The sequence below is a fragment of the Vicugna pacos genome, chromosome 1 (assembly GCF_048564905.1).
Source record: "Vicugna pacos chromosome 1, VicPac4, whole genome shotgun sequence".
NCBI lineage: Eukaryota > Metazoa > Chordata > Mammalia > Artiodactyla > Camelidae > Vicugna > Vicugna pacos.
In genome coordinates this window covers 16,711,368-16,855,546 of record NC_132987.1, presented here as the reverse complement: position 1 = coordinate 16,855,546, position 144,179 = coordinate 16,711,368, and the positions used below count along the sequence as shown (strand labels likewise).

The following is a 144,179-nucleotide window of genomic DNA, read 5'->3' as shown; positions in this document are numbered from 1 at the left end:
AAGAACATAGTGCAAAGAATGAATAAACTCTGCCCAGACGGTATTTTTTTTTTAACTTTAACTTCACCTTTCTTTCTTTTTAATTTTTTCTTTTGGTTGTGGGGTGTTTTTTTTTAGGGGCAGAGGAGGTCATTAGGTTTATTAATTTATTTATTTAATGGAGATACTGGGGACTGACCCCAGGATCTCGTGCATGCTAAGCACACACTCTACCACTGAGCTATACCCTCCCCTGCCCCAAAAGGCATTTTGAAATAATATTTCCAATCTAGGAAACTGACTGTTCATTCTCCCCACCTGTGTAATTTACCAGATGCATCCACACACATAATATAATGCTGCCATCTGATTATTGTGACACTGATTTGGTAAAACCTCAAGACAAAGCAGCCCTTGCCCAAGACACAGCTACAAGCCTGCCGTCAGTCTCTGCTCTCACCCAGTTAACCGGCGTCAAAGGCTGTGGCCCTTTCCCGGACTACAAAGAAGTCGTGTCAAAACTGAGTGTCGCCTACAATCAGAGTGGCCTCCTGTGCACTTGTGCAACTATAATGGTCAAGGCACACACATATGGGACTTTATAGCTTACAAAGGAGTTTTTACCAACTTCGCTCCAATTAATCCTCACAATATAAGAATAGACATCGTGATCCCTATTTTATAGGGGAGGAAACTGAGGCTCATGGAAAACAACTGACTCGCCCACATTCATTAAGCTAGTAAGCGGTAGAGCTAGGGTTTGCCCCCAGGTCCCTGATGTCGTAGCTTACGTTCCTGCAGGCCCCGCGCGAGGTAGCAGGACGTAGGGCTGCGATTCCCCACCATTCACTCTTGCCCATCACCTTTCTGCACTTTGGGAGCAGCAGTTAGGGTCATCTGGTCTTATTACATTGAAAAGGAAGGGCATAAACAACAAGCAACAAAAAATGTGAGTGTCCAGCTTTGGAGTTTAAAAGAGAATTTTGGAACCTCCGACAGCAAGTTGCATGAGACCTCAAAATCCTGGCTTCTAAGAACACAAAGGCAACCTTCTATAAATAGCAGCATTAAGAAGACACACCATACCTACATAGAAAACAAACTTATGGTTATGGGGGCCAGGGGGAGGGAAGGGAGCAGGATGGGATACACTGGGAGTTCGAGATGTGCAGATACTAACTACTAAATAGAAAAGAGATGAACAACAACTTTCTACTGTAGAGCACAGGGAACTATATTCAATATCTTGTAGAAACCATTTAGAAAAAGAATATGAAAATGAATGTATGTATGTATATGGATGACTGAAACATTATGCTGCACACCAGAAATGAACACAACATTGTAAACTGACTGTACTTCAATTAAAAAAAAAAGACACACCTGAGCAAAGTCAAGTCAGTTTCCCCCACCAAGACTCCACAGGCCAGAAGGGGACAGAGAGATAGAGGAAAAGTCAGAGATTAACGCAGGAGTGGGGCTCTCTGCCCCCAGGTGGGTGTTCTAGACCCAGGGACCAGACCCACAGTGAGCAGACTGAGTGATGTCCACCTTGTGGTACTCATGCCCTTGAAGAAGGGGAGGCCTTTGAGTGTGGGCAGTACCTGTGACTTGCTTCCAACCAACAGAACATGGTAATGGCCACAGGATGTACGTGATTATGTGCACATGCTTACCTGACACACGATGTTAGTGCCTGTCGTACAAGGAGACACCCTCCCTTGCTGACTGTGAAAAGCCAAGGGCAGTGCTGTGAGCTTCCCCGTGGTAAGGACCACATGACAAAGAGCTGACAGCATCCTCCAACCAACAGCCAGCGAGAAACTGGGGCCCTCGGTAGCCAGGGGCCTGCCAACCACCCTGTGAGCCTGGAGCAGGTCTCTCCCTGACTGAGCCTCAGGGAAGAACTCAGCCCTGGCAGTTATCTCAACTGCCACCTTTCAAAGGGCCCAGCCAAGCCATGGCCAGACTCCTGCCCCACAGAAACCACGAGATAATACACGTGTCTTGTTTTAAGTCTCTATATTTGCGGTAATACTGTTGTGCAGCAGCAGAAAACTGGTACAGGTTAGTTCTGGGATCTGGAGGAAAAAGGATGCGCATCCTTCCCGGGTAAGGCCCCGCAGGTAAGTGAGGTCCCTGCGAGTTTCACAGCCGCACTTCACCCAGTACGGTGAAGACACAATGGGGTAAAATGCTGGCAGGGCACATCCGGGCAAATAGGACCTGGCAGAGCCTCCCCAGGAGCTCTCCACGAAGCTGAGGCTTCTCCAACTCCCTGGACTGGATGCCACCCCAGGGAAAGGGAGGGAGCTGGGGCGGGAACCCTGAACAATTGCGTTCCAAGTGGAAATGACTGCATTTACCTGGAAATGATGAAGGAGACATGTTCTGCCATCAGTGGAAAAGGGGTGCTAGTAACCAGTCTGATTCTACTGGCTGATGAGCGCTGGGAGCGCAGGGAAGGCAGGGATCCAGGGAATGGGGGATGGGGTCAGTGAAGGCTTCCTGGAGGAAGTGACAGCTGAGTTGAGTTTTAGTTGATGAATTAAAATGAGATTCTATGAAGTATTGGATTCCAAACTTTCATGGTTCCATGCTTTTAAGTTTTCAACTTTCTAAGATTCTTTTTTTCCAAAGTCTATAGATCAAAGGCTCCCCACTGGCACTGTTATCTACTGGGGCCTGTTTGGGGGTGGGGAGACCACAAACTATCTGAAATGTATCTGAATCAGACTCCTATTCCTCATAATTTCCCACATCTCTGTCATCTCTGCCTGTAGGGATTTCCTCCTTTTTTAATTTACTCTTTTATTTTTAATAAAAGTTTCATATGCACACAGTTTCAAGAGTCAAATCGTTTTATAAGACTTGGATGAAAAATAGCAGTTGCACACACCGCCCCTCCCCACCCCCATTTCTCACCACTCACTGGAAAATACTTTCAACTTTTAGAGGATTGTTCTGGGTTGCTTCCTGCCTATCGTTAAGTAACATGCTGATACGGCTACTTCTTGATTTTCCAGTTGCACTACCCACTGGCTTCCCGGTATGGAAGGTGAGACTTCTTTGCCACTGTCTCCAACTCCACATTGCACACCTTCTTATTACCCCCACTCTCCCAAAAGAATTTAGTTAAATTCAATACGTTCAGTGTTTACATTATCATGACCATGTAGATGCTATTCACAACTGTCATGGTGACAAGCAGATTGGGAAAGGAGACCAGAACTCAAAGCACCACCCAAAACGGTGAGTTGCCAGGTTTTATTCTTCAGAGTCTCTGAGCCTAGATTCAAACTCAGTCAGAAACCTGGAACCGTCCACCAGAAGAGGACAGAAAGAACCCCAAGAAAAGCCATCTGTTTCCGATCTGAGGCATTGGAAAGAAAGTCCCCACAGGTCTGAGAGAGTGGCAGAAATCCCCTGGGTTGGTTAATTGTTCTTCCATTCTCTCACTGCCCGGCCCCCTTGGCAATACCCGCAGGATCCAGGTGGGCTCCTAAAACTCCAAGGGGGGACCCTTCTCTCTGACCTGGAAACGGAGTCTCCATAGCATGAGGAGAATCCACGTTGCCGTATTTTCTCTGCATAGTCACTCATCTCGTGACTCTGGATGCAGACACAGTTGAAGGAAGTGGGTGGCAGAGTAGGGAAACTAAGGACGTAGCTTTCTAGCCAGAAAGACCAGGAGGGGAGGTCCTTGGGAGCCAGAAAGTGTGAGGTGAGCGGAACCCAATCCCCAGCTACAGGGATGAGTCCTGCTAGGTCTAACCTTAGCAAATCACTGCGGCCTCATTCCGCTCGACAGTGATTGATTTCAGCAGGACATGGAATGCAATTCTGGCCAATGAGAAGTGAAGGAAAAGCTGGGGACAGGGAGGGCGGGGACAGGAGGCAGATTTTGGTAAAGGTTTCTTTGTTCTTTAAAGGAGAGAGAAAAAGGCAGTTTTGATACTAAGTGTTGTATTTGTGGACTAGAGCCACAGCACCTGGCTGGAACCACGATCAGAGCTGGCAGAAGACAAGTTGACATCCTGAGACTGGCAGAATGGAAAAATGGAAAGAACTTGGAGCCATGGAATTAACCAGCCTGGAGCTGCCCTACCCAAGGGCTTCTTGTTATAAGGGACAATCTTTTTTTTTTTTCATGTTTTTTGAGTGAACTGAGGCAGGATTTTCTAGAATTTACCATCAAATTACCTAAGAATAATGCCTTATAAGGTACATACAAGGCAAAAGATTGCTAGACTACAAACGTAAGGTCAGATCCTCACCCAAGCAGCGCTGCCCTCACTCTATTTTTTAGGTCCCTTCATTAAACCCTGGGGTGGGCAAGCATTACTTAAATCTTCCTCGAGTTTCAGAGGATGTATTACCTCAACGGAAAAGTCAGAAGACTATATCTGGAACAGGGAGGGGAAGGGAGCCTCCACCTCTTCCAGGCCATCCACAGAGACTTGCAGCATCCTCAGAATGGCTCCCTGAGCAGACAGCCAGCGCAGGTGATCCGCCAACTACAGTCATAGTAACAGAACAGAAACAGTGAGGTCAGCTCTCCAAAGGAAGCTAGTAACACCTTCCACGTGAGAAAAGAACTTACTACATGGATTACACATCTAGTGAACTACCGTCTCTGTTCTGTCCAATAGTAGGTATTTGACAAATACTGAAATAAATACTTGTATAGGGAAACGAGCCCATGAATTTAAAACTCCTGGCTATTTACATCTACCTGCATTTTCTCCGCAGTCAGAGCACAGACACCATTTTTGCGAAGTTGTGAGAGCGGCTCGTCTGCTCTGCATTCTGCTTGGCTTGCACTTAGCACTGATGGGTGCACATTTTCACAGCTCACATCCTTTTCAGTTTTAGTGGTCACCGAGAATTCTGTTACACCGTGGTTCTCCTAACCAGTCCCACTCACTGGGCATTTGGGTCACTTTCTATTTTCCCCTATTATGAACATGCTGCCATAAATATCTTTGTATAAAGGCTTTTTTCCATTTGGATTATACCTTAGGGTATTTTCCCGAAAGTGGGATTACCAAGTCAAAAGGTATGAATGCTTCCTAGTTCTTATTATAAATTGCCAGCTTGCACTTCAGAAAAAGAGGAACACATGACAGAGTGGCCAGTAATGTGTGTGGGTTTTCCAAGCAGAACCTAACATAACGGGTTTTATCGATCTTATTTATTTTTATTAATTTAATGTTGGCATTCCTTATCCATTCAAATCTGTATTTCTTTCATTATTACTCAGGCTAAACATTTTTTGTGAGAATTTACAATCTGTGAAAAAACAAAACAAAAACAAGACATTTTGATAGAGCGAATCTATCCACTGTGATGATGTGGTGATATTATAAATTAAACGTGATATTAATGAAAAATGTTACCTGTCATTCTTTATATGTAAACAACATCTTCATATCTTTTGATAAATCCTCAAGTAGAGTGCAAGTCTTAACCATAAGTTTGCACAATTCTGTATCTATTTTGGACCTTAAGCCTGATTCATAATAATTAAAATAATTTTCTAATTTTTTTCATTTCATTGAGTATTTTTTTCTCTACCAAAAGTTGAAATTATTTTATAATTGATTAGCTTCACCTTGTTTCTGATGATATCTTCTATTGCCTTAAATATCACAAATATATTTCTCTTCCATTGTAGAAATAAATATGCTATTGCATCCTCTTTTGATTTTTTTATGGCTTGTTTCATGGTCATTTGCAAGGTGCAAACCTGAGGTAAATTTCATTACTGCCTGGACTTCCAACAGATGTGGCTTAATTCTTCCCTTATAACGTGAACGGAAGATGTTAATGCTCAGCCATTTAGTTCTGGGCATGGTGGGTTGGTACAGACCAGCTCAGAGTTCAGGATGCTACACAACCATATGCATCTCCCTCCTGCAGGATTCCTTATTAACCAGAAAGAGCACGTAGAAGGGTGTTTGTTCATAAGCATCATGAGATGAAGGAAACGCACACACACACAAACACGAAGTTTAATGCATGTCTCTCTGTATTCTTTCTTACAACAGCATGTACATCTATAATTATCTGAAAATAAAAAGTCTAAGTGGGAAAAAATGTTTAAACTGCATAGAAATTTAGTAAGATATTTTGTTTTATATATACAAATTTCCAAATTCACACCCTGACTCCCAACTGATGTTCAGAAGCTTGGAGCATGGCTACCCTTCATCATCAGTTCTGGTACCCAGAAGGTGAAGTCTCCATCCTCAATCTCCCATAATTTGAGGAATCAGCTTTCAAACACTGGCATGTTAAGGCCAAAGGCAGGTTTAGAAGTGCCAGTTTTTAACCAAATTGCCAAATATTTATTTAAGGGCCATCAGCAGTCCTGCTCAAAAGTGGGGCACCAGCTGTCAAGTAAACAACTTGTAGCAGAGAAAATTAATAGTTTAAAGCTGCCAGCAGCTTCTTCCCATTGCTACAGGTGAGGTTTAATTTTGGAAGCTGGGAGACTGTCAATTTGGTCCCCAATTGAATTTTGCATCCTAGAGTTTAAACTGGAATTTATCCTCGGGCTGGTCTTCCTTGTCTTTTGGAAGGACCTCTAGGGTGACCTTTTTAGTCATGCAGACAGAGATAAAGTAAATTCTTACCGCTTTTTCTTCGGATAGCCCTGAACCAGTCAGGGCTTCCGATGCTAAGTATTCTGTTCACTAATGAAAATTTGGTTTATATTTTAGCAAGACTGTGCCCTTGCAAATAAATTATTTTAAAATATGAATTTTAACTTCAGTCCCTGAAGATGATGGCTTGTTTATGAGAGATATTTCCACTTTCTCTATCTCCAGTGTTTATTCCAAGTATGTTGCCAGACCAGCCCCTGCCAGGACTAACATCAGGCCAGGTGGTCCTCTCACTGAGCAAAGAGGACTGGGCTGGGCTGGCAGGTGCCTGGCCAGTTGGAATCCCACACTCCGGGGCCCGGCCCCTGCTGCCATCACTGCCTCTATCCCGGCAGCCCCAGGCCCTGGAACAATCTAGCTGCTAGAAGCACAGGTGTGAGTTTGAACCCCACTTCCACCACTGTACCCACATATGACCTAGGGCAACTCACTTTACCTCTCCTGACTCAGTTTCCTCATTTGCAAATAAGAGAGCATGTTACCTACTAGAAGGATGCTAACAAAATGTGAGGTTTTGCCCCCTCATCCTCCATCCTGTACATAGAAACTGACATCCAGTCAGCCAAAGGGGCTGATAAGCAACAGAGACAACCCCTCCCCCCATCGCACTGGATGCACCAGCAGAACCAGATCTCTGCAGCAGCCGCCTAGGAGCTGCTAAGCGTGGGAGGGGCCCAGGAATACTCCTCGGGACTTCAATTCATGTCTCCCCACAGACGATGTGGGAGATCTTCCCTGCGATCCACCTCTCACCTAGGTGCACAGGATTGCAGCTGGCACCAAGGCTGAACTTGATCTTCCTTACATCCGGGCCAAGACAGATGAAGACCTCTGGAGGGGCAAATAGCCTCTGCCCAGTGGGCTGCCTTACTGAGCCACCTGTTTCAACCTCTGCTCAGTTGGCCCCCTTGGGCCAGGACCAGGACCCACAAATTCTACCCCTCCCTAGACCCCTGAATCATCCTTCTGCTCCTTGAAAGAATCTCCCCACACCCAGAGCTCCTGCACTTCCTTACACACACACACACACACACACACAGTACCCTGCCTAGAACCCTTGAGATCCCGTTTACCAGTGCTGGTTGCCATCCCCAGCTTCCTTCCCAGTGTGCTTTGCTTCTAAGAGCTCTCACCCTGCAGTCTTAGGGGATGACCCCTGGGCTGCTGGAGCCTTTACCCAGACACAGCGATAGACAAAAGTGCCTGGTAGTTTATACCCCGCCCCCTGCCCCTGATGCCTGAAGCCAATGTGTAACTGGCTGGTGCAGGATGAGAGCCAGTTCCCTTGCCTCCTGAGACACAGTGAGGGGTGATCTGTGCTCCAGATAGAGCACTGCCAAGGATCGGGCTGCAATTTCATGTACAATCACTTTATCTAGCGTCCTACTCCTCCCCATCCTGCTTGCCCTTACTGGTCTCCTCTGAGAGCATGCCCCTCAATAATCACCCATAGACTCCTTCTCATCTCAGGATCTGCTTCTGGGCAACCGGACCTAAGACATAACCCTAGCTTGTCACCCACTCGGATGAGATGCAAGGCCTCTGGTCTAAGGCCGCTGGTCTGAGCCCGCTTTACCACGTGTGTGTTCCCAGGAGTGTGCACATGCATGTGCACAATCACGTGGAAGAGAGCTTGAGAACAAGTGCTGGTGTGGTGCTTGAGAATGAGAAGGTGCTTATACTGGGGGATGAGTCAGTCCAGATATATGTGTGTGTTTCTGTTAATAAACAAGATGAGGGGAGGAATGTGTACGTACTAATATGTGTACATACAAGAAGTGGCAGGTATGTGCACACAGGCACACACGCTTGCCTACTGGGAACATCTCCACCATCAAAAGAGCCCACATCCTTTGGACAGTCTGGCAAACAGCTGGGTCCTGGGCCCCTGTGAAATGTTCCTAAACATAGCCTCGTTTCTCATTTAAGCAAACGTCAGCTCCACTTCCACACAAAACCCACTGACACGTAAATGGAAGACTTGGGGAAGAGGGAAATCCTGCGGGAAATGAAACCCACACCACCAGGACCAAAGACACCCATCCATTTAACCACTTCCAGCCTATTTGGGTGCCTGGGAAGCTGCAACCACTCCGACTTCCGCCCAAAGGGCTTGGAATCCACTTAGTTTTGTAAATTTAGGTGATTCCATTTCTCATCTGAAAAGGGAGACAACAATACCATCTTAAGTAATAACAGTAAACTTACTACAGCAAGCTCTCATATCGAACAGCACTACCCCATTTTATACAAGTAACTTGAGCACCCGGCAGATGTTGGTATCTGTGGGGGGTTCTGGACCCAGAACAATGTACCACAAATGCAGTGGCTCAAACAACAGAAACTTATTGTCTCATAGTTCTGGAGGCTGGAAGTCTGAAATCAAGGTGTTGGTAAGGCTGGTTCCTTCTGAGGCTTCTCTCTTTGGCCTGTAGATAGTCACTCCCCTATGTCTTCACATAGTCTTCCTTGTATGCATATTTGTGTGTCCAGATTTTTCCTTTTTGTCAGGACACCAGTCATACAGCGCCCAACCTAATGACCTCAATTAACTTGATTATCTCAATAAAGACCCTATCTCCAAATAAGGACACATTCTGAGATACTGGGATAGGACTGAGGACACAATCTGACCCCCAACACTTACCTTTGGGGTTGTCATGATCATTAAAGTGAGTTAGGGTTTTTTGTTTTGTTTTGTTTTATTTTTATTTTTATTGAAGTATAGTCAGTTTACAATGTTGTGTCAATTTCTGGTATACAGCATAATGTTTCAGTCATACATATACATACATATATTCCTTTCCATATTCTTTTTCATTATAGCTTATTACAAAATAATTAATACAGTTCCCTGTGCTACACAGTAGAAACTTGTTGTTTATCTATTTTATATATAGTAGTTAGTATCTACAAATCCCAAACTCCCAGTGTATCCCTCCACCCACCCCTTTCCTCCTTGGTAACCATAAGTTTGTTTTCTATGTCTGTGAGTAGATAAGTTCATTTGTGTCATTTCTTTAGATTCCACATAAAAGCAGTATTTTTCTTTCTCTTTCTGTCTTACTTCACTTAGAATGATGATCTCCAGGTCCATCCGTGTTGCTGCAAATGGCATTATTTAATTTTTTATGGCTGAGTAGTATTCCAGCATATATATATATATATATATATATACCACAACTTATATATACCACACACACATATATATACCACAACTTCTTTATTCAGTCATCTGTCAATGGACATTTAGGTGGCCTCCCTAGCTTGGCTATTGTAAATAGTGCTGCTATGAACACTGGGGTGCATATATCATTTGGAATTGAGTTTCCACTGGATATATGCCTAGGAGTGGGATTGCTGGATCATAGGGTGAGTCTATTTTTAGTTTTTGAAGAATCTGCATACTGTTTTCCATATTGGCTGCACCAAACTACATTCCCACTAACAGTGTAGGAGGATTCCCTTTACAAAATGAGTTATGTTTTATAGTTCTCAGATCAGTGCCTGGTGTATAGTAAGCCCTATATGCACTTTGTTATGGTGATGATGATGATGAACTATATCAACTTCAGAACTTTTGTGCCCTGTGACAGGAAGATGTAAAAGCGGTTGCAAAATGGTTGTAACACAAAATATTAAAAGCTTTAAGAGAGGAGGGTATAGCTCAAGTAGTAGACTGTGTGCTTAGCATGCACAAGATCCTGGGTTCAATTCCTAATACCTCCTCTAAAAATAGATTTTTAAAAACCTGATTACCTCCCCCTCCAAAAAAAAAAAGCTTTATCACTCACAAAAAGTGAAAGAAAAGGCAAAACCTGTCCAACAGTGTTTACTCTCTGCTTGTTATGAGACCAGTTTCCACCAGCTTGTGGAGTACTTGAGCCTAGCCTGGGTGCCACAAAATTAAGCACATCAGGTGGGCAAAGTTAACCCAGTGTTGGACAATGCTGATAACAAACACTGGTACTACATTAGCTGCAAGGCATACCTTCCCACTGTCCCTCATCAGAAACAAGCAAAACCAATCTTAGACTGAAAATCAACAGTAAAGGGACAGAAAATGAGGACTTGCCTCAAGAAATCTTCTTTTTTTTAATTAACTCACTGCCCTGAGATCACAGAACCCAAGAGAAAGGAAAGGAGATCTTAGAGTGCACTGTTGAGTTCCAGGCTCAGGGGAGCTTCCAGAATAAATACTGTAATTATGTGTTTATATTGTGTGAGCCAATCAAGAAGCCCTGCATCCTCCCTGGTCAGAAGAAAATTAGAAATTATTTTCTCCAGGACCCTTGGCAGGCACGCAGGGGCTGTGCTCACTGAATGAACTGCAGAGGGGTGGCATCCAGGAGAGACCCTGCAACTGAATGCCAGTGTGCTTCTCCCCCAGCTCTGCCTCTCATCACTGACCAGCACCACCAGTTGGCCACTGAGGGCCTGGAGCATCATCTGCACCCACAGGCCAGGCCTGGAGGTCACTGCAGCCTCCACCAGCCAGCCAGCAATTGCTTCAAATGGTTCTTTGAATGTAAATGCAGTTAGTTAATGTAATGCCATTATTCATAGACATGGATTGCTTAGAATTGGATGCATATTACATCAGATGTATTCAGCTAGAAGGAAGAGAAAATCTAACAGATTCAAACAAATGCAGGCATTTATTATTTGCTAACAAGAAAATGGGAGAAGGGTGATCCTAGGGTTGGTCTGGCACCCTAATGGTGCGATGGAGGAACCAAGAGTGTCTGTCTTTCCACGCTCCCACCTTTGGCTTGTTGGCTTTTGAGCCTCATACCTGCAGCCTCACTGTTGTAAACTGCGTGTCCCTGGTAACACAACCTCCTGGCATCTCTCTCCCGCCTCAGGTGGGAGCAGCGTCCTGCCATGGCTAATTTCTGGGTTGCTTTATCCATCCACTGTTTGTGTTCTCAGCAACTCTGCCATCTGCTTAAATGATTTCCCCCCATTAAATTCCTTCCATTGCAATAACTGAAGTGATTTTGCTTTCTCAGTTAAAATCTGACTGGCCACATGGCTAACACAGGCACAAACTCATGCCCTTAGAAAGCAACGTTTTAAAAGTGCATCCATAATTAAGGAGAACACAAAGATAAGCGTTGGTAGAAATTAACGAAACTCAAAGTAGACAATAAGAAAATGCTATTGAAAGTGAAGCATGTGATCACATGGCGATGGTAACGCCCTTGGCAAGTGTGAAGACGGAAGAGGCTGGCACCCGTTCTAGTTCGTTCTTTATGGGGCACATGGACCAGGGGGTGAGTGGGGGCTCAAATTCAGCCTGTGCTTCACTCAATGCACTCTGCACCCTGCGTGGGCTGTTCTCCCACTTTTTTCATAACTTGCACAAAGTTTACCCAAAGGTTTCTCTGTTTCTCATTGGCTTGCTCTGGCCATGTCTAAAGTTGCCAAAACTCATGGCAGGCAGGGAAATGAAGAGAAGCAGGAAGAAATAGCCATAGAGCTCTAAAGAGCTCTAAAGAGCTTTGTTTGAGGTTTTTAATGTTCCAAGAGCATAAGGGGAAGGGACTTTTAAGAAGGAGTTTCCTCTTTGGTACAGCCATTATGGAAAACAGTATGGAGATTCTTTAAAAAACTGAAAATAGACTTACCCTATGATCCAGCTATCCCACTCCTGGGCATGTATCTGGAGGGAACTCTAATTCAAAAAGATACATGCACCTCAATGTTCATAGCAGCACTATTTACAACAGCCAAGACATGGAAGCAACCTAAATGTCCATTGGCAGATGACCAGATAAAGAAGTTGTGGTATATTTATACAACGGAATACTACTCAGCCATAAAAAATAAAATAAAATAATGCCATTTGCATGGATGGACCTGGAAGTTGTCAAAGTGAAGTAAACCAGAAAGAGAAAGAAAAATACCATATGATATCATTTATATGTAGAATCTAAAAAAATGACACAAATGAACTTATTCACAAAACAGAAACAGACTCACAGACATAGAGAACAAACTTATGGTTACCAAGGAGGAAAGGAGTGGGTGCAGGGATAAATTGGGAGGGTGGGATCTGCAGATACTAACTACTGTATTCACAAGGAATTATATTCAATAGCTTATAATAGCCTATAATGAAAAAGAATATGAAAAGGAATATATATATATTTATATATATATATGTATAACTGAACCACTATGATGCACAACAGAAACACAACATTGTAAACCAATTATGCTTCAATTAAAAAAAAAAGAAAAGTAAAAGGAGGAGGCTTGAACTCCAGAGGTAAGACTACGGTATAAAATGTGACTGCCTGCCCTCTGGAGGAGCAGAGAGAGGCAGTGCCCGCAGCAGCCCTGAAAGACACCTCTGTAAAAGGGGACTGATACTTTGACAAGTGGCCTGTTCCCCACAGCTGCAGCCTTCTCTGTTCTCTTCTTTTCTTTTCTTTCTTTTTCTCTGTCATTTGGGAAGAGGGCCCGAATTAGAAACTTAGAGCTCATAAAGTCAACTCTGACCTCTGATGAGCTCCATAACCCCCCTTATGAAACAGCAGGACCCCAGGGCCCCCAGACAGACCTTGCGCATGCCCAGTCATTTCTGGAAGTCCTCAAAGGGGAGCCTGCCATGCACTCTCAGCCGATCTATGCAGCTGCACCAAGCACAGCCCTTCCCTCCTCTGGACTCCACATCTTATTTGTCTGTATCCCCTGCCCTCAAAGCTGCTAGCAGGAGCCTCACCTCTGCCAGCCCATGAGGGATGCCTCCATCTGAATCACAGGCACTGGGAAGGGGGCCCCCAAAGACATGGTCCTCAGGTGCCCTGACAGCGCCAGACCGCATGCAGAAATGAGGAAGTGGTCTCCCCAGCTCTATGCCTCACCTCATCACCAGGTCCCAAAGCAGCCAAGTGGCCCTATCAACTCCTAGAACATCCACCCCCAACCCCAGGCCTGGGCGTCCGGGAGAAACCTGAGTGCCAGCAGGGACCTCTGTGTCCTCCAGGTCCTCCACAGGGCCTTGTGCCTAGTCCACTGAGCAGAACAGTCAGCAGACACCATACCACTGCCCCCCAGCTTCCTCCTCTTCTTTCTTACCCTCTCCTGCCACCAAAAAAATCCTCTATGCTCTTCCAGTTGTGAAGCAAAAGCTCCCAGATACTGATGTGTCTGAGAGAAGCAGAGTGTGTCATTTACGTCAGCAGCCAACAAAAGACCCTCTGGTACCCTTGAGAGAAGGGAGGGAGGTCTCCCCTCAGCATTTAGGAGGGGCTGTGTAGAGCTCATTTCCTGCCTCTGTTTGACCTCCAGGCCTGTAGGTGGCGCAGCAGCAATGTCCTGCAACAGTGGGCGTTCCCCAGCAGGCCCGGGAGGGGCAGGCCGACTCTACCCCCAGAATGGGGCTATGGGGGCTGGTCTTCTCCCTTCTCCATTCCTTTCTCTTCACTCTCACCTTTCTCCCTCCTGTTCCTTAGTTTCCTATCATTGTTCTTCCTCTACCTCACTCCTCATTCCACTTTCCCTCCTCACTGCGCTTGTGAACGGAGCACTTTTCAATAGGCTATTGGAGGTGACAAAAAGTATAGGGAGACCCTGGCCCCGCCCTCAGGGGTTAGTGAGATTTTTTTAAAAATTGCTTGCAGAGCCCAGCAAAAAGGTCGGGCTGAGTCAAAGACGATTTGATCCTCTAAATGTTTCCTCTGCATTCACCCGTTACCTGTCGCAGCCTTGGGGGAAGACATGGCCCCAAAAGATAACCTGATGGGACCCTTCTGGACACGTTCAGGAAACAAAGGAAGGGTCTGAGAACCCTTGCTGATGTCTGCTCAGTGACACGATGGAATTTATCTAATGAAAAATAAGAAAGCAAAGAGTTTTCTCTGATGGATATTTCCTTTTTAAGAAAATATTCTAAAGTTCTGTTTGAATATGTTTTTAAAGTCTCTAAAAGCCTCACATACATTATTGTCAGATGTCCTGTTAGACATGAGACTCCAAGACAATGAGAAGGACTATGAATACCATAAAGAGAAGCTTAAATTCATTCAACAGCTGTGATAAACTCAAATTTTGTGTTCAAATAGAAGGAGCCAGACAGAAGAAAATTCCTCCTTTCTAGCTGGGAAAGGTTCACCCGCAGGATTTCTGGGGTCAACATACAGGAATTCTTCCCTTTTGCACCAGGAAAAAGAACTCAGGCCTGCAGAGCACAGAGGCATTTTCTCCCATATACAACAAGGCAGGGAACCGAGCTCTTAGGGAAAGCCAATGGCTGGCTGAGAGTGGGCAATTCCTCTCGCTGTCTAAATGCACGTCCCGGACAAGGCAAGGAAGAGCAGTATCATCTCTTCCAGTCCAGAAGGAGGAACCCGGGGTGGGTAAGCGGAAGCTGGTTCTTTCTATGTTTTAATGTTTCTTAAAATCTTACCCTAAACATAGCAGTCTATCTAACATACCTATATTGCATTTATAAGAGTTAACTCTGTAACGGTTTTGGTTTTTATAGAGCTTTGGAAAAGGAAGCTATATGCTCTTTCAATTTCGCATGGCTGTAGGAAGCCTAGCTTTGGACCCCGTTGACCCATAGCAGGTCCCTGAACTGAAAGCACCCTGCTTAGGAGGACACCTAGAATGGCCCAGCTAAGCCAAGAGGTAACAGCAAATAACACAGCTCCTACCTAATCGAAGCACGGGGTGAGGGTCCAGAAAACAGCTACCTAATCAGACCAGTAACTTAGCCAAAGCAAAGGGGAAATGGAGAAGAGCACACATTTCCCTGTTGATGTCCCACGACCGCTTCCACCCACACCTTTGGATGAAGAATGATGGACAGGAGAACTACCTTCTGCCAATTAATTCCAGAGTATAATTTGTAGCCTCGGCCCATCCTGGAAGATCCTGGGCTGCTAACAAACCATGACATCGCTTTAATTTCTCCTTTGCCCCCACACTTTATTAAAACCTGGAGTGGGTTCCATCAAATATCCCTTCCAGGGAAAAACAGAGAGAGGGAGAGAAATGGAGCAACATTTGTCTCAATGCAATATGAAAGATTAGAGTTTGCTGAATAAAGAGGGAGACGGGAGTGGGGTAGGAATTCTTGTGAAACACACGCACGCACAGGGACACACACACACAATTTCTCTTTCGCAATGACCTCCTTATGCCCCATCCATCAGCCTGGGGTTGGCTTATTCTAACTAGCAGATTCCTTTATTCTGTATAACAGGCCCATCAGACACAATCTGCATGCCAATTACCGGCACAGACCCCTTGATACCAAAAAATGGAAATTAGCTGTCAAGGAAAGGCTTCAGCCGGCCAGGTCTCTTTCCTGCTCTCTATTTCCAGCTCATATACACACTCACTCTGCTCAGTGCCTGTCTCTCACCAGGGAGTCCCCAGTGGAAAAAGTCATCTAAAAAATACAAACATATTTTATTGTTATTAGTATTAGTTGCTGAGTTTCTCAGTACAATGTGAAATTCACCGGTGGGCAAAAGCTGCTTAGGGCAGAAATGGGTGAGAGAGGTTGATTTCTGATAATTGCATTTCTTTGGGAGCAGATCAAGGCGTCCCATGAAAGGACATTCAAAGAAATGTGAGGATAAGGGCAAAAGAAAACAGACAAGGAATGGGATTCTGTAACTGAGATAACAATCAGAACTTTCACACTTAGGAATGGGCCGAGGCAGAGTTGAGGGGACAGAGGTGAGACACGCTCCAGGAACAAGCCTGCATGACTGCTTTGCATCCTAATAGCTCTCACAGAGCCGGGCCGCGGCCAGCCTGGAGGGCTTCCGTGGACACGGAAACACTCCAGTGTGTTTTCAGCCCAACCTAAGCCTGCTACCCACAAGGTTTCTGTCTTGCTGCTCCCAAAATCTCCAAAAGAACACATCTGATTGTATAATTCCTCTTTTCTTTTTTCCAAAATGAGTCACAGAGGTAGGGAGTTTATTGTCTACTGTCAAAGGTCCAGGGTCCATGTTGAATCTCATTTGACGGGACAAAGGATTCCATGTGGATTGCTGTGACTTCAGAGTGGTACCCTGGGAAATTCAAGGCATCCGCTTCATTCAAGGGCACATCCAACCGAATGTCTGGCAGGCCCTTTTCCTTAAAATTTTGCAGTGAGGATTATCTCCATATTAGCAATTTTAGTTGTATGGATCTACAATTTGTTTTATTAAATATTTTCTTTACCAGACAATTCAATACTTCCTCAAAATCTGGATTCTTTCATCGGCAAGTAGAAAATATCTTTACTTCTAAACAAACTGTCTCTTCTTCCCAGGCATTCTGGCAGCTAAATTGCCAATCAGGAAAATCTGGAGTTTTTTAGAGGTACGATTTTCAGAATGTGATGTAAAAAGAGCTTAAATTTGTCTAACTGAATGCCTATGGTGTTCCTGGCATCTGAATATGCAACAAAGACTGTGAAAAAATGAATGAATGCTAGGAGCTAAGTCAGGTACTGCAGATGGGTTGGTGAATGAGACACATGCTTTGACCTTGAGGAGCTCGGGTTTCTGACCTGAGCAACTGGACAAATATAGATCATTCTAGTCTGGCGTCTTGGATGCTAAGGACCAGGAATCCACGCAAAGCTCAAGCAGAAAAGGAGTCCTGTGAGGACACACAGCGTGCCAGAGAACCGTGGACGACCCCCAGGCCTCGGGGTCCTGCCCACCAACTCTCACACTCCAGTGCCCGTCACTCCTTCCCCTCCTTTGGCCTGAGTGCCTCTCAGACTATAGTCCTCTCCAAATCGTCCACTGCTGGACTTTTCCAAGGAGTGTTCAGCATTTCCACCTCCTTGGTTTTTCTGTTTGTTTTGTTTTGTTTTTTACCACCTGCACACCTGTAAGCCTAGATATTCCAGGCTGGAAGGCACCTCTGGGGAAATAACGTGAAGCGGCCCCAAGAGGAGGAGAAGTTCCACGCCACTCAGCGTCTCCAGCTGAGGTCAGCAGTTGACTCAACCACCACGACTCTCCTGAGCAGGTCCCGAGGCCTGGAAGGGACAAACGGTGGGGATGGTTGGGTTAGGGGGTTTCACGGAGGCTCTGGGAAGACAGCGAGGCTGAGCTGCTACAAAGAGCAACGGTAGAGCAGCTAAGAAGGCAGAGAAGCCAGGCAGGGCTGGGGAGTGGAGACGTGACGTGGGGGGCGGCCGCAGCCGAGGGCAGGGGCTCCATCCGCACGCGCCGAGTGACGGCTCGCACGCTGGGAACAGCCACCCGCCGGTCCGTGGCCGCAGGGCTGTGACGGAGGCTGCGTGCGGTCGGGACTGGATGCGGGAGGCTGCAGATCAACAGCGGCGCATCGCTAACCAGGCCACACCCTAAGGCTCACAGAGGTGCATGGAGGAGAGTTTCTGGCTTTCTTGGATGATCCGTTTGGTGACCACAGTCTAAGGAGCCTCTGGCCACCTGGAAGGAGGGACTCAAAGTTATCCCATCAGCTTCCACCAAGTATTCAGTCCTATATCTTTCTTTCTTTTTTTTTTTTTTTTTGGTGGTGGGGGGGGAATGTCAGTTTTATAAAAGATACCTTAAATAGCTAACCTCAAGTGAACCTTAAATACACTATCTCCATCTACCACGCAAATGTTTATCCCGGCTTGTCAGCCGGACACTGGCAGAAAGCTCATTTCTCCCCCAGAGAAAAGGAAGATGTCACTGAAATTATCTTGGGTTCCGTAGGCGACATTAGTACAACCAGACTACGATGCATCAAGTGCCAATTGACATATTCGCTTCTGTTGCGCTAAATGGAAATCCTACTCTTGTTTTGTCAATTATGTTGGTGAGAAAACTCCCCCCCAAACCCCTGCCCCGCCAAAGGCCCGACACTGGGTGGCACATGGGCCCAGGGGCCACTTGTCTACTGCGTAGGTGGAGTCTTCGCTGCCTGGCTCTAGAGGAAAATGCATCTTACATAAGGTGCTGCTCCACAGATAAGTCTGTGGTTAATATGCCTCTGACTGCCTTCGCCACGGCTATTACCACAGATACATACAACGTTCATCATTTTTTATCAGGGTGCATTGTACTTGGTAAAAAAAATAATGATAATAATAAAAATAAATACATAAAAAAGGAAGAGAGGCCACGGGATGTCATTTGTTATTTTAAAAAAGAAAGGAAAGAATTTTCTTTTTTGCTACAGAGTCAATCCATACCACATATTATTACCTCAATGAATAAACTGGAACATGGTGCTGGCTTCCTAGCACGATGTACCAAAATTGGAACCATACAGAGATTAGCCTAGCCCCTGGGCAAGGATGACATACAAAGTCATGAAGCATTCCATATTTAAAAACTGGAACATCAAATAACGCACCAGTCAAATGTGTGTGTTTTTCAGAATGGACTTAGAGTGTGACTCAGTAACTCTTGTAGGGCGTAATTCCTGAGCTGAATTAACTTGTTTTTGTTTTTTTTGCTTAAGTGGGGGGGGATTATTTGGTTTATTTATTTATTTGCTTATTTGTTTATTTATTTAATGGAGGTACTGGAGATTGAATCCAGGACCTCGTACATGCTAAGCATACACTCTATTACTGAGCTGTACCTTCCCCCTTGAATGAACTTGTTAAATGTTATCTGCCACAATTTTGCCCCATCATGATTGTTTTAAAATGTATGGAGTATTTTTTTCCAAAAAAATAGAAGAAGAGGCTTTGGTAATGAATTCTTCTGGCTGAGGGGATGGAGGAGAAGCGGGGGCCAGTGTGAATCTGGGCCATTCCTTCTTTAATATCCAGGAACTGATCAGTCTGGGGAAGCAGAGGCAGTTTAGCCCAATGTTTGTTCTGACAGAAGCCGGCTGTGCAGCAGAGTGAGTCCCAGGTGCACTGTTGGAGGAACCCTGTCCCTCCTTGGAAGACCCTCGCCTGCGTGGGGTGTCCAGTGGGAGGCTGCTTGAGGGTATTCGGACAGTGAGAGGACGGTAATCTATTTGCCCAGTTCCTGGACCTAGGAAGGGGGAAACCTGAAAGATGACCAGTGATGAAACCACCAGCACAGCCAAGCCTGGCCCAGGACCCCTGGCGCTGAGAAAGCCCCAGTGAGTTGAGAGAATCCATGTGTCTGGTCCTCGGTGTCCCCATCTGTGCGAGGCCTGGAGGGGACTACATGACCGATGACGTCCTCCGTGCTGACCATGTGTGTCCAGTGCCTAACAGACAGGTTTTCCCAGCCCTCTAGTCTGTCCTCTCCACACATGTCTTCCTGCTTCTCAGGGAGCAGCTGAGGTGCTGGCTGAGCTCTGGCTGAGCCCCCATCCCCGAGAAAAGCCCAGATCGCAGACTAGAGTTGGTACTGAGAGGAAGGGATCTTCCTGAGGCATAGACACCCCGAAAAAGTGGCTCTGAGCCCGTGGATGGAGACGGGAGAGTGGGGCCTCCACTAGGAACGGGAATCCTCAGACAAGGCCGGCCCAGAGATTTGCTCATCACCTGCCCTGAGAGGGTGCGCAGACAGTTCCAATTTTAAACAACAGGCACGGGGGCTGAGAGAGGACAGACGGAGAGGCTGCCCCCATACTCCACCCGGATCCTCTTGGGTCTGTTTCATGTTTCTGGGCACTCCCCTCCTGGCTTCACTGTGCTTTTGCCCTAAGGGCCAGCATCCCACTTCTGGGATTCAGAACCTTCAAACAGAGGTCAGTTTACAAGTCCTGGAAGAACTGAATGCTGGGTGAGACTCTTGGTTATTTTCCAGAGCTTGCTCCAGACCAGCAGAATTCTCTCCAGCCTATAAGGCAGGTATTCCCAGCATGCACTAATCCCTCACCTCTTTGCTGATCCCCCGCCCAACTGCCTGCCTGCCAACTCGTGAACCACATGTGTGTTGCCGTCCACATGACACTGAGTGTAAAATGGTTAAGTCAGGAACCACAACACTCCTTCTCCCCACCCCCACCGGCTAGAATCTGGAGACATATCTAACACACAAAAAGTGCCACGGGGCTGGTGTTTTGCCCCAGATCCAAGAGGAAGACTCTTGGATTCAACGTGGTTTAAAATGCCGCTCCCACGGTAGATTGTAGCAGCAAACACTATTGAGGCAGAAAACCCAACAGCAGACCCCACAAACAGGCTGAGTGCTCAGGATTAGGGAGGAGAGGCCAAAGAAGGAGAGAGAGCAGGAGAGCTGGGAGGAGAATGAGACCCGCCCGGCACACATGGCCCCCCACCACTCCCCTACCTGCATGTCAGCCTGGCAACCAGTCATCCACACAGTCCTGAAGCCAGAGTCTGACTTCCACTTACTTGATAATGGACAGTCATTGCCTGTGTGCCCATCCATAGAAATCGGCAAATAAAGAGTCAATATTTACAGATTGACTTTGAGTGTCTGCGGATATAAAGATGAAGAGATTTCTGTCAACAGTAAAAGTAACTAGGTCCAAAGTGAATCTAAAATTGAACAAATGACATTGTCTGCCTCTTAGTCATTGGGTAAGAATAGCAAGTCACCTTGGGACCACTGGGGGACCCGCCTTAGTTGTGCACATTAAGGCCTTCTCTAGTCCATATGTATGGGGAGAGGATGCTAAGGCCCCCGGGATGCAGGTCTGTGACTCCTTATTGCTGAAGCCCTGGAGGAGTGTAGCAGGACTGTGTGCTGCTGTGAAGGCATGCCCCTGCCTGACACGCCGCAGTCTGCAGAGCTCAGGGGACACGTGGACAGGCTGCAGTAGGAGCTGGGCTCTTCTGGGAATAAAAGGTCTAAGATCCAGACTTGAGGCTAAAAAAGCTGCTGGGGTAGGTCTGTGAGAAGGAAGTTGTAATCTGGGATGGGGATTCGGGTTCTAACCAAAGGCCTGGAGTCAGGGTTTGCGAAGCGAGAACCTGATCTGACACCTGGTACCTGGCTGGGGCTTGTGCTGGGCTCTGAAGTAACAGCCGAGCAGGTGAGCAAAAATTTTGAGTAAATAACTTTGATGCCAGGGTGAGAGTTCAGTCTGCAGAGGACAAGCAGACACCCCTCTAGGACCAGAATTCGCAGGGATGCCCTGTGGCCGTGACCATAGTGTGGGTCCAGGGGTGAACCACCTGTGGTCCTGGAACAGCAGGGGGTGGGATAGGGAGCCCTCGCGAGGCGCTTCTCATCACCCCTAGTTAGAGCCTGTGGGGACTCACCAGGGTGGACAGAAACATTAAAGCGAGAGGATAGAACTTTCATCTCAAGCTGATGATATGGCTCAAAGAATCTTAAAACAAACAAGAAGCTTAAGAGAGGTGGGAAGCAGATAAAGTGAGTGAAAACTAACAATAAATTGTGAGTAGGAGCCCTTCTTATTAGAAAGGTCATATATTCTCATTTCATATATTTAAAACACTCTTTATCTTACCTTTTACATCAATTCAAAAGAACTGAAATAAAGTTCCAATTTAAAAGTTAAAAAAAAAGACACAACATTCCAGTCTACATGGGTGGGCCACGGAGGAGGCTTGGCACAAGCTGGAAGAAGAGAAGAAACACTGTTTTATTGTCTAGGGGTTTACCTGCCCTGCTCCATTGCCCTTGGAGGTCAACCGCAGAGGATCCTCCAGGACACCTCATTCCAGGTGCCTCATTTGACTCCTGTCACCTTCGTAAAGGCCTGGACTGAAGGGCTGCCCTGAATACATTTAACCCTGATTCAGTCAAGGCTCAGAGCAGCAACCACTTGGCAGCCCCTCTGGCTATCTCCCCAAGGCTCTGCCTTCCACTGCAGGACCCAGGAGAGAGGCTCACCCATGGCTGGCCTCTCTTGCACGGGAAGAAGAGGCCCAGTCAATCCCTCAATGGCGGGTTCTATCACAGCCTTTCCCCTCGACCCTGCGAAGCACCCATCTCTGCTGCGCCAGGCCTCACAATTCACACAGGAGTCCACATGCACAGCGCACCGTACAGCATCACTTGGCCTGCATTACCTCTCCATAATAATCTCATACATCAAAACTGGGAGAGACCCTGGCTCTGCCTGTAAGCGACTCCGTTAGACGTTGAATATCATTATCAGAAGCCCCTCGCTCCCTCGGCTTCGTATGCAAACTCCTGAGCTCCCTGGAGTCCTTCCCGAAGAAAGTGCCCTGCACGACGGACATTTGTTATTTTGCAGGAGAGGACGCTGAGGCTCCACGGGGACTGAACCACATTAACGGCAGCCGCGAGTTGGTGACAACTCAGACCTACATTGACACCTAGTGGCGTCTCTGAGAATTGCAGCTGGCTCTGGCGGGTTCCTCGAAGCCTCGCTCCGGAAAAGCTAACAAAGCCACCGATCTAGATATTTACCAATATCCGGGAAGAGGACAGAGTGGGAAACAAAACTTCACTGTTCAGCACCTCTTTGGTGATAGACGAACCCTCACTTCTTGTTTAAATATCTTAACTTGACAAGGGCAACGAGAAATTGAATCATTACTCTTTCATTCCCATCTCAGGATAAAGTCAGGTCTTTAAGAAAGAGAAATGGAGGAAGAGAGACAAAAGCATGAGTGGAATCCAACTTCACATTTCTTCATCCTCCAGTTGTAGGAATCTGTCCTGCATACAGTTGCGCAAGTGTGCAAAGACAGTCATTGCAGCAGTGTTTGGAATTTTTTAATGGAAACTATCTAAAAAGGCCATATATTTTATATATACTTTTATATATATAACAATAGTCATGTATATAATATACATCATTATATATGTAATAGTAACAAAAGTCATAACATTGATATATTGATATATGTGTGTGTGTTATGACTTTTGTTACTGCTACATAATTGGGTTTTACCTTAATTTGGAATCTCCATTCCTCCTGATGCAGAAAATATAACAACCACGGTCAATCCTGGATAAAGTCAGGCATTTTATATTTAAACTTCATCAATGCAGTCTTCTTTCCTTACCTTGGCCCTTAGGTTTAGCGGCCTGCCTTGTATCACATTTTAAGAGAGTGTCTGCACCCCAAATCTTCACATGGAGGCTTATCACTGACCCCTCAGCTCCTGAGTCCTCAGATTTCACCTTGAGCGTTCACACACTCATATGTCATATCTACCCTCCAGGGAAGGGCGCAGGAGACTGCCTTTTGGAGACCCTGACTATTTCTCTTCCTCCCCATCCTTCCCTCTTCCTCGTCCTCAGCTTGATCTGTCTGGGGTTGGGAAGAGAAGGGGAAACTGCCAAAACATATTCTGCTCAATCTTTTCTATTTTATATCTGGGATGAGAACTTTTTAGACTAAAACTCAAGAATTGGTGCATTTCGTCTCTGATTCCACTGTGACAGCTTCCTTGAAGTGATGAGTATCTCCTGTCTACCTTCCCAGGTCAGGAGCAGAGGAGGGTCCCAGAGAAACAGGATTGTGGGATGGGAGAACCATAGCTGGTGATACATCACAATTATCCTGTCTCTGAGAGAGAGACGGATCTGGAAGGAGACACACCAAATAGTCACAGAACTCACACCTGAGGGAAGGACGAGGGAAGGAAGGGAGGAGCTTTTTGACTGATGTTCTTCCGTACTGCTTGCACTTTTTATAATACACATGTATTCCTTCTGGAGAGAAATGTCTTTGGTCTAACGTTTAAAAATCAAGAGGCTAGCCAGATCTTATTTCCCTTCCTCTTCTTTACATCCTTTGGAAGCACTGTCGGTGAGCAATACAATAGGATAGCTACACAATATAGGAAAGTATAGGAATATACAATATAGGAGAGCTATACAATAGGACAGCAGCTAGGATGTGTCAGCAGAGACAGACGCTGCTATTTCCTGGCTGGCCAGCACTGTCTCCATCACTGCCTCTTTGAGAAGACCTGAAGCAGCAGGGCCCCCAGCACAGAGCCAAGTACCGACACAGAGGAAAACTCCTGCAATAAGTTCCTACTGTGTGCTGTACCATGCATCCGAGCCCTACATGACAGACCTGAGCTCATCACAGGCTACGTGTGAACCAGAAGCAGCAGGAAATCTTTCTTTCTTTTTTTTTTAACGCAAAAAAGGTCTGTTCCATCAGTTTATGGAGAAAGAAGGAAACAGTAGAAAGCTGTGGAGACTCCAGTCACATATGCCCCCTCTTCTCCAAGCCTGGGGCGTGGAAGCCCTGGACCCAGGGATGTCCTGTGGCAGGAAGTGATCGGGGTGACGTTGGCTCACAGCTTCACTGGGGCCGGATCTGCCTTCTCTGCGCCCGAGGAGGCGTGGAGGTGCCCTGGAGGGACTGTCTGGGGTTTTAGCACTTTACTCACCACAATCAGTGCACTTTTTGGAACTGGAATTTTTTCGATTATGGAAATTTTCCAGCCATTCCCTCTCCTATGTTCTCACCAGTTTTCTCATTCAGGAGCTCCTTGGGATTAGAATTTCTCCATCTGCCTTCCATGACCCTCAGCTTCATATTTTTCGTTTCTTCATCTTACGGTGCTGTATTAGATGTAACTTCGTTCTCTCTTTTGATGGCTTGTCCCCCATCAGTTATTGTAGCCTGTGGTTTCTCCTACTTATTGTCGTCCTTTTATTTCCAATAGCAATATTTTTTAAAACTGCTAGCTCACGTTTTCTCATTCCCCAGTCTCCTTGCAAAGATGCTACTCCCTCCTTACCTCTTCAATACGTAATGTAATGTCATACTTAAAGGGAATACCCAAATATTGCATTCAACACTTACTGGGAGGACATGAAAAGGATTGAGTCTGTGAACATTCCAAAGGATGTCCTTGGAGAAAGCTGCTGGGGTGCTCTGACCCCGGGGAAAGGGTGGAATGGGGCAGTTTACCTCTTAACCCCAACCTGAGGGTCGCATGCTGGAGCCGGAAGTGTGCTCCCGGCAGCTGGGGAGGCCGGGTGCCTGGCTCACTTTGGCCCACGGGCCTATGAATGCAGAGGAGGCAGTGGCGTCTGGGAAAACTGGAGGCTGAGGAGGAAAGCCGCGGCTGTGGACAAATCTGGTTTCTCCAGAGAAATCCTAAGGGCCTGGCGTGTGATTCACCTACAGGAGCCGCCAAAGGCCCCTAACAGCATCCCCATCTGCCATGACAGTCTAAGCCCCTTCAGACCTACCGGGTCATGTGGCCTGAACGGCTGAGCAGACGGCCCATAGGCCTGCACCCAGTGCAGAGCTTCTCTTGCTCTGAGGCCCACTTGAAACTGGCATCTCTTCAGGTCACTCAGTAAATGGGCTGATAACACATCACATGAGGAATATGTTACCTCCAAAATCCAAAGAGGCCACTAAATGTTGTGCCTCTTTTTTTGGTTGTAGCAGGGGCCCGAGCAACAACTTGTCCTTTACCTTAGAAGGAACACCTGAATAGAATTAAAAGGCTGTGTAAGAACTCCCTCTCCTTCCCTCTCTCCGCCAGTCTTCAAGCTGGGACGTCAGTCTTCTCCTGCCCCAAGACTGGGACTCGGGATGGAACTTACATCACCGACCCTGCTGGGTCTCCAGTTTGCCACCTGCAGCTCTTGGGACTTCTTAGTGTCCATAACCAGTAAAACAAGACCTGAGATGGGATATCTCAACATGCCGCCCACCATGGGTGGGACCCCAAGAAATGTCACTGGGGCAGAAGGCTCCTAAACCGCAGGCAGGTTTACTCCCTTCCCTCTAACATGCAAAGGTCTTACCAGGAAGTTGCTACTTCTTGCTCACTAGGTCCGATCAGCATCACGTCAGCAGTGTAACGGGCCAGTGTGATATCTTGTAGAAGGGAAAGGGGATCGAGATGCCCATGAACTAAACTATGACGTACGGCTGTTTCACCATGTGAGACTTTTGCCATTTAAATGATCATATTCTTTATCATGGAACTTTAACAATTGAGTTGACCCATTTAAAATATAAATCTATTCAAGTTAATTAAAAATCAAGTTTTCAAAAATGTATTATATTTATAACAAAGGTACTGCAAATAGAATCAAAACATGCTATTCACTTAAAAACAAAAAGAGAGAGAGAGAGAGAGAGGAGTTGATATATCCCTGAGTTAGAACAAGGGAGGGTGGGATGCTGGCCTTGCCAACTGAAAGGACACTGCTTCTGGAGGCCTTAACTAACAGGTAATGAGTAAAAAGCAATTGCCAGATCAATAGCTGCAAACCAGGTGCCGAGGGCTGTGTTGATTTGCTCAGGCAATGAACTCATGTCTGGAACGGCAGCTGCAATGAGAAACACCACGTGGTTAAGCTCACAATAATCCACGCCCCGCGGTCATTCCCCAGGGTCCATCTGTCTTTCGCTAGGTCGCACAGGTGGGTGAATGCGGGAGGGGTAGGAATCACCCCCGTGCATCTTTCAAGTCCTTGATGGTCCACTAGTCTCTGCACTCCCTCCAAGAATGTCGCATTGCCTTCGAGTTACCAGTTTCCTAGGTAGAGACAATTTTAGGGGCTTCCACCCTGCCTTTCCCACCATAGTAGCCCTCATTCCACGCGTCAGAGAACCAGTGTGGGGATTCTGCCAGCTGCTGAGTATATCTGTTCCAACTATGCCTCCTAGAACCAGGGAAATAGCCACAGGGTGTGTTCAGGGACCCACTGGGCCCCCTCTGACACAGCCCTCATTGATCACCTGAACTTCGTAAGTCCCTCCTCTGACCAGGAGACCACAGTGACATGTTGCGTCTCCCAGAATCACCCAGTTCAGAGACAGGGTCTAGTCATCCCCAAAAGACCTGATTATTACCTTTTCCCCAGTGCAGTTACCCCAGTCAAAGGCTCTAAGCCCCTTTGGGGAAAGCTGAGAGGAAAAGTAACAGTTAAATTTGGGGTGATGTTCCAGTGTTCTTCCTAAAGGAGACCAGCCTCCCCTTCATTCAAGGGGTTCTGGGTCTATAAACTGGCTCAGGTCTGGAAATTGATCAAGAAGCCATAGTTCTCTGTTTTTAGGATTCAGGTTAGACTTCTATTCACTTGACCTAGAACTTCTCCGTTTGTACAGATCAAGTGGGAATCTAGAAGGCTTCCTATCTGTTTCACTTCTAGGAACACCGGGATCAACCCGCCAGTGCCATAGGTCTGTGTGAGTTAGACTGTCCTGACCGCTGTCTGTTACACTAACCATGTCCACCAGTTGAATGCCACCACTTGGCCTCTGCCACCTTGGATCCAATGACTCCTGTCGCATTCAGATCTCAGTGACTGCTTCTCAATGACTGAGATCTGACCTGCAGAGAAGGCTGATCACAGCTCTTCAAGGATGTCGGGGCTCCCCTCTCAGATTCATTTCTCACAGTGGTGGTGAAAGGTCTTCTGCAGAGAAAGGCAAATACTGTATGTTTTCACTTATAGGCAAAATCTAAAAACTAAAACAAACAAATGAATGTAACAAAACAGAAGCAGACTCACAGATACAGAGAACAAACTAGTGGTTACCAGTGGGGAGAGGGGTCTGAGGGGGGCAAGATAGGTGAAGGAGATTGAACTAGTAGGTAGAAAATAAATAAACCTGAAATTAACACAACATTGTAAACCAACTATACTTCAATTTTTAAAAGGAGGGGGAAAAAGAAAAGAAATAAGATACAAGGATGGAATGTACAGCACAGGGAATATAGCCAATATTTTATACTAACTTTAAATAACTATAAAAATATTGAATCATGTCATATACCAGAAACTGATATAATATTGTAAACCAACTATACTTTAATTTTTTAAATAAAATAGAAAAGAAAGTTATGTCTTCTGGGCCCTCCCAATGTGGGTAGTAGGTCTTAAATGACAAATCCACTCTAACATTCTAATTTCCCTAAGTCTTTGGATCCCTCCTACATAAAACCAAGGCAAGTCTGGCATGTCTAGTTTGCTTGCTGTGAGCCAACGTTACTCCATGTTTAAGTCAACCAAACAATCAAACCTTCGGAGCACTTCCTAACTCCCCAAGCTGCACCGTAAGTGCAGAGTCTCTGCTTAGTGAGTCTGTATGAATAAAGTCAACCCGATCCATCTTTATGTTCTTCTCACCATTATCCCACACCCTCCATGTCCATTCCTACAGGTGCTCCCTGGATTGCTGTCTGCATACGTTAGGAAACCTGAGTCATTCTTTTGGAGTGCAGCACACCTCTTCACGGGTGACACTTTGGGCCTCACCCCCGGGGGCGGCCAGGGCTTGAGTCTAGTTATGGGTCTAGAAGCAAAGAGCTTCTAGTATGGGGCTGGGTCCTGAGAAGGTTCAGCATCTTCTTGCAGAGCAACTGCCTCAGAAGAGGCATCACTGTTTCTGCAGCCGATGCAAGGCTAAGTCACTCAGTGGGGAACTGGAACCACTGCAGTGGGAAGACTGCCTCTCCTGGGGGTGGCCTCTTCCACTGGCAAAAACTCATCAAGATCTAGGAGTCAATGTCCACAGCTTCACCAGAGCCTCCCCACACATCCTCACTGCAATTCACAGGACCCGCTTCTTGCCCAGTCAGTGCCCCCCCCCCTTAGCAGTAGATGCCCTGCAAAGCCGGGAGCTCACCTTGCATTGTAACTCAGTCTCAGGCTGCAGTTCTGTGTATGATTTTCAGCAATCTCAGACCTCCAGCTGCAGAAGGTGAGAGATTCCCTCAGGGCATACCTGGGAGCTTGCGGGGTCATCTATGCAATGTTTGAGCCAGGAATTCAAATCCCTCAGCTCATCCTATCTTTTTGCCACCTTGTCCAGTGACATTAGGACCCACCAGCCAGCCTCACAGTTATATTCTTTTTTTTTTTTCTGAAAGTGTTCAAAAGTATCATATACACAGCCACCCAAATCCTTGCTTCCTATAAGCGGCAGATCAGGAGTATCCAGCAGAGATATTTCACAGATTCCTACAGCCAAATCATTCCACAGACTATCAGTGCTCACTTTCTTATAGGAAATAAAGTCATTATCACCTTTAAATCAAATCAGATTAGACAACCAACTCCAGAAGCCCCAGAACCAATTTGAGAAACTCACGCTTAAAATTCTGTAAGTCTAGAACCACTCTCAGTACCAAAACCTGTAATAATCTGGAAGAGACAGATAGATAGTGAGTGAGAGAGGGCTATCTTCTATTGGTTCTATGTCCCTGGAGAATCTGTATTAGTATGAGAATAATAATAATAATAATAATAATAATTTATATAGAGAGATGGGGAGAGAGAGAGAGATTGAGGTTTACTATAAGGAACAGGCTCATGTGAATTGGAGGCTAAGTCCCAAGACCTGCAGGAGCCCCAGGAAAGCCAATGGTGTAAATTACAGTCCAAGTCTGAGTCTGAAAATGGAATAGCGATGTCCCAGCTCAAAGACAGTTGGGCAGAGAGAGAATTCTTTCTTACTCAGCCTTTTTATTCCATTCAGGCCTTCACTATGTTGGATGAGGCCCACCCACCTTGGAGAGAGCAGTCTTCTTTACTCAATCTACAATTCAAATGCTGATCTCATCCAGAAACACCCTGGCAGGCACACCCAGAAGCATGATCATGGAAATATCTGGTCACCCCCTGGCCCAGCCAAGTTCACACGTAAAGTTAACCATCACAAACGGGAAAAACAAAATTCTTGCCTACATGGGAGTTACAGTCTGAAAGTTTCAGCAGAAAAGCTGACAAAGAACCCACAAAATTACCCACAGGAGAAAGAATCTGCTTTAAATCTCAGCCAGGCCCAGGGAGTCCAAACCCCACTTTCCATTGTTCCAGTCAAGTAGGACCTCCCTGATCCCCCTTTCCCCACGTTCCTCCTTGAACCCCAGTCTCAGAGGGGTCCGCAGTGGCAGCAGGTAAAGGAGGAGGAGGTAAAAAAAGAGAGAAACTGATCACACCCTTTCCCAACATAAGGAAGCTATCTGCTAAAGACAAAAGAAGCATTATCTCTCATGAGAGTTCAAAGGTTTTATTACTCTCTGGGAAGAGGTAATTTTAAGCATGAACAAAAACTCCTAGTTAAAGTGCCTATAGAGCTTTCTGTTACCCAGAATTAACCCCAAAAGTCTCAACTGGCAGGGAAAATCCCCGCCACCACTAAATTTTAAGGAAGGGTAGGATACATTCCACGAGTTTTTAGATTTTCGAATTATCTATTATTTCCATCTGTTCATTATGAATTCTTCTGTTTGTTGAGTCTGTAAAATATGCCTTATGAGGAATTTCTTTTTTCTTTTTTTTTTAAATGAAGTACAGTAAATTACAAAGTGTCAATTTCTGGTGTAGAGCACAATGTCCCAGCCATGCATGTACATACATATATTCCTTTTCACATTTTTTTCCATTAAAGGTTATTACAAGATATTGAACATAGTTCCCTGTGCTGTTCATGAGGAATCTCATCATGTCTTTTGTCATTTTTGTTTCACAGCTCACTCTGCCTGGGAGTGTTTTTCATGAACAAGTCCTTGCGTGGTAGGTTCTTTTGCAGCTGGCTTAGCCCACTCTTCCTAGTTTACACACCCAGCACCAGGCCTAAAGCTATGGACTTTCAGGTAAATTCCATGGGTGCAGCCCATGTTCCTTTCTGGAACAAAGATGCTCTTTTCCCTCCCTGCACCATCAGCAAGCAGCACCTATTCTGAAGTGTGTTCAGCCCCCATTCACTGGATAGACGAGACAACCAGCCCCAACCCAGCTTCGTGCAGTGAGCACAGGTCCACTCTCCTGCCAAGTAAGGGGTACATTCATCTCCGTCCCCGCCTGAGCTGTGAATCCCAACCTATGTATAACCAGTCTCCTCGACCCTCAGGCTACACTTCATCAGCTTACCCTGTAGACTGATTCTTCATTATTGGTCCACAATGATTGATTGGTGTGTGATTGCATGTGTGCCTGCGTGTGTTTCATCAATCACTCTGGCCTCAATCACTGTGGCTGGACGAAGTTACAGAAAGGGTTTATATATGTGCCCACTCCACCATCTTGATCAGATGTCTTCCAGGTGTCTCAGACACTACGGACCTAGACAAGCAAGATGCGTGCCCCAGACCCAGTCATCTCAGTCCTCACAGAGTGGACAAGCCCATTTCCAAAATGGCAACATTCTCCCTCAGGGACAGGAGTTCGCTTATTAGTGGCTACAGCAGACATACTTTCCTCTCCTGTCCTGTCCTACCCAGAAGAGTGGACACTTCTTCACGAGAGGTCCGGCCGGTTCAACATGCTCAGATAAAATCTGAGGTGCAAACACTGATATCACATAAGTCAGACGCCTCCTCCATCAGGCTCAGAAGGCTCTGGGCTTCCAACGTGCTGTTCCTGGGCTCCTGTTCCCCCTGGGGCTGCACCTTCAGCCCAGTCTGGCCTTGGTGGACCCACCCAAGCCTTGAAGCTCCAACAACCAGTTAGGTGAGAGGAGCAAGGAGAGGGGCCTGAGCACTGCCCACTGGGGTAAGTGGGGAGTCCACACCCCTCCTCCTGTATATGTCCCACCACCACCAATACCATATACATCACCAGAACCTGGGCTTTTCGCCTTTAGGCAACATGTTTAGAACCTCACCTCAGACCCAGGCTTAACAGTTCTTCAACCTTAGGCTTGTCTTTACCAAGCCCAAATCAACTTTTCTTTCAGAGTTTAAAATTTTGTTAGAAAAGGAAGGAAAGAAGGAAGGAAGGAGATAGGGAGGGAGGGAGGATGGAAAGGAGGAAAGAAAGTGAAGAAAGGAGGAGGGTGGAAGGAGACAAATCCTTTGATCTGACAAAGAGATTATCTCATAAAAAAACTGAGCTGCTTACAGTTACACATATGTACATTTCAGCATCCACTTGCTGCCATCTGCTAAATTAAAACTCTTTATTTAAAATACAATCATTCTTCCACCCCATTGGCCTTCTGTAACCTAGGGACCCAGCACGTACCCCCTCCACAGTAGGAGAGTTTGTCCTTTTGCTTTGGGAGCTTCTTGTAGGTACCTGAAAAGGCTCATCAATTTTTCCTCCAAGGCCCTTAATGGGGTTTTACATCCTCTCCTGGGCTGGCAGCCGCTCCCCAAAGGAGACAGAAAGGACTGTCTTCCCTTCAAGAGCCTCCTGCTCCCATCTGCGTGTGCGCCCACCTCTGGCGAGGATGGCTTTTCTGGGCTTTTTCGTTAGGTCCTTGAGGACTTCGGGGTTCCTGGAGCCAGCAAGAGAAAACTGTAATTTGGGGTCAGCTCTTGTGTGCCTGTTCCAAATGTCACAGACCAGATGCCAAAATGGTTTAATATGACTCTCCCCGCATGAGAACATCCCCCAGAAAGCCAGTCAAACCCAGGGACAGGCTAGAAATAGGACACACAGTTGGGGCGGGAGGAACCTCTTTTTCTTAAGAGGTAGGAAAGGGCAGCAGAGAGGAAAGACCGGCAGACAGGGCGTGAGGCCGAGGCCCCGGGTCCAGCAGGGGGGGAGAGTCACGTGGGCACAAAGTGGCGCCTCTAATGTGCTGCGGACAGAGCACGAGTGAGGAGATGGTGGCTGCCGCACTCTAAAGCCACTGATGACGGTGGAGGCTGGCTAGGGATCAAGCCCGGGGAAGTTTTGCCATTGTGTTCTCATTCTAGGCAACTTGTCTTGAGTTTTCCTTTTCTCCAGCAGGGAAACCCAGAGGGCGTAGCGGCGAGTGGGAACAAAAGAAGGAAGTTCCAGCACTCAACACAAGGTGGCGCCAGACACCCGTGGACGTAATGAGGTCCCCGCTCCAGGTGGGCTCTAGGAGCTGCCGGAACTTCCACGAAGGAATGAGTCAGGCCAGGTTCCAAGGCAACTTGAGGACTTTGCGCGCACAGGAAGATAGCCAAAAGATAAAATAGGACACACAGAAAAATAAGAAAAAGTATCTAAGAGATAGGGAGGGTAGCACAGAGGCTAGACAAAGTCTACCAGTCTATGGAAGGAACTTAAGAGAACTTCTCTGCGGAATCCCTGGCAGGACCCGAGATAGGCAGGCGCAGAAAGGCTGGAAGAGGAGGCCGTTGCAGGCGCTCAGGTGGGTGAGGGTCATGGCTGAGCCAGGGAATGGTGGTGGTGGAGAAAAATGCCTTCTCACTGATGTATCTACAGTTACTGATTTATATTCACTATCGGTCTTTGATACAGTGAGTCCAATAAACCCAACAGGAGTCAATAACAAGAATCATTAGCAATACATTCTCTTCATCTTCTTTGAGAATTCCTTGTATTAGCATTTGCTCTTTTTGAGTACAGTTACGGACTCATGACTTTTCAAACTTATCATGTCAGTTGCTGTCAGCCAGTATTCTCCTTTTGATGCTCACATTGTCCCAACTTTGGCTGGGGGTGTCCCTTTAGGACTGACTCTTACATTCTTTTGGATGAGCCAATTATTTAAAGCTTTGCTTCTGGACCAACAGGGTGTAGATGTCCTGGGGTTGCCTTGCACCCTTCCACCCCAGACCACGCATGGAATTAGACATTGCTCCGAGAAACCCTGGCTCCTTTTGAGAGAAAAATAGCGTTAGAAACCAAAAGCTGGGGTACATTGCTACTGGGCCATTTCAGTAGGGGAAAAAAAAAAGCAAAAAAGGAAATATATACTTTAATTTAATGTTTTATAAAGGCATGACTTCATATTGATAGATTCAATTCAGTTCCAAAAGTACACGGCTCCTGCTTCAAATGTTTTGTTTTGGGTCTACAATTGGACTTTCCTCTCACTAAGCCTGAAATCTAGGTTCCTATCAAAATAAACATAAATACTTACTTGCTCTATGTGAAAACTTAAGAGAAGAGCTCAAAAAAAAAAAAACAAAACACTGTCAATACAAACAAGTTCAAATACTGAATAAAGTTTTTGTTTTGGCTGCACACTCCTAAGGAATCGTTGCCAAATCACTTTGTTCTAGAATCACGCTTGATCTCCCGCACTGTGTAAGGACTTATCTGATAGACAGTTTCCATTCATTTCCATTCAGAGGAGGTTGCAGCCTGCCCTCACCCGTTCCCTGTTTTCTGCTTTACTTTGTCGTTTTCCCACAGGACTTACAAACCCAATATAATTCACTTAATAATAATAATTACTCTTATTATTTTTATTTCTCCATTCCCCCATCCGAAGGTAAGCCTCATGGAGCAGGAGTCTTGTTCATTGGACTCTGGCAGCATCTGAAGGCAGGTCTGAGAAAGCTGGGTTGACACTGGGGTCCGGGGGAGTCCACTCCGTCGAGCAACAGCAAGGAGGGATGGTAGTCTTCCTGCCATCCTGTTGGAGTTGTTAATCACAGCCCTTTTTACTCATTAAAGTGCCCCAGTTAGAGGGCTGGGTGACAAGGGTAAATCGATTTGAGGGGAGAAGAGAAAGCCTAGGGGGTCTGAATGTAAGTTCTCCAGGACAGAGGGAATGACCAGCCAAGGGGAAGGCAGCCCCTGCACCATCGGGAACTAGCTCGAGGTCCGGTGCATGGCTGGGCTTCACTAAACGACGTTGCGGACGTGGGCAGACAACAGAATAATTGAGAGAAATTCCTGTATACCTAGATATGAGGGTAAGATGGGTGTGCAGGGGGACTAATTGTGAGAGGGGCTCAAGCAGAAGGAAGTCAGGGGCATCTTTGGGTTCTGGGCTTGGACAGGTGACAGGGGGACACTCGCCCCAGGGTGCAGGGGCAGGGAAGAGAGGAAGGGGTGATGACCGGTGTGGTAGTAGAGTCTTTATTTCTGCAAACAAAACATACATGTCCAGTTTAGGCCAAATGTGAAACTAACACACACTCTTCGTAAAAGAGTCGGACAATGCAAAGCACACAAAATGGTACAAAGGAGAAGACCTTCGGCAAACTATCTAGAGAGAGCCCCTCCCCTGGCTCCTTGAACCCCCACCAGGTGGAGAGAGGGCGGTGGGCCTCCAGCTTGTAGGGGAAACACCTGGCTGAAGCAGTTAGGCTGCCCCACGTCTGGACTGGCTGGAAGGGGCCCAGGAAGTGGGGGTGGAGACAAACCGGCTCAGAGGCTGCAGAGCTGGGAGGGGCGGGGTCTGAGAAGGGAGGCGCAGGTTTGCTGGCCAATCGCTTCAGCCTTCAAGAAACTGCCCCTCCTCCTTTCCTTCTGTGACTTTGATTCTTCCTCAGGAGGTCGAGGAGAGGGTCAGGAAGAGGCTGGGCCCTGGATCAACGAGCTGGAATTGCTAAGGATATCCTGAGAAGGCTGCCTTAGGGAAAAGAGGTTCTCAAGGGGTTTCTTGTAGAGTGAGGCCTCCAGGAAGCCCCAGGAGGATCCTGGCCAGGTGAGGCTTTGGCCGGCTGTCTCCGTCAGGGTCCCCACGCAGCCAGACGCTGCCCACCTCTTCCCCTGCCCCGTCCCCTACCTGGGGTTAAACCTCCTGACCAAAAGCGACCTTCAGGTGGTCTGGACTCAAGGTTGATGATGTAACTGGAACACTAAGGACCACTTTTTTGGAAGAAACCCAAATGACGACCCAAGGCAACCCCTTTTTATTTTTCATTCTGCCCTTTAGCAACTCTACAGGAAAAAGGAACACGGCAAACATCACACTTATTGACATCCTGCAGGCGCATCTCCTCAAGCGCATGCATTTTAGCGCTGTCCTCAGGGTGTACGCTGTTTACCCCGGACAGCGTTTCACGTGTCTGAGTGTCCGCAAACATCCATTTTCAGTGGGGCTGTGGCCTCCTTCCAGGTCATGAACTGTAGAGCTGGCTGAGCCATTCAGTCACCTCTCTGCAGGCATTTGGCTTGAAGTGAAGTCCACCCCGTTGTACCCATCCTTCCTTTCCTCTTCAAGGTTCTGCTAGAAAAGTGGGCTCTCCAAGCCAGCAGGTGTATAGAGCCTTGGATCATTCTCGTTACACATCTATAGACAGCTCTTCAGAAAAGCTGAACTGTCACAATGTACAGTGTTGTCAATTTCCAGACAGCTCTGCTAGTGGCGGGGAGACAATGTGGCTATATATACATAGGGTTTAATTGTTGTGTAGTCAATCCCCTCCCATTTTATAGATGAGAAAACTGAGGAGTAGAGAGACAGTCACTATCCCCAGGGTCATTCCACCAGTACATGACAGATAGATCCAGTGCCAGAGGTCACATCTCCTGACCTGCACTCAGCGCTCCAGCTGCCACAATACCCTGCCTCAGACATTTGCTTCTGGGACATGAGCACAGCAGGCTCTTCTCTTGTCCTTTGCTCATGGAGGAAAACAGCAACAAGGACTTTCCCCTCGAGGCTCCTGTGTCATGCAGACCACAATTTCCAGCTTCAGCTGGGCCCCATCCCCAGCCTGCTAGATGAAGACCCCGAGGAGCTCCTTGGAAGACAGCCCGGCCATTGCACAGACTTCTACCTCCTCCCTTCTGCAGCTGATTAACTTCTGGGGTGAACTGGTTATTTTCTGAAAAATAATTTTCATTCATATTCATTAGATGGATAGTCAGAGTAATAGTAGTTGTAGATATCCCAAAATAGTTGGACTATTTGATTCATTGACTTTCAAGCAGCAAAAAGAGCCCAAAGACAATTCCCACGCCTCCATCAGGGGCTTCCAGCATTTACTGAGATCAGATCTCTTGGGGCCCTGCTTCCTAGGTGCTCCTCTCTCTGGGATCCTGCCCCCCAAGAGCCCAGAATGTAATTCTGGTCCAAAAAAATCTAACCTTCTCCCACCAGAGAGCTCTGAGAATAGTGACCTGGCCTGAGGTGCTCCCTATGCAGCATTGAAGGGTGCCCAGTCCAGGGATGGTTCTCTGTACACACAAACATCTCATTGCTATTTGTGAAATAATGTTCTGCCGTCCTCTCCCAGAGACCCCAGCACATCATCATCACTGGTTGTAAAAACGCATGTATCAACCTTTCAGGGTGGCTCTCCCCAGTGTCGCTAGCCTATTGGCCTCCACCAAACTCACGGGGGTCTTTCTTTCACAGCTTCTCCCACAGCCCCTCCCGTCATCACTCTGAAGAGGGGCACTGGGCACAGATAAGTGGGCACAATGGCTTCCTCCACCCTAGTCCCCACCTCCTGCTTCATCGAATCAGTTGCAGACTTGATCTTGTTTGTAAAGAGGCGGCTGCAGGCTCCTGCCTAGTGTCCATGGGCGAATCACAGTAAGGGACAATGTACAAGCAGGGCTCACTAATGAAGCCTGCCACCAAGTCACTGCTACCAGGCCCCGTCAGATTCTCAGGACACTGGCTGCCTAAATCTGCAGTACTTAAACTCGATTGCTCTTTAAACTCTAGAGCAGCGCTGTCCAGTGGAAGTATAATGTGAGATACACAGGCAATAAAAAATTCTCCAGTAGCACATTTTAGCAAGTAAAAAGAAACAGGTGACATTGATTTCAAGAGCATATTTTGCTTTAAAAATAAATATTATGTCAACATGTAATCAATATAAAAATATTAATAAAATATTTCACACTTTTCTTGTTCTGTCTTCAAAATGTATCACGTATTTTATAGTTACAGCACATCTTGATGTAGCCTCGTCATATTTCAAGAATTTAATAGCCACACGTGGCTAGCAGCTACCGTCCTGGACGGCGTAGTTCTAGAACATTAAAGTGAAACAGCACCATCTGAGAATTTCAGGAGGTACAAAACTGTTGTCCCACAGGTTAGAACAAACTTTCAAGCGAGGTTCAGCTGATGTCTATTTTTTTTTTCGTTTGAATTAGTTCTTAAAATTTAAAATTCAGATGTATTCGAAAAATCTGGATTTCTAGTTTCTCATTTCTAGTTTTCTCATTTCAAACTTGGAGATCAGGTAGCTCTGGCTCCCATGCTCTCCTGGCAGTAAACTGCTTGAACCTGAGAAGCAGCTGCTTTTTCAGCTGGGACACTTTTGCCACAGTCCCCACATCTCTCCCTATTACATCACATTTATTGCACCATACACCCCCCCTTTTTTTTTTGCACTTGTCTGGGTCCCAGAAGCATCTGAGCTCACAAACCCCACTTTCTGTGAAGCACACAAAGTCAGAATTGGGATGGTTCATCAAAGAATGACTAACGTGAGGCCATCCTTCTGCTTGCTGCCCATAGTCCAGTGGAATCTGACAGCAAGAGGAGAAAGAATAAAGTGAGTCAGAGAAAGGAAAGGAAGACCCTCTAGCTCCAGAGCTTCCACCCCCATGAAGCAATTATGGATGAAAGACAGGGAAAAGACAATATCTTTTAAAATAGGGAATACACACTGAGTGGTCCTAATGTCGTTTTCCTTGCATGTACATTTTTGCTTTAGAATTCTCCTTGGTGATACCAACTTGAATGGAAAGGCATTTTTAATGGTATACTTCAGAGGGCAACCATCACCAACCATAAAGTTATAGATGTGGACATGAAATGTTGAATCCAAACAGACCAACACTTGCAAAACCCATCAGACTTTTCGAAGCCTTGTCAAGGATTTCCACTTGGTAATTTTCCATGGTTTAATTGGAAAGATGTGTGGATTGTGCCAGGTTGGCTGGAAGCTGCTTTTTAATAGTTGAGAGGATTGCCTATAACGAATGCAAATGTTGAAGTGTAGCGAGGCTCTACTAAAGTCAAGGGCTGAGGGGGAGCAGATGGCGGTGGTGATGCGTGGCTCCCGGACCTATCTGGGGTCTGAGGGGCACTAGTGATCTGTTTCTCACACAGCACTGTGGGAAAGGCATATATGCAGAGACACTGTCCACTTTAAAATCTGGGGAGAAACAGAATAAAAATTAAAAGCTTTCTGGAACAGACATTGGGACAACGTTGGAAGGATGGTAAGAAGAACAGAGACGCAAAAGGTGGCCAAGAGGCGTGGCATCTGTCTCCCCAGACGAAAGTGGTCATTCTCTCATAGAATCTCCTTGTCTCTTGGTCTCATCTTAGCTGCTTGGTTTCCTCCAAAAGCTATTTTTAAGGTGTGGCTCATAATGCATTAGGATTCCTAGGAGCTCTTGCCATTTGAGGGCTTTTCTTGTGCACCTGAAATTCTATAACGGACCCTTTATATGGTTCTTCTCTGGCCCTTTACTCTGTGGCTTCCTAACAACGTACTGAGTCTTGGGCGGATCCGAGTGCCCCCTGACCCTCATGTCAGGAGGAAACTCCGCTGGGTCACTGAATGTAGGACCAGAAGAGAGAAAACAAGGGAAGGTGTTAAGAATGGAATAGCCCAAGAGCATGGGCAACAGAGTTGAGAGGAAAGCCAAAAAGGGTGACTACCAGATGCAGTCCAGCCAAGGAGGCTGAGCTCTTCACCATGTACAGGGAAAAGAGCTTGAAACCTGCTGAGCCAGGAATGCCCCTCCCATCATCACTGTCATCATCACCGTTCTGGGTTCGTTCAGGGATTCTTCTTTTATTACCCAGCTCTGCTTCCACTCACGACAGAGGAGCAATCATCAGACCAGATCAATTTTAAAACCTGATCAAGATACAAAGCCAACTTTTTTAAGTCACTGGAAAGCAACCCAAAGTTGACACTTGGAAGAAGGGAATGTCTCTGGGTGAGTTTCCCACATTTTTTTTTTTTTACAGTTCTGGGTCTGCAGGCAGGTTTCTCTTGGTGCCATGAACAGTGACAGTCCTGCTGGCTTGAAGAAGCAGAAAACAGATATGGGTGCAAACACAGAAGTTAGAAAGTGAGAGGACCAGAGGTAAGCGTTAATGGACTAGACGTTCCAATTAAGTGGCAGAGGTTGTTGGAATGGCTTTATTTAAAAGAAAAAAATCTCTATGCTGCTTCAAGAGACTTCAAGAGAGATTTTAAATCTGAGGACACAGGTAAGTTTAAGGTAAAAATATGGAAGAAGACACCCCATACAAATAGTAAACAAAAAAAGGGCTACGTTGATAGCAGGAGAAGGAATACTGCCAGAGATAAAGAGGGACATTTCATGCTGATAAAAAGACTCAGTGACTCAGGAAGACCTATCAATCAGAAATATGTATGCACCTAAGTACATGAAGGAAAAGTTGACATAAAAGGAGAATCAGACACACTCACACTCAGGGTTAGAGACTTTTGGTGTCTCTCAATAACCAATAGAACTACATCAAAAAAAATCAGTAAGGACAAAGACGATCTGAATGGCGTCATCAAACATTTTGGCCCAATTTATACCTATCAAACATCACCCCAACAACTGCAAAATACACATCCTTTCATGCTGCAAGGAGCCCTGAGCCCCTCATGTTCTGGCTGAAGGGAACGCAACACCCCCCACCCCCCACCATCCCCCGTGTCCGATACATCCCACTGCCTTTATGTTCCGCAGTAAACCGTTCAGTCATCCGGAGGGGCTGGAGGGAAACTGATGCAAAGTACACTGGTTGGTAAGCATCATGGAAAGGGGAAAATGAAGTGAGCCAATATAAGTAAAGTCTTAGAATGGTGCCTGGCCCTTAACCCTAGTTAGGGCTACTGTCCCCTAAAGTCGTGACCCCCTAGAAGTCCCGGAAAGAAAGGATAATAGGGTTGGGGGACGGGGTCCTGAGGACTGGGCTGCAGGGAGGATTCATCCCCCTGTGAAGGGGGAGCACGGCCCATGCCCTCAGGGCCAGGAGACTTCCCAGGAGGGCCTCCTTCCAGAGGGACTCCAGGCGGATAAGGAATTACACAGATGTGTAGTTTGCAGGACCTTGTGGTTCTGGGTGCTTCTGAGAAGCTGCTAACCCCTCCTCCCAGGAGAGAACTGTGAGAAATCCCTGAGGTGAGAGGATGGGTTTGCTTTTGTTATGGTTTTGTTGTGTTTAGTTGCACTGCTTTGGGTTCTGAGGTCTGAGGTGGTGGGGGGAGGCAGACAGACGGAATGTGCCCGAAGCTCCGGAGGCCTGTTTTTGCTTCTCCCGGACCCTGGCTTTTCACCCACTGGGGTGACTCAGACCTGTGGCCCAGGGTCTTTAGGATAAGATAAGAAACCTGGCTTGTGAGACGTTGGGGGACATCCCCAACCTTGGGTGGTCACTGCGCAGGTTGAGACTATCCCCCAGCCCCCAAAGGCAAAGCATGTGCACCCCACATTCACACACATGCCCCCTCCCCAAGAACCAAGGAGGCTCTTGGCGCATGAATTGAATATGTTGTGTTGGAAAGTGTTACTGGATGGAGCTGCTGTTATAGTGATAGGATGGGGCCAAGAACATTCAGCAGGCTGGTCCAGTAAGACTGTGCATGAGTCCTGAAATGCCAAACCTCCTGGGCTGGGCAAGGCCCTGAAGGTAAGGACCGGCGGCCGGAAGGGAGCCTGAGGAAGGCCACCACTCCCTGGAGAAGGGCGGTCTCCCAGCCTGCCCCTCTGGTTAGAAGGGAAGTCCTATAAGTGCTTCTCTCCCCTCTTTGTGCCAACGCTTGTAAACTCACAAATCATGTGTCCCTGTCCCACTCAGGCTCAAACTACATCTGGTCAGTATCACGCAGAAAGGAGAAAAGAACACAGTTACCAAGGTGTCAGGGAGCACCACCACGGGGCAGCAGGCGTGCCGGAGCAGCCGGCCCATTTTCCAGACGGACAGCGGCACAACCACAAGGATCAGCGTGAAGCCCACAAAGGCAAACAGGGCCAGCGCCAGGGGCAGGGTCTCTCCTGGAAACAGAAAGACAGCAAGCAGTTCAGGAGACAACAGTGAAGATGAACTCGCCGATCCTGGGCCTCCCGCACTCTCCCGTCGTTGGCTCTGCAGACCAGCCAAGACAGCAAATGCCAGCACCCCGAGGTTTGATGGATGTCTTATGACAAAAATTTCCACCATTAAGACCATTTTCCTAGAATCCAGGTGAAGGCTTGGTTTCCAGAAAGCCCCAGGGAAGATTACAATCTTTTTCTGGGGAAGGGAAAAGGAGGAGCTTCGTCTGTGAAGGCCCCGGGCAGGAGGAGGAGTGAGCAGCACAGAAGGGAGCTGGGCGGTAACTGAAAAAAAAAAGTGTGTTTCACAATTTGCTCTTGGCACTGATTCACATTGTGGAGGAAAATACTGAGTTCAGAACACAGTCGCATAATAACTCTGATATATCAAGCCCCTCCGATGGTTAAGTGACTTACCCCAGGTCACACAGGTAGGACTGGCTCCACATTCTACTAAGTGATGTGTCAGAAAGTGCCAAGTCTGAGCGTCTGGAGATGCGGAAGGAAGGATGGATTATTTTCCCATCTCTCTTGTCCTGTGGAACCTCAGGCAGTTCTTTAGCCCCTCTGGGCTGGACTGCTCACCCACCATGTGAACGGTGGCCCAGCCAGCCAGCGAGGCTTCGGAGAGGCTAGTGGGCTCTCCCGTGTGGCTGGGGGCACCGTGGTTTGTTTCAGTGCTTTCCGAAACTATTTTGGCAGTACACATCAAGAGATGTACAAATGTTCATACCCTTTCATCTACTCCTGTGAGTGGATTCCAAAAAGATAGTTCCAAGGAAGGAAACAATTATATGCATAAAGCAGTTTCACAGCGGTATCTGGACCAGAGCAGCAGCCTCATAACCAGTCTCTCTCTCTCTGCCCAAAGCAGAACACCTGCGCCTCCCGCCGCCCCCAGCGTGCTCTGGTGTGTCTTCTCAGAGCGCGTAGGACCAAGTGAAACCATCTCATTTGCTTACTGATTTGCACTCTGTCTCCCCAGCCAGAAGGTAAGCTCTGTGAGGGCAGAGACTTCCCTGCTGTGTCCCAGTGACAGGGCCAGCACTTAGCACAGAGTCAGTGCTCAGTAATTATTCACTAAGTGAATGAATGTATCAGTGAATGAACATCATCTTCAAAAGCAGATAGAAATTATCTAAATACCCCAAAATAGAGGATGATTGAATACATTATGGAGGATCAGCATGGCAGGTTAGGAGTTGGCTATTAAAATGAGAATTAGGACATATATAAGCTTGCTCATTACAGCATGGGTTGTAGCAGCAAAAGACTAGAAAGCACAGAATATGCCTATTAACAGGGGGATGGTTACATATAATTTTGCACATCCATATATTGGCTTGTTATGCGTCCTCCTTAAGAATGAGGTGGATCCATATGCACTGACATGAAAAGATGTTCACAATAGACTCCAGGTGAAGATAAGTGAGGCACAGAACAGTGAGCACAGTACAGTCCCATTTGTGCCTGTGAGTACTGGTATAACACAGTGACTGGAATATTAAATGCCAAATTTGCCAAAAGAAATCTTCTGGGTGGTGTGAGGGAGAATGGAGAACATGTACCTCTTATTTTACACTTCTGTGTCATTTGAATTTTTTAACAAGCTTGGCTTGCATGGTTTTAAAAAGTAGTGTAAAATGGTTGTCAGAAAATCTACATGGAAAATGTTCTGGATATGATATTTTTAAAAAAGAAAAAAAAAGCAGGCACATGCTGTGTACCAGAAATTGACACATTGTAACTGACTATACTTCAATTAAAAAAATGATAATAACAAAAAAGCAGGCACAAAGTGTTTATATAATACAACTATGACATGTGTCCATATGAAGGATAACACCCCTTTCAAGGGTAATTTGGAAACAGCAGTCAAAATTCAAATGTGCTTGCCTTTGACCAAACAAATCTACTTCCAGGAATTTATCCTACAAATACACCAGCAAATGATCTGTGTACAAGGTAATTAATTAAAGCATTGGATGTAATGGTAAACTATTGGGAAAAAAAACTAAATGCCCATCAACAGAGGATTCATTAAATTAGTCATATGTACATACAATGGAATACTATGTAGCTGTAAAGAAGGATGGAGAAGTTCTTTATAGATGTGGAAAAATCTACAACATATATAAAGTGAAAAAGACAAGATCCAGAACAGCACATAGAACATGCTACCATGTGTGCTAAAAAGAAGGGAAATATATAAAAATATATTCTCATCTGCTTGTAAATGTGTTTAAAAGAAGGATATACAAAAAGCTAATACCTGTGGGGGAGGGGTGCAGATTATATGGTTGAGAAGGAAGGGGAGGAAGGAGTTTCCATGTGTATCTTATCATATTTTTGAACCGTATAAATGTATCAAATATTCAAAATAATAATTTTTTAAAGACTAAAAAGTTAGACACTAATGTCACTAGTGGCTTTGTGTGGCAGGATCACAGGATGTGGGGTTTGGTTTGGTTTGGTTTCTTTTCATCGTAAGTTTTTAGACTATAAAAACTTCAGGGGAAAAAAATTAAGTCAAACAAGAGGATTCTGTAGACTTTCCACAAGGCCTCTCCCAGCTGAGAGCAGTTGTGCTATACGGTGGGCTACGTCCTCATAAGGCCTGACTCTCAGGCCCCTGGCGGCCTCACCTGCAAACCCCTCTGATTCACAGGCAGCTGCCACCCACTAACCCAGCCTTGCAAAGTCTGGCCTCAGGCCCTGGGACCCTTCAGGGGAAAGTATCCCAGACAGCTGCCAAGTGACCCCTGCCCAGCCGTAGGGTGGACCACGGGAACCCACCCCACCTAGGTGGGAGGGGAGACTCGGAACCAGAGGAAGCAACGGCACTGAGCATCCCCCAAGAGGGGGTGTGACCCAGGTGGGGCTGCAGGGACAGACAGGCAGCCTTACCTTGCACCTTGACACATTCCGCCTGGCTGAAGGCACTGTGCCTCCCAATGGCCTTCACGAAGGTCTGGGCCTTCACGCAGTAGGCAGAGCCTGGCTCCATGGTTTCCAGGTGCACTGGAACACCCCCATTCATCACCATCTTGACGTGTTCCTTTAGGAACCAAAAAATAGTGACACCCTGAGGGAAGCAGGACAGGAAAGAGGGAGAGGGGAGGGAAGGAAACCTGCAAATATTTCTTTCCAGGATGCAAACAGAATGTTCCTCATTCATTCGTATTTATTTCTTTATTCTTTAGCACCTACTGGGGGCCAGGCACTGTTGTAGGCACTGGGACATTGAACAAAACAAAGTTCCTGTTCTTAGGGAGCTTATGTGGGAGAAGACAGACAACGTAGAACACATGTGGTGATGTTGGGCTATGAAGGAAAATGAAGCAGGGCAGGCAGGGAGAGAGCAATGAGGAAACACTAGAAGACAGGCAGAGGAGGCCTCTCCAACAGCATAATGTTTGGACAGAGACCTGAAGGTCATAAAATGACCAGGGGCGTGGCCTGACCACTGCTGCCCAGGGGATCAGTGCACGGAAGCAGTGGAGCCAGTGGGCAGTGCCTCCTCACGCACCCATCAGTCCAGTGTGTCTATCCATCCATCTGCATACCCCTCCACCCCCACCTACCCTCCAAGGCCTGTGCTCCATGTCTGAACCTATGGGCCAAGCCCAGGTGACTCAGGGTACATGCTCCTCCCCCAGCACCAGCCCCATGCCTCCCAAAGCATCGGAGGGATCTGCCTGCTCCTTCCAGCCCAGGCCCTGATCTGTCCCTGACCACCACTCCATCTGCCTGGCTGGCAATGCCATGTTCTACCACAGGGCCCTGGCTAGCCCAATAGGAGTAAATACTGGAAACCATTGCTATGGCCCATTTCACCGACACGTATCACCTTCCAGGTGAAGCTACCCAACCCCCATCCCCTGATGAGTGGGCCACACGCCCTGTCTCTCAGGCAGTGTCATTAGATCAGGGGTACCCTTGGCCTGAGAAGGGTCTATCAGAGCCTGGCCAGCAACTAGTAATCCAGAGGCTTGGCCTGATAAGATAAGCAGGACCAGTCACATTTCCTTTCCTGGGAACTGGTCTTGGGGAACTGAATACCTGTAGCTAGAAGCAGGGACCAAGGGGAGAGGACATGGTGGGGGGTAGTCAGGCCCAGTAAGGGTCTGATAGCCACAGGCATGCACAGGAAGGAGTGTGAGGGATCAGGGCCTGGGGGTAAGCTGGGGAGGCGGTCAGGGAAAGAGGGGAGAGAGGGCCCACCAGAGGGCAATGAGGATTCCACCAGATCCCTGCGTAAGTGAGGCAGTGCAGCAGCCCGGCTCTGGGCCCGCTCTGTGCAGTCTGTGAGAGCCCCTTACTGCACCGTATTCATCCTTGTGATAAAGCCTATTTCCCCTTGTATCAACTGGAGCCGGCCTTGTCACCATGTCCGTGGGGACAGGGCCTCCACAGGGCTGCTCAATCCCCACCCCTTCTGTGGCTGCGGCTGCAGGATGTTTGGCCCCTCCCTCTGAAAGAGCTGACCTCCCACCCAGCCCAGCCTGCAGCAGACATCCCACGGGATGGGCAGCACCCCATTTAGGCATTCTGGGCGACCCACCCACTCATAAAAAGATTTGTTCGTAAGTCAGCTCCTGGCTCTCTGCCCCAACTTCTGCACCCCACCCAAAGACACACCCTCCAGAGGTTTGTGCCAACCTCCTACACTATTGAAATCATCCTGGTGATCTGGAGCACCCTGGTCCTAAACATGCCAGGGAGAATGGCCAAAAAGACACACAGATAAGGGAGAAGAAATGCGCTGAAAAGGTATCGTGGATCCGACTATGTTAGAGTTCAGGGCAAGGAGGCAGCCCCCAGACTTCAGCAAATCTGGCCTGGGAAGGCGCCAGCCAAGGTCTGGGTTGGAACAAGGCAGTCCTTTGAGGACAAAGCTGTGGGGATTGTCAGTTTCTTCCCATCCCTCCTTTCTCACACTTCACCCAGGCCTGCTCACCCTCAGGCCACCCGAGACAGCACACAATGCAGAGGCTGGCTTTCCTCACCCAGCTCTCAGAGGTCTGTGACTTCGTCCCCAAAGTCTAACTCAAAGGGAAAGGCCAGACATCTCACCTCGGCACCGGACTCCTTCCTCCAGTAGGCCACGAAATACTCAAACTGGGGCCCCAGGTCTTCCAGCTTAATAACCAGGTGGAAGCCATCCTGGGTGACTTCCATTCCAGGTGGGGTGAGGATGGCTGTTGGCAAGATAAGGGGAGAATCAGAGCCAGCTCCAGACAGGACTGATTTCTGTTCAAGAACACCATGACCAAGTCATCGGTGGAAACAGGCCAGGCTTGTGGGAAGGGAGGGGTTTGGGTGTGGCCTCACAGCATGCAGAAGCATGTACACCAGTCCTCTCCTGTACTCAGCAAGTGCTCAGTACAGCAAATGAACAATGAGCAAGTGGAAGAAACAAGCAACAGCAACTTACTACAATTCCCATAGATCAGTGATATAGACAGGCTGCTGATAACATTCAAACTCCAGCAAATCAGCAGCCTGTGGATGGGTTGGCCTTTCTATTCTCCACCCAAAGATTATTCATCTCATATCCTTCATGGGGGATGTTGAAAAATCAGAGGGTTTTACAAGTTCCAATAATCACCTCTAGAAATTACAGCATAAACACAAATATTATCTTTCATATAATTGGATCCCAGAGAGGCCAGCAGCCCTCAAGGATACTGTCCCATCAGCAGACCAAGAACAGAAGGGCCCACAGACAGTCTTTAGCTCCTGGCTACTGATGATGGATCCAGACGTGCCTCTCAGATCCAGACTCTGCAGGACCAGAAGGCCACCCCGACTGCGGGCCTTGGCTTAGGAAGTAGACTGGAGTGTGTTCTGGGCTAAATCCTCCTGCTCTGGTGTCAGTGGATACTCAAAAGAAAGGCAGTTCCTGCAGAGAGCTTTCAGAGAACAAAGCATTTCCTGGCATTTGAAGAGCTGCCTGAATAGGGGACAGGAGGACTCAGGAAGTCAGGGACCAACCCAGTAAAATATACCCAGTTCAGAGGCTTCATATGACCTACCTTTGAAACAACTCTAGCAGAAAGAGAGATGTTTGACCCTTCCAGTTTTAAGTCAAACATGATTAGAAGTGGATCCCCTGATCTCTATTTTTGTTAAGAATAGAATTAGAGAAAATAGCCCAAAATCATTTCAGTTCAGAGAATTTTTTGACAGTATTGGGGCAGGAACCTCTGTCCTTTGTAATCAACATACTTACTCCATCCAGCATGCGTAAGAAGGTAAATACTGTTCCTATTGTACAGATGGTGGAACTGAGCCTCAGAGAGGTTAAGTGACTTTCCCAGAATCACCCAGTTAACGGTCAGAATTTGAGCCCATGTCTTTCCACATTTCTAGACTCTGCTGTGTCGGCTGTTTAGCACTGTGCCAGAGGATCTCAACTCTGAGATTAACCTGGGGAGAACTTTTAATTTCCAATGAACAGAATGTACATAGATCATTTAAATCAGACTCTGGGGATGAGTCCCAGAGATAAGTGGTTCTAAAGTTTCCTGTGACTTGACTTCATGCAATCAAAGTTAAGAGCTTCTGCCCTCAACAAAGGCTTCCCTTTAAGAGCAGGAGCTCTTTTTCAGGAAAGCCTTAAAACAAGATTTTTCACATGTCTGAGAAGAAGTCAGGGTGATCTTTTTCAAAGGCCAAAGAACAGACTTAATACTCTTCAGAGTTTCGATTCCATCCCAGCTCTGCAGCTAACTCCACCTGCACAGGGACCACACAGGACGGCATTTTCTGCTCTTGGCGCAGGTAGAGAGGCTTTTGCTCTGCAGCTCCCCCTGTGCAGCGAGTCCTTCCCTGTTTATGTTGGCTTTCTCCAGCATTACTGCACACCCGCCACACTTCCTTATTTCCAAATGCCCCTTGCCTTCCTTTCCAACAACAGCCACCAGCCCCCAGCAATGATCTCAGCTGGAGCCTTGTGCTTCCAGAAGCAAGAGGGAGGTGGTGCTGGTGCCTCCTGGGCACTGCGGGCAGAGGCAGAGCTGCACCACCCTCCAGTGTCCCTCAGGCTCCCCCAGTGCCTGGCGCTGCGATCCCACTACTTCCACCGTGTCCTCCTGGTGCCTAGGGAAAGAGCCCTGGGCAGAGGAGCCCGCATTCTGCACCAAAACTCCTATCGGTGTCCCACTCCAAGGTCTCATTCCTGCCCCCACCTCTTCCCTCCTTCCTCTGCTCTCTGGCCTTCAACTCTGGGCATCCCTAGGGCAATAACAATAATAATAACACTTACTAACAGCTGGGTGCTATGACAGGAGAGCACTGCCCTGAGTATTTACACATCTCATCTTGCCCACAACTACCCAGTGAGGCAAACCGTTGCCTTTCTTACAGAGGGGTGGGCAGAGACCCAGCCATCGAGGGGCTGAGCTGGGATTTGAACCACATCTGTCTGACTCTGGAGGACCAACTCTCCCTTCAAATCTATCTTCACCTTCCTCAGCCCCTTTCCAGCATGGGCTCCCCCACCTTCTAAACTTTCCTGATTTCTACTCAATCTCCTACACTCCTCAGTAACATTTGACTCGTTCCATTACTGTAGATGCCGCCCCAAAATTTCTTCTGTCCCCACTCACAGCAGGGGAGCACCCGCCACACTGAGAAAACAGAATTCACTGAAGGCCTTTCCCTTGCCTCTCCTGCATCTCTGAATGGGTCACACCTTGCCACAGCCATGCTCCTTCCCACCTCCACGCAACCGTCCAGCCGGCACCTGATCACATCCCCATTGCTCCGTGAAGCCACTTTCTCAAGGACCCATTTAGGGGCCTCCTTCAGGCCGGTCACCTGCTGTCTGTTCTCCCACGACCCTCTCCCTGCCCAGCCACCTACTGGCGTCCTTCCCTCTGTCCTCTTTTTAAATCAGAGGTTTCCCAGGATCCTGTCCTGGTCCTCTTTGCCCTCATATCTTGTCCCGGGACAATCTCACATGCTCCCAAGCCACTAGCTATTAATTTTGTGTTGTGTGTCTGACCTTGATCTGTCTGAGCCCCGGGGCCTGATTTCCAACTGCCAGACATTTGTGGCGTGTTATCTTATAGGAATCTCAATCTCAAAGAGCCCAAAGGCAGGAGTATCTCCTGTTCCTCAAGACCAGTTGCCTTCCTGGGTTCTCTGCCTTGGATGACATTCTCATCAACCCCAGTGGGAAGATGGACACTATTATTATGTCCTCCATTATCTCTGTCGCCCAGTAACTGGTTTTCAAGCTCTGTCTTTTCTAACTCAGCCATGCCTTGTGAACTTGTCCTCTCCTCCCCATGCCCTCCCCTACTCCTGGGGTTAGGACCCACCCGGGCTCAGCTAGGGGTTACAGCAGCCTCCTCACTCTTCCCCTGCCCTGCAGGCTTGTCCTGCCACATTTACTTTTCACACTACAGCCAGAGTGATTGTTCTCTAAGACAGACCCAGCCCAGACCCTCTGTTCTTCCATGACCCACTTCTGCTGAGCTGATGAGGCTTTAGGTCAAAGCCCTTTGCCATGTGACCAGCTGCTTCCTTACCCCCGGCCACCCAGCACTTGCTCCCACTGCCACCCTTCGCACCCCCACCACCCCCGCCAACACACACTTTTACACAGCCGTCATTGTTTGCACTCTGCCATATTTGGCCACCGATCTGGAGTCTTCCCTTACTTCTTAATCATTTTCCACGTTCTGTCGGTATGAAAAAGTCATTTATTTCCAAGGGACTGTTTCTGTCTGTCTGTTAATGCATCACCCCTGTTGCACAGAGAGGATGCTGACACCGGCAGCGAAGATGCGGTTAATGAGGCGCCGGATGGGAGGCACTGCCAGGGCAGAGAGAGGCCGTCCTAGCCCCTTCTCCTCTCTTCCAGATCAGCGTTCCTTCCAGAGACAGGAATGACTTCCAAAGTTTCTCTCAAAATGAGAGAAGACGGTCTGTGGGAAGCAGCTGGCAATATTTGAAATGGACCAGTCATGGTTGCTTACTTCCCCAATACTCTCCCTGGATTTGCAAGCTTAATTTGATGCTAAAAAGAATCCCCAAACCCTCAGTGAACGGGAGGCTGGTGGGGGCAGAGGAGGAAGGAGAGAAGGGCCTTACTCGAGTTTTGATTAAAGGGCTGCTTCAGGGTGCTCCAGGCTGAGGTCTGTGAGCCCAGGACAGCCCTGACGCGGAGGTTGTAGGGCACAGTGGCAGTGATGTCGTCCGTGATGTCACACTCAGGACCTGCAGTGGGGGAGCACCAGCTGCTGGGGATCCAGATGTGGCTCATGTACAGGCTCTCGTACTCTCTGGCCAAAGAGAGGAGGGGAAGCGTCACACCAGCCCCTTTGACCCGGGCTCAGTGGTCGTTGCAAGAAACTGTCTCATTCACCTACTTTTTATGGGTCAGAAGAAGATTCTGCTCCACACTCTAGTTCCTCCCTCCCCTCCCGTCCCTCACCCACCACCCACTCTTCCTCACTCTTTTTCTCGCCAGGCAAGGGAAACCTAGGCTTAAACCCCAACCTGTCCTGGTCTCTCCATCTGCCCGGTCACCACCCCAGTCTCAGTCACTGCATCCCTTCCCCTGCTGTGTCTCCTGACTAATTTTCCTGCTTCCATTCCTGCCATTCTTTAAACTGTTCATCACGCAGCAGAGCATCACATTTCTCTCCTTAGTGGCTTCCAAGGCACTTAGAATGGAATCCAGACTCTCCCCCGTGGCCTGCAAGACTCTCCGGGCTCCTCTCTCACTCCACCCCTTAACATGCTGCTCTCTCCTCGCCCTTCCTCCAACAAGCCAAGCTCTTTTTACCTTAGAACCTTTCCTGACCACCTAATAAAAAGCTGCCTCAGAGTCAACTCTGTTGCATCAGACTTTAAGCTTCCTCCTAGTGCTGATTTCTGTCTTAACTCACCCGGAGCAGTGCTGCCCAACAGAACTTTCTGTGCTGGTGGCAATGCTGTCTCGGTGTTGTTCAGTATGGTAGCCACTATCCACGTGCAGCCATTAAGAACGTGAAGTGTGGCTCATATGACAGGGAAACATTTTAATTTGATTTTTTAAATTTAATTTAATTTAAGTTTGAATAGTTATCCGTATCTAGTGGCTACCACACTGGACAGTGCAGACTTAGTATATTTATTTCTTTACCCTTTTATGGCCTCTTCCTCTAAATGTAAGCTCCCTATATCCAGAAATTTTGTCGACGGTACCCGAGTACGGGAGAATGTCTCCACAGCGTAGGTGCTCAGTTTGTATTCATTGTTAGTGAAATACATAGAGCGCCTCCTGTGTCCCTGTCACTCCTCAACAGCTCTGAGGGCTGGGACACCTGGAGAAGGGCCGGCTGACCTACAGGGTCATGATTTGTTTTGGTCCCTAGGGGCAGGCTCGCAGTCAGGAAAGCTGAGGTCTCCACCACCCCCAAAGGATCTGAGTCTCCAGTGATTTCTCCACCTTAACTCAGAGTCAAACTGATTTATTCTTAAGATTTTCTTCAGCATGGGACTGACTCACTGCTGAAAAGAAGCCTCACCAAAATGTGCTTATACATATCGTGTTTCCGGGGAGCCCACTGTCAAATCCACAGGGCAATTTCCCTCGCTGCTTCAACCCTCTCACTGCCCTTGCAGACAGAGGGGGCAGATCATGGGACATCTCTCCCTGGGCCCTCAGTGCCTTCTGGAGCTCAGGGATGAGGGATGGGCCTCCAGGAATTAACTACTGCCTAAAGGGAAAAAACACAAAACAAAACAAAACTCACCCCTGGTACTCGACAGAATAGTGTATTATTTCTTCAGGCACGACCACCGGGCTCCATGTCAAGACATGTTTCATGTTGGTCGATTGTACAGAGAGGTTCTGAGGGGCAGGCAGGACAGCCACTGCATCTGGGATCAAGGCAGGTGGACAAGCCAACAGGTGAGCTCACGTCAGGGAAATGCCACAGCTTCAAGCTAGTTCCTAATTAAGGCCTCACGTGCTTAGGAACTAGAAACAACTCTCATTTGACCATACTTGTGTTCGTGCTAAATTTTTGCAGGACACAAGCATCTGCTCACACAGGTGGGTGCAGTGTGCCCAATGTGTGCACACAGTCGGTCTACAGTTTGCACACAGAATCACAGAGGCCTGTGAGGCTGAACCAGCCCTCATAAGGACTCTGGGCAGCCCCAGGGCTCATCGTTGCGTGTAACCCAGCGTGCAGTCTGGATCTCCTCCTATGGTCCTTCTCCTCCAACTTTCACACGCTCGTCTCTCAATGCCCAACACCTGCCTCCCTTTGCTGTTACAGTTGCAGCGATACCATCACCAGCACCGTGTGTATGGGGCTGGGGCCCTCGCCTAGGACTTTTCATCTCTCTGCCTGTCTCCAGATCGGCACCTGCTGTTCGTTATCAAGCCCTGTGACCACGAGGGGATGGGAGCTGCTGGGGACACCCTGCCTGGTGCCCACGCTTCTTTAACGTAGGACCCTGGAGACGCCTCTCATCTCACCCTCAGCGTCCACGGCCTGCCCTGTGAGGAAACACCTGGGGTACCCACAAGGGAGGCTTCCTGCCTCCCCACCCTTAAACTTGTATTCACCCAAGGGATGACAAGGGAAAGGGCCAGCTGCAGTGGGGTAACATAGGAGGGTGGGGCATGGTCTTCTCTGACATCCTTCCTCTCGTAAAGCCAACAAAACATTTGCCTAGTCAGACATGGGGGGAACATAAAGCTATGTAAATATAAAGATTAATCCATAATTCTAAAACTCTCAAAAATGAAATCCTCCGGCCCAGATGGTTACACTGGAGAATATTGTGAAAGTTAAAGAAAAATTAACACCAATTTTATACAATCTCTTCGAAAAAATAGAAGAGGAAAGAGCACTTTCCAAATTACTTTATAAGGCCAGTATTACCCTGAAACCAAAATCAGACAAAGATAGCACATATTTTTTTAAAAAGACTATAGATCAATATATTTCATGCACTTAGATGCAAAAATCTTTAACAAAATATTAGCTATAAAAAATTAATAAAATTTAAAAAGGATTATACACCGTGATCAAGTGGAGTTTATTCCAAGTATGCAAGGCGAGTTCAGTATTTGAAAATCAGTTAATGTAATCCACCATATCAACAAGTTAAAGAAGGAAAAAAACATACAATCATATCAATTAATACCAAAAAAGCATTTACAAAATCCAGCACCCATTCGTGATTTATAAACATAAAACAAAAACAAAGCAAAAAACAAAAGTCTCTTCAAGTTGAGAGCAGCAGGGAGTTATCTCAAATTGATAAACACCATCTATAGAAAAACCTACCGCTAACATCTCACTCAGTGGTGAAAGACTGAAGGCTTTCCCCCGAAAATCAGGAGCAAGACGAGGATCCTCACTCTCATTCCTTTTATTTGGCATTGTACTAGAAGTTCTAGCAATTGTAATTAGGCAAACAAAGGAAGTAAAAGGCAGTACAGATTGGAAAGGAAGTAAAAAAATCTCCCCCTATTTGCAGGAGACATGATATAGGAAATCTCACAGAATCCACCCCTCCCAAAAAAACCTCCTAAAACTAATAGTGAGCTCAGCAAGTTCATAGTATACAAGATAAACTTAAAAAATTAGTTATACTTCTAAATACTAGCAAGGAACACTTGTACACAGAAATTTTAAAATACTATTTACAATCATTCCCCCTGCCCCCAAAATGAAATACTCAGGTGTAAATCTAACAGCACACATCTAGGATTTGTATGGGGGAAACGTCACGATGCTGGTGAAATATTTCAAAGAAAATCTACATAAATGGAGAGACATACTGTGTTCATGGATTGGACAATTCGACATAGTTAAATGGTAATTCTCCCCAAATTGACATACAGGTTTAATGTAATTTCTATCAAAAGCCCAGCAAGTTTTTTTGTAGCTATAAAGAGGCTTTTTCTAAAATCTATAAGAAAAGGAACAGGAATGAGAAAAACTAAAATAATTTTGAAAAAGAACAAAATGAGACACATCAATCTACCCAATTTCAACACTTCCAGTAATTAAGATTGTGTGGTATTGACAAAGGAATAGACACAGATTGATGAAACAACATAGAAATCGCAGAAATAGACCCACGCATATATGCTCAACTGGTTTTTGGCAAAGGTACAAAGGCAACTGAATGAAGGAAGGACAGCCTTTTTAGCAAATAATATTAGAGCAATTGGACATTTGCAGGCAAGCAAAAACCTCAACCTAAATCTCATACCTTATGCAAAAATTAACTCAAAATGGATCATAAACTTAATGTAAAACTCTAAAAGTTTTAGGAAAAAACACAGGAGAAAATTTCCAGGGCTAGACAAAGAGTTCTTAGACTTGACACCAAAATGAGGTCCATAAAAGGAAAAATTTGTAACTGGGCAGCATCAAAAATGAAATCTCTTGCTCTGCAAAAGGCCTAGTTAATAGGATCAAAAGACAAGATACAGAGTGGGAGAAAATATTTGCAACCTATACAATCTCACAAAGGATAAGTATCTAGAATATATATATAAAGACACTCAAAATCCAAAAGTAGTAAAGCAAAAAATTCAGTTAGAAAATGGACAAAAGACATGAAGAGACAACATTTCACCAAAAAGCACATACAGATGGCAAATAAGTACATGAAAAGATGTTCAGCATCATTAGCTGTTAGGGAAATGCAAATTAAAACCTCCTTGAGATAGCACCACACAGCTATCAGAATGACAAAAATTTTTTTAAGTGACAAAACCAAATCCTGGTGAGGATGCAGAGAAAGTGAATCACTCATACATCGTTGGTGGGAGTGTGAATTGGTACAGCCACCCTGGAAGACAGTTGGGCAGTTTCTTGTGTAACTAAGCTTGTAATTACCACACAGCCCAGCCACCGCACACTTGGGCACTTATCCCGAAGTAATGAATGCTTATATCACACAAGATATGCACGACAAATGTTCATAAACAAACTGGAATCAGCCCAGGTGCCCTTAGACAGGTGAATGGTTAAACCAATTATGGTACATCCAATAAAAAGGAACCAACTATCACAACACAAAACAACTTGGATGAATCTACAGGGAATAATGCTGAGTGAAAAGAGCCAATCCCAAGAAGTTACATGCTGTATGATTCTACTTATATAACATTTTGAAAAGACAAAATTTTAGAAATGGAGAACAGATTAATGGTTGCCAGGGGTTAGGAACAGTGGGAAAGGTACAGTAGCGGGGACTTATAAAAAGGCAACAGGAGACTTTTTTGTGATGTTAGAGTTGTTCAGTATTTTGACTGTGGTGATAAATACAAACCTACACACACACACGAGTGCAAGTAAAAGTGGGGAAATACGAATAAGACAGGTGGATTGTATTAATGACGTCAATATCCTGGTTATGATATTATACTATTGTTTTGCAAAAGACCATTGGGGAAACTTGCCTCTCTGTATTGTTTTTTACAACTGCATGTGAATCTAGAATTATATCAATAAAATTTCAATTAAAAAACACAATCATGTAAACAACAAGGTTCTACCATAGAGCACAGGGAACTATATTCAATACCTTGTAATAACCTATAATGAAAAAGAATATATATATAACTGCATCACTATGCTGTACACCAGAAACTAACACAACATTGTAAATCAACTATGCTTCAATAAAAGAAAAAAAAGTCATTACACCTAAAAAACCAGCATTAATTCTGATTATCTGAATGACAGGTTATATTTTAAAAGACCATGATGGGATAAACTGAATCAGGATGAAATGTACCCGGTGAAAAAGTTAAGTTGGACAATTAGGTGCAGTCAATTAAATCATTGAGGGAGATCTGTTAGGGAGAGACCTCATGATTAGGACATTCATCAAGGCTTTAAGCAACACACTGAGGTTGAATTTTGGGGTATACCTTTCTTCACGAGGGGCACACAGTCGGTACAACAGCAAAAGATGTCTCAACATTTACATGGCATCATTATGTTATGCAACAATTTGCAACTGATGTGACTGTCTTCTCCTACATGAGAAGTTCCAAATCTAACCCCACTATGGAAACAGTCCTAAATCTATCTCCTTCCTGTATTAAGATGAAAATTTTCTGAGCCCTACAGGCAACATCTCCAAGATCTTTCTGCCATTTGTACAGTATATTCCAAATTCCATCTTTGTTTTGCTGATTGATGTTCATGTCACACACACACATACATTGGGTATGAGATGGAAAAGCAGTAATGCCCATAAACTACTGATGCCAGGGGACATTTAATCAGGTTCCATGGTATCGTGCACTGCAGGAAGAAGGATCCATTTTCTGCTAGGACACTAAATAGGAAATGACTCTGCAAAACAGGAACTATGTTTTCAGCTCAGACTCCAAGCTGAAAGTGACTCCTTTCCCCTATAAATGGTTTAAAAATCCCCTCCAATTGTTAGAGAAGGCTCACTGTGGTCCAGACAACACAATTAAACGGAGAAAAAGAAAACTTTGTCCTCCACACTGCATTCTCATTAACAAGAAATGTCATCTATCAGCCATGTGTATTAATGTCAAGTCTCTGAAGAAACCAGTTAATAAGAGTCTCTACCTGATGTAAATGAGCAAATGCAGAAACAAAGAGTATAGTCAGGGTGAAAGGGGAGAGCAAGCTTTAAGTGTGGACAGGAAAGACATATTGGCCACGGAAAGGAGGATGCAAATTTGGGAAGAATTATTTCCTCAGCCACACTGAATGGGAATTCTCAGCGGAGCTGGAGGGAGAGACGAGAACCCTCTGTATAACCGTTTGGTACCTTGTGAGTAGTTACGCTCTTGTTACTATAGAGAATTATATTACTCTCACTCTAGCAGTCTGACTCTGGTATCTCAAGAAGACCCACTAGATGGAGCCTCTTGGGTGGTGTTTCCAATAGACACTTGAGCTGGGCAACTGTGACCGGACTATTAAGAATATGAAAATGAATATATGTATGTTCATGTATGACCGTAGCATTGTGCTGTACACCAGAAACTCATACAACACTGTAAACTGATTATACTTCAATTTAAAAATATATATATATAAAATAATAAATAAATAATATATCTTATATTTAAAGTGCAGTACATGAAAGAAGGCATATAGCTTCGCTGTAAACTTAAGTGAGTTGTCATTCAGAATCTTTGTTCAGCAGATATTGCTGCTTGTTCATATCTGATGATACGGATTTCTTTGTTTAGCTTTTTTCATAACTATCTTCATTTTGGTTAGTCAGAATAGATGCTTTTACTGACTTGTGGTCTTTTGCCTAAGGCACACTTTCATTTTTCAGTTTTTGGCTTCCAGAGAAGAATTTGAATTTGTATATTTCACTGCATGAAAGGGAGACATATGATCAGAAAGAGAAATTCTGGAAGTATGTATATTTACAGATCAATATCAATAATAAAATCTCCTTTTGTGCTTTGGAGGGAAAAAAAAAAAAGATTCTGGCGCGCAATGTGGGGAAACAAGCTAAGCAGGATTTTTGCCTAGAGCCACATTCACGAAGCTGATCTCTGTCTCTTGAGGCCTATTAGTATTCTATTGCTGTTGTAACAGATTCCCGCAGATACAGTGTCTTAAAACAACACAAATTTATTATTTTCCAGTTCTGTACGTCAGAAGTCTGTCACAGGTCTAACTGGGCTAAATCAAGGTGTTGGCAAGACTGTGGGCTCTAGGAGAGGCTGTTTCCTCCCCATCCCCAGCTGCTGGTGGCCACCCACCTTCCTCGCACACCATCCCCCTTCCTGCATCCTCAAAGCCAACATGACTGGTTGAGTCCCTTTCATGCTTTGAATTCCTCCTGCCTCTTTTTCTGTCTTATCTCTCTCTCACTGCATCTAGGAAAGGTTCTCAGTTTTGAAGGATTCATGTGATTAGATTGGGCCCGCCCTGATAATCTAGGATAATCTCCTAATCTCAAAATCCCATAACATTAATCACATCTTTTAAATCCCTTTTTCTGTAAAAGGTCACCTAGTCACAGGTTCTAGGGATTAGAATGTGGGCGTCTTTGGGGGACCATTCTTCTGACTACCGCGTGGGGCCCTATGAACTGACACACCCCCCCAAAATGTCTCCTTCAAATGCAGTCAATTATTTCAAGAGATCACCTTGTCTGTGACCAGAAGAAGAAAAGAGCAAGGCAGAGCTAGGACATGGCTGCTAAGCAGGTTGCTGGCATCACTCACTGCCTCTGTAACTAGTACCCACATCCCAGCTTCAAAAGGACAGCAAACCAATTCATGCCTCAGAAAAGTGATTCATTGCTTCAGAGTCTCAAAGTATGGTTTTTGGAGCAGCGGCATCACATTATCCAGGAGCTTATTAGAAATGCAGACTCTCAGTCTGCAACCTAAGCCCTACTGAACCAGAATCTGCATTTCAACAACATCCCCCGGGCAATTCATACTCATAGTAAAGTTTGAGAAGCACAGGAATGGAGAGGTTCTCAACCTTGCCTGCTCATTAGAATCACTGGGGTGGTGGCTTTTTGTGGGGTTTTGGGGGGTTTTTAAGTTTTTTTTGGAAAGAATTTCAGAGGTACAGTAAAGTTGCACAAATAGTCCAGAGAGCTCCCATGTACCCTTCACTCAGCCTTCCACATGTACATCACCATTGTACAAATAAGAAAATGAAGGTATTAACATTGGTGAAATACCATTAATGTAGCCTCAGTCTTTATTCAGATTTCACCAGTTTTTCTCCTAAAGTCCCTTTGTGTGTGCATGGGGGTGAGGGGGGGAAATTAAGTTTATTTATTTTTATTTTATTATTATTATTATTTTTTTAATGGAGGTACTGGGGATTGAGCCCAGGACCTTCTGCATGCTAAGCACCCACTCTACCACTGAGCTACACCCTCCTCTTTCTTTCCTTCTTTCTTTTTTTTTTTCAGGAATCAATCCAGGATCCCACATTTAGGTGTCATTTCTAGCTAGTCTTCTCCAATCTATCCTCAGTCTTTCTTTATGACCTTGACATTTTTTAAGAGGACTAGTCAGTTGTTTTATAGGATATTCCTCAGTTTGGTTTTGTCTTTTTTCATGATTTGATTAAGGTTATACATTTTTGGCATGTACTCACAGGGAGTACATGATGTTAATATGGCTTATTACTGGTGATGTTAACCTTGACTGCTTGGTTAAGGCAGTGTCTTCACTGTAAAACTACCATTTTCCCCCTTATAATTAATAACTTAGGGGAGATACTATGACACTATGTAGATATTCTGTTTCTCCTCAAACTTTCATCCATTAATTTTTGCATCTATTGGTGGATATTACTTGCAACAATCATTGCTAGTGGTGATTTTCTATGTGTTAATTGAAATTCTGTAAGGAAGAGCTATTCCTTCTCCACCATTTGTGGAGATTTGTGATATATCAGTATGGACTCATGGAAATTTATTTTATTCTATTGTTTTTTATTTTGTTGCTCAAATTGTTCCAGCTTTGGCCATTGGCAGCTCTTTCAGACTCTCTCTTTCCTTATTATTTTTATTAATAGGTTTCTTATTTGGGGAATAATTTTAGAAAGAAAGAAAAACTATAGACAGTAAGTAGACAGAGTTTTTATACACCCTTCCTCAGCTTTCCCTAATGCTAACATCTTATATAGTCATGATACATTTGCCAAAACTAAGAAACCAACACTGGTACATTACTATTAACTGAACTCCAAACTTTATTTGGATTTTGCCAATTTTTCCACTAATGTCCTTTTTCCATTCCAGGATCCAATTCTGGACACTAGTTGCATTTTTACCCCCATCCTTTTTGAGCACTTTCTTCCTTACCACAAGATCCTCCAGACTTGTATTTTCTCTTTCCTGTTATAGAATAAACCACTTCTCTAAGGAGCCCCACCCAGGAAGTTTTTGGTAGGGGGGAATCCCAAAGCCCAGGCAGCACCCTAAGTGAAGTCAGATCTCTGTCTGTGAAATTCTGGCATTTGGACTTTTAAAACCTCCCCAGGTGATTCCAATGTGCCTTTGAGTTTGAAAACCACTGATCTCAACCTTACTTCTGGTAGCTGAAGAATAGTTAAAACTATGAATGATAAATTCCCAAACGTCAAAGGCCTAAGTGTACTTTCCAGCAGGTTCTTACATTCCCTGAAGACAAGGGGCTCTGCTTTGTTCATCTCTAATTGCATCTAACCCAGAACCTGGCGCACAGCAGGTGCTCAGAAATGCAGAATGAATGAAAACTAACAGGTGAACCAAATCTTGGTTCCTGAGTGACATTAGCCTCGGCCTGACTTCTTTTTTCCTAATCCCTGTCTATCTCACATTTTGTGCTGCTCTGAGGTTGACGCTGAACACCTGTATCCTAAAATCTCAAGGCAGCACCACGGAAAAAACATAACGGCTACCCAGCACGAAGCCCTGGGGCAAACTTTCCAGGCAGAAATTCTTGCATCTCCTCCCTGACATCTCGCTGGCTTCCCCTGACTGCTCCTGCTGTCAGCTCCCTCATTTGGGTCCTCTTCTGCCACTTTTATCTCCAACCACTGCTATCGCAAATGTGTCAGAAAAGGTAGCCACATCTTTATTCCTTTTGCTTTGTCCCTCCAACCTCTTTCTGGCCTGCTTCAATGTCTCAGCTTCTTCTGCAGGGAGGTATAAAGGGCACAGGCTCTTTAGCCAGCCAGACCAGAGTCAAATCCCAGTCCCCTGACTCATGAGATGTTATACTTGGGCAAATAACTGAACCTCTCTGAGTCTCTGTCCTAGGGTATAAAATGGGGATTATAATCACCTACCTTGCAGGATGGATGTGAGAAGTCAAGAGAACATTTTTGCTGATCTAGAGCACAGTGTGTGCTCATAAATGGCAGTTGTGATGGTCATTGTTATTATTACTATAATTAATGCTATCAATAAGTATTATTATTAATTTCATCAATAATTATTATTTATTATTATTAGTAGTAGTAGTAGTATTTTTGTTGATACTAATTATTATTATTTCTAGAGGGAATCGTTGAACAGGACAAGGCAAGGCAAATGAATTCTATAAAAGAGAGCAAGAATGCTACCCATCTGTCCCAGGGATCTAGGGTAAGTAATAGAAGTTCATTTAGAATTTCCAGAATTCATTGCAGGCTCCTACATAATCCAGAGGAAATGATCAAAACTGCATAAAGGCGACCTCAGCTAACGCAATTATCTGCCGACACCACATCTGTTTGCATAACCAACAGATGATAAGTAACCTGGGGTGGGCACGCTGACATCTTCACAGTGCCTTTGCATCATCTCTTGTGACACCTCCCAACCTCAAAGTGGCTATTTTGACAATTTTACAGATGAGAAAACTGAAGTGATGTGATGTGAAACTGAACTAGCAAGTGATAAAAGCCAAAACTCACACAAAAGTCTTTCTGGCTCTGACATCTTTGTGGTTTCCATCACTTTTTTTTTTTTTTTTTGGTTGGGGGAGGGTGGGGTAGGTTTTTTCTTTTTTTTCCCCTGTGTAAATTTACAGGTGTCAGAAGAGCACATTATTAACCTCTGGGTCTGTTTAAAATAGTTTTCAGGAAAAGGCTTAAAATATTGGACTGCCTCATCGAAGAAAATGTTAAATTAAAAGAGGGGTGAAGGGGATCAAAAAGTATAAATTTCCAGTTATAAAACAAATGTCATGGGTACGACACATTTGAAAGCTGCTAAGAGAGTAGATCTTAAAAGACTTTGTCACAAGAAAAAAATGTGTAACTATGTATGGTGACAGCTGTTGACTAGACTTACTACAGTGATCATTTCATAATACATACAAATGTCAAATCATTATGTTGTACATCTGAAACTAACATAATGTTATATCTCAATTATATCTCAATTTAAAAAAAATAGGGAGAAAATGCTGACCTTTCCCCCTCTCATTCGGTCTCCCTATCTTCTCCCTCTGGCTTAGTGGAGGAGTGTTTTCCTGGCAACTTGTTTGTCCCACCAACTAATCAATTGGTCAACTAACTAACCAGTCAACCAACATGCTTAGCCTATGGTAAGGGCTGTGGGGACACCAGGAAAGATGCCCAGGCCCTGTCTTCAGACCTTCAGTGCAGGAAACAGAAGTAAATCACCGAAATAGAGTGCATGTGGTCAAGGGTAAAAGGACAGAGGTCTGGAAAGGGTCTGTAGGTGCAGGGACCCATCTGGAATCATGATGGGAAGATGGGTTTGGGATGGAGTAAGGGACTGGAGATTTTCTGGTGGGAAAATACAATAAAGGCCAGGAGGAGGAAATGAGGGTATAACATGCCAGCCGTGAAGACTCCAGCTGCATGTGGCCCATACTTGTCTCCAAGGAGTAGTGAGAAATAGGATTGGGGCTTGAATATAGAGGGTCATGAAAAAAACAGCAGATCTGAACATCATGTGCTGAGACATGGAGAACTGTGAAGGGTTTTCAGCTAGGCAGGCATAGATTTGGTTTTGAAGTCAGTTCTAGACATTTGCTAATTACCCTGGCACTGATTTGTTACCTGATTTAAACTTACACTAGAATATGTAGTTCTCAGTGTTAAAAAAGAAAAGAAAGAGAAAAAATACTCTAGACTCCCATCAACACTGCCAAGTGCCCACTACCTTAGAGTATTCAAATGAGAAATATCTCTTAAATGTGATTCGACAGGAAGACACATCAAAGGCTAAGGAGCTGCGATTTTGAAACAATAAAACACGTAGATGCAAGCAGCCAAGAGTGGAACAGAGAAACTTAAGTAATCTTACCGGCAGACAAAATGCCCCAAACCAATTTTTTTTTAAATGGTACGAAGTACTTGACTGCTACGTTTTCTGCAATGACCACAAGAGAAATCCAATTTTTAAGACTTGTACCCAATATTAAGGTTGCAAATTATGTCTTTTTATTCACATGTATTTTGTTAGATAGAGGATTTTTTAAAACAGACATAAGATGTTCGATGCATATACTGACACCTCAAACCCCAGGAAAGTATTTTTAACCTATATTTGAGTCCCAGACTATTGGCCAGATTCATACTTACCTATGAGCAAACAAGGAATCAAGGCGCAGGAAAACCACATGATAAGACTTGTCGAGATTTCTTCCAGAACCATCGTGAAGGACTGTGTTTGGCAGACTCAATTTGACCTGGAACGTTGTTTCCTTCCAGAATGAAGCACTCTGTCCATCTCAGCCATTCTTGCTTTGGAACACAGATGTTGGACCTGAGGTCTGAGTCGCTGTAACACCTGAATCACTCTGAAAAGAAGTGCCAGCCCAGACAGCTTAGAAGAGGCGGGCTGTGAAGCACTCTCCTTTCTGCCCAAACCCACGTATTGCATCAGGGGGAGTGGCCTCGAAGAGTTCCAGAGAAAGGGCAGCTCTGGGGAACTTATGAATGTGCATGGGGTAGATACCTGGACCATAGGCTCTGTCCTTGAGGACCCTGCTGGTCCCTAGAGGACCCCTTGGTAGTGAGAAGGCAAGATTATTTGATCCTCTCATCAGATAGCTATTGTCTTCCAAGTCTCCCTCTTGTGAGTACATTCAAGCTGGGTACTGATCAGCTCTTTTTGCTACATCCCTACTTCAGAAAAAGTAAAGTTAAAAAAATTTTTTTAAATATTTTTCAAAAGTCAAGAGATGAAGAATACATAACTTCATATTTGCTTGCATGTGCAAAAAGAAAATATGGACCGAGATAGAACAATTACCAAGATTATTTACCTTGGGGCAAAGAGAGTAGGGATTGGGAAGACGGAGGAGGTAAACGGGGACGAGACTCTTTGCAGTATCTTTTGTTTGAGGATTTAAAAAATTGTTTTTATTGTGGTAAAATACACATAAGATAAAATTTACCATCTTAACCATTTTTAAGTATACAGTCCAGTGGTAGTAAATACATCCAAATTGTTGTGTAACCATCACCACCATCTGTTCCCATAACTCTTTTCATCTTCTAAAACTGAAACTATATTCAATAAAGAAGAACTCCCCCTGCTTCCCTCCCCCCAGCCCCTGGCAACCACCATTATACTTTCTGTCTTCATGATTTTGACTACTCTAAGTACCTCATAAGTGTACTCATGCAGCACATGTCTTTTGTGACTGGCTTATTTCACTTAGCATAATGTCCCCAAAGTTCATCCATTTTGTAGCATATTGCAGAATTCCCTTCCTTTTAATGGCTGAATAATATTCCACATGCCACATTATGCATATCCATTCATCCATTGATGGGCATTTGAGGTGCTTCTACATTTTAACTATTGCTTTCAATTCTTGTGGTGCTGTGTATCTTTTTATACTGTTTGATTAAAGGAGGAGTGTGAGTGTGTTCCTGGAGAAGATCCACATTTAAGGACCAGCACAAGAAAAATGAAATAGGAAGATATAAGGGGAAAAAAATAGGTCAGAGAGGTGGTCCTGGGACAAACTATGGTCCTGGAAATGATGAAGCATGGAGTGATCATCAAGGGGGGTGCAGAAGAGTCACTGAATCAATCACTGGAAAATGTCTCTTGGATTTATGTTACCTAGAAGATCATTTGTAATCTCAGTAAGAGGAGTTTCCGCAGAGAATTTGGATCAGAATCCAGATGGTTGTAGGTTGAGAAGTGGATGAGAAAAGCAGTGCTCTTTTGATGTGATGGGGAAGAAAGCAACTCCATGAACCCCATTTTTATAAAATAGATACAATGTCTTGTATAATAGTTGTGGGAATTAAAGAATGCAGACAAAGCACATCAGCACAGTGCCAGGAACACAAGTCTTCACAAATGCTGTATTAACCATTTGTCATATAAATAATATTAACTATTACTTATTAATTAGGGCTTATTTGCTCTGACTGGCCCTTTGCAGGCTAACCATCTTTCAGTTTGGCCCCTGAATCAGCAAAGGCTTCTGGTTGGAGATACCCATTAGAGGGTAGTCATTAAAAGCATGGACTCTGGAGCCAGACTGTCTGGATTGGCATTCGGGCTCTTCCAGTCACTAGTTGTGGTTTTGAACAATTGTTTTAGTGTCCTCATCTGTATATTGACCTCATCATGGTCAAGAACACTTGGTGCATGCTCTCCTTGATCCCTGAACTCCATACACATTTCCATATATTATGTAACTTTTTAAATGAGGACACATCTGAAATTTACTTACTGTAGATCTTAGAGCTAGTCGGGGATGGAGACAGGCATTCTGACAGAGATCTGCCTAACTCCAAGTTCTTTTCACTCACCTTACTGCCTTCCAATTAGCACCAAAGGAGGGCTCACAATGTGTTTGAGGGACATAAAACAGTGAGTGAGTGATCTAGAAGATTAACAAAAGGTTTAGATAACAGACAGACCTCAATACGGAATTCCAAGGATGTATCCATTTAGATTTGGATAGAAGAGATGAGTTTGTAGTTCAGCATTCCAACTGGGCGAATGGCATGGGCAAGGCCCAAGGATGGAAATGTTGAAGGGAAAATAGACTAAGGATGAAAACGAAAAGGAAAGTAAACAGAAAATGGGAGAAAGATCAAGATTCATTTAGTTATGCTACGGGGGAAGAAGGAAAGTTGTTCACCAAAACTCGAGGTCTTAAGATAGTTAGCTCAACTAGGCCTAGGTCCCCGTCAGGATGCCCCTGCCCAGAACTGCCATGTTGACAAGGCGATACTGCCTGCCAACTCTTCACAAGCCACTGCAAGGAGTCTCTGTCCTGGGCTCAGCACACCTCTAAGGGCACTGAAGGGTAATGCTACCTGCCTGCCACAAGCTTTTGAATGACAGTCCCTCTCAGGACTGGCTGATGAATCAACAAGGCACTCAAACCAGCCACCTCTGCAGGAGCCATGCCATTGAGTGAGAACTTCTTAAGGGCTATACCTCACCTGCTAGCCTCTACCCTTGCCTGGACATCCCCAACTCTGATCTTGCCTTTCTCTTCTGGCTTTGAGGAATTTCTCTTTCTATACACTCTCATCAGCTGGTTGTGATCTTTTGTCTGTGCAGCATGCCAAAACCAAACTATCCTAACCTGCTGCCTGCATCAATTTCCACTGCCTTCCAGAGCTGAAGATGATCAATCATCCATGTATGCAGATGCACTGGTGGAAGAATGAAGCTATTTCCTAACATAAGGTAGTCTAGAAATATGAATTTTTTTTCCTGTTACACTATTTGCCATTAATTATGGAAAGAAAAGGAGACACAAGGTTTTCATGGAAAGGTACAGAGTAGGGAGGGATAAAGGAGGTTGATGGTCAAGGAAGACTCCTAAGCTCTCTGAGCCCCATAAGGTTGGGACTAGAATTAAGCAAGAGAGGCACCAGGGCAAAAAATTTGAGGCACTCACTCTTAGAGTTGTGCAAGTGCAGGGTAGGTCCTGGTGCTGACATGGACTACATGGTTAATTAATTTCAATAACCCTTCCTTGTCCTACTTAAAACAGAATAGTTCTCTTCCCTTTACCAAGATTCCTAAATATCTATGCCCTGTGTTTTAGCATCTGACATTTAATTGTAACCCGCTCTCAATTTTTTTTTCCTGGAAGTAACACAACACAGGGTATTTAAACAGTAGCATTCTCCTTGTCTTAGATTCTTCTAACTCCCACTTCCACTGAATCTGCTCCAGGTATCACTTCCACAAACTTTCAAGCCCTGGTTTTCAGGTTTCTTGCAGCCCTTCTCTGAACATATTTTACTTTTTCAGTTTCCTTCCTAGTTTATTGTCTGGCCACCAGTGAAGAATTTAACCTCCCTTAATCTCAATTCTTTCCTTAGGGTGTGATGAATGAAAACCCTTGTCTGTCCAGCTGTCCTTCTTCCTATAGTTGTAACTGGCTCTTTTCTATGCGACATTCTCCCAACAACTCCCCTTAAGATGGAGAATCAGGCCTTACTCAGAATTGCACTTTGTAGTTAAAAGTTCCACATTTAAATAAAACAAATACCATTTTATTCAATCTTCAAATTTGAAAAATAGAAACAATATTCTGTAATAGTGAAGATCTTAATGTAATGTTCAAATGATTTTGGTTGCTGTATTTTCACTTTCACTCATTTAATCCTAGTCATCAGTGATTTTATTAAGTGAAGCATACAATGTGCTCAAGACCAATTTAACCAGACCATCCTATACAAATTAACACCCCGCTCTCACTCTCCAACCCCTCATTCTGTTTTTTCTTCATAGCAATTCTCCATCAGGCATAACACCACTAGAAATGTAAGTTTTACGACAGCTTTTGGATGACTTTGTCCGTTTTCTTCACTATCATATTGCTAGATTGGTCCAGCACCTGCGCAAATATTTGAGGTGAGTTGGTTGGATGCTGATAAATGTCTCCAAAAGCTGAACAGACACAGGATCATACACATAGATGTAACAGAGAAAACATACTTTTCTTATCAATACCAAGTAATTAGTATATGCCCTGATGAAAACAGTATTTGTTTTCTATATCCTCTTACCTATAGTCTAGAAAACATACCAAAACAAGTAAAGGTTTGTCATTACTTGTTCTGAGAAAAGGCATGCTTATTCAGGGATTAATTTCTCTTACAAGTGTTCAAAAAATATCAATAACCATGCCAGTGTTCAACCTAAAACAGACAGCACTTCAGTCTCATTCTGGAATCCACCTATCCCCGTAATTTCCCCAAAGCTATTTGCAAATTTTCTACAGAGTTTAAGATATTATCTTAGCCTAGAGATTTATTTAAAGCAATTATCTTAACTACCTTAGATGTTTATTTTTGTCTAGTTTTAATGTTTGTTTTCCTGTTTGAAAGTCATTATCATTCCATGAGGTACAAGAAAACACAGAGAGAGAAAATTGAGTACTCTTTGTCTTCTGCAGCTGTAACTACAAATAAAACTTGCAACGTTATTCCAAAATAGTGAGACCAGCTTTTCCATGAGCTTTAAAAACAGCTTAAGAAGTAATTTGAGTGGAAAACATTTAAAAATCAGCCAGTCCTAAGTAAATTAAATGTTTGCGCTAAGCCATTGCAGGCATTGCAGGCCAATTCTGATGTTTCTGAGATAGTGAAAGTGCTCTGGCCAACAAACATATTCTCAAAAAAGACACTTTGGTTTAAAATATTTACCTCTGAGAACACGGCCAATGATAACTAAAACTCCTACTCCTGCTCTTCAAAACCTCACCATACCCAATTTATGTTCTACTTATTAAACAAGTCTCAGCAAACTCTATATACTTTCAAAAGAATCACTCATTAGTAAACTAGGAAAATACATTTCAGTTCTTCAGTCATTTGGTTTTAGGTCATGTAGCAGCAAGAAACTGAGGTGTGCAGTATGCATAGCATTCTGGTTTGTAAGCGTTTAGAAGTTGAGTCATATAAACTTGCTTAACAAAAAGAACCAGTTTATCAGAAGAGAGGAGCTCCTACACCTTGCCTTGCAATAGAATAAAATATTGGTTTTCCACAGCTGTAATATGGCATTTTCAAAAAGTCCACTGGATGCTATTCCAAACATAAAACGAGGAAGTCATCTACCCTTTATCAAATGTGCTTTGTTAGAAGTGACTTCAGTTGTGAAGCCATTCGAAAACAGTTAAAGGATACAAGATTACAAAGGATCCCTTTATCTTCCAGCAAAATGTGAAAGTGGGAACATTAAAGCATGCTGTAACGCTACATTGCTAATTCATTGACATGTTTCTGAAAAGTGAGTTTCCAGATTCCAAACCAAAAACTCCAAGTTACAGGAAAAACAGGAAGTAACAGTAACTGCACTTGGAGATTTGAACTAGGGAGATAAAGGATGGGAAAGAGACTTATTTACACTAGTTTAACTTTTTTTACCTAGTGCATTGGTAAAAATAAAAGGACCATCCGTACTACCTGGTAGTCACTTTGCAGGAATTCAAATTCAGTATTATCAGCTTCTCATTTTTCAGGAGAAACCAGAACTCTGAGTTTTATGTGAAATATCTCGATTTTTAAATGTTAACAATTTATTTTTTTAAGCAGTGTGTGTTGAACTGCATTCCTATTTGGTTGTATCTTGAGCAGGGCACCTTGCAAGATAGGGGAAGGGTAGTGGTGGTAAGCTTTGGGCTTCAAAACAACAAAAGTGGCTGTGCTTGCCAGGGGAAGAGGTGCCTTTTCCTGATTCTCACAAAGGTACCCACACAGATGGAAGTGGCCCTGCTTCTTGCAATCTTGGATTAGATGACAGAATTAAAGCATTAACACTGGAGACAACTTATATGCCATTAATCTGTCCACATATCCATGAGGATAACATTCTAACAACTCAAGTTGCTCATCTGCTAGGCTTTCTATTCTTCCAGCAATGGCAATGGATCGCACTTAGGCCTCCTATTTTATTAAGTGATGTATCTGTGACACGCTACCTTTAATAGTGCCAGGTGCCTTGTGTTCCTGTGTATCAATGATGTGTGAACATTCAGCTGAACTTAAGGACTTATGACCAAGTAACAGATACAGCAGCAATGGCTTTCCGTTGCTGAGTTTATGTAATTCCAAGATTTGGAGAAGTTATTTGTAGATGTGGTTTGGGTAGGGAAATGTGTGTTATGAAATTTAAATTGATAGTTAAGCATCTCTTCACAGGTGGAAGAAAATTTCTCTAACACTGCTCTTCCTAGGATTCTCCTCCTGGTCTAAAAACAAGCACACAGAGGCCAATGTGTCATGATACAGGGTATACCAGGCTTGGAATAAAGTAACTTGGTTTCTAATACAAGTCTTGCTACTAGCTAGCTATATAGCTGTTTTCTAAGATAGTTCTAGTTCTTAAGAAAATTAATTCATGCTTTTTAAAAAGTCATTGATGTAAAGGTTGGTTTAAGACCTTAAAAAACTGATAAAATGTTAAAAGTACAAAATTAACTAGTTTCCAGTGAGGTTTTCATCACATAATAAGAAGAGTACACAATAACTATTATTGGTACACATGGACTATCTAGGAATTCTCTGGTTACCATAAATCTAATTATGGCACAGAAATATGCATTCTTCCAGTGCTACTCCATTCCTAGCTACTGTCTCAAAATACTTAACATCAGCTCAGCAGGGGTTTGCTATAAATAGCTCATGTCTGTGACATAAAATATTAATTGCTCTCCCTTCCTCCTTTTTTTAAAACATACATCCATTTTTTAAATAAGACTGAAGGGGGGGGGACCAAAAAGAGATGGAAAATAAAAAGAAAGCATCATCAAATATTGGTTTAAAATGAAAAAGATGTTTACTACCAGTCATTTTACAACCACTTTAAACTATTTCCTTCAATTTATACTCAAGTGATTCTATAACAAAAAAGAAAGGTAAGCATACATTTTGTTTCCATTAAATTTGCCTACTAATTCTCACCTTAATAAACAAAGGGAGGCTGAGAAAGATAAGTGAAATATGAATCAAAAGGTTTTAAAAGCAGATGTAATGAAGATAAAAAATTGTATATCAATGTCTTAATCATATTTACTGACTGCTGTTGCTTAGTGGGAGAAGCCAGGGCTGCCACCCAGTGGCAATGTAAAACTAAATGATTTAAAGTTTTAGAGAATTAAACAAACATTTAAAATAAAACACATTTTAAAAACACCAAAATCAAAAACCTCACGAATTAGATGACTTTAATTTTAACATCAATAATTCTGGTGTCTTGTATATAACATGTTAAAGAATAGAAATATTCATTTGCCTAGGCGGTATTAGGGACATTTTTCAAAATCTCGTATGACCTCCTACTGTTTACTAAGTTCTGTGGTTTTAGCAGGTGTTTTTAATTAAAACATTGACGGTTACCTTGCTTAAATTAAACCTCCAGAATTTATAATGGGGGGAAAGGTGTGACCATAAACTACAACTGGACAGAACCTACAACCTACAGAAGTAGATTCAATACTCTACAGTAGCCTCTCTGTACACCCGAACTTCTGCTTGATAACCAAAAACATAATAGAAGGACCTGTAAAAATAAAATCCTAAAAATAATTTTTCCTAACCATTAGCTTTTCCTCGGGTATACATCAATTTGATTGTCCCAGTCAACAAAACTCAAAAGCTAAAAGATGAAAATGAAAATAGTATAAATATTATACCTGATAATTACTGATGTTTAGGAGGGGAGGGATGAGGGGGAGCCAAGTATCTCATTGCCTCCTACTTGCTCAAAATTTGGCCAGAGCTTTTTTCACACTGACAGAGATACAACATATTCAAATACAAGACACTCTGATAAAATAACACTGGGGAAAAAAATAACACTAGAGCCTCTATTTATAGTTTGAAAAGCTAAATATCTCAGAGACTGCTTTATTCTTTTGAATAACCAGATGAGAGAGAAGCACAAAAAAAAAAAAAAACTTAGGAATTTAGAGATTTTTGTTTCCAACAGCTGTAAATCTAAATTGTTCAAGGTATGTTTTCTAACCTGTCCCATGTGTTTTGCTTTACACTGAAGATGAATGAATTTTGAAAATAATAGCAGACACAACATACTTTATATTTACAGTGGCTTGTGACAAATACAATACCTGAAAATAATTTCCAATTTTCCATTTATTATTGCTATTTAGTCACAGAAAAGATTATCAACTCTCCAAGAAATGTATTTTAGCATATGCCATATATTGATATAACTGATATAATTTTATATGAAGACCATTGCAAAAGTAACTAAGGTGGTGCCCTTATAAGGAAATAAAGGAAAGGCAATAAAGAAATTTTTCCATATAAAGATTTCTGATCTGCATCATTTTTAAAATATAAAACCTTAATATTAGAAGCAAAGAGAAAAACAGCAAAGAAAACAATAAAACAGAAGACCAAAGATAAGAAATTGCTCTATGCAGATGCTTGGCATATGTAGTATATATGTATGAGCTGAATTATAATAAAAATACTTATATACTATATAGTCAATTCTCATATAGAGTTAGAGACAGCAACTTCCAGTCAAGGATGACTGGGCTGATATTTTCTCAGTCTTCAATTACATGACGAATTAAAACTGTGTAGCAGTCACTTCTGGTCAGCAGTATCATGATAAATGCTTGATAAGATACAATTTTTCTCCTTGTTCACTTGTAAAAATTGGTGCCTTTTTGTAATGTTCTACAAGTTCTTCCATGGTGCTGAATTTACGCTGCCCAATGCAGTAGACAGTCTCTTTTAGTTGGACTTTAAAATGTTTGTTTTTCCCTTGTGCTTTTAGTGATACTGAGAAATCATTTGGCTAAAAGAGAAAAAAACATGTCAGATAAGCATTTTGAAAGACATCTATTAGTATTTCTATATTAAACTAATAATAGCTAAAACTTGAGCACTAAGTATGAGGCACGATGCTAAATTATTTACATGAATTATCTATCTCCTTTATTCCTCAAAACAAACCCATTTTACAGTTGAAAAAAATCAAGGTTGAAGAGAACTAAGTTACCCAAGATCATCCATTAACAAAAGAGAGTTAAAAAAAAAGATCCAGGATTCAAATCTAAGAAGTCAGACTCCAAAGTCTCTTAACGAATACTCTCTACTTAATGCCCAGGGCAAATTCTTCAGTTTAACATCTCAAGTGTAAGAGCTATCTTCTCTCCATTCGGACTACTGGAGAAACACACGAGAAAGTCCAAGACATCTACCCCTTTCAATTAGTAGCTAACAGTAGCGGTCTTACAGAGTAGCTGACATAATAGTCTGAATTCTCAAAGATGAAGGACACAGAAATGAGAACTAATATAAATGCTAGTAAAAGGATATAAAGTCAAATGTCTACAAGGGGCAAAAAAGAAATGTAGGCAAGGGATAGGGTGGCTATGGGGAACAACAGTGCGTGGCCAGTCTAAAGGAGGTGGCTGGCCACTTAGCTAGCTGCAATTGTTGCCTTGCAGGAATATGGCTCAATGCTGACAGGCCTTCCAATTTTAAAAGGGAAGTCTGATGTCTAAATTTTTCTAATAAATATCCCAATATTTAAATGCTGATAATGAATTAAAATGTTTAAAAAACACTCTGCAGGTCAAAAAAAATGCCTATTTGAGACCTCTACTTTTAAAATTCTACTACTAAAAATAATGGTATATTTTGGTTAATAAAATCTATGCTTAATTACCCACAAGAAAATATACAGTACTCTGTAACCAAGCTACTTCCTTAGTCTTCTTTTTTCTTAACCTAACATTCTTTTATATTGTTTATATCAACCACAGAAGTGTCTTATGCAGTACTGCCAAAGTTTCAAACAGTAGGTTTCCTGGAAACATCCTATACTAATGGTTATTAATCACCCACTCCAGGGTCACTGCCTTCCTAACCTCACCACCCACTGCTTGTCTTGGAAAGCAGGGTCAGGTCAGGCATCTAACAGAAAACAAATCCCACCCACTTCTCCCTGTCATCAAGCACCTGTTCTTCCTGAGGGGTTATGTACAGCCCTCCGTTCACTGAACTTCACATTGGGCAGTTCAATTAATTTCAATCTTGCCCTCTCTCCCTTCCTCTCTCCCCTACACGCACGCACGCACAGGTTTTCCTCTTTCAACCTTTTTGTACAATCACACATTCACTTTTGTACAACTACATATACACAAAGCCAGTACTAATTATGATTTTAAAAGTGGAAAGGAGTGATATCCTTTATCAAGGAAAGCTAAAGACCATTTTAAAGGGAAATGAATATCATCAAATTCTAATATCCTGGATAGAACCCAAGAGAGTCCACATAGCTACTTCCTTATTCAATTTTTATGGTTTTATAGTTTTACCAGTATTAGGACAGAATTTATCTTCTATTGCAGATGCACTTCAAATACAGTGCATGTTTAAATGGATTTCTGGGGTACATAATAAGTACACCCAAACAACCAATTTATACAGAAAACTCAAATATCAATTTTTTAAACTTATGGATTTCTGTTATTGTAAGGATGACAGTGCACCCAATATGCAATTGAAGAATGTTTTCCCAGTTTGGTCTGCTGCATTGTTCTACTCTCAGCAAAGAAGCCAGTGTTCGATTTTCTTCATTTTTCAGTTTAATGCAACAGAGAATATTTCAGGAAGGCAAAACCAGCTGAACTAGACAAGGCCAAATAATCCAGTGTGGGATTATACTTCAGTAAACATAAATACACCTGGAAAGAATATTGACTTTTGCTCAGAATATTTATGCTTATATCCCAACTTACTACCATCTGGTTAATTTTAGGAAAGCCACTTAACCTCTGCAATCTTCTATTTTTTTAATAGTCAGAGCTCTATTTCCATTTACCTTTGAAAACCAACTTACCGAAGATTCACTATCACGAATGAGGAAATCACCTTCGTGCCCTCTTTCATTTAATGCCATCTCTGCTTGGTGCCTGGTCACTTTCCCATAATACCATGGATTGCCAGCAAATTTTCCAGTGAGTGAAGGCCTAATGTAATCACACTGTGGAGGCGATGGTTCCAAACCTGAGGTTAAGGGATTATTCTGCATAATGGTAACATAGTTTTTTGGCACCAGACCAACCATTCCATTGATCTTCCTGCATTTCCACCACTCGGGGTCATTTTCAGGTTTTTCAATAACATCCATTATATCTCCTTTTTCAAAATTAAGCTCTTCATCGTTGGACGAGCTGAATGGGTAGAGCGCCTGTACCACGTGTAACACTTGCCCAGTATTTAGGTTATTGACGACTGCTGCTAATTTCTCTGACAAAGAACCCACATGGTCACCCAAAGGACTGTCCCCTTCCTCGGTTACATAGTTTGAAGGGAACCATCCAACTTGTCCATTGTAGCTACCCCGCCACCACCCATCACTGCATTTCTCCATGACGATCACCTTCGTTCCTTTTATCAATGATAATTCATCCTCTCTCTCGGCCATGTAGTTAAATTTCACATAAGCAGGCATGTTGAGGTCATAGAGACGTTCCCCTGGGTCAACAAAGCTATCATCAGCAGGAGACGCAGAATCTGGCACACTAGGCTTTCTTTTCACTTTTCCAATGCCTGTATAAATAAAAAGGGGTAATGAGAAGAGAATATAAAATGATAATCAAAACACCAACTTATTAATTATATAAAAATGGATCTCCAACTCTGTAATTCTTTTAAGCCTTTTAACTAAGGTAACAAATCCCTCCCTCCCTCGTTTTTTTCATTCTTTACATCCTCATGGCTTCTTCTTCTTCTTTTTTTAAATTTTTTTTATTGAGTTATAGTCATTTTACAAATGTTGTGTGAAATTCCAGTGTAGAGCACAATTTTCCCCTCATGGCTTCTTTATTTTATATAACTGGAGGTTTGTTCCTTCTGACCCCTTTCACAAATTCTTTCATAACCAAACACTTAACTACAGTTACTATACGACAGTTTACCTTTTTACCTTACCATCTTTTCTCGTGTCAAACGCCCTGAAATAATTGCATAACAATTATAAAGTTGCCCTAAATTAACGAATTTTCTCTTAAATGTAAATATAAGATTACTTCTCTCATATCTACAATCTAAGTACATAAAGGCTCCACCAAACCCATATTCTTGTCTTACTTCATTAACCAAGATTCTATAACTAGCTGTATAGAAATAAAACAGTAACTTAAATTACATCTTGATATGCAACATAAAATTGTAGCTATGTCTAGGTAATCCTCTCATTTACTTTCTTAGTCCCCTGACCCAGGATGCATTATTTACCTCACGTTTATTTTAAAATAATATACTGTTTACTTGCTTGTCTCCCTTCACCCGATTCACACATAAGCTCCACAAGGGCAGGGATTTTTGTTGACTGTGTTCATGAATTTAATCCCAAGGACCTCATATAGTGTTTAGTACACAGTAGATGCTTAATATATACTTGTTAAAAGAAATGAAAAAAAAATTACCAAATGATACTATTACAAATGTATGCTACATCAACTTTAGCCAGGCATTTTCACTGCTGCTTACTTCTTAACACAAGATTTTGTGTTCTACTTTTATTGAGAAAAGTAAGGCATTCCTAGGTAAAATTTCTCAAATACCTTCTATCTCAAAATTCTTTCTAATTACCCTTATTCTTTTTCTTCTCCCAAGTTTCCAACTTTTGACCCTTTTGGGTTCTGAATACCATCTTCCCTGCCTCTTTTTGGGACCCTTAGGCATCCTTGTTTCCCTCCCATTCATTCCTTTCTATTGTCTAAAAACACACGTAGATCACTTCTATTCCAAAATAAAGTTACACCAACTCTACTAATCCTTTTAAACGACACCATTCTTTAGAAAGCTGTCTTCCCTTTTTCTTTCATCTTTTTCACTACTCACTCGCTCACTCCCAACTCCTTATAATCTGGTCCTCTATCTCCACCAAAACTACTCAACTAAAACCATTCTTATGAAAGCTGTGTCATCTATTCATTGTCAAATCAGCTCCTATTAGAGCCCCTCAGTCTTTTCAAACTCTCTACACAGCAGTCAAGATCCCAGATTACTCTCTCCAACATTTTCTTCTTCTATAACTTTCCTGAGAGTCTCCTGTTTTCCCTACTGACCTGTTTAAATACTCGTGTTCCTCTGTCTAGGCTTCTCTAAATCTTGTTATAAAATTGCACTGTACTTGTTTACTCGCCCATCTTAATAAAAGAGTGAGATTCCTGGGGGCAGTAAACTGGATCTTACTGCCTTATATTTCCAGCACTTAGAAGTAACTATATTAGTAACAGGAACAAAGTGATTGTTTGCTGAAAAAATTAGTGAATGATCCCTTAGTTGAAAGTGCTTCCCAAGATGCCATGCTTGGACTTAAATTCCAGGGCTTTATCCCTCCAAAAGAGTAATTAATGAGTTGGTGAATACTGTTAAAATCAACTTTTGCAGAACTCCAGAATCTAGTAAAAAACTTACAAAAACTAGGGCAAGGCTTATATAAGAAAGAGACTGCTGCTCTGTAGTAAGAGAGAATTGTGGCATTTTAAGTTGCCTGCCTAACATCTTCCCAAATCAGTGGTGGCTGTGAGAACAGCAACCTGAACTCATAATGCCGAGACAGCAACACAGTTCCTATTCACAAAGATTTGTAATTGTGGGTTTCAACCTGTCTGGCAGCTACCTGAAGGACCAGCAACAATGGCTTGCCTTGATTTCGCTTGACTTGCAGCATCCCAATGGCTAGGGTGTCTTTTGCTGAAATCATTTAATTGATGCAGCAGCCTAGGGCAAGAAACAATAACTAGGACAAAGAACAGACTGAAAACTCTGGGAAGGAAAAGTTTGAGAAAGGATATACAGAGGGTAATAAGGGCTTTTAAAAGCCCCTGTGTATACCAGAAAATCACAAAAGCCACACACATAGCCAGAGCTGGGCACATGTTCAGCAAAGACCTAAGGAGACCCTAAGCTTTCACCTATGGCTGACCTTCAAGCTGTGAAAAAGCAGTATGTAAAGTCTACAGCATAGTTGTAAATGGCCTGGCTAAGTAAGCATTGAAAGAGTGTTCCTTTTTCCTTTTGGTTTCAGGTGTTTAAGAAAACTCTATCAAAACACTAGCTGACCACTAAGCAAACAGAACACAGATTTCAGTAGTCACACAATGACACAGATTTCACAAAATAGTTTAGAGAAGTCACTGAACAAGCAAACAAAACAACCCAGAATAAGAAGCAACAATAAACCATAGGTACAAGATAGAATCTGATGCTGAAAGAAAAAACTGCCAATCAAGAATTCTACATCCAGCAAAACATCCTGTAAAACTGAAGTCAAGACACTCTCAGATAAACAAAAACAGACGGAGTTTGTCACACTATACCTGTGATATCAAAAAAAAAAAAAAAAAAGCTAAAGAGAGTCCTCCAGGTTGAAATGAAAGGACATTACACAGTAATTTGAAGTCATATGAAGAACAGTAGTAAAGGTAACTACATCTGTAAATATAAAAATGAGTAGTATTGTATTTTTAGCTTTTAAGTCCTCTTTCATTCCTATATGATTGAAGATGCAAATGAGCAGATTGTTGCATACTACTGAAGTTAAGTTTGTATTAATTCAAACTTGACTGTAAAAGTTAAGATGTTAATTGTAATCGACAGGATAATCACTAAGGAAAAACTAAATACATACTAAAAGAAATTAGAAGGGAACAAAATATACATCATTAAAAAATCAATTATAAAAGACAGTAATAATAGAAAGGAGGAGAAAAAAGGTATAAGACATTAAAAAAAACAGCAAAATAGCAAAAGGCATTCTTTATCAGTAATTTCTTTAAATGTTGGATTAACAGGCAAAGATTGGCAGAATGAATTAAAAACTACAATTCAATTCTATGCTATCTGTAACACACTCAACTTTAGATTTAAAGATGCAGACAGGTTTGAAAGTGAAAGGATTAAAAAAAAGATATTCCATGAAAACGGTAACCAAAAGAGAGCACATTTTAAGACAAAAGCTGCTGCAGGAGACAAAGAAGGACATTGTATGTTGAGGAAAAAAATAAATCTATCAAGAAGATATAACAATATAAATACATACACACCTAACAACAGAACCCAAAGACATATAATAAAGCAAAAAATGACAGAATTAAAAGCAGAAATTGACAGTTCTACAAGAGAGTTGGAACCAAACTCCTGCAGGTACCGAGGAACAAATGTACTATCCAAAGGAATGCTAATCAAAGTACCAACACCCCTTTTTTGCAGAAATGTAAAAATTTGATCATAAGCAAATGACACATGGAATTGCAAGGGACCCCAAATAGCCAGAACAATCTTGAAAATGGAAAACAAAGTTAGAGGACTCACACTTTCCAATTTCAAAACTTACTACAAAGCCACAGTAATCAAACCGAAAAGACAGTCTACGGATGGGAGAAAATATCTGCAAACAATGCAACTGACAAGGGCTTAATTTCCAGAATATACAAACAGCTCATACAACTCAATAACAACAACAACAAAAAAACCACCCAATCAAAATACAGGCAGAAGACCTACATAGACATTTCTCCAATGAAGGCACACAGATGGCCAATAGGTACATGAAAAATGCTCAGTTATCACTAATTATCAGAGAAATGCAAATCAAAACTACAACGAGGTATCACCTCACACCAGTCAGAATGGCCATCATTAAAAAGTCCACAAACAATAAATGCTGGAGAGGATGTGGAAATAAGGGAACCCTCCTACACTGTTGGTGGGAATGTAGTTTGGTACAGCCATACAGAAAACAGTATGGAAATTTCTTAAAAAACTAAAAATAAGACCTTTTCCATTTCCATTCTTCTTTTATTGCTTAGTTTTTCACTTTCAAGAGATGACATGGATTTTTTTCTGGTTAACTGTATTCATGTTTCTTAACTGTTTTGCAACACTTTCTTACTTCAGTATTTCTGACCCCTCTTGAGGATTTACATGCACAACAAACTAATTTGGGAAAAGAAGGTGTTTAGGACTTGGTTCTGTAGTCGGTTCTCCACAAAATTTGAAAGTGAGGGAAATTATTACCCTCTTAGAGTTAAATTATAAAATCGATAAAGATATACAAGCTACTGAATCTGTACATCACCTTGGGTAGTACAGCCATTTTAACAATGTTGATTCTTCCAATCAAAGAACATGGATTCTAAAAATAGAGTTATCATATGATCCAGCAATCCCACTTCTGGGCATATTTCCAGATAAAACCTAACTCAAAAAGATACAAGCACCCCAATGTTCATAGCAACACTATTTACAATAGCCAAGACATGGAAGCAACCTAAATGCCCACTGACAGATGAATGGATAAAGAGGATGTGGTGACATACACACAATGGAATACTACTCAGCCATAAAAATGAAATAATGTAGTAACACAGTTGGACCTAGAGATTATCATATTAAGTGAAGTCAAACAAAGACAAATACCATATATCACTTATACATGGAATCTGAAAAAAAAAAGACACAAATGAACTTATTTACAAAACAGAAACAGACTCAAAGATACAGAAAACAAACTTAAGGTTACCGGGAGGAAAACAGGTGGAGAACGTTAAATTGGAAGTTCGGGATTTGCAGATACTAGTTATTTTCTACTATATAGAAAATAGATAAATGAGGTCCTACTGTATAACACAAGGAACTATATTCAATCTTGTAAAAACCTATAATGAAAAATAATATGAAAAGAAATTATATATATATATATAAAACTGAATCACTATGCTGTATACCAGAAACTAACACAACATTGTAAATCCACTATACTTCAATTAAACATAAAAAATTTTTTTTAAAGCCCCAGTAATCAAAACAGTGTGGTACTGGCATAAAAGGAGACACAAACAGACCAATGGAATAGAATCGAGAGTCCTGAAATAAACCCATACACCTATGGTCAACTAACTTTTGACTTTCACCATGACAAGGGTGCCAAGACCATTTAGTGGGGGAAAGAATAGTCTCTTCAACAAATGGTGCTGGGACAACCGGATATCCACATGCAAAAGAATGAAGTTGGATTCCAACTTCATACCATGTACAAATATTAAGTCAAAATGGATAAATGACCCAAATATAAGAGTTAAAACTTAAAAACTCTCAGAAGAAAACACAGGGAAAAGTCTTTGTGACCTTGGATTTAGCAATGGATTCTTACACTAGACACCAAAAACACAAGTAACCAAAAAAAAAAAAAAGATAAACTGTACTTTATTAAAATAAAAAACACTTGTGCAAAGGACACTATCAAGAAAGTGAAAAGACAACCTACAGAGTTAGAAAATAATATCTGAAAGTTGTAATTCTGATAAGGGTCTATATCCACAATATATAAAGATCTCTTAGAACCCAACAACAAAAAGAAAAACAACCTGTCTCAAAAATGGGCAAAGGACTTGAATAAATAATTATCCAAGGAAGATACACAAATACCCCAAAAAGCACATGAAAAGATGTTCAACATCATTAGTCATTAGGGAAATGCAAATCGAAACCACAATGAAATATCACTTCACATCCTACTAGGATGGCTATAATAAAACCAAAACAAACCAAACCAAAAAAAAAAAAAAAGTGTTGGTGGGAAATAGAGAAACAGGAACCCCTCTTACACTACTGGTCAAAATGTAAAATGATGTGGGAAACAGCTGATGGTTCCTCAAAATAATAAACACAGAACTACCATAATTTCACTCCTAGGTATACACCCAAAAGAAGTGAAAATAAGTATTCAAACAAATACTTGTATACAACTGTTCATAGTCTCGCTATTCACAATAACCAAAAGAAAGAAACAACCCAAATATCCATCAACAAATGAATGGATAAGCAAAATGTGGTATATCCATGTAATGCAATGTTATTCAGCCATAGAAGGGATGAAGTAGTGATATCTACTACAACATGGATGAACCTCAAAACAGTATGCTAAGTGAAAGAAACCTGACACAAAAGGTCACATGTTGTATGATTCCATTCATATGAAATAATATAATAGAATAGGTAAATCAATACAGACAGAAAGCAGATCAGTGGTTGCCAGGGGCTGAAGGAGAGGAGTAATGGGAGTGACTCTTTAATGGGAACGGGGTTTCCTTTTGAGGTGATGAAAATGGTTTGGAATTACATGTGATGGCTGCACAACACTGTTAATGAACCAAATACCACTGAGCTGTACTCTTTAAAATAGTTAACTTCATAACTTTTACCTCATAAAAATTATTTTCTTAGAAGATTCCCACATCAAATCCTTAAAGTCATTTGTCCTTTCTGCCAACACTTTCCATTTCCACTTTTCATGTGCTAGTTCAGGGCTATGTTGTTGCGCTTGAGCCTTCACTACCCTGTAACTAGTTTTTTGTTTGTTTTTAACTAATCCAATCTGTCCCACTTCAACCCATCAACCACAACAAGAAGTTAATCTTCTTATATTATAGCTACAATCACATGACCCTATTGCTCAAAGGCCAAGAGTGGTTCTCCTACCTGTCAAATTAAGAGAAATACTCTGCCTAGGATCTACAGCAGTCTTCAGGATGTCCTCAAGCCTTCCTTTCCAGGCTTATAGACTACTGAAAACAGCACAGACCTTGAATTAGCCTTTGGGTTCAAATCCCAGGTATGCTACTTATTAACTGTGGAGCTATTTCACTTTTCTGAGTCCAGAAATGGAAGAAACAGCACAAGAGTTTTGTAAGAACTGAATAAAATAAAGCATAGTACACAGAGTAAATGTTAAATAAAAGCATCTTTCTATAATGCCCTGCACTGAAACTGCTCTACATTTAATAAAAATGGGCCACTTAAACCCCCTGAATTAGATGTTTCCACCTTCATGACTTAAGTTTACCTTGTTTGCTAATTTCTTCCCAAAACTTTATTAAAACTTTTGTCTCTCAAAAATCTACCCACTCAAGAAGTGTGGGTTTTTATTATTTTAACTTTATTATTTTATTCACCTTCCTGCTTCGTGTTTCTCAACATCCTTCATTTCTCACCGTCACCCCTAATGACATGTAAGCTCTCCTTTTTTTAAGCACCCCAGCACCTTGTACTTCTGAGGTACTTGTATGTTAGAATTTCCTGTGTTTGCCTTTTAAGCCCATCTACTAGAGTGTAAGCTTCCAGAGAAACATTTCAATGCCTCACTCATTTTTTTGCATTTCCTAGACTATTTAGAACTGTATACACAGCTGATGCTCAATAAATGTTTGTTAACTTGATTAAACTGAATGCTGGTATAAGCAAATATAAAATTTTAAACCTGAAAATAAAGGCTAGTTTCAAAATGTTTTTCTTTTGATTCTGAAAAAATATAATGTCTAAGATGAATTATATACCTTGTCCAAAAAAAAGAATAAAGAGTTTTTAGACAGACCCAACTACTAAAGTCCCAAGTGAGAAAACACCAGAACAACCTATTTTGATCTTTGAGGCCAGAAACAGTTCAGAGAAAGAACATAAGCTTAGAATATTTGTTTTCTATGCAACACAAAGCCCTCTGTGATCTCTCCTGTGAGAATGACTTCATACTTGTTCAACTAATGCTACAGCTATACAAGCTCCTCAGTTACAAAAAACCTCATGCTCTTTCAAGGCTCTAAGACTTGGCACATGATGTTTTTTGCCTAAAACACTTGCCATTCTCATTCTTCAAGACTCAGTCGAAGTGTCTTCTCACTGAAGATTTCTCTCTCTCTCTCCAAAGTCGATGTACTCCTCCTTCGTACCACTACTTTGATCTACAAGTATTTTTACTGTAACGATCAACACTATGTGTATTTCTTCCTGGAAATTAAAAACCATGTTTTTACCACCTCTTTAACTCTCTCCAGTGCCTGGCCCACATAGTGTTGCTGTTTATCATGTGAGTGACTAACAAATACACGCATGATTGACAGTTTGTTTTATCCCTGCTGACAGATCTCTGGGAAGGACCTATTTGTTGCCCTTCCACTGCTAAAAAACAGTCTTTCAAATCTCAAGTTATCAGTGAGAGAATAGATGTAAAAGTACTTTATTAGTATCTATTAATTTCTCAATTATGTTACAATCAGCAACAATTAGATCACTCCACAACCAGAAGGCTCCCTCAGATCAATGTATTATCTTTTCTAAATTCCTCCCAACTTCACAGTTAGTTCAGCACTATCCTCCTAATCTCAGTTAGTCCCCTTTGCATCAAATCTTCCCAGTCCATTGCTTATCTGACTCTAAGCCTTTCCCTACTCTATAGTCATAATGTGTGCACTAGGAAAATTCTAACAAAAGAGACCCTAAGTTTAACTTTCAGTTCTGCTACTGAATTGGTTAATCTGACCTTGGTCAAGTTATTTAATCTTCTTCAAACTCCAGTTTCCTTGTTTCTAAAATGGTGGTGTGTAGCAAGTACCTATCTCAGAAAATATTTGTAAAGAACTTTTTAAAGTTTATAGGAAAAACACTCAGCACATAGCAGGTACTCAACCAATGGTGGTTATATTTTCCTACCTCCTAGTGCTTCTGACATTTACTTTTTCAAGAATACATAAACCTTTATTATACCAATAAATAGCTGGACCAGCCAGGGTTGGGAGGGAAATACTCAAGTCTAAGCATTGAGGACGTGCACTTTTATCATTAGCTTTGTTTAAAAAACCAAAAGTGTAGGTATAGCTTTCAATCTTCTCCTCATTCCAATCCACTAGTCTTACTTCTCTCTCTTCCTATAGCATTGTTCTCTTAACCAAAACAATGTATTATTAATTATTCAGAAGTTTTTAAGAATCTGGTTAAACATTGTGAATACTCCTTCTTCACACAACAGTTGTCCTCTTCCTAAGGCAAATCTTTGTACCCTTTAACTATTCTATATTAACCTGGTTTCCAAATCCTTTGATAAACTTGATGTCAGTATTTGGAAGCATCTGAGTTTCTCAATACCATTGTTAAACTATATCAATACTCTTGTCATGTTTTATTTAGCCAGCACACACATAACGGAACAACTGCATCCCTTCATCTGAGCACCTCACAGATCTGAATCAAAGCCATCATACAATGCGTTGAGATTTTTTTTTAGCACCTACATCTTCACAGCAGCTCTTACTAAGTCTTCTACTCATGTAAACCATGTCAGGATAGATCCTTAGCAATTTTTTCAACTCCTTTTTAAAACTTAATGTATAATTTTACATTAATGTCTGCCTCTATTCATCTTACTTAATTCTCAGTTTTTAGCTTTCAAATTCTTTCTGAACCCACTGTAGTAGTTATGCTTTGATCAGCAGACCTTCTTTACCTTAAGCATGTTATTTTCCCTCCATCTAAATCACAGAGTAAATAAATGTTGAGTAGAATGAGGCCTAAGAAAGTATTACTGATTCTTACTAATTCTTTAGAGAACTACAATTCTGTTCTTATGTTCCTATTTCTTCAAAACCAGTTTCTCCTTTATGGATTTTCCCCTGATTTCTATGACACATGTAAGACTGATCATTTGTCTACCAGGACTACAAGAGTTTCAGAGTCAGAAGGGACTTCCCAGGATCATCTAGTTTCGCCCAACTCTCCTCTTTCTCACAAACTGAGGAAAGATTAGTTATATACTCTTGGTCACATGGCTAATAAGTGATATATCTAAGAGCAGAACTAAGGAATTCTAAATACAAATATATGATGTTCTTTCCATTGTAGGTTTTTTACTTAGATTTTTGTATTTTTATCTATTTATTTATATGAAAAACTATTGTTTTTTTTAAGTTATTCTCTGCTTTATCTAAAACAATGCACACTTTTTGTTCTCAAGGGTAGTCTGGCTACCACTAAAGGAGCACATATATCGTTTCATTCATTTTTCAAGTCCATTAAGGGAAAAGGTGGGTGAATACCTATTTCTAATAAGCTACAAAGCTAAATAAATATAAATTTTGGCTTGCTGCAGGCAGTGAAGAAAGGAATATTTTGGTCACAAATCTCACATCCTGACCCCTCAAGTCTACAAATGTATAAGTTAAGAATAATTTTCAACTTTCTAAGACTCAATAGAGAGAACGGTAATTTTATATTGTATTGATGGTATATATCAAATCACTGTATCAACGATCAATATATTCTTTTTATACCACTTCCAGTTGATTACAATCAAACTTAGATATGAAATCCACTGTATCATTGATAATCAATAACAACCACCATCTACCTCCCCACCAGAATGGAAGTTCTGTGAGAGTCAGTGTTAATTTTTCATTCTGTAAGTTTTGTCTGGCTTGCAGTAGGTAGGCTCTCAATAAAAATGTTGATAAACAAATGAATGAAAAAATAGGCTCTTCAAAAGAAAAACTAACCCCCAAAAATGAATTTAAAATTTTAACAACTCTTCAGAAAGTAAACAAAAAAGATATGTTCCAGAAGGATTCACTTTGCCACCAAAGTTAACCAAAGAAACAAACAAGTCTGAGGGGCTTCAGCATGGTGGAACAGAAAGATGCAGAGCTCACCCTCTCCCACAAATACATCAAAAATACAATTGTTCTGTGGAACAATTCTCACAGAATACCTACTGAACTGTGGCAGAAGATCTTATAGAAGTGAAGCTGTAAGAAAAATTTCCATGTAACCAGGTAGGACAAAAAAATAAATAAATAATAATTGGGACAGGACCTGCACTATGGGGAGGGAGCAATGAAACAGTGCCCTCATCCTGGGAAGCCGTTCACCAGTGGGGAGATCAGCCAGGAGAGAAGGGGAGCTTCAGAGGCTCAGAGAGCTCAGTAGCTGCTTTGCAGCAGATAGAACAAAGAGAAACCGGCACCGAGGGTCCAGGCAGTCCCCAGCCCAGGCTGCAGGGCTGCTGAAGCTCGAGCTTCAGAGGACAGATCTGGAAAGAGGAATGGGTTGGCTGTGTGGAGACAGTCAGAGGGGGCTGGAGCGTGGTATGGGCTAAGGCTGTGAGTGTGTATAAACAAGCCTGGGTCCACCATAAAAAACACCATTGTTGGTGTGTATAAAGGGAGGGGCAGGACCCTGCCATAGCAGTGTCCTCATTGGCTTGCTCTGTAAGTGCAGTCACTGGTGGGTTTCCCCCAGCTGAAATCTGAGCCCATTTCAAGGGGCTGTGTGACATCGGAAATTGGGCTGAAATATGAGCTGGGTCCCGGGCAGCTTTGACTGATTTGTACCACAAATGCCTTTGTATACACAGCACTGAGGGACATCCTGAGCAGAATACTGGTGCAATGGCTGGGGTGGATCCAGCGTTAACACATGCCTGCACACCCAGAGCAGGGGATGGGGTCTGGGCTGACCCTGTAGCCCACAGTGGATCCAGGAGCGTGACTACACACAACTACAGTGGGTCCTAGTGCCTGACTTCAACAGACCTGCCCTGGTAATTTTGTGAGCACGGCAGCTGAAGGATACCAGGGCCTACACAGACTATTTCACCAATGAAGATATATAGATGGCAAATAGCCACATGAAAAAAATGCTCAATATTGCTAATTATCAGGAAAACTGTAAATCAAAACTACAATGAGGTTATCATCTCACATCGGTCAGAATGGTCATCATTAAAAAGTCCACAAACAATAAATGTTGGAAAGGGTGTGGAGAAAAAGGAACCCTCCTACAGTGTTGGTAGGAATGTAATTTGGTGCAGCCACCATAGAAAACAGTATGGAGATTCCTTTAAAAAGTAAAAGTAGACTTACCATGTGATACAGCAACCCCATTCCTGGGCATATATGAAGAGAAAACTCCAATTCGAAAAGATACATGTACCCTAATGTTTATAGCAACACTATTTACAATAGCCAAGACATGGAAGCAACCTAAGTGTCCATCGACGGATGATTTGATAAAGAAGTTGTGGTATACACATACAAAGTAATACTACTCAGTCATAAAAAAGAGTGAAATAATGCCATTTGCAGCAACATGGATGGAACTAGAGATTATCATACTAACCGAAGTCAGACAAAGAAAGACAGATGTATCACTTATATGTCTTTAAAAATGACACAAATGAACATATTTACAAAACAGAAACAGATGTAAAAACATAGAAAACAAATTTATGGGAAAGTGGGGGTAGGGATAAATTAAGAGTTTGGGACTAGCAGATACAAACTACTATATACAGAACAGATAAACAACAAGGTCCCAAGCATAACAAAGGAAACTATACTCAATAGCTTTTAAGTACAATGAAAAAGAATATGCTGTACACCAGAAACTAACACAACATTGTAAATCAACTATACTTTAGTTTTTTAAAAAAGAGTCTTAATCTCAGTATTTTTAAAAAAGAGTCTCAATTCCAACATTCCTTTTCAATAAAGTGCTTGCTCCCTTTACATTCTGCCCTTTCCTGGACATCTCTCGACAGGTTACTCTGCTTCCTCAGACTCCTTATGCAGAATTCCTGTGCACAATTTCTCTGCTCATTTTTCTAGAACCACTGAGCAATTGTTCAAGGAGATCAAATCAATTTCACTGTCATAAGAGCATAAAAGGCCCATCAGTATATATACAGATTAGGCTCTTATTAGCAATAGTATTACTTTATGACCCAAACTCAAAACCAATCCAAGAATTCACTATTTTTTTCAGTATTTTCATATTTTTTGTATGCAGTTTGTGCTCACAACTCATTTCAAAATGCCAAATCTCACATTTACCAAAATAGCAATTTCTTGCAATCTGATATAAGTCAAAGCATTCTCTTTACTGGTGCTTTTATTAAACATTATCTTGTACAATGGTCCTCTGAAATCTAAGTAAAAAGCACTAAAAACAGTATCATGTTACTTCAAATATTGAGGGTGAAGGAATCTGCTCACTTTATCTTTTTTCTCATATTTTTAAAGTTTACAATTTAATTCACTTCAAATACCAATGCTAAGTTCAAAGAACTAATTGCAACAAACTCGATTATTTATATCCTCTTCTTATTTATAACTTAAACACCGATACGAAAACATTTTTAAACTATTTTACTTATCAAGTCAAAGCTATTACTATTTGATGTATCACCAATCACTTAGCTTGTTTCATAAACAACATAAAGCACCAGTCTTTATAAATCCACCATGTTCTCTCCATATAGTTTTCCTTTAAATTCATAAAGGTGAAACAGATTTAATAAACAGATTAACTTACTGAAAAAATCTTTAAAGACGTTTAGCCAATCCATTCTGAAAAAAAATCCCGTGTTCTCTTTTGTCAGTTTGTTAACTCAGCTCAGGATAATTCGCAATGAATTTCCTGGTTCTGCAACACTGAAACTCCCCACACCCAATCCATGTGACTTGGCCCACACCCAGGCAACAGAAAGTTTTCCTGAGGCTTCTCTCTTTTCAAAACATTTTTGCCGTGAACTCTAACAGAACCTATAAAACAAGTATATCATGATGGCCACAAATATGACCTTTATTATTCAGACTTATTTTGAAAGAAGCTTTTAAGTATATATTTTTTTTCAATAGTTGAAAATATAGTCATGTATTCATTCTTCCCTTTGTTTTCTCCTTTTCTTTCTTAATCTTCAAATAATGTCTCCACCAGCACAATCACTGTGGAAAAAATCCATTAATTATATGGAACAATTAAGTTACAAAAATGGGATTAAGAAATTCTGAGAAAGGAGACAAAGAGTGTCTGATGCAAAAGATGGATTTATACCAGTATACAGGTTAACCATATACGCCACTACCTTAAAACAGAATGTTTCCAAGTACCCTGGAAAACAGCAATAACTAATATAGTAATAAAACTAACAAAGCCTAGGACTTAAATAGATATAGTCTAGCTAAAATCATCTCAATAATATCAGAAAATAGTACAGGTTTCCCAGGAGTACTGACAAATCATAGAAATTGTACCTCATTAGGCTTTTAAAATTTATATGCAGTCATATCTAAAACTGGGATTTTTTTTCCTCTTTGCTCTACGATACTAGTTTTTCACTATCTTTTGTTAATTACTGTCATATCTGCTTTAGTCCCAGGACATCACTATCTTTTTAAAAAGGAACATGATAGTTTATCTAGGTGTGGCCCTAGCCCTTTCTGTACCTTCATCACTATGAGACATATTTTCTTGATAGAAGTTATCTTAATTTTCCCCAACACCTCTAATTAACATGCATTAAATAAATGTCTAGTATATACAAAATCAGAAGTATTCCTGATTCTAATTTTGGCTCTTCAGCTATTCAAGGACAATTTCTTTCTGACTGTCTTCCATTTCATAAGTGTACTGTTTTCCATTTAAAAACTAGTATTAAAACCTAATAATAGTGGCCTTATTTGTAAAACCTTAAAATCTCAGAAAAGGTAGCCCTAGTTAAAGCAGTTAAGTATAATGGTGAAAATTCAGATTAATAACTCCATTTATTAAATTACTTTTAGAATACTAGAAATGTTTTTTAGCTCAGAAATTGATATTCCATATTTTATATCTTACTTTGAATTGTACTGTGTTTTAGTTTTTACTGTTTACAATGGGTAAAGACATAGAACTGTCTTCTATTACTGGTAATTGAAAGAATGTTCTAGTACAGAATAACAATACCTCTGAATAAGAAATAAAAACTAATGTAAAGCAGTTAATAATATTTTATATTTGTCAATCATGCCACATTACTCCCAAACTATCTTTTTGCAAGGAGAAATTCTACCTTTTCTCCTACATACATACAAAGAACTATTAAGTAACAGCATGCTTGCCCAAATACCTGAGGGAAATTCTGTCCCTCCCAATTCCTTCCTGTTAGCCAAGGAGAATTTAAAAAAGAAAAAAGGCTAGCTCTCATCTGTGCATATTTCCTTCCTATCACAGCAGCTTGGCCAAGCCCAGTGTAGAGTAGGTTCCCTTATCTCTGGCCCTAATAGAGGGCCAGGAAAAACAAACAAAATTTAAAGTTAGGGGAATAAAGAAGAGGAAAAATGAGAAAATAAAAAAAGAGATCAGCTTTGTAGATGCTAATCTATAGTAATGTTCCACAATTTAAAACTCTTCTGTCAAATATAAGAATAAAATGATGGTTTATTTTAAAAGCAAAGTTCAAAATGTAAGCCATTAGAGCAAAATAAGCCATTAGAGTAAAACAGAGCAATGTATCATGTAAAATAAACTGTCTTAAGGACAAGGAGGATACTCTTCATCTCACTCATTTATTCCCATCTCAATTCAATGCAGAATCTGCCTGAACTCCAACAGGCACTCATGGTTCCAGGAGCCCCTGTCAGAAGAGCAGAATCATTTCCACTATCAGCATCACTCTGGCTTGACTCATGAACTCTGGCCAGACCCACCAACTAGATTTACAGAAACTGACCTTCACTAGTCTCCTGACTTGAACACATGCTATGAGCCAAACTTACCTTGCCTAGCTGAAATCCCAGCCCTGGCCTTTTCTAGTCAATTCTGCCCACTCCTGCCAAAATTCTGTACAAAGAACCAAGCTCTACCATCCATTTTTAAAAAAGCATTGTTGTTCTTGTTTTAATACAAAAATAACTTACCTAAGGTATCTTTTAGGTTTTTTACAATAGATGCTTTTCGGGCACTGTTTTTCCTTTCCACATAGTTAGAAGGCACAAAACCCGTTTTATTCATGGAATTTCGAACTCGCCACCAGGACTTAGAATCATCCAGAAGCCATAATCTCTCATTCTTCTTGATATCCAGCTCTTGTTCTTGTTGGGCCACATAATCAAATTTGGCTACTACCACCACTTCTTCTGCCATTTTCAGCAGCTTCTGCACTCTAAGCACATAGAAAACATTTCATATAAGGTTTAACTAGTAGTAGTCTACACACTTTCCAAAAGAGACACATCTAAGAACACTGAAAGACTGAAAATAAAAACATGAAAAAAACTAAAATACCAGGCACATGCTAATCAATACAAAATTGGTGTAGTTAATATTAACACACAAAAGGACTGTAAGGCAAAACTATTACTAGTAACAAAGAAATTCGCATATCATGATAAAAAGTTTTTATTCAATATATATATTGAATAAAATATTATAACAGCTAAACTTACATGTACTATTAATGTAGCTCCAAAATAAATCGACAGAACCACCAAGAAAAATAAGCAAATCCATTGTCTTCAGAGGACAACTTTTAACATATTTATCTCAGTAATAAATCAAGGAGACAAAAAATTAGTAAAGCTAAAGAAAAACTGACATCATAACCATTAAGTCTGATGTAATAAACATATACAAGTATTACTTCCAAACAGAAGAATACAAACAGAACATATACAAAAGTTGACCAAATGCTAGCACATAAAAGAGTCTCTTACATTTTTCACTTGGTATCCTACAACCACATTCTCTGACAGTCATAACAAAAAGATAGTTTTAAACCTTATATATTTAGAAACTTCTAAAAACTCATGAGCCAAAGATGAAATCATAATAGAATTTTGAAAATACTTGTAAGTAAAATAATAAAATGACTACAGCATTGTGGGATGCAGCAAAAGAGTGTATAAAAGGAGACTCTTAGTTCTAAACAGTTACCTCAAAAAAATAAGAAAAGCTAAAAATAAGTAATGAACAGATTATCTGTCTTCAGCTAGAAAAGTTGAAGAATATAAAGTAGATAAAAGGAAATAATACAAATAAAAGCAGAATTTAATGAAACAGAAAACAAAGATATAGAAGAAAGGCTCAACAAAAGGTAGTTACACCAGGAATAAAAAGGGAATTATAATTACAGATGCTACAGACACTCCAAAGACATAGCAATATTAAAAACTTTATCAATAAATCTGAGAATAAGTAAAATGTACAAATTTATAGAAAATTAAAATAACAAAAGTAATAAAACTGAATCCGTCATTAAGAAATCTTCCCATAATGAAAACACCAGGGCCAGATGGTTTTACAGGCAAGTTCTATTAAAATTCAAGGAACAAATAATTCCAATTTAAACAAACACTTTAAGAACAAAGAAAGGAAATGCTAAAAGCCTAACTCACTCCTGAACCTAGATTAGCTCTCTGCTTTCTTCAGAGAGATTATTTTACATAAATAGCTACCCCTGGTTCAGCAAACAAATAAAATCAGTTTCTGGTTTTGGATAATGAATAGCATTCTGCTTTCTTAACAATGAAGCAAATTCTTCAATGTACTCAGAGAAATGCATTTAATCTAGAATTCAAAAACCCCTAGCATTCAAGTGTAGATATTGTATCTACAAGGTAGATACTTTTGGGAGGAGGGGGCAAATTGCAAGGCCTCAAAACCTACCACATAGTCTTCTAAAGGAATGACTCAAGTATGTACAGCAGCAAAATTAATAATGCTTAAAAAAAAGAGGATGCTCTGGTATTCAAGTATTGACAAACAGAGAAAAATCAGAAAAGTTAATTTGTATTCTTGCAACTTTTCTGTTTGAAATTACTTCCAAATAAAAAGTTACAACTCAAGTCTAACTAGCTTCAAACGTGTATTTTGGTTAACGAAAGCCTTCCCTACATAGTAGAATCATTTATGGAGCTTTTATAAAAATACAGGAGCTTAGGCCTTTACTTCAGAGCTTCTCATCAGGAATTAGTATTTTTAGGAATTAGTAATTCACTCAGGAATTAGTGTTTTCAAAAGCCACCCAGCCTAGCAAGTCAAAACTTTTAGACAATAAACACTCTACTGCAAACACTACAGAAAAACTGGCCCCACCCATACCAAAAAAAGCTAAGAAAGAAACCTGGACTTCTCCCCTTAAGAGGCTATATGGGGCACTCCAACATCCCTGCCTGGTGGTGTAAGTAAAGACCAACTAAGAAGCCAGAACTTTCATTACCCACCAGCCAGACAGAAAATCAGCAAGGATGTAAAGGAAACCAATAACACATTCAACCAACAGGATCTAGCCAACATTTACAGAATATTCCACTGAACAATAGCAAAATATACAAGTTTTTCAAGTGCTCATGGAATAAATACCAAGAAAGACCATATCCCGAGCCATAAAATAGATATCAACAAATTTGAAATAACTGATCATATAATGTGTTCTACAATAAAATAAAACTAGAAATCAGTAACAGAAAGATAAGAGAAAAACCTCCAAATATTTGGAATATACTTCTAAATAATCCATGGGTCAAAAAAGTCTCAAGGAAAATCAAACATAACACTGAAGTGAAAGTGAAAATAAAACCTATCAAAATTCATGTGACACAGATCAATCTGCAAAAATCAACTGTATTTCTATATACGAGCAATGAACATATAGACAACAAAATTAAAAGCAATACCATTGAATAATAAAAGGAAAAAAATGAAATTAGTGTGACTCTAATAAAACATTAATATGACTATATGTTGAAAACTACAAATGCAGATGAAAGAAATCAAAGATCTAAATAAAAGTGTTTAGGAATAGAAGATTCAGCACAGTAAGGATGTGAATTGTTTCTAACTTGATATATGGGTGATATAATTCTTATCAAAATTCCAGCAAAATTTTTTGTATATATAGGCATTGTTATTCTGTAATTTTTACGGAAAGGTAGAATAACTAGAATAGCTATAACAATTTTCAAAAGTTACAATAAAGTAGGGAAAAACTTACTATGTAGCTACAGTTAAGTAAGGTTGTACATATTTGCAAAGAGATAGACACATATATTAATATAACAAAGGAAAAAAACCTAGAAATAGACCTACACAAATATGCCCAACTGAATTTTTAACGAAGGTGAAAAAAAGTAATTCAATGAAGGAAAAACAAATATTGCAAAGGCTAATGGACACCAATAGACAAAAAAAAGTGCACTGACTTAACCTCACACCTTATACAAATTCAAGATGGATGACAACCTTAAATGAAACTATGAAACCTGTAGAAAAATATCTGCAAGAAAATCTCAGGCTACAGAGCTAGGTAAAGAGTTCTTAGGCTTGACACTGAAAGCAAAATCCATAAAAGGAAAAACTCAACAGCAGAAAAACAACTCCAATTAGAAAACAAACAAAAGACAAAGAGACATTAACTAAAGAAGATATATAAATGGCAAACAACCATATGAAAAGATGTTCATCATCACTAGCTAAGAAAATGTTAAATTAAGACCACATTGAGACATCACTACACACCTATCAGAACAGTTACAATAAAAGAGTGATGATATCAAGTGCTGGCAAGGATATGCTGAAACTGAATCACTCATATATTGCTGATGAGAATTTTAAATGGTACAAATACCCTGGAAAACAGCTTGGCAATTTCTTGTAAAACTAAACATGCATCTACAATACAACTGACCAATTGTACTCCTGGGCATTTATCCCAGAAAAATGAAGACTTATATTCATGCAAAAACTTTTACATGACTGTTTGTAGCAACTTAAGCTGTAATTGCCAAAAACTGTAAACCACCCAGATGTCCTTCAACAAGTGAATGTTTAAACAAACTGTGGTATATCCATGCCATGGAATAATACTCAGCAATAAAAAGGAAAAAATGACTGATATGTGCAATAACCTGGATGATGTATCTCCAGGGAATTATGCTGAATGGGGCGGGGGGAAGGCCAATCCCAAAGGTTAAACACTATGTGATTCCATTTATCTGACATTCTTGAAATGACAAAATTATCTGGGCTTATGGATGGGGTGGGAGGGTGAAAGAAGTAGATATGTTTATATAAAGATAGCATGAGGGATTCTTCTGTTAATTGAAATGTTCTGCAGCTTGATTATCAATATTAATATCTTGTCTGTTACATTATACTATTCTTTTGCCAGATGTTACCATTGGAAGAAACTGGGTAAAGAATACACTGGATCTCAAAGTCAAGATTTCTTGTAATTGCATATGAATCTATAATTTATCTCAAAACTAAAAGTTTAACTGAAATAAAACAGACTGATTAAAGATAAAAGCAAAACAAAAAATAAAATATAGAAATAAATTTTCATATTCTTGATGCAAGGAAGTCTTTTATTATCATGATTCCAGTATTAGAAATCATAAAATGTAAAAAAATTTAACTTTGGTATATCAAAGGGCACTAGTACCTACTGCTGCTGTAACAAATCACCACAAACTTAGTGACTAAAAATAACACAAATTTATCATCTCAGTTTCGAAGGTCAGAAATATGAAATGTGTCTTACAGGCTGAAATCAAAGTTATCAGCAGAATTGTGTTCCCTCTGGAAGTTGTAGGGGAAAATCCTTTCCTTGCCATTTCCAACCTCCGGAAGCTGTTTCCATTCCCTGGGTCAAGACTGCATCACTCTGATCTTTAAGTTAGACTGTCACATCTTCTTTTCTCACTTTTAACTCTTCTGCTTCCCTCTCATAAGGACCCTTACAATTTACTTTGGGCCCATAAGGATAATTCAAAATAATCTCCCCAATTCAAAATCCTTAATTACATCTGCAGAGTCTCTTTAACTATGTAAGGTAACAACATATTCATAGGTTCTGGAGATTAGGTCGTGTACATCTTTGGGTAGTCATTACTGTGCCTACTATCACATCAAAAAACAAAGTTAAGAGACTAACGTGCTGGGGGGAATATTTGTTATATGTTCAAGTGTCACAGCCAATTATATAATTAAAGCTCATACAAATGATGAGAAAAGATAATAAATGAGTTTAAAGTTGGCAAAAAATAAAGATCATTTATGGACGTGAAAGTACAAATGGTCAGAAAGCACTGGGAAAGATTCAGAATGTCCTTATAATTATAGAAATAAAATCTGAAACCAAGGTACTATTCACTACCTATTAGAGTGACCAAAAAATACCAACATTATCTAGTGCTCCTAGAATGTAACATAATAGGCATTCTACTGCATTATTGACATTATAACTAAAAATTGTTATAAAACTTTAAATTTTTTAATTATGGGAATTTCAACATACACTAAAGTAGAGAATAGTAAAACAAGCCCCATACATATTACCCAACTTCAATGATCAATATTCTGCCTCTGTGGTTCATCTGTCCCCTGCAACATTTGGTGGGAGAGCTGGAATCCTATGACTTCATCTATAAGTACTAATAGATAAGAACCCATACCCCACAAAAATTAACAATGAATCAAGGGCTCCCTCTCCCTTTTGGCATCTGGTAAAACCTGTAACACCTAATCAGAATATGGTTTTAAATGCATAAAAATATGTAAGGTCACAAATAAAATCAATTATATTGAAATTCAGTTATCAAAATATTTTTAAAAACTTGTTTTGTTAAAAATGTTTCTTCGTTAAGGTTAAGAGTACCTGCAACAATTCTTTCATTTCATCAATATTAATGTTTAATTTTTTCTGAATGAATTTTGTTGTCTTTTAACAACTGGTTTATTTGAACTAGGATCCAAGCTACATCTGTACATACATACACTTTGGTTAGTATGTTTAAGTTTCCTTAATTTTTAACACAGTTCTCTTTCCCTGCCATTTATTTGTTGAAGAACCTGGCTTTGTCCTGTAGTATTTCTGGCATTTGTGGTCTTGATTGACATGCATCCTCATGGCACTCCTTTATCTTCCCTATCTTCTGTAAACTGGCTATTATATCTAGAGGCTTTACTCTTTCTTTTTCTCTCCTTCCCAGGTTCTTTTGTTGTCGGTGTAAGAATACTTAACAGGTATTCTTGTGTACTACTTATTGCCAAAAAATAGGCGGCACACTATATCTGGCTGCCCAATTATCAGTTGTGTTAAGACTGAATGGTGGGATTATGAATATCCATTATCAAGTTCCCCATCAAATCTTCAGCCAGTGGTTTTCTCAGCCACTGATGCTCACTCCCTGGATCTATTATTTCCAAAATGATGATCTGCTTGATCTACCTGCTTTTAGAAACTGTTCTTGTTCTACAAAGAACATCATCTTATTAATTACTTGATTACCCTAATACACAGACCCTACAGGAAAGGCAGAATATTAACTGGATAAATTCAAGTTTCCATTTTTTGGAGATCACATTATTTTTCCTTTTTAAATTTAATTTTATTTTATAATTACATAAAATATTTAGATGGTTTCTAAAAGTAAAGTGTCGGACAAGGTACATTTAGAGGGGTCTGCTTCCATACTCACGTTGTCTCTTTTTTCTCTCCCTCTCCCAAAATGATAACCATTTTTTATTTGTCTTGGGTTATCTTTCTATTGCTTCTTTCTGAATATATAAGACATTGGTAAATTAGAAACGCCAATTTTCATGTCCTCCCACAACAAAACATACACACTCACAAAAGGAGGAGGCACACTATGTATATAATCTTTGAACCTTGCTTTTTAAATATAAAGATCATTATAGAAGATCATTCCATAGCAGTATAAAAGAGTTCTCTTCTAATATAATTATTTCTAACTATTGCACAGTACTTCATCATATAGAAGTATCACAGCTCCCTCAACTAGACCTTACTGATGGACAACAGGTTGTTTCCAGTCTTCTGGTATTAAATAGTGCTGCAGTACACACACACACACACACACACACACACACACACACACACACACACACGTACACACACGTACACACACACATATCACTTTATTTTCCTGTTTGTGTGCCTCTAGGTCACAGGCGAATGCTGAGATGAAGCTTAAGGTTTATATAATTTTGTGAATATTGCCAAATTTCCTATCTGTTGGCTCTTTATCCTTTTGTATTCTCAGCAATATATGATAGTGATTATTTCCTCACAGCCTTGCCAACAAACTAGGTTAACCATTTTTTGGATTCTGGCCAACTGGATAGGTAAGAAATGCTATTTCAGAGGTTTTATTTGTATTTTTCTGTTACAGTGAAATTGAGCACCTTTCCCCCAAATGTAAGGAACATGTGCATTTGTTTTTCTGTGTGGACTGCTTATTCATATCTTTTGATCATTCTAGTGTAGCTTTTCTTTTTCACTTTTTTGAAGCTCTTTATATAGCAGGAAATTTACCTTTTGTCTTTGGCATAAATTGCAAATTTTTCCATTTTGTTATTTATCTTTTTAACTTGATTAACATATATTTCAAGAACAAAATTTCTGAAGGACAACTGTCAAAACTGTAAATGCACATTTCTTTGAACCAGCAATCTACAAACTACAGGAAAAAATGATAAAAGTACCCAAAGTCATTTATGTAAGAATGTTTGCTGTGGCACTGCTAATAATCAAGAAAAATCAAGAATGAAATGTACAATAACAGTGTCTAAATTATAAATACTGGTATGGTAAAATGTCCAAGATATATGAAGCAAATGGTGCAAATTCCAAAACAATGTTTATTATGATTATGTTTTTTTAAATCCTATTACATATGCTTGTATATGCACTAAAAAGTTCAGGGAGGATATACATCAAACTGTACAGAGGTAGCCTCAGTGAGTGCTAAGATTGGTATGATTTTCCCTCCCTACTCCATAGATAAGTATGGTTTGAATATTTTCAGCAGGTACATACTTAATTCTTTAAATGTATTATAAAAAGAGAGAAAACCAACTGAAAGCTAGTTAATAGGAACTGGCATCCAGAACACAAAGTATGGGTAAGGAAACATGGGGCAGGTATGAGCTAAAAGGAAATGTCAGAGTAGTAAGGAGGTATAAAACTAAATCTGCTTTACAGCAGAATTACATTTAGAACCTAAACAATCAGAATCTAAAGCAAAAAACAAACAACACTCCCTCCAAAAAAAAACCCACTTAAAATTTAGCTTTCCTTTGATGACCATTTCTTCAGTTAAGTACCAAAGAGCTAACTTTAATTTAGAGTCTGTATAGTAGGGAAAACTATGTATCTTTAAAAACAAGTAACAAAGTGAAATGACATGTGTTAATACTACAAGAGGGACAGCAACTGAGATCAACTGAGAAAACAAAATAATGCTTCCCACCTCATGCTTACACTGGAACAGGTGCTCAGAGTAGACTGATAGGTAGAAACGTATACAGTTTTAACAGCCATTTCTCTCTTACTTTCTTTTAGCCACACTTATTTCAAATGACATAAATTAAATATGAAATGACTCCACTGCACTTTGAGCCAACCTAGAGGCCTGGTTATAAGGTTGTCAATTAATATTCCACATTCTCCTGCAAAAGCTTCAGCTCCATGTTTTCAACTACACTAATGATATTTGCACTGGGATGCTCCTGGCTCCTACTCTTGCTTTCAGGATCTGGACTCCTATTCTTTTGTCTTTCTGTCCCTATACCTACTACCTGAAACCAGGAGCCTTACCAACCAGTGTCCAATTCCTCCCCTGACATCAAGTGTTGGATTTCCTTCCTAAAATCTGTACTGCTGATTTTGATCCCCACAGACTGCCAGCTCTGCTCTGATTACATGAACATCATGGACCTTGGACTTGACATTAGTCCCAGTTTATAGTATTCACACCCTGCTTGCCTTTTTTTCCTGGGCTTATTTCCTGATCTCAGTTTGTTTTTCAAATTCACTTCCAATCTCTTTTCCAAACTGGACTCGTACTTCTGGCTTTTTCTGATCTGGTTACCACAAGAACAGAACCAAGTTGGAATTAAAGAACTCAATAATTTCAATATGTCAGTAAGGATAGTATGGAATTTACTGTTCTACAGATCTTCATAAATTACACCATTCTTTCTTATTGGAAAGGGATCAATAGATTGAGCTGGAGAACTACTAGTTTAAGATGAGAGGTTTTACACCCACACAAAGGCTGGGAGTCACTAAAAATGTGTCACTCTATACCAAGGAATGTTTAATGAATGTCCATAATTCAGGTATATCCTAGGATTTCCCTCATAACAATCCTTTAAAGTATTATCCTCACTTTACAACTATAATACAGACACTAACAAGCTAAATGGCTTTTCAACCTTGGAAAATAAATGGTGAAAACTGGGAGTCAAATGCATGCTCTTTTCACTTCCCTAGAGTTCATGTACTTTTGATTACCATGCTGACTCTTAAGGAACAGAAAAGGAGTATAAATGTTATAAATACATGGAAACCAATGACTACTAAACCAGCAATTCTCTAACTATTTGGTTTCAAAAATCCCTTTACATACTTAAAACTGAAGGCCCAAAAAGCTTTTTTGTTTACATCAGTTATATCTATCAATATTTACCATGTCAGGAATTAAAATTAAGAAAATATTGGGATACTTTTAATTCAATTAAATACAATCACATTTAATCCAATGCATTTTAACATATTTTTATGAAAATTATACCTTCCAAAACAAAACATTAGTGAAAAGAGTGGAATTATTTTACATTATTGCAAATCTTTTTAATGTATGACTTAATAGAAGACAGGTGGATTCTTACATCTGTTTCAGCATTTAATGTATTACAACACTGTTTAGGCTGAAAAGAAAACCTGGTCTCACACAGATGTAGTAAGAAAAAGATGAAGAGTATTTTAAGAGTCTTTCCAGATAACTGTGGATTCTTTTTTGATACTACACTAAAATCTGACAAGCACTAGAGTTTCTTAAATACTAGTTTCTAACATGGAATCTAAAAGTTTATCAATGAACTTTTCCATCCTGTTTTACGTATTAGAACTCATTGGCCTAAGTATTTTCAATTCCAGGAATGATGAGTGTAAGCCTACTGTAATCTCTCTCCCCAAATGATTACAATTAAATCTCCAGGAAAACACACACACACACACACACACATACACACAGAATCAGCTACCTAAAGACTCTGAAACATATATAGGTAGATTGGAGAGGGGAATCAATTTGAAAAAAGACCAATACAGCAATGATAAATTTCCTTTTGGTCACCCCCACCACACACACACACAATTTCCTAGCTTTGACCCAAAGCCAGGCAGAATAGGAAACTGCGTAGCAGGTGCAGTAAGGAAAAAACTCAAGAGAAGCTCATTTGGCCAAAAGACAGTGGGAAAAGGCTCTAGAAAGCCAGAGTGAGTTAAGACCATAAGGGTTTCTTCTTCTTTTTTCTTCTCCCAGCTCTGTCTTAAGGCCAGTCTCTGTGTGGATCTGTGCTGCTGCCACAATGGTGGAGATGGCACATACATTAAGACCCTAAGAGGACACCTATCCTTTCTCTCACCACTTCACCCTGAATGCAGGCACAGTCATGCCCAGAACTGAGCAACAACATGGGAGACTGAAACTCAGATAAGAGAACCCAATCTTTCTGGTCAAAGAAACCAGGAAGACGGGTCGCTGGGAGCTGGAGAATATGGGGAAAACCCCTATGAAAGAAAAGCTGAAGAAGGTAATCTATGACAAAGACTCTACCCTTGAACAAACTCTAGCCAGGCTCCTCTGAAAGCAAGAGAAAAATTTTTTTTCTTGAGAGCAGGTGAAGGAACTGTTCTGTACTTAAGACTGTGGTAGTGATAACGTAACTCTAAGTATGTGTCAAATCTCACCCACATGCCAAAAAGTGGAGTATATATAAACTAAAACAAATATATAGCAGAAAACATTCGCTGATCTGCCTTATGGTTTAAATGGAACTATTTTTACTCATTCATGGTTTTGTATCATCAATATACATTCACTGAGTTTTGCAGACCTTCCAAATGTTGACATCTTAACATCATTGCACTTCATGCATTCTCTGCAAACTCCAGAGTCGCAACAGAAACTGAACATCACAGTCTAATGAAAACAGTTTTGGCCTTGTAAACTACCTAGAAGGTCCATTTTAGGAAACTTTAGAGAATTGCTAATCTAAATATGGGAATAAAATCAGGCCAAACACCTAACAACATTTTCTTCCCAACCTACTTCTACAAATTCATTAGGTAGATCTATATATTAATGACACTAAGTCAATTTATCAATCATCTTATCAAATCATTTTATTATATTGTGTATGATCTGTAAACTATGAGGAAGGGCACTGTTTGCTATGTATAAAGATCATGATAAATATGACCATTTTTGGCAAGCCAGTTGTTACATTCTGAGGAAAAATTAAAGAACCAGATAGTGACAGAAAAAAATTCTAAAGGGAAATCTCAAACTAATATAAACGCAATTTTAGAATCTGCTGTACTTTTAACACATAACTTGACAATTTCCTGTTTCTGATAAAAATCAGCAGAGTGACAATACCCAAGTGACTAGCTCCGGAAGTTTGGTTGGGCTACAGATCTCTCAGTAAACAATGAAGAGGGGAAAATCCCCAAATAACCAACTTCAATATGCTGTAAGTAATGCAAAAAGACAGGTCAATTTATAAAATTATTTTATTCTATTCAATGCTTTAAAACTTACTCTCTTCTCAAGTAATTTTAATTGCTAGATATGCTTACTAATAAAACAACATGGATGAGAATCTCATCATGAGGAAAACAAAAATTTACATACTAGTCTGAAACAAAAGACTATTTAAAATCAAGGCTTTTCTTTTTGTTTTTAAAGAATAGGTGAAATAAAATGCCAACTTATCCTATCTACTTTTGAAAATACCACTTTAAAAACATCCTTAATATGAGAAAGCACAAAATAATGACAAAGATTAAAGTCCCATGCATATCAAAATTCATTCACTTACTCATTCAACGAATGTTTACTGAGTAGTTACCACAGACCAGAACAGTGAGCTAAAGCCTGAGAGTAAAGACAGGCATATCAAGCAAAAATCCTGCTCTCAAAATATAGATTATAATTCTATTTCTTCAACAACTGATTTAATTAATGTCTTTTATATACAAGGCATTAATCCTTATATGGTTATTTTGTCAGGTATCACAAAACTTTACTTATTTACTCTCTGAATTACAATAAGCTATATCAAGATCACAATAAGAATGCATTATCATTTCATAATCTGAAGAATAGTACATTTTATATAATTTAGTCATTATATGTTATTGTAAAAGCAGTATAATAATCTTGCTAATACTGCTAAATTGTAAGCAATTATGGCATAAACCACCACCTATGACAAAAGTGTAAAATAATGAAAAATTTAATGTCAAATTAATACAACAAATGTAAACATATTAACTGATCTAATTCTTATCGTACTTCATAACAACTAAACATAAATGGGTTAATAATTGACTATAATCACATTTTTATGTGTATTTTTAAAATTGTAGTAAAATATACGTTATGAATTGAACTCCCACCCCCTCAAATTGAGATGAAGTCCTAATTTCCAGCACCTCAGAATGTAACTACAATTTGGAGATAGGGTCTTTAACAAGGTAATTAAGGTAAAACGAGGTCATTAGGATGGACCCTAATCCAGTCATTTTAAGAGCTAATTAGTTCACAGATACACTCAGTGGGAAGACTACATGAAGACAGTGGGAGAAAACAACCATCCAACAAGCCAGAAAAAGATCTCAAAAGAAATCAAACCTGCCAGTATTTGCTCTCAGATCAGACTCCAGCCTCCAGAACTTCGAGACAACATATTTCTGTTGTTTAAGCCACCCAGTGTATGATACTTTGTTATGGTAGCCCTAGCAAACTCATACAATACACATAGAATTTATCATCTGAACTATTTTTAAGTGTACAGTTTTGTGGCATTAAGTACATTCATAGTGTTATGCAATCATTACCACCATCCATCTTCAGAACAATTTTCATATTGCAAAACTGAAACTCTACACCCATTAAATGATAACTCTCCTATACACAGCCAAACTACTAATTAAGTATGAGAGAATAAAATCATTTTCAGATATGCATGCTCCGAAAATATTTAATTCCAATGTACCTTTACTCAGGAAATAACTAGAGAACATACTATAGCAAGAAAAAGGAGTCAAGGAAGAAAAAAGAAGACACTGAAAGCAGAGGAACCAATGAAGAAAGGCAAAAAGATTTCTAGGATGTCAACAAAACCAAATTAAGCTCTGAAGCAGGCCTAGAATAAACAGTCCAAACTGGAATACGATTACAGGAAAAAGAAAAAACCTGACAGGTAACCTGACAGATCTGACCACATGAAAAATTATACAAATACGAATTTTATAGAACTCTTGGTGGGCGTGGGAAGGCTAAGCTATAAATTCAAAGAAAATTTTAAATGAGAATCTAATAAGTTCCTTGTGAATTTCAAGAAAAAATAAGTTACACAAGACAGGATATTTAGTCATAGGAGGTGGGTCAGCTGTAAGCAATACATACATGGTTATGTGGTCACACTAACGAAAACACTGAATCTGAGTATGTAATTTTATCAAGACAGTGGCGCCAAGAAAGATAAGTTAAGAAAATGAATGCCAACATTTATCTTAAAACCAGCAGATGTCTAAATTTAATGAATAAGAGATAATAAGACATTATAAAGTTTTTACTTATCAAAGTAATACGTGAACATAGTTTAGAATCTCATATAGTGCCAAAAGGCCTATAACAAAAGTAACAGTATTTAGTTCTGCTCCTTTTTCCTCCCCCTTGCCTCGAGGTAATCACTCTCACCTTTTTTTAGCTGTTTCTTCTCGTTTCATCAAGCATCATTAGAAACAGCTACAGAAGTTGAAGTGATTACTTCCTGAGTCAAAGGGGTGAGAAAAGTAGAGGGAGAGCAAAGGACTGCTATTTTTGTTATAGGCCTCTTAGCACTATTTGACATTTTAAACTATATTCATATATTGATGACTAAAAATGTAGAAAGCCTCACTGATCCCTTAAAAATAAAAAATTCAGTCAATCAAAATACTGAATAGCTAACTTTTATGCTGTACCAGCATCTATTCTCTCTTCTTTTTGTTATACTATCTCAACTTCTTTCTGAGAAACTATCCTCTCTATCCCCACCCCTAATTCTATTCCACAATTCTTCACGTGGAGTTGCACCAACTCAGATATAGTATCTGCAACTCATTTTGGCCAATCAGAATATTAAATTCCCTTAATTCTTGTGACTAGTTCGAGAATGGGCTTAAAACTCCAGAAAGACTCCTGGGATACCTAAAGGGGTTACTGGGAAGACACTCTTTTCCCAACAGACTTAAATCTGAGAGCACGTACCCTCAGAGTAAACGTCACCATGTAGAACCTGTCAATGAAGCTGAGAGGCAAACAAAGATTAGATTTCAGTTTTTAAGCCCCCAAACCTAATCATTCTTCAATCTAGAATCTAACCCCAATTTTTTTCATAAATTTCATTTATGAAATGAAAAATTGTTAAAACAAAAATAGGGCCAATATATAAGACAGTAATAGGCATCATAACTGACTGAAAAAAAAAAGAGTATCAAATTTAAAGGGAGAAAATACTATAAGAAAGGAGACTTCAGATGGAAGAAAAATAAGCAGAAACAAGAATACAAAAAGCTAGATGGAGATTAAGGAAATCCCAATACTAGCAAGTACAGATATTTCCAAATTTAACAACTCTGTGTGTGCTTGTGTGTATAAACACTTTGGAATGGGTTTAATGAAAATCAACACTGAACACTATGTGGAGCTTATAAACAACCAAATCACTGAATTTATCAAGCTTTCGCTTGTAAACATCTTTACCAGTTATTTTTTTGAGGTCCTACTATGTGCTGGGCACATTATGAGTGAACCAGCTTACAAGCTAAAGCGGTCCTGGAAGAGCTTATAGGCTAGTGGGAAAAGTTCTATTTCTTGTTAATATTAATTTATCTGTAGTGCTGACTTAAACTTATTCCACTCCCAATTAGCATCACAAAGTATGCCAATTGCATCTGTAAATTAGGTCCAGTGTGTTGCTACTGTTTATACATTTAGCTACCTCTAACTGGACCAGACCAATAAAACCACCCATCTTTTCACTTTATAAAACTCTAAGCTCCCAGAATACACCTATTTTAAAATGTAATATAAAAACACATGGTCTGCCTTGAATTCCAAAGACCTAAAGAATAAAAAAATATAATGGTCCTAAGAAGGCAAGCTTGGTATCAAGTACAAAACAGGACAGATCCAGAGAAGCAGCGTAACAAGTTTATATCCACTAGTTCTACGACAGGCTGTACATTCTGGTTTTATTCCCCTCATACAGGGTAATGCCAAAAAGGGGACTATTCATATTTGGAGGAGGGCTTTTCTACTCTGTATGTCATCCATCCTGGAGGTTCTGGGAAATACAAAGTATTTTCCTGAAACACGGAAGTAGGAATTTTATTCAGCCTAGACTGCCTCTTAACCCCTAAGTGCTGGGGGAAAAGACCATCATAAAGAATCATGTCCTTTACCTAAGGAGAGTAGAGCTGAACTAGGTAACTCCACTCTCAAAAACAAAATGGGAGTCAAAAACTAGAGACCAGAGGCTATGACAGCAAAACACTTGGGTTATCTCTTATTTCTTTATTACTTATTATCTGTCTAGATTCTCTTAACTCTTCAGCCAAGCCTGAGTAACTCTCAAGTCGTTGTGTAGGTTAAATAGCTTTAAAAGTACAAAGAAAAATCTTCACCTTCTGAGATCTTATTCAAGGGAAAAAGGAGAATAGGAGCCAGTCCAGGCCTCAAGACAGAACACCCCACACTGTTCTCACAAAGTGATGCAATTCTCCACAGGTGCTTGCAAACTGTTATATTACTGCACAAAGAGGGCTAGGTCTTCAGGGATAGTTCTCTTCTACCACCAACCCGTCTAGCTTCCTCAGGTTATTCCTAATCTGTAGGGCTGGGAGGTACCTCTTAGCCCTATTTGACAATTTAAGCCATGTTTACACATTACGTTGATAAATAAGGATCCTCCAAGTGCAGGGTCTGCACCTAAGGGTGAGTACCTCCTTCAGTTCTGTACTTAGGCAACTTAGTTGCTTGCCTCACCCTAGTCCCAGCCCTGCTTCACTGCCCCTCCAAATAAAATATGATTATGATACATTCAATTTCCTTTCTAACCACATACTTGGGTTCTAGACACTACTGTGTCATTAGCTATGACTCAGGGAATGTCCTATCAACCTCCCTGAAACTCCATTTTCTTATCTGTAAAATAAGGAACCTGAATCAGATAAAATCCAAGTCTTTTTTGAGCACTAAAAATATGATCTAAGTTTCCCCTTAAATTTCCCAGACTAAACAAAACCAGATTTGTACTGCGTTTTTTAATTTTTTCATTATATTTACCCCTCAGTATCCCACTCCTCTTTAGTATACTCTAAGTACTGTATTCCTTAAAAGTGTTGTTCCAAGGTGTACATATTTCCAAAAGAATACACACAGCACAGGGGACAGTGGAACTATCATTTCCCCAAGATATACAGTATAAATAAGGTTTAGATTACATCATTACTTTAAGCAACTATATTCTCCTGTCATACGCCAAACCTGTGGTCACCTGAAATCCCAGACATATTTAACATGCAATTAATTGTAACATTTGTACATCTTTCACATTAACTGCTGCACTTTACCTCCCCCTCATGGCCTCTATGCGTAAGTTTTATTCAAAAATAAATTCAGGACTTTACTCAGAGATGTCAGAATGGCTATTATCAAAAAGACAACAATTAAGTGTCAGTGAGAAAATGGACAAAAAAGAACCCTCATGCACCACTGGTGGGAATATAAACTGGTGTAGCCACTATGAAAAACGGTATAGAGATTCCTCAAAAACTTACAAATAGAACTACCATATGATCCAGGATTTTCACTTCTGGATATTTATCCAAAGAAAACCAAAACACTAATGCAAAAAGATATATGCACCCCTATGTTCATTGCAGCATTATTTGCAATAGCCAAGATATAGAAGCAAACTAAGTGCCCATCAACAGATGAATGGATAAAGAAGATGTGAGATACACACACACACACACACACACACACACACACACACACACACACATACAAATGGAATATTACTCAGCTATTAAAATAAGAATGATATCTTGCCATTTGCAACAACATGGATGGACCTAGAAGATTCTAGGCTAAGTGAAATAAGTTAGACAGAGAAGGACAAATACTATGTGATTTCAGTTATATGTGGAATCTAAAAAACAAAACAAATGCACAAACATAACTAAACAGAGTCATAGATACAGAGAGTAAACAGAAGGTTGCCAGAGGGTAGGGGTTGGAGGAGGAGAAAAGTAGGTGAGGGAGATTAAGAGGTACAAACTCTCAGTGACAAAATAAGTGAGTCACAGGTATGAAATACAGTGTGGGGAATACAGTCAATAGTTACGTAATATCTATGTCTAGTGACAGACAACAACTAGACTTATGGTGATCATTCTGAAATGTTTAGAAATATGGAATCACTATGTTGTATACCAGGAACATAGGTGTTGTAAGTCAATTATATTTCAAGAACAAACAAACTGAGATGGCAGATGTTCACTAAACCTATTGTGGTAATCATTTCCTGATGTACGTAAGTAAAGTCATTATGTTGTACACCTTAAACTTATATAGTGAGGTATGTCAATTATATCTCAACAAAACTGGGGGGGGGGGGTAGGATGGTAAATTTTATGTGTATTTTACCACAATAAAAAAGTTGAAAAAAATATAATTTAAACTTTTTAAGGTCTAATGTTTCCCTTTTTGTTTCATTTTTTATTAGATACTTTAGTTCTTTGTACTTAAATCCACTTCAAGTGTCAAAACCCTGTTTAGATAATTTACATAAACAATAAAACAATGGTAGTATGTGAATTACATGACTTTTAAAATAAATCAGCTGATGAAGATGATATACAGGGGAACATGTTATGATAAGGTTAAAAAAAATGGTATTACTGTTTTTTTTCCACAGCAGTAAAAATAAGATTTTAATAAAGTGTTTTAAGAGTTTTTCCTTTAACAAAAAAAGTCTTTCCTAAACAATATCATGTTTCCTGTTTAATTATTAAATTCTAAACAACCTAGTCTCCATCGTACAGCCAGCATAACCTGAGCTTTTAACTCTTCTGCTCAAAATCTTTCAACGGTTCCTCCTAGACCTCAGAATAAAAACACCTTCACATAATCATATCTTTCCATATTCTGTACCTATGCTCTACCCATACATAAAGATCCATGTTCTGCTCCCTGAATTTGGTATTCTATAAGGATGTTTATCTGTGTATTACTCCTTCTTTGGTACCTAAATTCAAGAGTCATTTCTCTAGAAAGCCTCATCAGAAAAGGCTGATTTAGGTACCTCTCCACTGTGCTCTTACACCACCTTTTATTTACTTTATTAAGGCACTCAACATCTTCTCATTAAAACAGGCTGCTTAAATAATGTCTCCCTACACAAGAAGTTCTTAGACAAAATAGACAAAGTCTCGTTTCACTTTGTATACTTGGCACCTCTACAGAATACCACTCACATGGTAATTAAACTTACAGAATTAACATAACTTCCAGCTCCCTTCACATGATGTTTCAGTCCTCAATACAGCATGCCCTTCCTTGTTCAGCAAATTCCTGAATATCCTTTATGATCTCATTCACATTTGTTTTCTTTGCATCATTTCCCCAGGCATCTGTGAGCAGTTAGTCGATCCCTTCCCTATGCATCTACCTAACTTCTCCTCTCTATATACTCATTCCACTGAATCTGAAATTCTCTTGTACAGTTCTTATAACTTCTGTATTTCCATATGGCAGAAACCATTAAGTGTCTACCTCTCCAACTGAGCTCAGCACCAGCAACCACAAGAAAAAAAAAATGTATTTAAGCTTCCTTTGGAGTTAGATGTGACTATTTAAGTCATACTCTTCAAGCAGTAGTCAGTTGCAGCTTACCTCCTATAACAAGTAGGTTTTGGTTTTACTCAGTATCACTAACTCTGGTCCCCAGTATCATGTGAGACTCTTTCAGTCTCTATGATCTTACAGGACATGAATTCAGGACCACCTCAACTATTTCCATACCCAAATCCTGCCATAGCCAAGGCTTCAACCCCACTTTGCACTTCTAGCCCATTACTTCCAAAGATGAATTTATCTCATTTTTAACAAGATTTTTGTTTCTTTTACTTTTTTTTATTGAGTGATAGTCACTTTACAATGTTGTGTCAAATTCTAGTGTAGAGCACAATTTTTCAGTTATACATAAACATATATATATTCATTGTCATATTTTTTCCCACTATGAGCTACCACAAGATCCTGTATATATTTCCCTATGCTGTACAGTATAATCTTGTTTATCTATTCTGCATTTTAAAATCCAAGTCTGTCCCTTCCCATCCCCCACCCCCTTGGCAACCACAAGTTTGTGTTCTATGAGTCTGTATCTGTTTTGTATTTATGTTCTTTTTTTTTAGATTCCTCATATGAGCGATCTCATATGGTATTTTTCTTTCTCTTTCTGGCCAACCCCACCTAGAATGACACTCTCCAGGAACATACAAGTTGCCGCAGACGGCGTCATGCTGTCAGTTTTCATGGCTGAAAAGTATTCCCATTGCATAAATATACCATATCCTCTCTACTCAGTCATCCATTGATGGCCATTTAGGCTGTTTCCATGTCTTGGCCACTGCAAACAGTGCTGCTATGAACATTGGGGTGCAGGTGTCATTCCGAAGTAAGGTTCCCTCTGGACACATGCCCAGGAGCGGGACTTCTGGGTCACACGGCAAGTCTATTCCTAGTCTTCCGAGGAATCTCCATACGACTTTCCACAGTGGCTTTCCTTGCTTCCCTCTCCCACTCTTAATGATTTAGATGTCTTCTTTTACAATTTTGTGCTTATTGTTTTTGTAATTCATGGCAGTTATTTCCTTTCCAGTTATGAGTTTCTCATTTTTGTAACATCCTGCATCTTTTCTATTTAGAGTAGGCCTGTCAATATTTCTTTTAGCATGGGTTTAGTGTGCTAAACTCTTTGTTTTTGCTTGTCTGTGAAGTTCTTTATCTCTCCCTCTATTCTAAAGGATAGCCTTGCTGGATAGAGTATCCTAGGCTGCATCTTTTCTTCATTCAGGACTTTGAATATATCTTGCCACTCCCTTCTGGCCTGTAGTGTTTGTGCAGAGAAATCAACTGAGAGCCTTATGGGGGTTCCCTTGTAACTCACTCTTTGTTTTTCTCTTGCTGCCTTTAGGATCATTTCTTTATCCTTGACTCTGGCCATCTTGATTATGGTATGTCTTGGTGTGGGTCTTTTTGGGTTCTTCCTGTTTGGGACCCTCTGAGCCTCCTTTACTTGGATATCTGACTCCTTTAGGTTTGGGAAGATTTCAGTCATGATTTTTTCAAATATCTTTTCAATCCCCTTTGTTCTTTCTTCCCCTTCTGGAACCCCTATTATGTGTAGATTAGCACACTTTATATTATCCCATAGGTCCTTTATATTGTTTTCATTGTTTTTTATTTGTTTTTCTCTCAGCTGTTCTGATTGGGTGCTTTCTGTTGTCCTGTCTTCTAGGTCACTTATTCATTCCTCTGCATTAGCTAGCCTGCTTTGTACAGGCTTTAGGTCAGCTCTCATCTCAGCAAATGAGTTTACTAATTCTACTTGGTTCTTCTTTATAGCTTCTATTTCATTTCTGACATATTTTATATCTCTAAACACTATTTCTTTTAGTTCCTTCAGTACTTTGATCACTCCTTTTTTGAAATCTTGATCTAGTAGGCCATCAATGTCTATTTCCTTGACCATGCTTTTCAGGGGATTTCTCTTGATCTTTTAATTGGGAGTGGTTCCTCTGCTTCTTCATATTGTTCATCTCTCTCTGGCACTGTGGCTTAAGGAGTATCAATTATCTAGTTCTCCCGGAGACGGTGTGCTCTTAATGATTTTATCAAGAGGTCTTTGTGTCTTCGCCCTGTTTCATGAACTCAGCTTGCTATTTCCAAAAGCCCTCTGTTGGCGCCCTCATCTGTGCTGCTCCCAGCGGCTATTGGCTAGCAGATCACGCCTCCTCCCCAACACTGGGTCAGGTGCTGAGCTCTTACCCGGTAGGCGGGCGGGTCACTCCCCCTCTCGATGCTACAGTCAGATGCTGCTCTCAGGCGAGGCAGGTGGGCAGATCATGCCCCCTCCCAGCACTGTGGTCAGGTGCTGCGTTCCTGCCAGGAAGGCAAGTGACCACCTGCCCTCTCCCAGCGCCATTCGCTCCGCTGCTCTGTGCAGCTGCCAGCTCCGCCTCAGGTCAGCGCCCCGAAGGCGGGCTCGGGGAAGACTGTGGAACAGCCCCGCCCCTGCTCCGTGCCAAATCTCAGCTTCTTGTCTGTCTTGACAGCATGATTTCTCTGAGGTGCCAGGGCAGAAAGATCCTGTCTGCCTCAGGCTGTAAACAAGTCTCAGTCCTGCCTAGGAGGTTGCAGAGCCCCTGGGTGCGGATTCAGGTCTCGGCCCCGCCTCCGCCCGGGCACTGCACACAGGAGAATATGGCGGCTGTGGCTGCTCCCCACCTCTCTTCTCGCGAGAAGTGCCAGTAACGGCGGCGCAGGTCTGAGGAGACAAAGGCTATGGCGCCCATCCCCCCAGGGCACACCAGCTGTGTTGCTTTGCTTTTTTCGCAATTTATGGGAAACTGAAGTTGTTCAGATCCGTATCCCCTCCCGTCACAGTGCACAGCACCCTGCAGTCCCCCGGGGCTGCTTCAGTGCAGCCGCCCCAGTCCTCCACCTAGCTCGGGCAGCCTGTCCCGGCCCCAGCTGCCGGCTAGCATCTCAGGCTGGGTGTCACAGGGACCCTCTGTGCCTGTTTAACTCAGTTCTGTTGGTCAGGGGGTGCTCGGGGCAGATCTTAGCCTCAGAGGCTCCCCCTTCGTCCAGCTGGCCTCTCCGTTGGAGAGGGGAGACCCAGCGAATGAGCGCCAGTCCTCCTTTGCCGCTCCCTCCCCACAGGATCGGTCCCACACTGTTTTGCTTTTTCTTCTTTTTTCCTTTTCTCCTGCCACATTTTTGGCGTCTTTGTCTTTCAAAGAGCACGATGTTCTGTTGGAGTTCGGCAGGTGCTCTGGTTGGCTGAGTAGGTCCGTAGATGTGAGTTTTGGTGTATTTGTGGAAGAGGGTGAGCTACGAGCATCCTTCTACACCGCCATTTTGCTTTGTATCCCCCAACAAGGTTTTATTTTTTAAAATTCTATTTTATCTACCATTGCTTTTTTTAGAGCAGACATATATTATACCCATCCTAATATGTTAAAAAATTGAAAAATCTATTAGGTCAACCAATTATTAAAACTATATGGGTCCCTGCAGATATTTGTGAAGAATGTTAATACAATAAAGCCAAAAGGTTGTATAGCTTATATACATACCTTCTGCTAAAAGGCTATTTTGAGATTATAAAGAAACATATGCTATTTTCTTCCCCTGAAAATCATGTTTATCAACTCTTTCTTTTCTTTTTCTTTTCTCTCTTTTTTTTTTTTTTTTTTTAGTACTTTTGAAGGGTAAGTTTCTAATGCTACTTTCAGGAATACCATCACTGCTAAGATAGAAACAATATTTATCACTGTACCACCAGTTCTTAGCATATCAGGCACACAAGGATGTGACTGAGGTTGACGCCACATAAGGATAGGGTACCTGTGGCAATGAGGTCAATAGGTAGGATTCTATATTCCCACTTTGTTACAAAATGATTACAGGCAGTATTTGTTACAGGCAGTATTCAGTTATCAACTCATCAAAAGACAGAAAAAGAAGAAAAGAGTAGACAAAACAAGAAAAAATAAGTCTACTTATAAACTATATGTAAATGAGTTTAGCTCATTTATACGGGCTTATCAGATTTGATATAAAAATAAAATACAAAATACAAAGCTGCTTATAGTAGAGAAAGGCTGAAAATAAATGAAAAAATATTCTGGCAAAGAACAACACAAAAAAAGACGATGTAGCAATCTTAATAACTGACATAATATTATGGCAACATTAATAGGTATGAAGAGGTATTATATATATAGTAATAAAAGTATAAATAAGCTAAGGAAATATATCAAAATTTTATATATACCTCACTTTTAATATAAACAAGGGAAAACTAATATAATTACAAGAAAAATTCATCTTGAATAGCTGCATGAACCTCTAATACACTTATATTAAAAACTGATAAGAGGTAAGTAAGGATATAGAATACTTGATCCACAAAATCATTAAGTTTAATCTAACAGTTACATAGAGAACTTCCATCAAACAGAAGAATATATATTTTCAAGTATACATGGAACATTTTAAATAGCTGATCATATATTCACAAAGAAAGACAAAAAAATTTCAAAGAACTTATATCTAAGACCACCTTCTCTGACCATAATGTTGAAATCAATAAAACATTTTTAGATGTTTGAAAAATTAAAAATGGCCTCCTAGACCAAAAAATTTAAAAGAAAAAATCATAATAGAAATAAAATAAGAACCAAGCAACAATAAAAGTATTAAGCTATCAAAATGTGGAGCTCAGCTTGTAGCCTTAATGCAGCTGTAACAAAAACATAAAACTAAATATGCTTAACTAATACATTTTCAATTAAAAAACAGGAAAAAGGCAACAGAGCAAATCTTAAGAAAGCTTAAGTGTATTAGTCATATTATAAAATTTTCTATATTTTATAATGCTCTGACATGGTAGGGCCCTTCGGACCCAGGGAAAGACTGTCCCTCCCAGGGTTACCTAATCCCTGGAGATAGCTTGAAAGCACATCTTTGATGTACAACCAACCAGTCCAGAGCCCATATCCCCAATCATCTCCATCAAAAAACACTCAAATACCAAGCCAATATTTTCCCTACCCTAAATTACCCCAGGGTCATGTACTAGAGACAACTAAAGACCACCTCTATCACCCAGAGCTATAAATTATTCAAACTATCCAAACCCAAACTTGCTCAAGCTTACCTACCCTGCCTCATCCATTCCTTCTCACAGACAACAGTAAAGGCTCTGGACTATACTTTCACCTTGCTCCTTTTGTCTCCTTGGTGCTTCCCCAGGTGGCCCAGGGTGGTGTGGCTCCTGTTCCTAAGGAAATGTGAGTAAAAACTTCTCCTTCATGACAGTCATTTCCATGACTGTGTGTGTGTTTTACTCTACCTGATTAAACCAAATCTTGGGTACATTTCAAAACATTAAAGGAAATAAAGAGCAGAAATCAACAAAATGGAAAGTCAGAAAAAAATATCCTAATGGCCCACATTCTGCCTATGGAGTGTGCATATCTCCTAAGCTGTTTTCCTTTCTGAGTGAGACGGACCCCACTAGCTGTGAAGTGTGTTCTCTCTCTAAATAAACTTGCTTTCACCTTAAAATTTAAAAAAAAAAAAAAAACCCTAGAGAAAAGTTTTTCAAACTTAAGAATCAAAAAGCACTATCTATAAAGGAAAAAAATAAATATGGAAAAGATTGACAAAAAGGTACATTAAATCTTCTGCTTTCCTTAAAATCAGTAGTGAGATAAAATTCACACACAAAATTCACTGATTTTAAGTGTAGAGTTCAAGTCTTGACAAGTACATAAAATCACATAACCCAGACCACAATCAAGATCTAAAATATTTTAATCACCCCAATAAGTCCCCTTGTGCTTCTTTATAGTCAATCCTCTCCTTCTTAGCAACTACTAAGGGGCTATCACAATAGTTTTTGCCTTTCCTTGAATTCCTCATAAAAGGAATCATATAAGTTTACTATATTAAATTTAACACTTCTGTCCATCAGATCCCCTATTATCAAAAACATCACTAACTTACTTTGAAAAATGTTATAAAAAGCCTTACTAAAAGAGAGAAAGTTCTAGTGAGATTAGTATCACCAGAGAATACAAATAGCAACTTACCAGACATAGAGCTGAACAGACAGCATAATGGAGCTGGGAACCCTTGCATTCTGGGAGGGAGTAGAATTTACTTTACTCTAGAAATGGGACTGCCTTCCCTGCCCAAAGCATCCCTCAACATTTATAGTACCCCTGCCCGACACTATTACCCAACAGCTTCAAAATGTTTGCTTTACCAAAATGAGACCCATCTTAACACCACCTCAAACCAAAGGACTCGTTTAATGGTGAAGGAGAAATAACAATAAGCATTTGACCATGGCATCCACTGGTCCTACTACATATCACATCATGAGGAAACTGCCACACTGCCAGAATGATGGAGTGGCATATTAAAGGCTCAGCTGACCAGTCATCCTGTTGGTCTTCCAGGATACAGTATATGCACTGAACTGAAGAGTATGGTGTTGCATCCCTGTTATCTAGAATGCACATGTCCAGAAGCCCAAAGATAAAAGCTGGACTGACTCTTTCCCCAATCAACCCCAGTAACTCACTTACGGAATCTGGGAGTCCCATACCCACAATTTAAAACCTCTCTTGTATTAGAGGTCCTGTGGGTAATGCTTCTACCTGATGATACAACAAGGGTTCCAATGAACCTAAAAAGCTACAACCACAAAAGTCAATGGAAGAGAGGCTTCCAGAGGAGGGAGGCACCAAGCACCTTCTTGATACAGAGCCTCTGCACACATGTTCTCTATTAGAATGTTCTTCCCTACTTCTTTATCCACTTAATTTCAACTCATCCATCCAGTCTCTAATTAAGAGAAATCTTCTCCAATCCCTGAATGTCAGGGATAGGCTAGTTTCTCTCTCCCTTTACATGCTCTCATGGCTCTGAAAGTTTCCTACATAACCCTTATCACAATTGTGTTAATTGAAATGTGATTAATATAAATAGAATTTTACTAATTGAAATGTAATTAAAAGACTGTGCATTTTACAAAAAGCTACAACCACTACCTGGACACTTGAGGCTCCTCCTTAGTCTTGACAGACTAGCAGGCAAAGAAAGAAAGAAATATACCAGCAGTGATAAGTGACTGACTATATTAGGAGTTGTTGTATACAGTGTGGACAGGGAGAAATCTGTCTGAAACTCAGGGTGTTTTCCATGCTTGGTACTAACAAAGAAAACAGGAAATTGCAGCAACCATGGCCAAAAAGGGGCAAGACAACTAAGGGCTCAAGTCCCCCAAAGATGGAAGTCTCCAGGTCACAAGCAGCCTAGAGCAGCTGGACTGCCTGCTGGTCCCGCACAAGGGAAATATAAAACATGTGGTGAAGGAGGAAGATGATGAATACTAATCCTTGGCTCAAGACCAGCTGCATCAGCAAGTTGCACCAGCTTGCACCACCAACCCTTTCTAAATTTCTGTTGAAGAGACTGCAGTGATTCAGTGAAGGATTAGAAACAATGCAGGGCCCAAGTAGATCATAGTAGAGCAAGAGGTACATTTGTGGCAGTTTGTTACACAGCAAAAAACTAAAACAGCTAGAATCAAAGGAGAGGCTGACAGCAAGACAGATTCTATCAGAATTCTCTTACACTTCATCTTCATGCTATCCAACTCTCCTTTGATTCTAGCTGTATTAGTTTCCTAATGCTGTGTAACAAACTGCCGCAAATTTAGTGGCTTCAAACAATACAAACCTCTTATCTTAAAGTTCTGGAGGCAAGTTCAAACAGGTTTTACAGAGCTAAAATCAAAGTCTGCACTCCTTCAGGAGGCCCTAGGGGGAAATTCATTCATTGCCTACTCCAGCTTCTTAGAAGCTGCCCACATTCCTTGGCTCCTAGCCATATCATCACAACCTCTGCTTCCACTGTTGCATCTCTTTCTAAAATTGACACTCCTGTCTCCCTCTTTCAAGGCTCTATGTGATCACATTGGGCCCACCCAGATAATCCAGAAAAATCAACCTGTCTCCAGAGTTTCTTCTGCCATGCACGGTAATATATTCACAGGTTTATAAGATTATGATGTAGATATCTTTAGGACACCATTATTCTGCCTACCACACTAGTCATAACCTAAGGCTAATAATTTCAGGTAGGTTTTGACTTACTTCTCCCACAGTATTCAATGTGATTCATTTTCTTCCTGCCCTACAGCTTCGTTAAAGCCATGAAGTGAGACACCACTGGGAACCCACTTGACAGGCTCTTGTTTGCAGCCCTAAAACGGGAGAGGGAAGGAGAAAGAATTTATACCCTACCGAGGCAATCATCAACTTATGGAGAAGAACACATGATACAGTTTACGCTCGTCCATCCCTGAATAGATAATTTGAAAAGCATCTAGATTCTCAGAAATTCCCACAGGGATTAAGCCCTAATTGCCACATAAATTAATAACTCAGTAACACAGTCTTCTTCTTCTTCTTCTTTTTTTTTTTTTGGTAGGGGGTGTGGGAGGGTGGTAATTGGGTTAATTTATTTATTTAGTGGAGGTACTAGGAATTGAAGCCAGGACCTCGTGCCCTGGCATGCACTCTACCACTGAGCTATACCCTCCCCCTTAATAACACAGTCTTGTATTGGCTTTTCTTCTTTTATTTCATTCACCCTGGTCTCTTGTTCTTGATACCCCAGATCACCTGCCAAATAAATTACCTGCACACAACTACTTGCTTTTAAATTGTACTTTACGGAAGAGGATGGGGAAGAAACCTGGTAAAGATAATCAGGTAAAGAGTTTTAGACACAGAAAATGGAAACACGATTTAATAAAATGAAAGGTATACACACAGGAGAGCGTCTGATGTTGACATTATCACTGTATAACTTTGAGTCAAATCTCTTAGCTTCTCTGTTTTATCAACTGTAAATGAATGGTTTGACTTCCATGACTCTTAGTTCTTTTCAGCTCTAAACTTTTATGATACAACAAACAACACTATGGACTGGTGAAGGGACAGCAGAAAGGCAGAGTTGTGAGATTTTCACCAAAGAGGCCAGCCAAGTAAACTGTGAACTAAGCTAGTCAGAAGGTAATGTAGTATGGATTCAAAAAGCCACAGAGAAATCAGAACCCTCATACACTGCTGGTGGAAATGTAAAATGGTATAGCCACTTTGGAAAACAGTTTGGCAGTTCCTCAAGAGGCTAAACATAGCTACCAGGTAACCCAGGAATTCCATTCCTGGTTATATAAGCAAGAGAAATGAAAACATATATTCACTAAAAATTAATAAAATGAAGTTGAACTCTTACCTTACACCATATACTAAACAGATCAAAGACCTAAATGGACAAGCGAAAAACCATAAAACTCTTAGAAAAAAAAAAAACAGGGCAAAAGCTTCACAACATTAGCCTTGGCAATAATTTCTTGGATTTAACACCAAAAGCACAGGCAACAAAAGAAAAATTAGATAAATTGGATTTTATCAAAATTAAACTCTTGTGTGCCAAAGGACAATACCATGGAATGGGAAATAATATTTGCAAGTCACATATCCAATAAGGAATTGATATCCAGAATATATAAAGAACACTGACAACTCAACAGCAAAAAAACCAACCCAATTAAAAAATGGGAAAAGAATTTGAATAGACATTTCTCCAAAGAAGATATACAAATGGCCAATAAGCACAAGAAAAGATGCTCAACATCACTAATCATTAGGAAAATGCAAATCAAAACCATAATGATATAACACCTCACACTCATTAGGGTAGCTAATCCTATAAAAAAAAAGCAGAAAATAACAAGTATTGGTGAAGACGTGGAGAAATTAGAACCCTTGTGCATTACTGGGAGGAATGTAAAATGTGCAGCCACTGTGAAAAACAGTTTGGATTCCTCAAAAACTTAAAAATATAATCAAGCAACTCTACTTCTGGGTATACATCTAAAATAAGTAAAAGCAGGGTCTTGAATAGATATTTGCATACCAAGCAGTGCCTTTCCAAGCAGGTCCTAAGAAAACTGAGTTTCCTATCAGCATAGACACAGCCCTGTGCTTTCCTGAATTTGAACCCCTGGTACACCTTAACGAGACTGAGTTCTGTTTAGCCTAGATGCTGAGATTCTGGGTTACCAAAGCCCAAGCCCACCATATTCATTGCAGCATTATTCACAATAACCAAAAAGCAGAAGCAACCAGTGTCCATCAACAGATGAAAGCATACATAAAATGTGATATATACAATCAATGGAATATTACCAGTCTTTAAAAGGACATGCTACAATGTGAAAACATGATGCTAAGTGAAATAAGCCAATCACAAAAGGACAAATATTGTATGATTCTACTTAAATAAAGTTCCTAGAGAGATCAAATACATAGAGACTGAAGGCAGAATGGTGGTTGCAAGGGGCTGCAGGATGGGCAAATAAGACTTTAGTGTTTTATGGGTACAGAATTTCAGCTGAGGAAGCTGAAAAAGTTCTGGAAACAGCTGGTGGTGATGGCTGCACAACAGTGTGAATATACTTAAAGCCACAAAATATATACTTAAAAATGGTTAAAATGGTAAATTTTATGTTACGTATATCTTACCACAATAAAAACAATTTATACATGAATATCCATAGCAGTATCATTCATAATAGTTAAGAGGTCCATCAACTGATAAATGGATAAATCTGGCATATCCATGCAATGGAATATTATTCAGCAATAATAATAAAATACTAATACATGTTAAGATTTAAAAAATGGTTGTGCAATAATGAGGGGTTACAAGTGGATGAACCTTAAAAATTTATGCTAACTGAAGAAGCCAACAAAGGGCTACATATTATTTGATTCCCTTTATGTGAAATGTCCAGAATGAACAAATCTATAGAGACAGAAGTACATTAATAGCTGTCTAGGAGGACAGAGGGTAGGGGAAGTCAGAGGGTGACAACTAACAGGATTGGGGTTTCTTTTGTGGGTGGTGTAAATGTTCTATGTGGTGATGGTTGCAAAACTATCTGAAAAGTACTAAAAGCTACTGAATTGTACACTTCATCTTGAGGTTGTTTTTTTTTTTAATTTCCTCTGATTTCATTGTTGACCCACCAGTTTTTCAGTAGCATGTCGTTTAGTCTCCATGTAATGTTTTTCTCATTTATCTTTCTGTGGTTGATTACAGAACTGCATACTTTAAAATGGGTGAATTGTATGTATGTGAATTATATTTCAATAAAAATTTTTTTAAAAAGCCAACAAGACCTAGTGACTGAATGGAACTGTAAAATGAAGCAAAAGGATAAACAAAAGATTAACTAGAAGAGAGTAGAAACATCACAGTTTGAATTCTTGCTCTGAGATTTATTATGTGTGACTTTGAGCAACTTAACCTCTCTGTGCTTTGGTAACACCTACTTACAGGGTTGTTGTGAATATCAAACAAAATAATATGTAAAACACTTAGTACAGTGCCTGCTACATAATTGCCTTCCCTGCACTATTCCTCCTACCTCATGCTAAAAATTACATCACCAATTGTATGGACATATAAAATCAATGACAGTTATATCCAAATTTTACGATAAAGAAATTATGTCTGTTACAGGTAGCAAATAATCTAAAAGTCACAAATTATATGCTACTGGAAAAGCAATTTTCAACTGCTAATTCAAACTGAAACCAGAGGCAAAGGGAAAGATAAACTTTTGAACCTCTATTCACCAATTATCTCTCAGCTTCTTCTTCTCTTCCCTTCCATTTTTAAACACTTCTTTCCTTACCTCCCCATCTTTTTACCTTACCCTTTATTCCAAACTACTGCTCTTGATCATGAGAAAACAACAAGTTTTTTTTTCCCCATTATAATATATGTTAAGACGAAAAAACAAAAGATTGGCCATGCAAGCTCTAAGACAACCAAACTCTCCCCAGCTAACCTGCCAAAGTTCCCTAAAGAAAAAGATAACGAAAAGGAATGAACCTACAGCCAGCATAGTACTCAACGGTGAAAAACTCAAAACCTTCCCACTAAAATCTGGGACAAGACAAGGATGCCCACTATCACCCCTCCTATTCAACATAGTCCTGGAAGTCCTACCCACAGCAATCAGGCAAGAGAAAGAAATAAAAGGGATCCAAATTGGAAAAGAAGAGGTAAAAGTGTCATTATATGCTGACGACATGTTACTATATATAGAAAACCCTAAAAGGTCCACACAAAAGCTACTAGAGCTGATTGAAGAATTCAGCAAGGTAGCAGGTTACAAAATTAATGTTCAAAAATCAGTTGCATTTCTTTACACTAATGATAAATCAACAGAAAAAGAAAATAAAGAAATAATCCCCTTTAAAATAGCACCCAAAGTAATAAAATATCTGGGAATAAATCTAACCGAGGAGGTGAAAGAATTATACACAGAAAACTATAAACCATTGATGAAGGAAATTAAAGAAGACTTTAAAAAATGGAAACATATTCCATGCTCCTGGATTGGAAGAATCAATATTGTTAAAATGGTCACACTGCCCAAGGCAATCTACAGATTTAATGCAATTCCTATCCAATTACCCAGGACATATTTCACAGAACTAGAACAAATCATAATAAAATTTATATGGAACCATCAAAGACCTAGAATTGCTAAAGCATTACTGAAGAGAAAGAAAGAGGCTGGAGGAATAACTCTCCCAGACTTCAGACAATACTACAGAGCTACAGTCATCAAGACAGCATGGTATTGGTACCAAAACAGACATATAGACCAATGGAACAGAATAGAGAGTCCAGAAATGAACCCACAAACTTTTGGTCAACTCATCTTCGACAAAGGAGGCAAGAATATACAATGGAATAAAGACAGTCTCTCCAGCAAATGGTGTTGGGAAAACTGGACAGCAGCATGTAAAACAATGAAGCTAGAACACTCCCTTACACCATATACAAAAATCAACTCAAAATGGATTAAAGACTTAAACATAAGAGAAGATACAATAAACCTCCTAGAGGAAAACATAGGCAAAACATTATCTGACATACATTTCAAAAATTTTCTCCTAGAAGAAATAAAAGCAAGAATAAACAAATGGGACCTAATGAAACTTACAAGCTTCTTCTGCACAGCAAAGGAAACCAGAAGTAAAACAAGAAGAAAACCTACGGAATGGGAGAAAATTTTTGCAAGTGAAACCGACAAAGGCTTGATCTCCAGAATATATAAGCAGCTCATACGACTCAATAAGAAAAAAATAAACAACCCAATCCAAAAATGGGGAGAAGACCTAAACAAGCAATTCTCCAAGGATGACATACAAATGATCAAAAAGCACATGAAAAAATGCTCAATATCACTAATTATCAGAGAAATGCAAATCAAAACTACAATGAGGTATCACCTCACACCAGTCAGAATGGCCGTCATTCAAAAATCCACAAATGACAAATGCTGGAGAGGCTGTGGAGAAAGGGGAACCCTCCTGCACTGCTGGTGGGAATGCAGTTTGGTGCAGCCACTGTGGAAAACAGTGTGGAGATTCCTCAAAAGACTAGGAATAGACTTACCATATGACCCAGGAATCCCACTCCTGGGCTTGTATCCAGAAGGAGATCTACTTCAGGATGACACCTGCACCCCAATGTTCATAGCAGCACTATTTACAATAGCCAAAACATGGAAACAGCCTAAATGCCCATCAACAGGTGACTGGATAAAGAAGATGTGGTATATTTATACATTGGAATACTACTCAGCCATAAAAACTGACAACATAATGCCATTTGCAGCAACATGGATGCTCCTAGAGAATGTCATTCTAAGTGAAGTAAGCCAGAAAGAGAAAGAAAAATACCATATGAGATCGCTCATATGTAGAATCTAAAAAACAAAAACAAAAGCAAACAAACAAAAACAAAGCATAAATACAGGACAGAAATAGACTCATGGACAGAGAATACAGACTTGTGGTTATCAGGGGGGTAGAGGGTGGGAAGGGATAGACTGGGATTTCAAAATTGTATAATAGATAAACAAGATTACACTGTATAGCACAGGGAAATATACACAAAATGTTATGATAAATCACAGAGAAAAAAATATGACAATGAGTGTGTATATGTCCATGAATGACTGAAAAATTGTGCTGAACACTGGAATTTGACACAACATTGTAAAATGATTATAAATCAATAAAAGATGTTAAAAAATTTTTAAAAAAAGGAATGCAGGAAAGCTCCCACTTTCCCTTGTGTTAATGGCTCTCTTACTTTATGATCTGGAGACAGAATCCTGTGGCATCTACAAAAAGGAACTGGAATTTCTCCATACTACCTAAAACTGAGTCCCAATACCAAAAGTCAAACACTCTCAGCAGTTAGTACAACTTGACATACTAAACTACACTTCCATTTAAAATATAAATGTTAAATAAGAATTTAACCTCAGCCTATTTTAAAGGACAATGCCTTTCAAAGGAGCACCTGCATTATAATGCTTCTGAAATAATATTCAGTAAAAGGATGTGGTTAACAAGCATGAACAGATGAACTGCCATTGTACTGCTATGATTTTGTATACTTTCAGATCAGAAAATTCCTACTAAAAACACTTCAAATTCATAAATTTTATCTCTATATAAGCTTTTAGTATAATTCTAACTCACTGTAACATTTAAAAAGACTATATCTCTATAGAAAAGATGCCACAGCAAGCCCAGAAGCTTTTCTCCCTCTACGAAGTCCTTAATGCCTCCCTCATGGCTAATTGTATTGTTTCATTGTATTTCACTTCAAAATGTTTACTGGACACTTATTGCACAGAGAAAGTACACTAAGTCCTTTTAATACAATAACTTTTCAGCTTTATATGTTATTTCTGCTTCATTTTGTAAGTTAGCCCAGGAGATTCCCCAAACAAACGCAATGGTGGTAGATATGATATATCATTTAGTAGCGGTAAAGGAGTTGGAGGAGGAGCAATTCCCATGGGTAGAGGTGGTTCTGGTAGAGCTGGTGGTGGGGATGTCCCTCCAACTGCCTGTGGATGCAGTAGAAGTGGTGCTGGAATTTAAGAGCAATCTGTGAGTCCATACTCCCGGATTTCATGCTGGAATTCTGTTTCAAGGTCTTTGAATTTTTACTCTTATTTTTGCGGCTTGTCTTGAGTTTACAGTTGGGTTCTGAATTCTTCATTTTTCTGCAATGATGACCACTATTAGAAGTGCAAAATCAGTGTCTGATTCTTGTTTGTGCTTAACTCTGAGTCCACACCAAGGGAGTGCACGAGCTGTTGATCATGTGCTTTGATTTTCTTACAAAACTGTGACCACCCTGCTGAGGTTCCTTCTTTATGTTTCCAGTTGAAGAGGATCTTTTTTGCTAGGTTCCAGTTTTTTGTGGTTTTGTTTTGTTTTGTTTTTTTTCATGGTTGTTCAGTAGTCAGTTGTCGTTTTGTTACAGTCACGAGGAGAGGCGAGCTCATGGTCCTCCTACTTCACCATCCTGACCTTGGCTGAGGCTGCATGCCAGTAGGGAAGGCTGGGTCCGCACCGATCTTCACGCGGGGCTGCCAGGACTCAATACAATATGCTAATAATCCCCACAGCAACCTTATGAGGCAGATACTAATATCGCCACTTTATAACCTCCAGGGAAGGTAACATTTCAGAACCTTCAAATGCATATCATAAAGAATAGCCACACTAGCAGCAGCCAAGTTAATCATCCCTCTTTCCTGAAACTCTTTGCTGGTTTCCTTAACCCTGTATTAAACTGGTTCTTCTACTCCCTCTCTACCTACTCCTGGTTTCCATATCTGGCTTCTCTTTTTTCTCCCCTTGCTCTTCTCAGTATATACCCTCTCTCAGTAGATCATCCATTTTTATGGCTTCATCTTATCACCTTGGCCAGCTGACTCCCAAATCTATAATTTCAATTATGTTTTGTAATCCATCCTACTGTTCCTCAACACTTCTTGAAAGTCTTGCTATCACTTCAAACTCAACTTGCATCAATGCCAACTCATCGTTATCACCAAAAGCCAACTCTTCTATCTTCTTTACTCGTCTGTTAATTACAAACCACTATCATCTCCTTCACCCAGATCCCCTTGAATCTGTACACAGCAATTTGCATTGGTTTTTCCTTTGTTTCTTGTCTATCCTTTTCTGTTCTACTGACACTGTCACCACTAAAACCCAAGCCCTCAGCAATTCACCTAAGTTACCATAAGAGCTCTTGGTTATAATTCACTCCGGTCTCTCCATTGCAGTCTGTTCTGTGTAAGTCATTCACTCACATGATACATTAACTGAATGACTACTGTGTGCTAAGCATTGGCTGGGTGCTGCAGGATATAACAGTGAGAAACACATCTCCTTCTAACAAAGGACACAGGTAAAGCAAACAAAAATTTTTCTCAAACAAAATAATTACAGATTGTGATAAATGCTGGGATAGATATAAACACAGTGCAATCACAGAGGACAGAGAAGAGAGTGGTTATTTTTGTTAGGGATTTTAGTTAGAGATGGATTTTAAGCTGATATATGAGGATGAAAAGGAGGCAATCATGTAAATATTTAAAGTAGAGTGCTCCGAGAAAAGGAAACTGCAAAACACATAGGTTCTAGCAGGAAAAACTGGCATATTATGAGAAATGACCTAGTCTAATGTGACTTGAGAATAGTAAGAGGGAAAGTGGTACAAAATAAGGCTGAAACAGACATAAGCTAATTTTATTCTATGAGTAATAAGAAGTCATTAAAGGATTTTAAGCAGGGGAGTTCTAATCTAATATACACTGTGACAGAGACTGCTAGTGCTCATTAGTATCTGTGTTCTTCTCTCTTTCATTAGCACACTGCTATTTGACATTTCCCAGACACCTCTGTAGTTAGGTGGGATCATGAGACTCAGTTCTGACCAGTGGAATGTGGGTGAAAGTGATATATGTCACTCTAAGAGTGGGCCCTAAAATCTTCCTCCGTACTTGCTTCCATTTTCAAGACAACTTCAAAAGCCATATTGTGATGACAGTGATAACACAAAAAGAGGACCTGTGCACCTGAATTTTTATATGAAGCAGAGGTATTGCCACCCTACTCCATTATACATATACACTGGATTGATATGAGAAAATAATACAAACTTCCATTGTGTTAAGCCACTAAGATCTGTTGCTTATTAGAGCGGTAGCGTATCATGACTAATACAGAAATCTTGAAAACCTTTCTCTGACTGCTGTGTGAAGAATTAGTTAAAAGGAAAGAAAACAGTAGGAATACAAAGACTAGTTAAGACTCAACAATAACAACAACAAAAAAAAATTAAAAAACACAGGACTCAAATAGACATTTCTCCAAAGATAAACAAATTGCCATCAAGCATACAAAAGGATACTCAACATCACTAATCATTAGGAAAACAAAAATCAAAATCACAATGAGATATCACCTCACATCCATTAGGATAGCTACTTTCAAGGAAAGAGGGAAGGAAGGAAGGGAGGAAGGAATGGTAGTTCCTCAAAAGAAAGTATAGCAGTTCCTCAAAAAATTAAACTAGAGAACTACCAAATGGTCCAGCAATTTCTGAAAGCAGAGACTTGAACAGGTATTTGTACATCCATGTTTATGGCAATATTAATCATAATAGCTAAAAGTGGAAGCAGCCAAGTATGTATCAACAGATGAATGGATAAACAAAATGTGGTAGATATATTCAATAGAATATTACTAGCCTTAAAAAAGGAGGACATTTTGACACATGCGACATGGATGAACCTTGAGGACATTAAGCTAATTGAAATAAAAGAGTCATAAAAAGACAAATACCAGTGATTCCACTTACATGAGGTACCTAGAACAAACAAATTTATAGAAACAGAAAGTAGGATGGTGATTGCCAGGGGCTGGGGAAATGGGAGAATGGGGAGTTGTTTTATAAGGGCAAAGTTTCAATTTTGTAAGATGAAAAAGTTCTGGAGATTGGGTGCACAACAATGGGATTATACTTAACAATACTGAACTATAGACACTTAAAAATTTTATGTTATGTGTATTTTACCACAATTTTTAAAAAGACTAGTTAACATAAATGTGTTAATACACTACATTGTATATCTGAAACTAATAAAATATTTTATGTCATTCATATTTCAAATAAGTAACGACAGGATTCCAAGTGAAAAGATGATGGTAGCTTGGTAGCCGACTTGAGTGGTATGGTGACCACGTAGACAGAGACTAGAAGAATTCAAGATATATTGCAAGTTAGAAGAGACAGGATAAACTGGAATTGTGAGAGGAAAGGAATCAGGTATGACACCTGGCTTTTAGCTAATGGGTGAATGGCAATACCATTTAACAAAATGAAAAAGACTGAATAATGGACTAATGAAGGGGAAAGAAGGGGGCAGTTTAAAAGTAAGAGAATCAAGAATTCATTTTGATTGTTTTAAGTTCAAAATACCTATGAGATATACAAGATATACAATATCAAGGAAACAGACTGATAAATGTGGCATATTGTATTTTCCAAAGATGACTGAAAGAACGTCTTCAATACTGCGTGTTTTTCTTCCTATATTATTTGGACACCACCTCTTAATGAGGGGACAGTCAATTTCCCTCCTCTTGAATACAGGCAGGCTTATCACTATTCAGAAGTAAAGCTATGCAACTTCCAAGGCTGTCACAAAAGCTGGACACCCTTAAGAGAACTGTTTTTGGAACCTAGCCATCATGCTACGACGAAGCCCAAGCAATCTATGTAGAAATCCACATGAAGAGGGACGAAGGCCCCCAACTCACATCCAGCCAAGGAGCTCCCAGTCAACTGTTAGCAACCACTTGTCAGCAATATGAGTAAGCCACCCTAGACAATACCACATGGAACAGAGACAAGGCCTCTCCACCCAAGTCCTGCCCAAATGCAGATCTATGAGCAAAAGAAAAATGTTTAATGTTTTAAACCACTCAGTTTTGAAGTTTTTACACAGTAATAGATAATGGATACAATATATAACTCTGGAACGCAGAGAAGAGGTCTTGTGTAGAAACATAAATTTGTGAATCAGCCATTTATCAATACTATTTAAAAATCTCAGGATTAAACAGGATCACCCAAGGAAGAGATCAAGAGTAAAAATAGTTTCAAAATAAAGCTCTAAGTCCAATATAAAAAACTAAGCATACAAAAGACATCACTAATTAACTCTGAACTCTTCGTCAATTGCCTAAATAAAGAGATAGAGACATCAGACATTCTGTTAGTTTCACTGCCATACAATTACCAGGGCATTCTCATCTGCTCAAATCCAGACTAACTACTCTTTAACTTGATAATCAGTCAGCATTCAGAGAATCCCTTAGGGATCCCCCTTGTCTCTCTAAAATTTGATTTCCTTGTTCCTATATTGTTCACTTCCTTCTTTCATTGAAGTTTACTCCCTCCTTTTGGTGGGTGGAGCAAATCACACAATAGCTTTCAGAGAAGACAGTGAGGAAGAAAAATTTCTGGAGAGCTCACATGTCTTAAAATGTCTGTATGTTATACTTGTACTTAATGATCTGACTGAGTAAAGAAATCTAGCTTGGAAATCATTTTCCCTCAGAATTTGAGGGCACTGCTCACTGTCTTCTAGATTGTTGCAGGTAAGAATATTTAATCTCTGTACTGTGACCCACTTCCCCTACTCTGGAAATTTATAGATCCTCTTTGTCCCACGTATTTCAAAATTTCACAATGACATTCAGTGTCTGTGTATATTGGTTATGAAGCTATTGTCCCAGACTTCAAACCCACTCTTCTCTACTGTGCTTTGTCATATTGAGGGGCTGGAACCCTACAAATCACACTTCTTTTCTATCTGGCTTCCTGTTAGACTCTGCCAAAAAGGGATACTAGAAAGACACTGGAAGACTGAAGGAGGGAACAGGGAGATACTCCTTCAGCTCAGCATCAATCTTCACTCTGGCAATAGCAATGGTTCCAGTATCAGTAATTGGTTCCAGTTAGCAATTTTTTGCTTTTGTGTTTTTCCTATCATTCCCAGACTAGTCTTACCAAGTCTCCTAAAATACCTTTTCTTCCTGAGCAGGCAGCAACTCCTGAGAATTTTGGGTTTCAGTTCCTCAGAGCCAGTTTTTAAGCTTCTAAATTCTAATAATCCCAATCTCTTCTCTTTGTTCTCCCAATCCTAGGGGCTAGTAATTACTTCCTACAGTTACTATCTTTGTGATAACTCAGTGTTCTCTTACTGCCTTTCAGTTCTCCAATTATCTAGTCTATTCGTTTCTGAGGGCAGCTATAACAAATTAACACAAACTGGGTTGGCTTAGAACAGAAATCCATCTCACAAGTCAAATCAAAGTACTGGCCATTATCTGTCTGAAGGCATCACTAAGGATCTGTTTCAGACCTGTCTCCTAGCTTCTGGTAGCCTCAAGCATTCCTTGGCTTGTAGATGGTCATCTTCCCTCTGTGTCCAAATTTATGTCTAAATTACCCCACTGTTTTCAAAGAACATCAGTCATATTGGCTTAAGAGGACACTCCAATGACTTGACTTTAACTTGATTACCTCTGTAAAGACACTATGTCCAAACAAGATCACATTCTGAGGTATCGGGGTTAGGACTTTAATGTATCTTTTTTGGGGGGACACAACTCAACTCATAACATCTGGCTAAACAGTTCTTTACATTCTAAAATTCTGTTATAAGTGGTATGGTCTCCATTTTTCTGACTAGACCTTGATTCAAACCATATTTATCTATTTTCATCCATTTTCCTTGAGTACCCAGAGAGCCTCTCAAATGCAAAATGATGTTCCTCAACTCTGGATATTTTTCTTGAATATTTCACTAATATTTCCTCTCCACTATTTTCTCTGTTCTCTCTTGCCCTCACTTCTGTTACTTGGAAGTTATCTCCTAGACTGATCTTTGAATTTTATTTTTTTTAACCTGTTTTTTTCCATCTTTTCCTCTACCTTATGCAAGGATTCCTTTACTTTAACTTCCATTCTTCTATTCTTTCTTGCTATTTTCCTCTAATTTTCAAGAGCTCTTTTTTATTTCCTCCAAATTCTTTTTTTCTATTTTGTTTTGGTCTCTTAAATAAAAGCTTTCCTCATGAATCTGGTGATCCTTGACTGTCTGTTCATATTTAAAAGTAGGGCCCTAAAAACTGAATAATTTAGAGTTCTTCTCCTTGGGCTACCAAGTGAAGCATACTCTAACTTCCTACTTGATTGTCAGGATTTGGGGATCCCAATAGGAGAATGGACCTCACTAAAGGTCCTAACATTGAACACATTCACTTAATCAAGGTGTTTTCTGTAGGACACCTGGCCTTCAATTACATCTAGTATCCACCCCTCTCTAAGAGACACTGTTATTTTGTTCACTGCAGAGGATAAATCTTTAGTCTTCTGCTGAGGCAGTAAAGAGTGCAGTCACTTAACTATACAAATTGACAGAGATCTAGGCTCATGCTGCCTTTATTTATTTTTGGGTAATAGATTACTGAGCTATAACTCAAAATACTACATAACTGACCCATTTAAAGCATATGGTTCAACGGATTTCAGTATATTCACAGTTGTGCAACCATCATCACCATCGTTTTAGAACATTTCATCACACGAAAAAGAAACCCCACACCCTTGAGCAGTCATTTCCCATTTCCCTCTAACCTCCCCTACTTCCAGCCCTAGGCAACCACTAATTTACTGTGTCTCTACAGATTTGCATTTTCTGGACATTTCATACAAATGGAATCATATGTGGTCTTTTGTGACTGGCTTCTTTCATATAAACATATTGTCAAGGTTCATCATGTTATAACATGTATGAGTAGTTTATTCCTTTTTATTGCAATATGTGTTTTAGTTATCCATTTATCAGTTGATGACACTTGGGTTGTTTCTACTTTTTGGCTATTATGATTGATTGAGATGGCTTCTTAAACAGGCTTCCAACCAAGTCTTCTATTTTTAGCATCATTCTCATCCTTTCTTCTACAAAAATACCTGATGCTGCCAATTCTGGAGCCTGGGGATTCTTATCCATTTTCCCTACTGCCAGTTTAGATTGAACATTCTGAAGTCTACTAAGATGTTTCTATCAGTCTGCTGCTTTCCAGCTTCCAAATTTTATTGCTTCTTTCATTTTCTTTACCTGTGTAGCTTAAATCTTTAAAAAAATATCCTACATGATCACCTTGGTAGGCTTTGGAGGGGAATAAAAGTAAATGCATTTTTTACTCATCCATCTTCACACAGTTCTTTCAATTATTTTTAGTCTTTATTCTAACATATGCATTTTAAGGCTATAAACTTTCCTTTCAGCATGGCTCACCTGGACCCCTTAAGTTGTGTAGTATTTTCATTGTTCAGTTCAAAACAGTTTAATGTTATTTCTTCTTTAACCCCTGGGTTACTTAGGAGTATACTGGTTAGTTTCCAAACAGCTGACAATTTTCTAGTTATTTTTGTAACTGATTTCTGGTACAATTCCAACATGTCAGAGCACACATGCTAGAACTAATTATGTCCATCTTTTGTATGGTCCAGCACATGTCAATTTGGGGGAAATTTCCATAGACCTTTAAAAAAATACTCTGCAGGTACTGGGTGAAATGTTCTATACATATAATTACTCATTTATTAGTTATGCTGTTCCAATCTTCTCTTTTGACTTTTCTGTCTTGTTGCTCTACTAATTACTCAGAGAGTTATGCTAAAATATCCCAAATTATGGTTATGGATTTGTCTGATTCTCCTTTTAGTTCTGTCAGTTTTTTACCTACCAGGTTGGCAAAAATCAGAATGATAATGCAAAGTTAAGGACACTATCTGTTGGTAAAGGTATAAATTGGTATGTTTTTTCTGAATAGTAGTTTGACAAGTCAGCAACATTTAAAACACCTATATCTTTGACCTGTATTCTTTTACATCTAGAAATTGATTCTAAAGCTCTTAATGTGTGCCAAGCACTGCTTAGCAGTTAAATGGATTCACAAATTCCCATTTAAATCTTATAATAATCCTTTGATTAGGCATCAACCCCATATTACAGATGAGAAAAATGAGGCTTATAGAGACGTAAGCCCAAACAAATAGCAATAAAGCCTACACTGGAATCTAAGTTGTATATACACACACACATGTATACATATATATGTATATTACTGCCTGGAACAGCTTCTTGCTTAGAGCCAATTTATTTTGCCAGTTATGATATACCAACTACAGACAGAGTTAACAAAAACATCTCATTTAAAATGGCCTGTTCTCAGTATGACAACTGCCTCATTCTTCAAAGTATATGCACTTATGTTCTGCACTTAGATAACAAGATAAACAACAATGCATACAAACATTATGTGTTCTATGATTTATTTCTTCAATATTTTGCTTTGCTTACTTTTTGAGATTTTACATTAAAAATATCTCATATCTCTAATAAGTCTATCCTACCAATTCTTAGTCATAACTTCCATGAAATGAACTACACTAAATTAAAGTAAACAGCTTCAGGAAGTTCCAAGACTATAAACTGAAGCTTGCATGGGAGTCAAAGTAGTAGTAGTCTAGAAGCTTTATCAAAGGAAATCAGAACCATTACAATAAGAACAAGGTAGGCAAACCTTTCCTTTAAAGGGCCAGATTGTAAATATTTTAGTCTTTATGGTCCACAGTCTGTCACATATTATGCTTTTTTTTAAAACAATCTTTAAAAACGTAAAAACATTCTTAGCTGAGGGCAGTACAAATAGGGTTTCTGAGAAGTACCAATTAAAATAGTGAATTTCATAAAGTTTCTTTAAAAAGGAATTAATACAGAAAGCAAAACATACAGGAAAGCAAACAATAGCAACAAACTTACAGAAGCTAAAAGACAGGTGGACAGCTGGTAACTAACTCAATGAATTCCATGAGCTGAAAAACCCCATTTATACCTCACAATCCTCAAAAGATTCAGGAACCGGCAGCACCTGGTACTGCTGAAACTGCGAGGAGGAGTGAAAGCTAGGAAGGAGTTAATTCCTCAGACATTTCCGTCCCAAATATTACTGACTGGCTATTTCACTCTGAACTAGGAGCCACTAGATATAATCAACAATCTACAAACCCTACCAAAAGTGGAGGAATGAGAAATCCAGTTCATCACCAAAAAAACCAACCAACCAACCAACAAACAAAAAACTGGTGGCCAAACCTTCAGCCCTCAAGCAGATAGTTTTCCTTCATGAACCTGACCCAAGAGGAAATCACCTCCTGGACACTAATCAGGGTTTTCTCAAAAAAATGGTTCACTTGGACCACCACGCAAAGAAGTTCAAAGTCTTTAAGTCCCCATCAATTCAGGCTTTCACTCACTAGATAACATCCAAGGAGTACTGACACCTGAAGTAAGCCTCTAACAAAAGTTAGAGATCAATTTAGAAGGAACAGAATCTAAAAAAAGAAAAAAGATTTTTAAAAAAGTAATTTACAGCCTCAGAAATTAGAGAAGCCGGTGCATCAATGACACAAGAACAAGATGTTCTCTATAATAGAGAATTTTTAAGAGAACAAAAAGAACTCTTGGGAAATCAAAATCTTGACAGTAAAAATGAAAAATTCGACCAGAAAGCTTAGAAAATAAAGTTAAGGAAACCTCTTTTAAAATAGAGCAAAACAGACTAGGAGGTGAAAAGTAAGAGAAAAAAGGCAGTATTAGAGGACTAGCCTAAGAGAGCCAAACAAATAACAGAAGTTTCAGAGAAACAAAGGGGAGGAGAGGAAACCACTGTTATGGACTGAACTATGTCCCCTCAAATTTCACATGTTGAAGCCCTACCCCCCAATGTGACTGTATCCGGAGATACGGCCTTTAGGAGATAATTAGGGTTAAATGAGGTAATAATAGTGGGGCCCTAATTCAACAGGACTGGTATCCTCCTAAGAGGAGGAAAGATACAGCTCTTTCCACAGAAAGCCTTGTAAGTAAAAAGGTGGCTGTCTACAAGCCAAGAAGAGAATTCATCAGAAACCAATCCTGATGGCACCTTGATCTTGGACTTCTAGCCTCCAAAACTGGGAGAAAATTAGTATCTGCTATTTAAACCACACAGTCTGTGGTATTTTTTATGGCAGCCCTAGCAGATTAATCTAATCATCAATGAAAAAATTCAAGAAAATTTCCCAGAACTAATGAACATAATTTTGCAGATTTGGAGGACACAACGAATACTATCAAGGGAAACACACAAAAATAGATGTATGCCAAGTCACAAGCTAATGAAATGTACAAAATTCCAGAAAGGCAAAAACATTATAATCAGGAATCAGAATGTCTCCAGAATTCTTGAAAGGATTACAAGCTAGAAAATAATAGAAAGATGCCTTCAGAATTCAGATGTGAAGTTATTTTCAACCGGGAACTCATTCACAACCAACCAAATCAGTGAAAAAAAAATTTTTTTTAAGTTTTTATTAATGCAAGATCTCAAACTTTCACAGGAATCTACTGTGGGATAGAGGCCAAATCAATAAAAAAGAATTAAATGTTTCACAGGAAATAAGAGATTAAAGGCAAAGGGAGTCACTAGTTTTACAGTAAAGGGAGAAATCCCAAGAAACTACTATGGTCCAGCCAGAGAACTGGTTCATTCAGGTTCAAAAACTAATAGACAAAAACAGGAATTCTACACAACACACACACACACACACACACACACACACACTCAAAAGAAATGAGGGTGTCTGTGCACTAAAAGACTTGTAAGTAAATGTTCATAGCTGCTTTATTCACAACAGCTAAAAAACTGGAAATAAATCAAATATTCATTAATGCTGATTTTTTAAAGTTATATTTCATCCAACAAAATACCATCATCAGTAAAAAAGACCAACTACTGCTGCACCCAATATCACAGATGAATCTTACATAGAACATTATGTTCAATGTTAAGTAATAGTAGCCATCCACAGAAGAGTATATACTGTATGGTTCCACTTATATTAAGAACAGACCAAAACAACCTATGGTGATGCAGGTCAAAATAGTGATTACTTTGCAGGGCAGGAGATACAGAGCGAGGAGGCATGAGAGAGCCTTCTGGAGCACTGGGAACATTCTATACCTGATCTGGGTGATAGGTGATATGATGTCTACAAATGTAAAAATTCATTGAAGTACACTTTGAAATTTGTGCACTTTTCAGTTAAAAAAAATTAATGAATACTTTCTCAAAACAAGGTTTTAAAGAAATTAATGGGATTTTCAATTGGATCCCACAACAGAAACTAATGAAAAGGAAAATTTTCTAAGGCCTTATACACAAAGATCTTTATTTCAAAGTTATTTACAATATGAAAAAAAACTGGAAATAACACTTAAATGAGTGCCATGCAAATTCTGGATTTCTCTGGTGTGGGAGAGAATGTATTATTTGGTGTCTGTTACTAGCAGCCAAACTTAATACTTAGTAACCCAAGGAAGCCATCTGCCACAGAGAAGAGCATGTTCACAGGCTTCAAGGCAAAAAAAGAGCTTGGCTATTCAAGGCCCAAAAAGTAGCCTAAAAGAAGAAGAAAATGGCAAGAGATGCAGCTAGAAGTTGGTAAAAGCCAAATCATGGAAGGCTTTATAGGTCTTTTTAAGAACAGGGAAAAGAAACGTGAAAAAAAAAAAGAAAGATTAAAGTAACTGACTTTCTAGGGCAGCAGAATTCTGGAAGGGAAAGGTTGTACAGGAAGCATTCTAAATGCTTCTAAAAATAAAAATGTTATTTAAAAAACATATAGTATCTGGAAGTGATTATTTCCAAAAAATTTTCCAATGCCTTATTTAATTAATAAAACATTTTTATAATATAGTTAGAATACTCAAAAAGTACAAGTAATATTAAATTCTTTTTTATATTATTTGAATTGATCTAAATGCAACATGATTTCAAAGCATCTACTAAAAGTTCTGGAAGGCTGATTCCTTAATTTAAAAAAAAAACTTTTTAGATGTATCCATTTTTAAAAAAGATTTCCCCAAGCCATATTCTCACTGCTTTATTCAATTGGTCTGTTTGAACAAAAGCAGAAAGCATTCATATCATACTTAGTCAATTCAGTACTTCTAAAGTACAATTTAAGGAATAAAGAATAAGAGCATCTGTGTTTCAACAGTTTATTTTAGCAGATAATTTATTTAAACAAAAATAAGCCATTATAAATAAACACAAGCTTTTAAAAGTAGCTTCTAATCTGTTTCAGACCAAAAAAGGAAAGCATACCCTCCAGAAATATTTCACCTGATAGTTTTCTACGCTACCTTTGTTACACCATTCAACTCTTGTTATATGAACGTAAGAAAAATACCAAGGAAACCCTATGCTGCTGGTATTAAGAGAAACTTTAGAGTTAAGAGGGGAAAAAACATGAAGAATAAATATATAAAAGCTCTCCAATTCCCCAAATGGAACAAATGGTTTTCAGAATGTTTTGCTCAATAAGCAGATTGCTCAACAATCTGGTTCTTGACAGATGAAAAAAATGACAAAATTGCAAAATGTAAAAGTGTACTGTTCTACCAAAAAGAGAAAAAACATTTAGTTATATGAATAAACTTAGTTATGTGATAAGTAATACACTATTCACATCGACTTTAAAGGCTTCCAACGATTCAGTTTCTTCATCAAAACTAAACTCCAAACTAAACTCTAGCAGTAAAACTTTTAAGAGATTCACTCACTTTTTAGTGGGTCATAGGATTCAACTGTAGACACGATATTATTTTTGTTAATACATTCTAGTTAGAAAAAGACTTTACGTAGACTTTAAATCATTGTTTCAATAACTCAAACAATGCAAGGCACGAAGGTTCCTCTGATCTCATACAGAAGTTTTGAATCTACAGGAGAAGGCGTTAATACACAAAATGCAAAGTAATGTGAAGCAAACAACACAAAATGACATTGCAAGAAATGAAAAGAAGTGTAGTTTCATAAAGAATATATTGAAAAAAATTTTTTTAAAAAGAATACACGGAACTTGAGTTAGAAGTCAAGTCAGAAATCAAGATTTGAATCTCAGGTCTGCTATCATCACTAGCGAGTGAATTTAACTAAGTTAGTCTGGATGGATTACATTTTCTTTATCTATTAAACAGAATGCTGGGTTCCAATATTCCCACAATACTGTTCCATGGTATCATGAGACAAGCCCACATAAGATAAAAAACCAAAGGAATGATAAAACAGTAAGAGCTACAGATTCAAAGGAAAGCAACAACACAGGGTACAGAAAGATCTGGAAGGCTGCCCTAGAGGACCAAAAATGAAACTTCATCAAAATTCGACTTTATCTGCTGCTTAATTTAAGGAGGAAAATTCCTTTTAAAGAACAGGCAGGCTATGTACAGGCAGCAAAGTCTCAACAAATATGAAGATAGAAATATACAAAGTCTCAATGAGAAGTGATTGATTTGGTTAGGGTGGACAGCTCCTGCAGTGTCATTAGAAAAAATAGGTTTTGAGCAGATTGTTAGAAGGCTGGGAATTCTGAACTATACTCTGTAAATAACAGATGAACAAAATAACAGATGAACAAAACCAATGTAAATAACAGAGTATAAATAAATAAATGCTGGTTTAACAGTGAGGGATATGTTCAAAGCATTATTTTAAGAATAAGGCAGAAGGCAGGGCATACTGAGTAGGGAGAAAAGATTGGCAGAAAACCCAGTTAAAAGCCAGTGGGAGGGAGGAGCGTATAGCTCAAGTGGTAGAGTGCATGCTTAGCATGCAGGAGGTCCTGGGTTGAATCCCCAGCACCTCCATTAATTAATTAATTAATTAAAACAAGCAAATCCCCCCATCCCCTGCAAAAAAAAATAAAAGCCAGTGGGAAGGAACAGATTTCTGAAAGAAATTTCAGAAAATGGCCGACAAAAATTGGTCAATGTTAACTTATGTGGATAGAGAAAGTCAAAGATAAAACCAAGGTTTATGTCTGGGTAATGTAAAACATGACAATATCACCAAAACAAAGTCAGCATATGGAATCAGTTTTGAAGGGAAGACTATCAACTCTACCTTTCAAATAAAATGAAGACCATCCAGATAGAATTGTTGCCTTATTAAATAATCTTTAAATGTCATTTTTGGCCCTGTCAGTTGTCTCCCAAAAACAGCACAGCAAACTATTTATGGAAAATTTGTTAAATGCTTAGTGATTTCAAAAGTGTCCTCCAACTCTACTTATCAACTTAACAATTAAATACTCATTTAATCTTCTGATGTAGGTAGAGAACATTTGGTAGTTTTCCACATTATAAAGGTGAGTAAATTGTAAAAATTATTAAACTGTAAGAGAAAAAAAGAGACTGCATCTGTATCTCCTAAATTAAGTTTTCCTGACAAGTGATTTATAACAATACACATCAAATCTACCTTAAGCTTTGGCAGGAAAGTTCTCAAAGATCCAAAAGAAAAATAAATCCAGTGGCAGAAAGTCATCACTCAGTATCTAACAAAATGTTTGATGTATGCCTCAAGTTTTATTTACCTGGACCTGAAAGCACTGGTAAAATATGGACTAAAGATAAAGCTTAGAAAAATAAAGCAAACAATTTAAAATTAAATACATCAACAAGCACAGCTGAGAAATCTTGAACATTTCGCAGTGTTTACAGGTCTCAATTTTCCAAAGAAGAAAATTCCAAAGTTTGTGATTAAGATGAAATAAAACTATTAATCAACCAATGTATATTTCTTGAGTTTCTATCAAACTGTGTGTGAATAGGATGCCTATTTAAGAACTAAACATTATTAACAATTACTAAACAAACAAAACCTTCTTGGATCATTTCATTTATTCTGCGAACTCGCTGAAGATTGAGACTTCGGGTACAGTGCTTTCCAGGTGTCTAATAAATTGTATGGCTGGTCTTTCGTAAATCTACCACAAAATAAGATTTTTAAAAATGAATACCTCTTGCAACACTTACCTATTTTGGCCGAACACTGACTGAGCTTCTTTGCTCACCATCCAAGACGCGGTTAGTGATTTCTCCTTAACTTCATTCTTTCCTAATTCCCATGGTTTCTTACCAAATCTAACGGGTAGAATTATTTTTAAGTGACTAATTCATTAGTTCGGCGTTAACTGAGCGTCTATAATGTTAGGGTTCTCAGCCCTGCACAAAAGCCAACTTCCTAAGCTTCTAACGGCAAATTTAACTTCTATGGACACACATAAGAAAGGTTACAAAACCAACCATGGAGATACATTTTTTTTAAATCGGATATATTAGAACTCAAGTCAAAAGCTCACAGCCCGAGCAACTCGCGCAGGGATCCACATCCATAAAATTAAAATAACCCAGATTTCCCAAGGAGGGGGGAAACGGCTGGTGGTGGGGTGGGGGAGGGGCGTGAGGCGCATCCCGAGCACGTCCACCCACCGCACAGGGAACGGCTCCCTCCCCCTCCTCTTGGGCTGGAGGTGAGCAAGCCCCTTTCCCTCCTCTACCACGTCCCTACCTTCCCAGCCTCAGATTACGCCACAACGCCACGACTTTTGGGTAGAAAAAAAACGGGAAGGGTGTGCGCTACACACTCGACCTCCCAGCCTCCCGGGGGGGCCGGCCCGGGCGCTCACCGCGCCCCGACGCTCCGGGGATGGACAGGGATGCCGCAAGGCCGCGCCGCCCGGGGCAGTGGCCGGAGGGGCGCGCGGAGCCGCGGGACAAACGCCCAGACCAGGCCGAGCGGCCTCCCCGCCCCCTCCGGCTCAGCTCCGGGCCGGCAGACGGCGCCCCCAAGGCTAACTTCGCCGGGGAAGAGGAAGCGCCGCGTCAAGCAACAAGCTGTGTGGACTCTCCAGGCAAGGAAAGGCTGTATGCATCTGCCTGCCTGCAGGACCGCCTCACCTCCCTTGTGGCAAGCCCGGGCGGCCCCAGCTCACCTGAGAAGGGAACCGGGACGCCGCCGCGGCCGCCGCGATGGCCGTTACGGCACGAGGCCTCCGCTCAGCCGCCGCGTAGCTCTCAGGAGAGGGGCGGGCGCGCGCGGCGGGCGGGCGGGGCTGCTGCGCCGACTGGCCGCGAGGCCGTGGGCGGATCCGCGAGGGCAGGAAGCCCCCTCCTTGCCCAATCTGATAGGCTCAGTCGCCCCCTTCCCTCCTATCCCTGACGCGGGGGGATCTGCTCCGCGCGGGGATTGGGCAGGCGTGTCTGTCAATCAAGCGGTGTGGGGGCTGTGGAGCGAACTGAGGCCGCTTCGCGAGGGGAAAGCGAGAGGGTAAGGAGCTCCTGGACTGAACTGAGACTTGTCGCTTTTGTCTCCCTGGCTGCTCTGGCTGATTACTTTGGGCCTTTCTCCTCTGCGCCACAGAAGAGACTCCACATCCGAAATGACTGTTTCCCTAGTTCAGCCCAACTGCTTTGGGAGCTTCCTTCTGATTTCTGCACCTGAAGATAGTCTTGTCAGCAGAAGGCTCTTGGGGGCGGGGATCGAAAAGGAAAACAAAACAAAAAAAAAAGGCCTGGAAATGGGGCCTGAGAGAAAAATGTGAGGCGTATGCTTAATCTGAGCCGCAAACCAAAATGAGCTGAGTCTGAGGGCCTTCGAAGTGCCCTAGTGCGTGGGTAGCTTCCCGTTTTGACTGCGGTAGCCTTGCTGTGAGGAGGACAGTGACCTTGGGTGTTAGGTCTGCCCTGCCACCTGTCATCAGGAAGTTGGTTCTACCCACACAGGCGCTGCACCACCACCACCACCCCCCACCCCGTCCCCTGCCTCGTTCCTTCCCAGACCTCTGTGGCTCTGCTTAGGCCTTGCCGCCTCAGGGAAGCCTGTTGGATGAGGCACCCTTCACGCTGCACAGGTATTTTCCCCATCCAAGCTGTTGAAAGAGTCTGTCCATATCCCTATGTAGATTGTAAACTCAGTTAAATCCGGATTCAATTTCTCCCTAGTGCCCAACATATGATAAAGCATGAGCAAATATTGTTTAAGGCATTAATGCATCTTCCATTCCCCTTTTTAATCCTGGCCCTGACTATAAGTCCCAAGAGTTTACACTTTTCTCTATTTAACTTCAAAATTACTCATTTGAGTCCTGATAGATGTATGTGATTTGCTTGCCTTGTGAAATCACCTGTGGTCCCTTCCCGGCCTCAAGTTGGCTAGGGCAAGTAGACCGTGAAACTCTGGGCCGCGGCTACTCTTGTGACTATATCCCATAGTTAGCATCTGAAGTGAATAGTGTAAGTGAATTTTGAATTTATTCTAAGGATCTAAATACCTTTGCATATTTTATCATGGCTGCTATAGACTGAATTGTGTTCCCTACCAAAATTCATATGTTGACGTCCTAACCCCCAATGTGAATGTATTTGGAGATAGGGCCTTTAGGAGGTAATTAAGGTGATAAAGAGTGGGGTCCTAATCCGATAGGACTAGTGTCCTTATAAGAAAAGACAGCAAAGAGTTGCTCTCTATCTTCACAGTGAGAAGACACAGTGAGAAGGCAGCGATGTGCAAGCCAGGAAGAGAGCTCTCACCAGAAACTAACAATGCTGGCACCTGGATGTGGAACTTCCAGCCTCCAGAAGGGTGAGAAATTAAATTTCTGCTGTTTCAGCCACCCGTTTTGGCATTTTGTTATAGCAGCCCAAGCTGACTAATACAATAGTATTATTTGTCGATATGTCTTATAAAGTTTATAGATTGATATATTATTATGTTCATTTTTGAAGCAGGAGAAATCATTGTCCAGAGTTTGAAACTATTTCTCCAAAGTCGCACAGTAAACTGTTAGCTACACCTGGCTCAATTCAATTCTAGTTACATATATAACATATGGGGTTAGGGGGTATGAATACAAATATAACAGGTGAAATAATCCTTGCTGTCAGGTAGCTTATATCACTGCCTTAAGTGAGAAAAATAAACTCAGAAAAATATGCTGAAGTTATGAGTTTAGATTTTAAGGGAATATGTATTTTGAATGGGCCAATGATCTGACCAGACCCTTCGCAAGATTTTGACCCAGATCTCTTGACTATTGTGTGCAACCTATTTAAGC

General features: G+C 40.8%; 2 protein-coding genes and 1 non-coding gene across 8 annotated transcripts; 1 reads left to right on the top strand and 2 right to left on the bottom strand.

The window, feature by feature from the left end:
• The first annotated feature begins 18,858 nt into the window (after nt 1-18,858).
• Nucleotides 18,859-18,962, top strand: LOC116281544 (U6 spliceosomal RNA). The gene has a single exon (XR_004191018.1). It is a non-coding gene; the product is annotated as a U6 spliceosomal RNA (small nuclear RNA).
• Nucleotides 18,963-35,207: 16,245 nt separating this feature from the next.
• IL20RB (interleukin 20 receptor subunit beta) lies at nt 35,208-64,496 on the bottom strand. 2 transcript variants are annotated; one of them, XM_031678073.2, is made up of 8 exons: nt 64,168-64,450; nt 52,882-53,008; nt 51,233-51,423; nt 47,204-47,328; nt 45,035-45,185; nt 42,545-42,616; nt 41,946-42,088; nt 35,208-36,918 (listed from the first exon to the last, which is right to left on the bottom strand). In XM_031678073.2, exons 1-8 carry the CDS (start codon nt 64,238-64,240, stop codon nt 36,811-36,813), a joined length of 990 nt encoding a protein of 329 aa, XP_031533933.1. In that variant the 5' UTR covers nt 64,241-64,450; the 3' UTR covers nt 35,208-36,810. The 2 variants fall into 2 exon arrangements, with proteins under 2 accessions (XP_031533933.1, XP_006216132.1); XM_006216070.4 differs by lacking the exon at nt 42,545-42,616 and having other exon boundaries at nt 64,168-64,496.
• Nucleotides 64,497-72,660: 8,164 nt separating this feature from the next.
• On the bottom strand, nt 72,661-142,167 carry NCK1 (NCK adaptor protein 1). Of its 5 annotated transcripts, none has more exons than XM_072956680.1 (5): nt 142,059-142,152; nt 141,100-141,207; nt 92,082-92,326; nt 75,407-76,119; nt 72,661-73,354 (listed from the first exon to the last, which is right to left on the bottom strand). In XM_072956680.1, exons 2-5 carry the CDS (start codon nt 141,138-141,140, stop codon nt 73,160-73,162), a joined length of 1,194 nt encoding a protein of 397 aa, XP_072812781.1. In that variant the 5' UTR covers nt 141,141-141,207; nt 142,059-142,152; the 3' UTR covers nt 72,661-73,159. The 5 variants fall into 5 exon arrangements, with proteins under 5 accessions (XP_072812781.1, XP_072812828.1, XP_072812806.1 ...); XM_072956727.1 differs by lacking the exon at nt 141,100-141,207 and adding an exon at nt 119,276-119,385 and having other exon boundaries at nt 142,059-142,144; XM_072956705.1 differs by lacking the exon at nt 142,059-142,152 and adding an exon at nt 119,276-119,385.
• Nucleotides 142,168-144,179: the final 2,012 nt, after the last annotated feature.

Coding starts and splice junctions, on each gene's coding strand:
- IL20RB (XM_031678073.2), bottom strand. CDS start 64,240: ATGGTTCTGGAAGAAATCTCGACAAGTCTTATCATGTGGTTTTCCTGC. Junction 47,329..51,232: donor GCCCTTTAATCAAAACTCGA/GTAAGGCCCTTC, acceptor TCTTGCCAACAG/CCATCCTCACCCCACCTGGA. Junction 42,617..45,034: donor GGAATGTGTCAAGGTGCAAG/GTAAGGCTGCCT, acceptor CCGCATCTCCAG/ACGCTCAGACTTGGCACTTT.
- NCK1 (XM_072956680.1), bottom strand. CDS start 141,140: ATGGTGAGCAAAGAAGCTCAGTCAGTGTTCGGCCAAAATAG. Junction 92,327..141,099: donor TCAGTGTTCGGCCAAAATAG/GTAAGTGTTGCA, acceptor CTATGTGCTTAG/AGTGCAGAAGCTGCTGAAAA. Junction 73,355..75,406: donor TTCGTGATAGTGAATCTTCG/GTAAGTTGGTTT, acceptor TTTCTCTTTTAG/CCAAATGATTTCTCAGTATC.